The 144179-nt window shown below is 39.7% G+C and overlaps 1 protein-coding gene across 6 annotated transcripts; it reads left to right on the forward strand.

Moving 5' to 3' along the window:
- The first annotated feature begins 22363 nt into the window (after window positions 1-22363).
- SATB1 (SATB homeobox 1) lies at window positions 22364-112802 on the forward strand. Of its 6 annotated transcripts, XM_084621887.1 has the most exons (13): window positions 23484-23600; window positions 23692-23761; window positions 26320-26555; window positions 30389-30565; window positions 31216-31342; window positions 32075-32198; window positions 54146-54257; window positions 57482-57936; window positions 65852-66064; window positions 80118-80273; window positions 105233-105436; window positions 105958-106053; window positions 109667-112802. In XM_084621887.1, the coding sequence occupies exons 3-13, from the start codon at window positions 26345-26347 to the stop codon at window positions 110126-110128; spliced, it is 2337 nt and encodes a 778-aa protein (XP_084478013.1). In that variant the 5' UTR covers window positions 23484-23600; window positions 23692-23761; window positions 26320-26344; the 3' UTR covers window positions 110129-112802. The 6 variants fall into 6 exon arrangements, with proteins under 6 accessions (XP_084478012.1, XP_084478014.1, XP_084478016.1 ...); XM_084621886.1 differs by lacking the exon at window positions 23692-23761 and having other exon boundaries at window positions 22364-23600; XM_084621888.1 differs by lacking the exon at window positions 23692-23761 and having other exon boundaries at window positions 22364-23600; window positions 109670-112802.
- Window positions 112803-144179: the final 31377 nt, after the last annotated feature.

The raw sequence follows: 144179 nt of genomic DNA on the forward strand, positions 1-144179 counted from the left end.
TGTGCTCTGTCATACCGTAAGATAGCAGTGTGATGCCACAGTCTCGGCAACATGGCACAGCCAAAAAGCATGTGATATGTTCTTGTTTCATTGACGTGAATGAAAGCTCTGTGAAACTCACTGCATAATGTTACAAAGCATAACATTCAAGTACGTAATAGTGGTAACTTGTATGTTTTTCAGTGTTCTGAAACATCCTAATCATTTGATGTTGAAAATATTGAAGGAGCACTAACCTATTATATAGTTAAAGTCAGTACATGCCTCTTATGGCCTACAGGTTAGCAATATCATGCTAGTCATAATATTGTACTGCAATCAACAGCCATTATATTGTTGAAAATAATCCAACATGGAGTAATCTTCCATTGCATTTCAACCCTTTCTTTCAGAACCAAATCAAGTGTAGTTTGGGTTTTGTTTTCCCCACTTAGGTTTTCTCTTTTTGGGTAACAGGATCACTACGGAGCTCTTTCTGTATTTTGAATCCAGGTTGAATAACCCCCCTCAAAAATATACAGTCTCACACAAAAGGCAGCCTGTTTGTTAACCACTGACTATGAGCTACTGAAGTACTAATCTGCAAGCCCTTTTCACATCCACACATGACCAAACTGAACTTTGAGATCCATGTTCACAAAAGTGGAGGCTCTGGCAGCAATTCTGTTCCCTTTATAGCACCCATTTCTGTATTTTTGTCGTCAAGCATTTTCTTGTTTCCAGAGATAATTATCTCGTTACGGAATTTGGGGCCTGTTGCAAAAATCAGATATCACCGTGTTTATTGAAAAGCTAAGTACTTATCATGTGTGGAATAAAATCCTTTGGTTTTTATGCAAATACCTCTATTTCTAAAACAACAAAAAAGATTATATACATATAATTCTAGAACTCTCTCTTAGAGCAATGTTTTCCATGAGGCATTTTTGGGTCTTTAGGAGGCAGTGTTGTCTAAATACAGGATTAGGAACCACTAACTCCTGTCTCTACATCTGATTCAATGTGTGGCCTCAGGCAAATCGCTTAATCTTTCTTTTTCTTTTTTTTTTCTTTTTAAATTTTCCTACCTGTAAATTGGGGATAATATCACTTACTGAAATACTTTACTGGGGAGTCAAGGATTAATTATTTATCACTACTTTGAAGAAGTGAAATACTGTATTATTATTAATAACCACTGACCATTGAGTCAAAAGTGGTTGATGTATGCAAAGAAGACATTTATTTGACAAAAGGAAATGTGCCACACACTGAATGCGAGGAGCTCATCTGGTAGGCATCTCCAAGAAGTGTTTGAATGGGCATGTGTGAAGTGCTCTTCGCTTTAATGCTCATTATATTTCCCTGTAATTCCTAAAGATCAGAAAATGAACTGCCACTCCAAGAAATTGTTAACAGGTCTAAAACTGTTCGGGTAGCATAGTCACAGGTAGAGAAGTTTGAATTTTTCTAACAAAACTAGATATTATTCTCAGATGGAAAGGCCAGAACTGGTCAGAGACTTCAGCATTAGATACTCTTGGGAAAGGGAGGGACATTATTTCAAGGTTGAGATAGTAGGGCAAATTCATCCCTGTCGCAACTCCACTGAAGTCAAATGAAGTTACGCCAGGGATGAATTTGCCCCACTATGTCTTGTATGAATGGGAGTGTCTGGTAGTAACTACCTAAAAGAGTTCTCCCTGCTGGCAAGATCAATATTATTAATTATTATATTATTACTATAATGTAACCTTTGGGCTTCATGGATTCCCTGTGGATTAATGATTATTCAAAAATGGTGTTACAAAGTGGCAGCTTTATGCCAATAAATACAATAGTATAGCACTGGCTTATTAAAGAAAGGTGTATCAGCTTAACAATGTCAAGAGCTCCTATTTCAAAAACATATAAAGTTGTCTAGAGGAGTTTTGTTTATTTGTTCCAGGAGCTGAGAGATCAAATCTGCCACAGACTGAAAATACAGATTGTGACTGGATTGGCATTCAGAATCCCCAGTGTTCTCTCTTCACAAGCTCCTAGAGGAAAAGAAACAATCTCAGCTTTCAGGAAAAATTGAATTCACTGCCAGATTCACTTTCCAGGAACTTTACTTACAAACTGTGCATCAGCTAAGGAAGGACTGAAGATCTAAAAAGTCTCTCCAAGCGGCAGTTAACACTAATGAAGAAAAATCAGAAATATAATTATTTAAAGGCACTTTGTGCGACATAAAACATCGTATGAAAGGACCACAGAATTAAGGGCAGCGTCTAAAAAACACACACTGAGTAACTCCAGCGTGGCTAGTTGCAAACTGACACCGTGCAGTTCACGGCATGAGCCTGAGAAGTGGAATGCTTGCAAAAAAACAAACAAAAAAATCCAGCACATCCCTGCTCCCCTTATCTAAAGCAAATACGGGCTGCCTGCTGTCATACTCAATACAGATTTCAGAGCCACTTCCCCATGCACACACTTTCCATTAACTTTATCTGCGCCAGCTTGTTCTCTCCCCACCCAAGGGTCTCAGCGGCCGGGGCACAGGCGCGCATACACGGCCCATCTGGAAAGAGAGAGGGAGCCCCGTGCCTTTCCCTCTTCTCCGGTCCCACTTGACGATCTGACCCTTAAAATATTGATCACCTTTGTCAGATCCCTTTCGGAAACTGGCCTGCTCGCTCATCCTTTCACTCGCTTGAAGCGGGCAGCAGCTGACAGCCAAGCATGTGGGGTATAAATATTGAAATAAACGAGCAGGAGGGAGAAAGTGGAGGTGGGAGGGAGGAAAGAGCGGGGGAGGTTCAAGAGTTGCGTGCCTGGGGGGGGGGGGGTTATCAGCCCGGTGCTCCTGCGAGGGGCGCTGCTCTCCGGGAGTGGAGGGGAGGGGAGGAAAGATAATAGCATTAAAAACCACCAGCAGCAGCAGCAGCAGCCCAACAACAACAGTGATTAGCTCCTACCCATCGCACAAGGGCTGGGAGGGGATTTGTGTCTCTCACCTGACTTCCTCCTCCACCGCGAGCCGGGGTGAGGGGGCAGAGACACGCGCGCACACAAACCACTCTCACCAACTCAGCCCCAAAAACAAGGGCAAGCAGAAGGGGGGAAAGAGCGAGCGCCAGACGCACACCCGGCGGCGGCGGCGGCTCCCGGCTCCGCTCTACGCCGGCGCTCAGCCTCCCCCTCCCTAGCCCGGCTCTGCTGCCGCTTGCTGCTGCTGCTGCCGCCGCGCACCCGGGGAGGGCAGCAGCCGCGGCGGCGGCGGCGGCTCGGCTCCGGCACAGGCGCGAAGCAGCGTCCGCCAGGGGGAGAGAGGCGGCGAGACACGGCGCACGGGTGCAGCAGAGCCACCCCCGGCCGAGGCTCGCCCGCTGGAGCCTGCGCCCGGCGTCCTTCCCCGCCCAAGGGCTCCGCCACAGAGAGGGAGCCGGGCACACGCCGGTCCCCCGCGTTGGTACCTTGCTGCCCTGCTGCCAGCCCGGGCTCCTCCTGAGCAGCCTGCTCCCCCCCGCTGCCGACTCCGCGTCTCCTTCCTCTAGACGCCCGCTCCCGATGGGTGAACAGACAACTTGAACTTCAGCGCGATTAACTTCGCCGCCGCCTGGGAAGCTGAAGGTGTCGCCCGCTGCGCTCTCGTGAGTGAGTCGGTCTCTTTTTCCTCCTTCTCCGCCCCCCCCCCCCCCCCAGTCTCTAGCGCGCCCCGGTTCTCGTATTAATAATCACATTGTGGGGTTGGAAAAGTGGGGGGAGGCCAGGAGGGGGAAACCCCTTCCCCGAGCAGCGCCGGCGCTCCACACACCTGCCGCCTTGGCAGAGCTGCATGCCATAAACCCTGGGGGGTTGTCCCGCCTGGGCTCCGGCTGCTGCTGAACCCCTGCCGAGGGGCAGAGCCGGAGCCGCTGGCCCTGCAGCAGCCACTTGACAAAGGCAAGTTCCCGGAAAGTTTGGGAAACTTCTCCCCCCACCCCCAGCGTGCTGAGCACGGGAGGGTGCCGGTGTAACACCGGCCAGCCGCCTTGGCGACAGGTTGCCTGGATTGGGAGCGCTGTAAAAGATGCGTTTGATAAACGTGTTTGGGCTGGGCTGGGCTGGGGGGTACTTGGCCGACGTGTTTAACCTGAAACGCAAAGTTGCTGAGGATCGTCTTGCGAGGCTGCAAGGGGGGGAGGAAGAGAAACGCGAAGGAGATCAAGTTTGGCAGTGATCTCTGAGAGGGAAACGTTTCTCGCAGCACGCACCGTGGCAGCTGGCGTGCCTGTGACCTTAGGGGTGAGGAGGCACTGTAAGCACAGGTACGCTATCTCCTCTCCGCTGGAGGTCCCTCCCCTGGCGTTTTCCACTTTAGAACTGGTTGGGCCCTTGAAGCAGCAGCGAAGGATCCAAAAGGAAACAGAATATTTAATTCCAAGCAGCGATCCAAACATACATTGGAAAATCCTCATAAGTTGATAGTTTTAAGTACATTAACCAAAGCGTCCCACCACGATAGTGCCACTGTTTAAAAGCCCCCGAGCCGCCTTTCAAACGTCATTTTACAATATGTATGAGGGGCATTTAGTTCAAAGGAAAATAATTCAAGTACAAATATATGCCTTGGATTTTTTTTAAAAAAAGACAAACAGAAAATCATAATTTTGTCGAAATCTTTTATTAGTTCCAGTGAGAAGAACTACTGACAGACACCTACAAGTTTCCAAGTTTTGCTCTGCCAGTCCCAGAAATTTAAAGTGCTTGTGTTACTGAGGGAGAAACCCTTAGAGCATTGAAAACTTTGCTAAAATATTTTACACCATCTTTTTACCCAAAATGGGTAAAAAATATCAGCAAACACCAACAATCAGTTTTATTCAGACAAACCTAGTGTAATTTTCCTATGAAAATAATTCATAATTTCAGATTCAAGAACTCTTAAGGTTAAGGCATGTGATCTAGTAATAGAGGTTTATGATTTAGCAGCAGTCCTTTATTTCTACTTTATATCATTTTGGTATAGTACATTGGTATATCATTTGGTATATATCTGTCTGCTCCAGTCTGCTGGCAAACATTAGCATTCGAGCTTACGTTTTTGACAAATGTGCAGACAGGAATAGCATGAATAAGCATCTTAAATATTAACAACCTAAGCATCTGTTGTGAAACAAATTTAATATATTTACTCTGTTTTTCTCACATTGTTAGAAAAGGTTACAAATAGTGTAAAATTGCAACGTTAGTTAATACAAGGATTGGATATTTCCCTATCTCCAAGGTTAAAGCAGTCATCAGATATAAAGACATTAACTCTGGTGCATTATTTAAAAAAGAAAGTTGAAACTGTGTACTGTGTAAAGGCTTGAATACAGTACAGTATCTATAATTTGTATCATATACACTTGCAGTGTGTGTATTATTTATACACTTTATATATACACATTTCCTGTTTCAGATTTTATTAATATCTCACTTATCAAGTGAAAATAATATGATACACAAAAATATGTAATCATGTATAGTAAAAAGTGAACATAAAAAGACCGCATATGTATGCATACATGTTTGTGTATATACATGTAAATGGATAGCCCACATACATTATAAAGCTCTATAACAAAAATAAAATCATTGTCTACAGTTGTACCCACTCTTCAGTACAAACAGCAATGAAAAAGAAACAACTGACTCCAAGGAATTCCTCTTTCCCCAGGAAAAAACAGTAATCTAAGAAAAACAAGGGAAAAACAAGAGGGAAGTCTCCAAAAAGCCTGTATAGTTTTTTTTTTTTTTTCTCGAATCAGTGCATTCCTCCTTTTCCCTACAAGTGCAAATGTGTAATAAATAATAGTTCTTTGTATGCAAAATTAGTTTACTGGGACAAAAATATTTAAGTGGAATGCTTTTTGTTCATGCATTTTTTAAAAGTTAGTTTCTTTGCTCTTGAATCATTAAATAGCAAAGTTACTACCGAAAGAGTTCCTCCTTCTCTTCTCCTGTTCTTTCAACAAGGATAAGTCCTTAGATACTGCTTATTTCTGAGAAAGAAATATAAAGCAGGTAAAGTCAGCCTGTGATTCATTAATGGTACATGTTGATTTGCAGAATAGGAAGAAAGAGAGAATCTCCCAATTTAGCCAAAGCTTGTAGTAATCATTTTTATCTTAACAGGTTATGGTTTGCAATGTAGGCCCATAAGGTCAGCTGATAAGCACCTGTCCCTTATTATTATAGAGATCCTTTGGTTACAGATAGTACTAAACTAAATACAGTGTACTGTCTTCAAAGTTCAATAGTAATTCTCTAATATAAAATCCCAAAGGGATGTAGGCAGGTGTGCCCTTTCAAATCACAGAAGTGTCTCTCTTTCATGTAGTCAAGTCATGGATAACTACAACTTATATTACATTGATATTTTTGGTTGGAGAAGGGATTAAATGCATATGACTTCAATTTTTGCAGTCTTCAATTAAAGTTCTGCATTATTTTTTTTTAAAAATCTAATTTGATGTTTTAAATTAGAGGAAAATTTTATTACAGTCAAGGAATACATTTGTTGAAATACAGCTGTTTGCCAGATTTTTTTTAACTGAATACCATAAAATTAATTTGAAATCCTTGTTATGCTTTCTAGTTGTATTGCGGGAGGGAGACAAATTAATAAAATTTAGTAATCTTCTTAACAGATTGATAAATATATTAACATTTTGCATCTGGACTACAGAGAAATTGTTGTTCAAGATAACACAATATTCCGGACTACTTAAATCTCTCTATTAAAAATGGGGGAAATGTGATTTTTTTTTTAAAAAAAATATTTCAGTCATGTTTCTAAGGTCTATTCTATTTTAGCATAGATACTACTGCAGAATTTTATAACCCTTTTATGCATACCTGCCATTACTTTCTCTAGATATATTTATTAAGTATCTAGTAAACCCACAAACTTTCCTTTTAGAACAGTTATAAATATAAGTGGAACATTTTAGTTCCTTTTAATTTATGTTAATAGATGTAGAGTGTATGTACAATCTCCTTAGAAATCATTGCTTTTCCAAAGAGGAAACTTTGATTTTTCAGTCACGGAATACAAGGAGAAAAAAACTGAAAGTATAGACAGTTCCATACATCATTTTAATTTTTTTTGTTATACTAGGATGATGATACGAAGTTGTCATTTAGAGTGGGATGATAAAATTACAGGAAAGCGTTTTTTACTTTTTTAATTATTCCAATTTAGGGCTCCTAAAATGAATGTTTTTGGTAAAGTTGTTTGCATGGCATTTTTCATAGAATTTTGACAAAAAGTGAGCTGTAGCTCACGAAAGCTTATGCTCAAATAAATTTGTTAATCTCTAAGGTGCCACAAGTACTCCTTTTCTTTTTGCGGATACAGACTAACACGGCTGCTACTCTGAAACCTGATTTAATAGGAACGCTACTAATCATTTAGTATGAGAGAACATATTTTTCTGGTTAAATGGAAGTTCTGTTTTTGCCATTATGGGCATCAGGCTTTAGTAATCTGCTCCTCTTGTGGAGTGAACACTTTCTACTTAAAGCTATCATGCACCTACTGTTTATTTATGCTGCATTAAACTGACAGCACAGCAATCAGAGGGAAAATATTACTTACTTTCCTGAAGTAAATACCAGTTTATAGGTTAGTGCATGTATTTATATTCCTGTCGCTACTAAATAATGGTTCTGTCTCCATTTTAATATCTACCTGCGGTGTTATCCATGGCAGCTGACTCTTCCTTGTTTGAAAAAGAAAAGTTTTGTTATCATTCCACACCACAAGGAACTTTAAAGAAAGATGATTCCATATTGCTTTCTGTGGCATGCAGAAGCCAGTTTTAAAGACACAGTATTCAGTTTTGCCTAGCGTTCTTGGGTTGTGTTTCAAACAGTGAAAACATCATTCCTTAAGAATATATGCCTACCGAGCCACTTAGATTGTATATTCAGGCAACTGCAAATAAGGGCAGAAGCATTTTATTAATAACTGAAAGCACGGATGTGTGTATGATGAAAAATGTTCTGCAGCTCTTTCACTATGCAATCTAATGCATTTTTAAAGTTTAGTTGTTACAAAGTTGCTGTACGTTATTTAAAAAAATCAAAACAACCTATATTCCAGTTTGATTGTAAAATAAGAGCTTGTAGTACTTCTACTTAAATTTTGCAACTTCTTAAAAAGTCTGTTTCCTACCTGAGAGAATCCCATTATGTTATTTTTAATCTTTGTTTCATTACCTGACTGCTAACCTGTAGATAACGTTAGTAAAAACAGCTTACACCTTGAAGAGAATACATTAAATTAACTATCAGGAGGTTCTGCATCTAATCTTTGCCACCAAGGCCCCCTTTGTTCAAAATAAGTTAGAAATTTACTACATTTAATATTAAATTAAAGGTATATGTCCTCTTCCATATGTATGGTACTAACAACTCTAATTCTCACCATTGTACCACAGTTTGTAACTGTTACAACATAAAGGATGCAAGCCTTTTAAAAAGTAGGTGTTTACCCACAGTTACTGTCCTTTCATATCGGATATAAGTAACATCCGTTTACTGGTTGGCAAATGTTGACTTTTTAATGGTTCTGCAAGCCCTCCGTCAGGGTGTACAGATCTCCGTAACATTAGATGAAGTTCTGAACAAAGATTTAAGGGTAGGTTATGGCCATATATAGCATATGAATCAGATAAGTTATACAAAAAGAAAAGGAGTACTTGTGGCACCTTAGAGACTAACCAATTTATTTGAGCATAGGCTTTTGTGAGCTACAGGTTAGTCTCTAAGGTGCCACAAGTACTCCTTTTCTTTTTGCAAATACAGACTAACACTGCTGTTACTCTGAAACCTGTCATAAGTTATACAAGTGATTCCCCTTAAAATTAGTCTGGTATGATAACATACCTCTCATTCTTAAATGCTGTTCTGAATAGTAAATATCTCTCTTTAAACTTGCTGGGCTTAATTCTCCTCTCACTCACGTTGATGAAAATCAGGAGTAACTCTGTTGAAAATCAGGACTAACTCTGTATGGCGCTACATTTGTATATAACTGGTAAGAGATCACTATCAGGTCTAACGTATACGGTGTGAACAAAATATTAACACACATTGTTTAGTATTATAGAATATATGGCAACTGTACCCTTTACTGTTTGTTTTAAAAATACTTTTTCTGAGATCAGTTATTCTGATACAGATTGTCTGTCTACATATAAATATTCAGGGTGAGATATGATAGTGTAACATTTCTTTTTTATATTGGCCTATTTATACCCTTTCAGTTGTTTTGCAGCAACTCTGCTTTGATAACACTGATTCATGAAATAAGCCCTCTTCATCTGTGTCAATGATTCTTTCATTAAATGCATAGGTGGATTAAGATTATGTGGCCATAAATCCACAAAAATTGTTCCTCTCAGACAGACAGCAGTATGTACCTTACACCAGCTGAGTTGGACTTTCCCCTTTGCTCATATTTTGACATGACCTGAGGCACTCAGGGAGGGCCTTTAAACCCAAAGTACATCTGCTTCACTCAGGCTCTTGCTTTGGCAACAAGTAGCTGACTATCAGCAATCATTTGTGTATTGTGTCACTGCAGCAGTGGGGACATATCTGGCTATGGGGACCATATTTTAAGGATTACCCCTTAATCCTTTCCTGGTAGACAGAGTGGCAGAATGGATGTCAAGATTCCTGGGTTCTATTCACATCTCTGCTACTCACTCAAAGTGTGTTCTTGGACAAATCACTTACAGTGCCTAGACAATGGGAGTTACGTACCTAGGTGCTTTTGAAAATGCCACTATTAGGGCCTGATTTTCACATGAACTGAGCGCTCACAACTTCAGCTGCAATCACTGGAAATTATAGGTGCTCAGCATTTTTCCAAATAAGGTTCTTACTGCGTATCATCTGCCTTATTTTCCCTACCTGTCCGACGGGTGTTGTAAGGCTTACTTAGTTACGTTGTTTCTATTTGCATAGCACTCTGATATATTTGGATGAAAAACATTAGACTGTATAAGTGCAAAGCAGTGATGTTGTTCTGGGACCCAAACTGAAAGATTTTACTTACAGTTTAGAGTATCTTTCATATGCCCATCCGAAACTAGTGTATATTGAATTTGTCTGTTCTTGATGGCCAGATAAATGAAACCACTTACAATGAAAAATAAGTTTTGAACAGAATACATTTCAATATTTCAAATTCTCTATATATAGTATTTCATGCAGTACTAGTGTATGTATATATACATACATGTATGCAGCAAATAGCAACAGCAAACAAAAACAAGTGAAATTTCAACTTGAGTTTAAAAGGTTTGTAATTAAAATTTAAACCAATAGATTTGTATATGGGGAATAATAGTGGAAAGTTTATTTTAACTATGAATGTTTTTGTTCATAGGTGGGTTTTTCTTGATTGGTATAAAAGGTTCCAAGAACAATTAAAAATATCTTAAGTTTTAAAATGACAGTTTTAGTTTAAGGATTCATTGTAATATAAATACTGTATGCTTATTAGCATTACTAGTGCACTAGACATTTAATTACAGTCTTTGTGAGACATGTTATCTGTACATTACATATCGCATAAAGAGAATGATAGATACTCTTAAATGCAGGCTCTTGCTTGCCAACCTTCTTTTAAGATTATAGATTCAGATCTTCAATCCAGAATTTTCAAGACTTCAGTCAAAACAACTCAACTTCACAAATTTTTCTGTAGGAACAGGTCATTTCATTTCTTTTTATGAACACTTTCTTTTATTTAAGTAATACTTAAAAATTGTTTTTTACCAGTTTTATTTTCTTTCCCAGTCTTGTACATGGAAACAATTCATATACATCTTTGCCCATTCAAATCAAATATCCTTACAGGCATTTTTTTAGAACTTAAAAAATATATATATCTTCATTGCATATTGAGTAGCCAGACTATAAAAATAATTTAATTCTAGTACGGTAGGTGTTTTTTTGTTTTTTTTTAACGTATATGACATGACATTTAGAATCTTCTTTTCCAGCATTAGCTCTTAACTACTATTATTGTCTGAAATACATTCTATATAATAAATATTTGTGACCAGTGATTTGGACTGCCAGATGCTATAGAAAATGACCATCATAAGCAAAATAATATATTTACCTAGTGCTAGTTTTCCCCCTCCAGTGTGTGTCCAGGTTACACTGATTATTGTGATCATAATAATGTAAGTGTTCCATATACAGAACTCAGCATAGTTGCCAATGGTTGTTTTGCACTGAGATTACTTACAGGATCAGGCATAATGGGAACTGTATATGTGTAACTGAGAGCAAAAGTGGGTGCTTAGATAACAGATATGTTTTTTATGATTAAAAACAAGACCAACGGTACAGCATTTTTCATGAATAGACCCAGCCATGGCAGTATTGCTATTGAACCTAATTCAGTACTCTATGAAAGAAATTCTCCTATTGAAGTCATTCTGTCCCACTGCAGATGTAATATTTAATTTGGCTTACAGAAGACTATAATCACTGCAGAATACTGTAGTACTTTTTTAAAATAAAGGATGTGTTCATTTTATAACAATATTTTCATTTATTGGACTTGTGATTCCATTAAATGCTGCTTTTGGGTGATTTATCCTGTGAGAAACAGGCTTATTATTTTTGACTATTCTGAAAAATGCTTTCAGATACCACCTAATAAAGTTATACTAGCAGAGTTGATATTTTTAATATATGTGTTACATAGTTAAACAGCTATTTGTGTGACACAAAGACATTCCTCAAGCAGCATTTTACTGTTTGACATACTGAATTTCCAAGCAGTATTTTATAGGTTCTGTCTCTTTAAAAATGCAGTCTCCTCTATTTGCCCTATTAATTGTTGATATGTTGCCATCCACGAGACAAAAATTAGAGCTGTAATTAAATAATCATGTGATGCTCCTTAGTGCCAGTGAGAGCAAACTCATTTTTCCAGGCCCTGATGGTCACTGATTATTGTATTACTACTGGCTTGCTTTATTTATTTATTTATTCAATGATTCTGTATTACTAGGTTACTTAACCACTGCATTTCTTTTCAAAATTAAAGAAAGTGGGGAACAGTAAGTCAGTTAATTGGCTACCCATCCACAGGGACACAAGGTAGACATACCTTTTCTGCTTTTGGTCACCAGATTGGTTCTTTTTGGAAAGCTACATGAGTAGTGTGGTTGTGTGCCATTTAATTTACACTGGTGTTTTGGCTGGGATGGATGCATATGGGGAATGCCAGGAGAATTACAAAAGGAACAGGGTATTAAAATTCAGAAATGATTAAAATTGAAATAAAAGGATGCTGCTGCTTTGCCAGTACTCTGGCAGTCATAATGACACACAGAGATTAGTTTCCACCTTCATCTTTTCCTTCTTTCTCATTTCCTCTTGTTTATTGTTGACACATTTTCCTTATGACTCTGCTTCTCATCTTTCTGTATCTTCTCTCTTCCCCCCTCCCCGTTACATATTCCTACTTTTTCCTCTTTCCTTAAGCATGGAGAAGCTTGTAACCATACTGTAACAATAACATATTAGGTTATTAATATTTAATATTCACATGATTAAAATTCTCAAACACAGGTCGGCTATATCATTAACTGATATGTAATTTTTCATTTTAAAAACATCTTTATTCTGTCCTTACTGTTTTTCAAAAACTGTTTACTTTAGTGGAATGTTAGGCTAGGAAAAGAAGAACTTACCAGTCATGGATAATCAATTATGCATAGATTCAGATTTAACAGATGGAAATTGGTGAGTTAAAGTTTCGTTTTGACTTCATGATTTTTTTTGTTTGTTTTTGTGACACCTGTCTCTTATGTATAGTTAAACATAGCATACTGCTTTTCATGCATCTTTGTATTTTTTCTTAGCATAAACTCATTTTTTCCTGTTCTTAACTTATTGTTCTTAATTTGTTTGACTGCAGGGGTTTCTGCACTGACTCTGGGGTTAAATTATCCTCTCATGAAACTAGCATTTTAAATAGTAATAAATTACACACTGTCATTTAATCTTAAAATTGTGTGTCAAGATGATATGTTAAATTGAATAAGCCAAATTCTGCCCTCATCTATACCCATGGCCTTCAGTAAGGTGACATAGGTTCAAAAGGACAGAATCTAGCAGTGTTTGTGTATGTATATATACATACACAAACACGCATATTGTTATGATAGTTAAATAGGCATACACTTCAGAGGTGTTAATTAAATTTCTTTCACTCATTTGGTAGTACAGCAGATTCTTTTTATTCCTTATTTTGAAAAGTCCAATATGGACTGCAGGTAACATTCCTCTCGTGCATGGAAAGATTTACACACCTCTAAATAAAACAGAAAAGACATAACCCTTTACTGCATTCTGACAATGGCAACAAAATGGTAGCAATTGAAAGAATGGAAAAATATTGTGTGCTTTTCCCCTAAAAGCTATTTTTAACAAAAAATGATATAAAAGGAAACTTAAATTTTGGTGTTGAGTGACTATTGTTTTAAAGCACAGTTTACTGATGGTAGTACATTGGTGTGTGCTTGTATATGAAGATGATCTGTATTTCAGAAACAAATATTCTATATTCTACACTGTGCAATGTACTGGGTGACACAGAAGTCATATTCCTCCCATATCCATATTCCTCCCACATCCTAATAAAAAGCTATGTAAAACAGGGGTAACTTGGTCCTGAAGTTATTTCTCTGTGCCTGCAGTAATTTACACCAATCTTATATTGTTTGAAAGGTTATGTCCAAATGAAAAAGCATCTTTCCTTACCTGGTTCCACCCACATTTGAAACTGTACATCTCTCAGGTATGGCACAGGGAAATTCCGCATCTATATACTTAAAAAATTATAATGAACTGGAAGATAACACAAAAAGTACCCTCTGTATCTTTCTTGAGTAACATATTTCACAACTTCTAATGAAGGTGCTAACTATCTTTATAAGTGGGAAAAATCATGAAGATTTTAAAAAGCTGAACAGAAAACAAATGCTATATATCACTGTGTACTATAGAAGGAATTGAACATTGACACTGAAAAGAAATAATCAAATGAATATTAATTTTATAACAATGATGCTTGATGGCGAAAGTTCATGCACACACAGCAGTTTACCCCACATTTCTTCAAAGAACTGTAAAGATATCAACTAAAATATAAATTCATTTCCCCAAAATATTATATTACTGTATTGTATTGTACTACACTTAGGGGAATATGTTTTATTCATATCTTTTCTTGTGCTGAGGCCTTAAGTACATATAAATGTCCCATCTATACCTGACTTCTAACCAAGGATCCTAAAAATTACCCATTTTTTGGTGGGATCCCATCTCTAATTACTCACTCAGATGAATTTCTGTTCAGGTCAGGTATTCATTACCTGAATTAATTACTCAACAAAGGCTATGCTATAATTGTTACCAGGAACTAGGAAGCACTAAATTGGTGAGGTAAAACATTAAAAGTATTCTAAAACCTTGTTTCTTTGATTATTGACCTAGTATTCTGATTCCATTATTATAGTTATTCTTTCTGGTTTTTATTCAACTAAGTCAAATATTCCAGTGTGTTCTGGAAGTTAACAGGGATAGAAAGTAACATTTTGAGGTTGTTTGCTTTAGTGTTAAGTTGCTTGATTGCTTTTGTATCATGTTCCTGTGTGCTTCTACAAATGAAATGTATTATAGTGGCACTGGATATGCTAGAATACCCTTTATTTTAGCACATCCATATTGCTAGGTATGGTGTGTGGTCATTGTTAGTTTGCCAGTGGAGCTTTGCAAAACTATTTCATTTTCTGTGAACTTTTTTTCTTCAAATTTTGTTTTTGTGGGATCTTCTGAGCTCTGGATTGGAGCAAACTCCAAAATTCAAAGCAAATTCAGCACAACCCCCCAAGTTTCACTTTGTTTGCCCCAAAACCACATATTTTGCAGGGTTTTTAGATCCAATCCAATATTGACCCCTGTCCACATTTGGGTCAAAATTAGGTATGCTGTTTCACTTAACCTTTTTGAACCTTAGAAAAAGTGTGGCAGAACCTGGGCAGAGTTGTGAGTTAACGAAATTTGAAACCAGGACATTGCATGTGGTTTTGGGTTTCATAATGAAAGTTTGACATAGTTCAAGTCATCAATCAGTTCTAACCATTTTCTTAAACCTAAACTCTTCCCTGTTTCCAGCCCACAAGAATTATCAGTAGATTTTTGAGGAAGTGAATTATTAGTACTGTAAGAGCTGAAAAAAGAATGATTGTTTTGTCCTGTTGATGAAGCAGGCTATTGCATACCAAATTTCTGCTGTTGGAACTCATCAGAGTAAGCATCAAAAGTCTTGCTAATAGTACTTGAATGGTCCTTGTGTAGTGATAACTGCAATGGCAGGGGCTGTTTTGCATTGTAATATGCAGCTTTGCTTGGACTGTGTGAAAATCTCATTTCTACTCAAAAGTGTTGGATTAAACTTCTGTGTTGCTTGGAAGCCTCTTTCTTTATTAGCTCAATGTTTACTTAAGATCAAGAAAGAAATTCAGTAGTTTGTCTGAAAAAACAACACTCGACTGTGTTGCAAAGTAGTTTGGAAATATCAGTTTAACTCTGACTTCAGTAAATAAAAAGATCTTAGAATTTTTTTGTTTGCCGTTAGTCACTTACATCTGTAATATTAAGCTCTTCTATAATATTCAGTACAATGTTTTCAGCATCCCAACAAGCTCCAAAAATGAATACAGGTGCCTCTTGAACATGTCCCTATAATAACACTGCTTATTAGCCAAGTCCTTTGACATAATTGTTTGCAATTCCAACCCTCTGCCCCCATCCCTTGCCTACTAATTATCTAGTGTCTGGGAAAATCGGAGTTTTAACAGAGAGCACCCCTCAACATTAAGTATTTTTCCCACAGATGTATTTTGAAAATGCTACCTTAAACCAGAGCCTTTCAAACTGTGACCTGAGGGTTACTGGTGATCTGTGGAACACTTGTTTGCGAGCTAGAAGAATTGGCAGATCATATGATGTTGGCTTTCCTCTTTGCTTCCAGCTTCTAAATTGCATTAAAAGAATATATTAAATAATTTCTTATTACAGATTTCCATGTAAGCAATTACTGTAGTTGCCACAGGGAAGTTATGAGTGTGAATTGGTGGGAAGGTGGTCTGTGCAATCATGAATGAGAGAAGAGATAATCTATGGGGCTGTCTTTTAAAATGTGGTTCACCCTTTGCAAACCCAATGCCATAAAAACATTCTTATATATATATATTAGTGTTTGTGAAAGTAGCTATACTGACTTAGGGAATGAACTCTGTTTGTCTACACAACGGGTACAGATTGGGCAGCAGCAAGGTAAGCTTTCCCACACTGCTCCAACAAAGAGCATCATCTCATCGTGGGACCACTTTTAAGGTGTGTAGTTTCCATGTCCCCATTCAGTCCAAGATTTCTCTGCTTGAGACTGCCAACAAGACTGGCAATTAGTACTAACTGTTGTGATGGTTTTTGTGATGTGGACACCTGTCCATTAACATTGCAACCAACTTGGATTTGGATTGGCAACCTAAAGGTGAAAGACTCTATATTATCAATCTCTTTAGCCATTCAATCCCTACTCTTAATATTATCAACATGTAATATTTTTGTTGTACTTATACCATAATTTTCTCCCAGTAATTTGCCTCGATGTGACTCGTGGCAGCTAGAGGCAAACCTAAATGATCAGCCAGGTCATATCAACTAAAGTATGTGTTTTCCCCAATCATACAATTATCACAGTTAAAACAGAAACATACCTATCTAGTGCATATTTGGAAAGGGATGATGGTATGGCTAAAAAGAGCTTGTTTTAGCCCTAAACTGCATTTGCATAATCTTATCCATTTTATCAAAAGAACATTTCTTGAATGAAATATATTGCAGAAAACATTTGCAGGAATAAACACAAGCCTCCTTAGGTATGTAGTCGATAGGGAGATGTCTGCCTGTATGTGATTTTCTACACTGTAAGCTAACTGAGACATCCAAATGTAAAATACAGCACTGTGGGACATTATGTAGATACCTGATATTTTCTTGGGGATTCTGAGTCCATAAACTAATGAGTGCATCATATGTAGTTTTACCTCTGACAGATATGGTAAGGATAATTTACTTCAATTAATAAGCAATTACATTAGTCTGTATTAAACTGTAGTTAAGTTAAATATTCATTTTATGTAACTTTCAGACCATCATGTGAAAGAACACATAAAAATGAGACGGGACAGCAGCATTTTGTGGTATGCTTCTCGGTGAAACGAAACCCATAGCGCTCTTACTTTTTGACAGACACACTGCCCAGACTGGGACAGATTTTGATCAAAATGCAAGTTTAGTATACACTTTTCACTTCATTGAGAGAGATGTCACCAAATGCTGCAACTCTAACTCCAAAATGTTGCCATATGTATTGATCAAACGTATGATATGTAATCTGTGCTTGTGACAGTCAGGTTTGGTATGCTATTTGGACTGTAGTTTCAGACAGTGAGTGATCATTTCTAATATGCAATTCAGGGTTACGTCCAGTGGAGAAGTAACTAGAAAGTCCACTCTGCATTAAACCGCCAGACTTGGGCACGTGTTAAATAAAGGTATAAAATATGCCTCGACTTGAATGTTGCCCAGCTCTGCACAGGGGCACAAGGGGCAGTGTGAAGGGAAGTGCAAGGACCTTCCCACCCCATGCTCCCTTTACCTCTGAGCAGCATTAAGTACAAGCTTCTGCAAGAGGGGAGCCACTGCTCCCTTCTAGTGACCATGGACGCTAGCTTCCTGAAAGCCAGGACTTAGTATTCTCTCTTCCCACACTGAGCAGCAGAACTGACCAAGCATGGAAGAGTGCACACTTCACCTCTTGAAACAGAGGAGCTGCCATTCTGATGTAACACTCTGGGGACCAGCCAGAATTTCCCTACAGATGCCTGCTGCAGTGCAGCCTCTCTGCACCAACTCCAACACAGGCCATTACTTGAGTCACACTAGTAGCCTGATAGTTGTCAGAAATGCAAAGGTGGAAAATCCAACCTCAGCCAGATCTGGACAAAAATCTGATGAAACTAAATGTGCAGTCTCTAGTGCCAGTTTTGTGATGCTTCCAGGTCTTCTCCTGTTTGCTTTAAACACCAGCCATCCTACCAACTTCCCAGCTTTGACCCACAATGTCCAGAGATATACAAACTTACTCTGAACACGAGAAGATCAGAACAGAGTCCTTAGAAAGCACTGTGGCAACGCTCCACCCTACAGGCATTCGTTCTGTAACCCAGATACTGACAGAGGCACTGACTGATACCTAGCGAGTCACCTCCTCCCCGAGTTCAAAAACTGGATACAAACTTTCTTTGTGTCCATATACAGTTTTGGGAAGACACAGTCTAATTCAAAATATTTACTTCTGATTACTATAATGAGGCAGCTTTAATATAAGTATTTGGCTTCACTTGACATGCAACTAATTTGAAAAGTGCCATTATCAGATATTTAAACTATTGACTGCATACATTCCAGGGTATTTACATATCTTCTGTTTCTTTATCTATTTATCTCTTTCCTTTTAATAAATAAAAATAACATCCTCCACTGGGACATTATAATATTAAAAAGTTGATATACTTGAGCATCTATTGGCATAATGGTCAGTCTACAATTACACATTTTTACAAAATGTTAGCATTTTTTGCCTTTCACTACAAAAATCTGATATCAGTATCATAAACCAGTGAAATAAAATTTCAACTGAGTTTGCTATTATTGATGAGAAATTTAATTTTTCAGATATACAAATATAGGAATAACTATCAATTTTTGCTTTCCATTCTAAGCAAAGTTTTACATTAGTCAATGTTCAGAGCCTGCAATAAGTGCGTTAACAGGGGTAGGTGATACACAATAATGAAATTTGTTAGTGTGGTGTGGCGTTTATAGGGTATATGTACATATATGCAATTTCACAGCAGTTATTTTTCATAACAATTTATCTCAAGCCCAAGACGCATATGCATGATCATATAATTAACAGAGTATTTGTCAGTGTTTGTAAGTGTCCATAACAATATCATTTAGGCCTCTGTGCTCAAATATTATCAGATTTTTATCTCCCCAATCTTTTAATTTACTCTTGGTGCTTTAGGATGAATCATTTTTTATTTTTTTAACTTGAGCATTTTAAGTTCTTTTTCATATATGTATTGTAATACTGAGGCAAATGTAAAACAGATTTTAATTTTGTCTTAATATTATCTGGTGATCAATTTACAAGGTGTTATAGCCCTAATCCTTGTTCCAAGAATTTTTAATAGCTATGTATTAAACTACACCTCTCTTTCCCTAAGTTCTGCACTTTCCTTATTCTTGATCATATGCAAGCAACAGATACATGTGATGTCACTTGAAGTTCTCATTTTTCAGCATCTTCCTCTTTTCTTTAGTCTACTCCAGTGGTCAGTCTTTTTTCATCTCCTAAACTTTAGTGCCACAAAGGCTATTTTGAAAAGGTGAGAACTAATCCAGTGTAGATGTTCTCCACTATTTCCTCAAAGTTTAGGTTCAACTATTTAAATTAGATTTTTAAAGTGTTAGTTTGAATTTTATTTAGTCATTCAAAGATGAAATCTTTACCCAAAACATTCTATCTGGTTGGAAAAGATAGTTATCCCTTGATCATCTATTATAGAAAGTATCCTCTACATTTTCTCTTTTTTCTTTGTAAAGCATGATTCTTGTTGTTTTCCCTTTTTTTCCAGTATGCACTCAGTAATAATTTTAATAACCTTATGAAACACATACAATGTGTACAACTTTGTGTTTCACAAGTATTCCACTTTCACATCTTTGAATATTATATAATACATTCATTTTCAAGCATTGCATTTCTCTGCTTCTGTGATTATAATCTATTTTGTGCATTGCTGAATATGATAAATATTTTATGTATTTCATCCTATTATCATTTTCTTTTCCTGCATGCCCTGTATGTTGCTTGCACTTATTTCAGTAGATGTCAGCTTACCTACGTTTGATGCTCTGCTTTTGTTATAGTAACATATATGTGGTGATACCTTTACTCTTCACAGCATTTATCGATTTGTATTTTCTTTGTTCAGAAATTATATTATTGTAGTTTGCATTTTATGTTATTAACTCCCTGTTGCCTACTTTAAAAAGTAAACAAAGTTATTACAGCTTCTCTGCCTCTTTTTTAATACATTTTTTCCCCCCAAGTTGTTATCCTGAAGTACTGTTTCTCCAATTTGGGTACATATTTTCATGTATCAATTAAACTTTTTCTTCTGCTTCTAATATAGCTTTTCTTTCTTTTACAGTGTGTCTAAACTTGTGCACTTTATCAATAAATGAGTTTAATTTTCCTGTTCTCTCATAGCTTGTGCAAACTTGTTGCTTTCAAGTCTATCAAGTCAGTATGGTCTTCCCCCAATGAATCATGGGAAAATTATCTATTTAGCTTTACATATACCCATTTATTTTGTGAATACTTTAACAGTTTCAGTAGTTTGCTATTCTTTGCATTTCACTGGGTGGGCTTTGGACCCTATTTTATAGACTGTAGATAGCTACAACTGTATTGCATTGCTTTTTGATCAGGGTTATATTATTTCAATGTATTGTAATTTTATTATAATATCTGTGATACAGGGTTGTTTAATTATGTCTTTCTTATTTTGTTACATATGTCCATCACCATCATCCTTGCTGTAAAAGTGTACAGTAGTAGATTCTCATGCAAGTGACTATGGTTCTATGTACAACTTGAATAGGTACTCTGTTTAGTCCCACCTCCTGTCTCTGTACTGTGGTCTTTTAAAGTGTGGCTTGTCCATCTCTTCCATCTCGCATAATATAAAAGAGAATCTTTCTTTCCATTTGCATTGTTAGGTGTCTTGGTAGGCGAGTTCTGTTTCTTCTGTGGTATGCTTCCAACTGCAACTACTTCGGGGAAGAGCGTATTTCTTGTTCACTTTTCCAGGGGTTGGGAAAACCTTGAGTAAAGTGAAGCAATATTAGAAGTCAGAGACAGAGCATTCCCCTTTACTCGCCTGGTAACTTGAGTAACTATATAGCCAGTAACTTCATTAATTATTATTTACAGTTTGTTCCATGGCTCTTGTTAGGAACAAAAGCTTTTTCACTCGAGGTAGCAGGGAAATAAGGGTCCCCTGCCCCCCCCCCAAGGGGGTCACCTGCTGGACTCTGTCCAGCCTGATTTGTTATCTGCCTGCTCCTTGTGTGCACCATGCATCATGCACCTGCTTTCCAGGCTGCAGCTCTCCACCCTGCCTCTTTCCCGCCCCTCGCGAGGTCTGCTCAACGCTCCAGCCCTACGCACGCTTCCCCTGGCGAAGCCTCCGCCCGCTGGCGGCTGCCCCTGCGGCTGACCGGCTTGGCAGCCGGCGCAGCCTCACCTGCACCACCCCGTCCCCTCTCCCCGGGGTTCCGGTGCGCAGTCCCCCGGAGTCCCGTCCCTCGCCCCGGGTTGGCTACTGGGCGGCCGGGCAGGGGAGGGAGGGTGCTGATTATTACGCACATCTTGGCAGGTTGCCTGGATATTGCTCAAATCCCCCGGTCTGGTTGGGCCGCGTCCTTCCTGCCGCGCAAGGAAGGTGGTTCGCAGGCGCGCCCGCTCCGCTCTGCCTGCGCCGCGCGCGGCCCCCTCTTATTCTGGCTATTGTGTCTAATCAACGCAGAGCCGCCTCACCCTAATCAAGCTGATTACAAATTCCTGCGCGCCCTAGGCCGGAAATCGCACCACTTTCCCTCTCTTCTCCCCCCCCTTTTCCCCCAACCCTCTCCCCCACTCACCTCTTTGGGTCTCTGGTTTCCAACCCCCCCCCCCCATCCCGCTTCTCGCTCCGGTTCCCATTTCCACCCCTGCTCGCTGTCCTCCTCCTCCGCTCACCCTCCTCCCTCCCTCCCTCCCTCTACTGCCGCCGCCTCCTCCTCCTCCTCCTCCGCCTCTGCCACTTTCTCTCTCTCTCTCTCTCTCTCTCTCTCTCTCCCAGGACGCGTCGGATGATCCGGGGCCGCCGGGGAAGGGCTCCGGGCAGCAGCAGGGAGGCTGCGTCCCCCCTTGTCTCGGTCTGCAAAAAGCCGGCTGGCCTCGGTGGTTGTTGTTGTATTAAAATGAGGAGGAGGAAGAAGAAGCCGCCGCCGCCGCCGCGGCGGCAGCAGCAGAAAGCGCTGGAGGAGAGGAGGCTCTGAGCAGGGGACGGCGGCGGCGGCAGCAGGAGGAGGAGGAGTGATGAGTCAACTAATAATTTAATGGGGACAGAAACACAGAGGGGGTTGGGGGGGGGGGAGCAAAGCGAAGCAGCTTCGTCCGGGGACACACACACACACACACACACACACGTAACATCCAGCCACAGCCACCAAACCGGCCTAAATAAATAGCGAGCCAGGGGGAAACAAGCATCAAAGCCAGGATTTTTTATTTTTTTATCCTTTGCAACCTTTGTTTTTCCAGTTTTTCCTTTGCCATTTGCAGTAACTCTCCGTGGAGTTGTCTGGGTTTTTTTTTTTAAATCACTCTTTTGTTCATTTTTATTTTGAAATAATCACACACACTCGTTGGTGGACTCGGTGGGAGTGAAATCTCTCTACTTTTGGTGGTGGTAGTGTCTTGTTGTGTGTGCGTTTCCTTCCTCCTCCTCTTTCTCTCTCTCTCTCTCTCGCAACAGCCCCGGGTAAATGAGAAGAGACAGGTCCTCTCTTTATTTTGTTGTGTGTTTTCTTTGAACGGACCGGGAAGGCGAAATTAAAAGTGGCATTTTAGTGCCTTTTCCTGCTGTTTTCTCTACACCCCCCTCTACCCCCACTACAAATTCATGCAGAAAGTTTGGGGGCTGGTGGTGGTTTTGGGGGGAGAGGAACAGATTGATTTTTGTGTGCGCGCTGTTCTTCTGTATGCTTGTTGGAGAATAATAGTGTAAGTGACAGCCTAGAAGTAGACTTTCTGCTCTTCACCCTGGATAGAAAAGCTTCCTCTCTTTCCACCCCCCACTTGCTCTTGTCCGCATTGATATTATTTTTGAAAGAATAGCTAGACTCAAGTCACCCCTTCCATTTAAATCTACTACTTTCGTTTTTCAAATTTATTTTTAGTATTACACTTATCTGTTCAATTTTGAGATTCACTTCCTTCTTCCCTTTCAAAACCTTGAAAACTGCTTTCCTAAAAGATATTTAATATTTTTGTCCATTGCCGTTTTTGCTCATGGCTACTCTGTTTCTCGCCATTTATTTTTGCCCCTCCCCTGCATAGAGGAAAATAACAAAACAAAACCAAAAAAAAAGGAAAATAATAGCATTTCAGGGGAAGTAGCCTTCAGGACTGCTGGCTTTTGGAGGGGGGGAGTGTAGGGTGGTTTTTGTTTTGTTTTTTTTGGGGGGGGTTAGGTTTTTTTTTTTTTTAAGGACTTAGACAACATCAGTCTTGAACTTCTTCCTCTTCAAGAGCTCGGGCTGCAAAGGAAACCTCCTTTGTTTTTGTTATTTATATGCTGTCAAGTTTTGAAGTGGTGAGTTTCGGGTCGGTTTTGCTAATTTCACTCAGAAAACTGCAGTGTTTCTGTTTCTAGATAGTACTTTGCTTCTTTGTCTCTTTAAAAGGTCACAGTGAAAGCTTGGCCTGGATTGTGACAGCCATATGGAATGGATAAGAGCAGCGCCTGTTTCAAATGTGATTATGGGGTTTTATTGGGGAGCGGGAAGAGGAGGGAAGATGAAAAGGGGAGGGGGCTAATTCATGAGGAGTTAAAGAAATAAAATAATACTGATTACAGGGACTATTACAATGAATTAATTAAGAAATTAGTTGGTGTGTCCATGTGTGATCTTTTTGAAACGGTACGTTGAAACTGCGACCTTATATAATGTCTAGGATGGAAACTTGTAGCTAAAGTAAAGGAGGTCTAAATATGAAACCCGAATCAACTCTCTGCCTGCATCTGTAGAGATAATAGTTACTCCAAAGTGCTGTCATTCTGGGCAGGCCATGCTGATCCTTGCTCATCGCTATTCCAAACTGAGGTTTCAGTGAACTTTAGCCTTGGGCATGGAGTTGAAATGAGTAAATTAGGTGTTTTATGTGCATGTAATTTTGCTTTGTAATGTAAAGCTTTTTACAAGATGACTAAGTGATTAAAGGATGCCTATGGGTGGGTATTCTAAGGCCAAATTAGAATGACCTATTTGGTGTTTTGGTAGCAATCCGTACACTAACTAGATTATGATCTATCATTTTTATTCATTGTATATGATGTACTATTCTATTCATGATGACTGGATACTTTTTTGTAGCAATAATCTTGGAGTTGTAATGTACTTTTTAAGTTGTGCCAGAAGTGACAGGGATTTTCTTCTGTAAGGCTTTATTTAAGTGAATCCTCTTATTCTCAAGAAGTTAGTTTCAGAATAGCAGCTTTATAATAAAGCAGCGTTGTAAGGAAACATTGGTAGATATCAATGATTTGAGTCTGCAGTTTTTGGTTAGACTGCAGTTAATGTAATGATAAAGTAACCTTGATTTTTTAAAAAAAAAAGTGGTTAAAATAGTCACATTTATTGTTTAATGAGACTCATAACCAAAAACAGATGGGACCACGATCAATGGTAAACCATCGGTTCTCAGCATGTCACCCTACAGCTTAAGGATAAATAACCATTATTTTCTAAACTTTACAGTTATTCAGTTGGCATTCTTTAGGTTGCTAGTAAACATCCAGATTAACACAGATTCTTTTTCTTGGCTATGTAGGATGAAGCAGCCTGTGTTCAAACAGGATAAATTGTTTACAGAATTATCTTTGTAATATATGATATCTCCCAAGAAATCCAGACTTAAATAGCTTTGCAATGAAAAATGTACAAAATGCGTTGAATTACTAGGTAACTGAAAGATAGTAGCAATTATCAGATTCATGCAAGTCTTTCTAAATATGACTCCCCTAGTGTTAGTGTTTGTACTCAGTAATGTAAATACTAGTTCATAAATGAATGTCTAGTCACCTGTTCTTTGTGATTATATTATATACATAATATAATTGACAGCGTGACCATACCTTTCTCACTCAGAAAAAGGTGGTAGACCCTAATATAACTAGAATGGTAATCCAGAATAAAACCACTACCAGATACGTATCTATTTTCAGTAACTGATTGTTTTATAGTTGATAAAATAGGTTTCTGTGTGTGTGTGTGTACGTATGTATGTATGTATTTAACTAAAATCACAAACTTACTCTGTGTTTTAGTCTAGGGATTTTAATGATCCAGTCATTTAGCTGGAATGTGTTTGTTTTTAAAAAACAAGTTTTTGAAAAGAAATACAAACGTCCTAAAATAACCATTTTCTTAATTTGATATTGTTGAGATTACTTCTATTTTTTTACTTCAGATACCTGTATCAATACAATTTTACACTGGCAGAGGTGTCTCTGTGTTGGAGGGTTTCTGAAGTTCCACAGGAATTGTGGTTTTTCAACATGAGACCCTTGTGATATTTAGAGATGTTTCAACCTTCTTTTAGTTTGTTTTGACTTTTAAAAGATCCCATATTTGACCTAACATTTAAAACTTGATTACATCTTAATTTTCATATGTATATTTTAAGTTTTCAAAAGTTGATAATTTGTAATATAAAACAGCCTGGAAGAATGCAAAACCAACAAACAAAACCCCACCTGATCAGAAATTACAAGGCAATTGAGGTTCATATTTCTAGGAAAAAGATCTAAATGCACAATATTTCGTGTTGCTAATAAATCTGTTGCATGTTTACCTAAAGTTTCATTGTTGTAGTTGCATTTATTAACTAGGAGAGAGAAAGCACTTTCATGGTGGTGGTGCTTAAATAAAAGCATTCATGATTTACAACAAACACTTGTGAGGTTTGTAGCATTGGATAGATTGGAGTATGTAACTTAGTAATCACCTTCACCTATTTAATTCTCATTCTTAAGAATTCAAGATAGAATATGACTACCTAGGCTGCACATCATTGTTTGTGTTCTGTAGGTGGCATTTTTTTCACCAAATCGTTCAATCTTTGGAGAATGGGAACATTTTCTGAGGATAAATGTATTACTGTTTTTAAGCCATCTTCTCTTATTTTAAAATATTCATTTACTTATTAATTGCGAGCTTACAATACATATGTATCCCTGTACATGTGTTAACTGTCTACATACACATACGCACATTTGTACAACATATATATATTTTTTTAAATCATGGCAGGTGATCTTTAGAGGCGGGACTGAGTATGGATCATTTGAACGAGGCAACTCAGGGGAAAGAACATTCAGAAATGTCTAACAATGTAAGCGATCCGAAGGGTCCACCAGCCAAAATTGCGCGCTTGGAACAGAATGGGAGCCCATTAGGAAGAGGAAGACTTGGAAGTACAGGAACTAAAATGCAAGGAGTGCCTTTAAAACACTCTGGACACCTGATGAAAACAAATATTAGAAAAGGTAACACTTTTAATAATTCTGCATCGGAGAAATATTAATATATGCATTGCCATTTACGTGGGGAAACATACTTTTCACAGACTTCATTTATATTTCAGTGCTGAATCACCATTCTAAAAATATTTTATTCCCAATTCTGATGTAAATCACATTTGGGAAATGTATGCTTCATGTTTGGGTGGAGCATCTTGCTTTCCAGGGTGGAGTCTTATTTTTGTTAAGGTAAAGACTGTCTTAATTTTAGTTGTCCTCATTAGACCAGATTCTTCCCTGAAAGACAGTTAATGTAATAAACTCTCTGGTTAGTTTGTTTTGCGAAGCAGCACTGAAATATGTAGAAAGGTACACAAAATCCTAAAAACCTAATTCTTGCCTTTGCTCTTAGTGATAATCCAAGCTTGGAAAAGTCAACAGGATTTCATTAACAGTTGCAAGTTGTTTGAAGAAAGTTTTTAAATCTTTAGGTATCACACTGGAAAAGTCATTTATGATGTCAATCTTTACAGTTTATTTTCTTAAGTAAAATTCATTATTGAACAATGAACATCTTGGGCATCATATTTTTTTAGTGGCTGGTTTGCTGTAATTAGGCATTCTCACAAGGAAAAGGCACATTTAGAATCATTGATTGGGGTGTGTGTGGCTTTTGTTTGTATTAAAATACTTCAAAATTCACCATAATATATTAATCTTGTATATCAAAATATATCTTTTTGACTGTGTACTACAGACTTGCTAATTTAAATCAAAACATGCTGTATGTGTTTGGCATTTGTTTTAAAATTACCTCTACCTTTTTCTCAGTATAATTGCTATATGTTTATAATTCAGATTTTTCTTGCATTTGCTAAGCAAAGTGTAAAATGCAGCCAACACCATTAAACACGTAATGTTAGAAGGCAGTGGAATTTCATTGTGTCTGATGCGTAACATTTATCATACAATCATTTATTTTTTCCTCGGTTTGGCGAAAACAAAGAATATATTGATCCTGAAATGAACAGACACAGCAGTCCGTATTGTTAGATCTTTATCTATTAAAATGGAAAAACAGCACTTCAGCAAATTCTTTGGCCTCTGCTCATGATTACCCTATTTATTGATTGTTTGCCAAGAATGTATGCATCTTAAGAAAGCCAGGGTAAGAGCATTAAAAATATAATTTATTATGGCTTTTCAAACAGAGTGCATTAATATTGTACTGTGAAGCACTGGGGCTATATAAAAAGGACTTTCTGACGCCTGCAAACATATAAGTTCCATAAATTCCTAAATAGGAGATTTCAGCTGTCTCTGGTATTATGTGATATTTGCACAGCAAACTTTAATGCCAGGACAGTTTTAGACAAGGATTCTACAGACTTCACTGCTCCTTATGGCAGACGTGCTGTTTACACAGACTCATAAACCTTCAGCAAAAGCTCTAACGCTGCCTTCAGGTCTAAATCATGTTGTTTTTTTTAGCACTGACCAGTGCTCTCCCCTTTAATACTAGAAGGTTATAAAGTTGCTGCACTTGAATTTCTTGCCAAATACTAGCAAGAGTGATCAGCCAGCTAAGATTGTGCTCTTCTGCATAATGTTTTTCAATTAGCAGAAGGACATAAGTGACAGTCGCTAGAAGGTTTAGCAGCTTGATTTGTATTCAGATGATACCTGTGTCACACTACCAGGATACACCTTTGATATCTACAACTTGCATCGAAATCTGGTCAAGAGGTCCTACTGTTTTGTTTCAAGTAGCACATTTTTAGGAGTGCTGTAACTTATGGGACATTTGTACATAAAATGAAATATCAGTGCATGTGTGTTTATAGTCTAATTTTTGTAGCCTACTGGAGGTAGGGGGGAAATTAAGAAACCAAATGCAGTATTTCACTCCCTGCCTTTGTTGTTTTTGAAACAGAGTTATGTATTTCACATGAAAATAAAGCTTGATGTAGATTTTGCCTTCAGATATTTAACAGTGAAACTTTCTATCAGGTCAAACTTGAACTGTGAGAGCTGGGGAAAACCCACTCCCAAGTGAAGTTTGTGTGGGGTTTTTCTGTTTTTGGAAATCAATCTCTCTCTCTCTCTCTCCAAAGTGCAATTAAAACCAGTGAAGAAATTGCCAGTTTACATATGCTATTTTTGCTCTGGTCTTCCTGACTTGTCCTATTCTGTGATTTTAAAAACAAGAACAACAGAACCCCTCCCCCCCCTCCCCCAACTACATAAATATTGGCAAGCATTTTGTCTTGTCTTTCATGCTGAGCCTATTGGGCAAACCGGACTGAGTTTGTGAGCTTTTCCAAATGAGCCTGAAGGGATTTGTTTCCCAGAGACTGACTCTCTGGTGAACAGCTTATTGCAGATGTGGGGTGGGTGTGTGTGTGTGTGTGTGTAATACCTTTTAAGCATATTATCTTTTTATTATAATCTTTTGTTACAGAGAGGAGTACAAATGAACAAAGGGGTTTTAAAGCATATATCATCAGCAATAAATTATTTTTTCAATTATAGTATCTTTTATACACCTTTGCAGGTTAGAAAGCCAGCTGACATGGGCCAGCTGTGGTTGTTTAATTGCAGTGTAGACATACCCTATAAGTCTAGAGGGCAGTGCTCACAGAGGCATTAACATTGCAGGACTAATTGGAGATCCTGGGTGCCCTGTTAAAGTAACCCTTGTCATCATTTATACTAAAAATGATACCCCGCTGGCAATCTGCCATAAGCCAGTTCTTGTGCATCTGCTTTTTAACCCTTTTGCTTCCTGTCATTAAGGAGCCTGATTCTGCACGTCTCAAGCCAATGGGAATTTTGCTATTGACTTCACTAAGAACAGGATTGGGGCTGCAGTTCCAAGGTCTTTTTGTAGTACCCTGCTATTTTGTATAAAATAAATACAGTTTTAAAGAAATCCACAATTCTGACTTCCAGAAGAATGCTTCTTTCCAGCAGTAAGTGTTGCTGGGCTCTCTGTTAATCTTCTGGTCATGGTCTAGTAGATTGCACTGAATTAAGCAAAAGGTGTGGGGAAACATTTTGTCTTCAAACCCCCCTCCCCCCCCAAAAAAAATTAGTAACAAAAACAAGAAAATGACTTTTGGGCATACAAATGATATCTACAGTAAGTGTAGAAATATATGGTGTGAAGTAGCAAAATACATATGACAAAAAATGTGTCAACTGCAGGTAAATTTAAAACTGGATTAAAATTATTATTACTGTTTCTTAAAGATACAAGTCTTGGAATTGTAGTTTAGTAGTGGTCTGGTTACATCCAGAAAATGAATACAGCATCAGTTAGCAGTAAGTTTTGCTTTGTTTTCTTGTACAGTTTATTAGCATGGAGGTTTAACAAAAGACCAAAGGTGAAATTTTTAAATCAAAGGTAGCTGAATATTTTTGGCACAATTAGGAAAGTTTTAACGTTAATGAACAACATTATGGAGATGCCATTAAAATGGCTTACTCTGAAGACATCTGCAGTATGTATTTAGGTTCTCACGCTGCATGCTACTCACAACAAATCAGACAGGACAGAGACATCCAACTTACTTCTCTCCTGTCAGCCTTATTATTTATTTCTGCAGGCAGGTAATTCTCTGTTCGGTAGCAGATGAAGTAGTAGTAGGGTTATATTTGCATTCATACCTTTTATGGAAATATTTATTTTAAATAACTCTTTTTTGTGTGGGGAGGGAGTGGTGTTTTTCATAAATACAGAATACCCCTAGATATTCATCTGCCAGTTTATAAGGCTTTTAGCCATGTAACGCTGTAGATTTCTTCCTTATCCCTACAATAACACCAGTTAATACTGTATATTTTACTTTTTTTAATAGGAACTATGCTTCCAGTTTTTTGTGTAGTAGAACATTATGAAAATTCCATTGAGTATGACTGTAAGGAGGAGCATGCAGAATTTGTGTTGGTAAGGAAGGACATGCTATTCAACCAACTGATTGAAATGGCATTGCTATCACTTGGATATTCTCATAGCTCTGCTGCCCAAGCGAAAGGTAAATATGATTGCTAAACTGTACTGTTTACTTTATGGGGGAAAATGTAGAAAATTTTTCAGGAATGCAGTGCAATTATTATTGTTTCTTTTTAAATTTTTGCTTAATGTATTTTTATTTAGTTAGCATATGCTTTGCTCATGGAATGTTGAGGTAGATTATAATTTAAAAAAAATGACTTCAACTGAATCATTAGTATGCTTATTGACCTTAATAATCTGCTCCACTGAGGATCCACAAGGAAGTGTAAAGCATATTTGAGCAGATGGACTGTTGAGAGTCAACTTGCGTTTATGACTAAATATCTAGCTCTGTTTCTTTTATTCTGTTACTGATGGGTTTTGTGGATTGTGAAGTACTTTTAGTACTGAGGTCTTGCATTATAAAATCCTATATAATGTGTGTGTATGATTGATTGTCTTATTGAACTCTGAGAAACTTGACAGTATATTCGGAAGGTATTTTTAATCATTTACTGTAATGCATTTACATAATTTCATAGCATGGAGAGCTAACTTGCAGGGTTTTTTTGTGCTGGTCTTCAAATAAATGAGCATGGAATCCAGGACAGTGGCACTGCTTAAAATCACAGGTATTTTTTCAAAGCCTTGTAAGGTACATTTATTAAATAATTTCTCTGTCTGGCACAGGGCTAATCCAGGTTGGGAAGTGGAATCCAGTTCCACTCTCCTATGTGACAGATGCCCCTGATGCTACAGTAGCAGACATGCTGCAAGATGTGTATCATGTGGTCACGCTGAAAATCCAGTTACACAGGTGAGTGACACATACCAGTCCTAGGACATGGACTGCTATTTGTCCACTGTTAGGGTTAATATAGCTTGTATTTGATTCCCACTGTGCTGTGTGCTCAAAGTTTAAAAGCTTATCTACATTCCTTTTTGGTGGTTATAATTTTAAGTTACAACATGCTGTTGTAGAAAACTTTCATGCGTATAGCTCTGATACACATTTCTCTGGATATCTCATTAAAAGTATATTGCATTTTAGTCAATTAAATGATGCATTACAAGAAGGCATTTTACATAAAGTTTACTTAAGAGAAAAATATTTTTGCATATCATGAACAGTACCATCTGTGTGCATTTTGTAAAAGAATGACTTGCTCACACTTATTGTTGCTGTCTAGGTTCTTAAATTTCACAGTAACAAAAAAAGAAAAAAATGGTTGGTTAATATATTAATGCTTTTCATGATCAGTTGTGAGAAAGCATTACACCTTAAATTGTTTTACCAAGCACATCAGAGCAGGAAGGTAGAAGTAACATGAAAAAATAGTCGCCACATGCAGCTGATGTATAATTCATGCATCAATACAGCAGATGTGTTGTATAAAGTAATTAACTAATCGGAACAATCAGGAGACCGAGAGCAATCTCCAGATGCATCTGCTTGATGCGCAAAATGAAATCTGTCTGTCTTAAAGGAATGTTCTGCAGCAGGATGCAATCTTGTAATAATCCCTTTTCTAATCTATGTCTCAAATAGTTGCCCTAAACTAGAAGACTTGCCTCCTGAACAGTGGTCTCACACAACAGTAAGAAATGCTCTTAAGGACTTACTGAAGGATATGAACCAGAGTTCATTGGCCAAGGAATGTCCCCTTTCACAGGTACTTAGCATAACATGTAACAAATAATGAAGCACTGTAGGCGACACTGATGTGAGATTAGAGATTTCTATAGACTGTAGCAAGTAGTATCTGAAGTGAATCTGCCAAAAATACACATTCATTTCACCAATTTGTGATCTTTTTAAATATGCTTGATTCATTTCAGATATAGTCTTACAGTATTTGCCCTTGGGGAAAATGTGAAAGGCAGTTTACACTGCACTAGGTGCACTAGAATTGTCTCATACCAAACTGGATTTTTACTGGTTTTTGTCTTCAGGCTTTGAACTGCTTTCATGTAACTACTTTTTTCAAGCACGTGTTGAAGTTATTAAAAGGCTCTTTACTTACTGCTGTCAAAAGTACTACTGAAATTGAATGCTTGTTGCATAACCCACACCAGTTTTAAATGCTAATTCATAAAACTAGACAGTCTATTTACCGTACTGAATGAGTGGAGGGGAAAAAAAGAATGAAGCTCCTTAGATGATGTGTTGTCATTACAAACAACCAAAAGAAAATCAGTCATTTATTAGAACTAACCAAAATACATCTAACAAGGATGAAATCGTATATTACCCATTGCTAAACACTGAACTGCTTCTTACCATGAGGCTGCTTTATGTTGTTCTTTTGTCATTGATTTAAATTGTCTTGAAGGAGAATTTATTTTTCTTTACTGTATTGTGCCCAGTGATGATGAGGTAGGAACAACGGATTTATTTCTCCCTTCAGATTTTTCAAAGGTATTTTGCTGTGCTGAAGTTGACTTCAGACAGAAATTCTGTTTATAAATCAGTGATACTGGTCATGGTGGGGGAGAAAGGAAGTCAGATTATTTTAAAAAGTATTTACTTCCCTTTCTCACAATACTGGAGTCTTTCAGAAGCAGGGCCCTTAGTTTATTTAGACAAGATATTATATATCTGCTAGATATACATATTAGCTAAGACTGTTTTCCCATCACTATTTTTCCTGTGGTTAGATTGTCTTCAATGATATGGTTCTGATACAGGAATTTTCAGAGTGGAAATCAAAATTATCTTCACTGGTTGCAAACCATTCTAGTAATATGTTTGCAAAGCTATCTTGTTCATACCTACTGTACAAGCATGCGCGTTCTTGCGCTGATGGCTCATGGAGACTGCAGATAATTTAGGATTCGCTCCACTTTGGTTCACCAGCTTTATTTTTTTATTTGATACCGATAGAAAGCAAGTAAATTGTCTGGAGACAAGATTTAATTTACATTTTGGCATATTGTCTTGTTGCAACTTGTCCACATATGTACATATGATGCAACAATATAATGTAGAGTAAAGCAGACTTAGAAAGGAATATCTTTAGATTCAACATTAACATTTTGGTGGAAAACTGTATATAAATACTTCCTTCAACTAAATAATGTAGCAAATTCAGTGTCCCTGAGTAACAGTGATTTAAAGGGATAATGCCATGTAAAACAAATCCTATTTAAAATATAAGTCCACAACAAAAACAGTTGGAATTATTAAAACAAAGAATTGCAAAACCTTAACTTTCCTTATGATTTTTTAGTGTTTGCGTTTCTTTCAGCTTGGGGAAAGAGATGTCTGCTAGTTTTGTTTTATAGCAGATTTTATTTCATTATCTCTTGCTCTAGCTCAGTGGTGCAATGTTTGGGTTGCAAAGATTGAAAACAATCCGTTTTTTTTTATTCCATTATAAAGTTTAAAAATATGAATCTGGAAAAAAATCAGCTTTAATGGAGTTCGGATCTGCGCTTTTAAAATTCCATGTGAATCTTTCCATTCCTTTGAGTAAGCTTTGGATCATGGTATCTAAAAACTTTGACCTGCCCATCTCTCCTTAAATTATCAAAAAATGGTTTAAATGTTCAGACAGATATAATTAATTGTATATTACTCTCATGTGGGAGACACTGGTTTATGAGCAATATTGGGACATTAACTGTGTTTCTTAAATTAATTGGGAGTGCTCCGAAACAGATGCATTTGCAGTCTAGAGATCAGAAATAAGAGTGCGTTAAAAAGCTTAGAGACATCCTCTCTCCTGGGATCAGCTAGATATAGACACCTAACTATAACTTCTTAACACAGTCATCTAGTTTATTAAAAACAGAAAAATAACCCAAGGATAGTCAGATTTTTGTCTGTCAAACTATCCTTACCAATACCCTTTTTGCATCGGTATGGAAGAGTTTTTCATACGGTATGTAAAGTGGTTTTGTGTATGTGCAGCATTGCCAGTGTATCATTTGAGAGTGGAAAGCTAGAAAGAGTGATGTCCCTAACTAAAACTTGTTTACTTCAGTCAGTTGATCATGAGTGTTTGCATATAATTTCATTCAGAATACTAACAGTTCTCTGCTGCAAAAGCAAACCAACTATATTTTGTAGGAAAATGTTGATGTAGTTATGGACTGTTGATGATCTGTAGGCAAATGTAAACTGGATTTGTGAAGCAGTTTGACCCTAAATTATTAGGCTCTATTTCTTGACTCTTTTCCTCCTCCTTTTACTATCTTTTTTTCTATTTTGCCATTGATTTTCTTGATCATTTGCTACAATTGGTGTCTCATGGCATCTAGGTATAACGTGTTGTCTTCTTGCTTCTTCATACCTTCCTCCTGCATTTCTCTAGCAAAATGCCATTGTAACACTGCTGTTTTCATGAAAAGGGTGGAATGCATCTCTCTTCCAAGGTTACTGTAACTGTCTTGTTTTTGAGAATGTTGTGCCTTACTCCTGTTTTTCCCCACTTCCCCTAAGGCCAAGTTTCACTTACTATGCTGGCCTTGATTGTAAGGAATTTTCATTGACATAAATCACGTCCTGTGGGTGGATTGGAGCTAGCATGTGAGCCTAAATTACCATTCAATTAAAAACGTAAGAGTTCAGAGATTGTTCTCAAATTCTGGCCGCAAGCAGGCAAGCGAAAAGAATAGCTACTAATTTCAGATGGTGAATTGCAAGCCACTGGATGTTTGCATGCTGTTCCCTAGGTTAGTGAATGTCACTACCATAGACTATCCAGAGTTGTTGTAGCTGTGTTGGTCCCAAGATGTTAAAAAGGCAAGGTGGATGAGAACTTTTTTTTTTTTTTGGACCAGCTTTTGTTGGTGAGACAGACAAGCTTGAAGAGTCTTTCACCAACAAAGGCTGGTCCAGTTAAAGATGTTAGCTCAGTCACCTCATCTCTCTAATTACCACAGACTAGCAGAATATGTAGATGCTATGCAAGAAACTTTTCATGTTTGACTTACCAGGCTTTCATAACTTTTTCACTCGCCACCCCCGTTTTCTTTCTCATATAAGCCGATATATTAGAGTGGTGACATGGGCTAGTGGCCTGAGTCTAGATCTGGGAAACAGGAACTCCTGAGTTCTCTCAATAGTTTTGCGACTCTCATTGTATGTTGTTGGGTATTTGAGCATGTCACTTACATTTAGTTTAGTTTTCCTTTTGTGTGATGGGGATAATTAATTTCCTACCCAATAGAGGTGTTTATAGCGATTAGTATTTGAACATGACTTTGAAAATGTTTCTGTACAAAGCACCCACCCATAGCAGCAATGGCTATGTGACAAAGGACATTTTGTCATGCACCCCAATCACCTTACCTGAGCCCTGCCAACTAATCAGTTTCCTCTGGGACTACTACTAGCATTTTAAACCTCTGAAACTATTCAAACAGTCACCAACTGTTGCCCTTTTGAATTATGTTGTTATATCAACCAGCTATAGAAATAGTTGGGGAAAAGAGAGAGTGCTTCTGTTTTTTCCAAACATGGAATTGTCTTCTCTGTTTCCCAGACCTTCAGATTACACGGGCCTACAGATCAGGATAGGCAATATCCAGTCCTGGTATCCATGTTAGATTTAAGGCCTGATATCTCACAGCCTTTCAGGTTTTTAATAAAGGAGCTTTATATCATTAGAAAAAAGGGAATTACCAGTTTTGCAGTGAACAAGCTGCACTTGCTTCTAGCTTTGGAAGCATCTGGGATCTCTTCATGTGTCATGATATTTTTATACATAGTAATATTATTTAGGACATGTATTGTTTACATGGGTTTTTGTTTTTTCTTTTCTTTTCTTTTTTTCCACAGAAACCTTTCTAGTTTCTCTCCTGGAACTGAGACTGACTGACTTTTTAGGTGCAAGGAAACAAAAACAAACAAAAAGGAAAAACAAACCCACACAAATTTGGAAGCATTTCCAAAGTTGTATTTTTGTAAAATATGTGGCATATGCAGAATGGTACAAAGGGTTTTAATAGCTTCACTACTGGGATTAATGCAGTTGCCCCAAATGCATTTTGATCAAACCTTTCTACTATATCACTGTCCTGTATTGTGCCTATACATATTGTATATACTTTACACAAACATAATATGTGTATATAAAAACACATTTCCCTTTTGTTCAAATATCAGGCCCAGAACCTGCAAACTGTTCCACGTGGGCAGACCCCTGTGTCCATGCAGGGTTAGCAGGGCTTGGCACAGGTGCCAAGCTCTGCTTACCCAGATCATTTTGCAGGATCTGGGACTGCAATGACTAGGAAATGCATTAAATAGTCTTTTCTTAGATTAGCAAATGCCTCACATCTTGCCCACTTCAGAACTCTGATTTTCCACGAAGTATCAGTGTATTATTGTGCTGCCTCCTTCATGTTGTTCTCAACCCAAATATATATAGTATGGCAAAATGTTTACAGTTTGTTACTTTTGGGGAGAAATGATTGCACTGAGTTGTAATCAGACCTTAGAAGTTCTCTGGTCAACGTTCTTTTGTGGTTTTCTGGATGACTTCACCCTCAATCTCAATGCCTGACAATTTCAGGTTGTGGCTAGCTGATCCTCTCCCTTCTATCTCCAGCCTTCAGAGGGATATCCAATAGGCCTGCCTCCAAATTCACCAGGGATCTTGTCTCTCTCTTGCCCTGCAGTAGACAAGGCGAGAGGGGGCAGAGCTGCAGGTTCCTATCCCCCTCTCCATTGAAGGGGTTGGAGCAGTGGAATCCAGCTTCTTCCAAGGCTGGGGGGCGGAGGAAGAAAGAAAGCAACTTCTTTTCTTCCTTCCCTTAGGAAGACCAAGAGAGCTAAGCAGCTCTTCCTTAAGAGTTCTTTTACTCAAATACCTGGCAGCAGAACGCTGCCCAACAATATTCAGCTACCTAAATGCCAAATTATTGTATAGCTACGAAGATATTACATTCAGTAGGGACAGGAATTGAGTATCTTAAACTGGTAGACGTTCTGGCCATCTTGGTAAACAATAGTCCATATTAAAAAGGTCCCTTTTGTATGAAACTAAAAGTTAACACAGAACTTTTTTTTTTTTCCCAGTTGAAAAACTTTTTGTAATAATTAACCACTATATTCTGGGCCACTGAACAATTGTAAAGTTTTGCTTTTGACTTCAATGGGACCAGGATTTGGGTTTACCATAATGCGTGTTTGTGTACACTAAAATTATTTTTAATAATGAACTAAAAGGTGGGTTTTCCCCCTTTTTTAATTTTACCTGCTAGACCTAAAGATTTCTGTTTCTTTTGCAACAGTTAATGGTATCACTAATATCTAAAGCAGAACAGGGAGCCGCATTCTTTACATTGCTCTAGATTTTTTTTTAAAGATGCCCTCGATTATTGTAGGGGAAACACAGAACCTTGAGGGCCTGGACACAGGTTTTGGCAGGTTAGTGAGGGGAAAACTGACTTTTAGAACAATTTAAGTGTATTTATACATGTTGACTTGGTATCTGTGTTTGGTTTTTTTTGTTAAAAAATTTTAAAGTGTTAACTTTCATTTTACCTTGAAAGTTAATATTGATAAATGTTGTTGTTTGTTTTTTTTAATTGATATAACCTTTTCTGTCATCTATATCAATGGTTTTCAAACCTTTTTTTCTGGGGATCCAGTTGAAGGAAATTGTTTGCCTGCGACCCAACGGAGCTGGGGATGAGGGTCTGGGGTGTGTGAGGGCCTCAGGGCGGAGGGCTAGGGTGCAGGGGTGAGGGCTGTGGGGTTCAGGGTGTTCAGGGAGGGGGCTCTGGGCTGGGGCAGGGGGTTGGAATGAGGGCTCTGGACTGGGGGTGAAGGCTCTGGGCTGGGGCTGAGGGGTTTGGGGTCCAGGAAGGGGTTCCAGGTTTTGGGGGGGCTCAGGGCTGGGGCAGGGGATTGGAGCATGGACTTTCCTCCGGCAGCTCCTGGTCAGCACCACAGGCACTGTCCCCTCCAGTTCCCGTTGGCCAGTTTCCGGCCAGCGTGAGTGCAGAGCCAGTGCTCAGGGCAGGGGCAGCACGCGTACCCCTGTGATCTCCCTGCCTAGTAACCGGACCCACTGCTGGCCACTTCCAGGGCGCAGCGTGGTGTCGGAACAGGTAGGCAGTAGCCTGTCTTAGCTGGGCAATACCGCCGACGGGGCTTTTAACGTCCCGGTCTGCAGTGCTGACCAGAGCAAGGCACCCCACGACTTTACATGCCACTACCCAGTACTGGGTCGTGACCCACGGTTTGAAAAACACTGATCTATATGGCTCAGGTATTTTTAATGGGATACAGAGCCTTTTGCTTCAAGGACAGTAATGCCTGAAAGTTAGAAGAGCAGCTCTGTGTAGCTCAAAAGCTTGCCTCTTTCACCAACAGAAGTTGGTCCAATAAAAGCTATTATCTCACCTACCTCTTCTCTAATATCCTGGGACCAGCACAGCTACAACAACACTGCAAATACCAGCACACCAGCATACAGTAGTTTAGGTGAAATGAGTACTGCTCTTAGTCTAGTTCTTAGTGGACAGGTGTCAGTGACAGAAGCCATCATCATGAATGGCACTCCTGTGACAACCTTTGCAGAGGGGCGAGGGCCTGGCAGAGATGCTGACCATCCCTAATTTTTCATAACCCCCCCTGATTTTTACATTATCTAGGCTTAAATCTACTAATTTTCCAAGCATACACACACACTTATATAAAATGTATGCGTCACTCACAACCACTTGGGTTCAACAAACCCAGCAAATAATGCCATGGGGTGAGAGTGAGAGAGACAGTATGTTCTTCACCATCCCTGCAGCACGTGCCCAGACAGCACAGTGACAGTCTGAGAGGAGGCAAGCTGTGACCAATTTGAATGGGTTGGGGCACTGCTGAATTAACCGCCTAAATCACAGGCTGCGTGTTGCGTTGTAGCTGCCCTGTGTATACCCTGCTGGACTACGTTAATGTGCTGGAGGTGCTTAGAGCATGCCAGGAGGGTCCGCAAGGGACTATTAAAACACCAACACACAGCCTCCGGTTTAGGCAATGAATCCAGCATCCTAAGCCCTACTGCCAATCACCCCAGCTTGCCTCGTATTAGACCCTCACTTTGAAGTCTGCGGGGGAGGCAGCGTCAGTTGAGTGGATGCAACAGAAGGATCATCTTGGGAAGGAGGTCCAGGCCTGGAACTGGCCAAGGTAATTTTATACTGCTTTGCAGTCCTCGAGGGCATTTCCCTGGGGACAGTCCTCCCCTTCTCCCTGTTTGGGGGTGGGAGTCAGTGGTGCAATGAGGGATGGGAGCCTGAGGACCCAGGCTTCTCTCTCCCTTGGCTAAAGATGAGAAAGGTGGGGAGGAGAGGTACTGTTCGGTATGGTTAGAGGAGAGGTCCCAGTTTCTGGGTTCAGGGGAGAAGTCCAAGCAACCTCCCTAATGTTTTTTTGATAAACATCACGAAAAGCCTCAGACCAAGGTTGGCATCTCTGGACTGGACGGGGATGGAGGCTGAACTTTCCTCAAGGTGACTCTTACAAGTAATTAGTTAAGAATATCCATGATATGGCATGAGGCTTTTCTTGCTATTCCCTATGCTGCTATACCTTTTCTGTGGGTACATTTAAATAATCTTCAGTCTCTGGTACTTTCAATCTGGCATCTTCTATGAGTATTGGCACACAGGAGGGAAAAAAGGGGGGCGGGGGAGGGGAAAACCATTCACTAAGAAATGCCAGAAAATTCCAGTGTTAAGACTAACTTCATCCTTAACTTTTGCTGCTATGGTGCCTCTTTCCCAACTTAAATAGAGAACAAAGAGTCTCCTCTCTAATTAGAATTTCTAAGGGTTTTTCTACCCCCCCACCCCAGTTTAAATCAGACTCTCAACATTGTTTAGATATTATTTTTTGAAGATTTAAAACATGTCTAGATGTTTCTGTACATAATATAAAACAATTTCCTGACCTGAACATTTAATAGAAGGAAAATAGGATTACTGTGAAGAGGTAGAAAGGTATTTATACCTGAAACATTATAACTAAGGCTCAAAACATTCCCTCCAGGAGGGAAATTCATGAACTGGACTAGAAGAATCAGTTTCTTTTCCTGGGTTTACTCACTGACTGATTGGGGATGGCATGTGTTCCTTACCAAATCAATATAGGCTCTGACCTCAGAGGGCCCTGCTAGTACAGCAATGAAGGGACCTACTGTCATGGGGCCCCCACGTGCATCTGCTTCCAGCTCGGGCTAGGGATTCCAATCTTGGAAGGATGTTTTTGTGCAAGCTAATGCATGATACTTTGCGCAACCGACTCTCAGAAGATAAATGCTGAGATTCTAGGCAGCAGCCTTTTATTCACCTCTGGCCCCGACACTGCAGAGCCCTAAACTCAGAGGAGGAGGTTCTGTGGATTGCAGGCAGATGATGATGTTTCTGTGCTTCTTCCGATTCTCCAGGTACTGGCCAATTCTGGTCTGTACTTGTGTGGTTTTCAGTCTGTACTCACGTGAAGGGTGTCTGCATAATATGGCCTTGAAGTTTTAGGGAAGTGGCAGGAGTAAAATAAGGAACACGGTGCTAATTTCAGAGAAAAGATGCCTTGTATACATTATAAAACTGAACTCTGTTTTATTTCACTTTCACTGCAATGATGATCTTGACAGAAGCCATATACAATAACTAGTGTTTAAAGTGTCCTTTATATATATCTTTGCAGCATATTTAGTGCCAGTAAATAATACACTGCTCAGGAATTGCACATTTATTATAAATGCTTTCTTATATCATTTCTTAATGCACCACTTAAGACATTTTATGTCTATAGATGTGTCTGAGTGTGAACCCTGATTTTCTCTAACTTACGCTAGGGGGTTATTCCCCAGCTACTCCCCAGTTTTCTTTTAAAACAAGATTTGCAAATAACACATAAAAGAAAAATTGTATTGGAAACTGGTTGATTGTAGAGTACTATAAGAGTATAAACAACATAAGAGATCCTTTAACATAACATAAGAGAGCCTTTAGTCGCTTTGCTCTCTAGCTTTGGAACTCATTGCCAATTGAAGTAAGGAACGCTCTGACAGTTGGGACTTTTAAATCTAGACTTAAAAGTTGTTTGTTCTGTTTAGCATTCTTAAAATGATTCTATTAGGAATTGTATGTGCTTCAGTTTTAATTTTAACTCGTAATGATTGTAAAGCACCCTGGGATGCTCGCATGAAGGGCGCTACAGAAATCCAAGATTGTATTGTATTGTGTTGTAATGTATTGTATTATTACATGGCGCTGGAGTTGGACCACGGACAATTCATATAGAAAGCAGTTGAATACTTAACTAAAGATAAGGAGTGGGGGTTGGGACTCTCTTCTTGCTTGTTTTCCCCCCTTTTCTATGTCAGTTATTTTATTAAACTAAATTAACATGGCAGTTATTCCCTAAGAAATGCCAGCATAATTTACTGTCTGTGAAGGCACTCAAAATGTAAACCAGATGATAAACTAAAAATAAAAAATGTCCACATTAAGATTTAATTGCACTTCCCTTTCTATATTGTGTTCTTATGTAAAACACATTACTAACAGTATTTTTTTATCACTTCCTACACTTTTAACTGACTTTCATTAACAATGAAGAAATATATGGTCTCTGATTCATTTATGTCACTTATGTATATGTCTCTTCAAAAAAAATTTATATAAAAACATTCTAGCACTGATTAGAGCCAAGCAGTGTGACTTGCTCGTTCTCTTTGCCTGTGCAGGTCAGTTACATCTGCCGCACTAATGCCTTTCTGGTCCTCGTGTTGCTTTTCCTCAGGAAGTTGCCAGTGGCAAAGAATTTTTCCAAATTATGTGGTAAACTTGTGTATTGTGAAGTGTCAGTTTAGGAATTAAAATGAAGTTCACTTCTGTCCATTAAAGAGCTCTTATCTGGACAGCCAACCTAAGTCCTCTTTAAAAGGCAAGTGGACAGATGAATCTGATTCATCAGATGTTTCTTGTCTTTGCTGCACTAACGGTGTCCATTTTGCCCTGACTTTAAATAGACATGGCTGTTTTTTCTCAGTTTGAGACACATTTTTCTGATTTTTTTTTTCACCCCTATGAAATGCTACCAGCATATAGAAGAAAGGTGCCCAACTAACCCAAGTGTATTAACTGCATCCTCTGCCCTTTATGCAGAGTTCTGTGATGGTGGTCTAAGTTGTGACAGTCTTGTTTGAAGAAAAGGAATTGGACTCGTAATAATCCTTTACACCTGACAGGAATGAAAGCACAGTGAGACCCACTTCTTGAGTGGCTACACAGAGAGATAAGCACTTCTGGCTTTGACAGACCGAATACTTCCTTCCTTGTCAGATTGATCTCAACTCTGACTTGAATGCTCACTGAGGATTATTTGAGAGGATGAGGGGGGATTTTTTTAAAGGTTCTGAAACCTGTAAGCAAACTCTTACAAAGCTTCATTTAAAAAAAAAAAAAGTGATGTATAGTTTCCTCTTCACTTCCCACCTTGTCTCCTCAAAATAAATGCTAGGGGAAGGGTGAGGTCTGTCTACTTCCTTGGATGACTTCTCAATGGAAAAATAAGTATCAAATTCCTTTGATGCCTTGCAGCATTTATCGGAGGACAGGTTTTTCAGTCCTGAGCACAGTAAGTAAACCTCAAACACTTGGCAGCAGCCTGAGACCTGTCTCCCTCCAAATCTTGGAATAAACAAGCTAAAGAAATCTGTCTTCCCCCAAGGGTAAGAAGACATAAAAGGCTCTCCTCATATATAGGAGTCTAGAGAATACTTAATTCTGACAAGTTCCCTAACTCTAAACATAATATATCCAGAGTCTCAAAACATTACAAGCTTGAGAAGAGTTGTTTCTCAGAGTAGGGTAATGTGCTTTTGTGTGATCTTGATGTGGCCTAGTTTGCCAAAAAGGATCCATCTCTTTAAAAGATTTTGTGGCTCTGAAGGAGATTATCAATAGAAAAAATGGACTCAATGATGAGAAAGGACAGTGAAACTTCTGCTGAGACCCTCACTACTAACATCTGTTCTGGGGCGAGGAGGAATAAATCTCTCTCTCAACCTGGCTAGTGCTTGCCATGGAAAAGTATGTCTTTTTAAGATACATTTTTTAAAATACTATATCCCTCTCCCAAAACTGTGTGTTCCCATGTGTCAAAATATCCTCTAAAAGTAGATGGGCCAAACACAGTTCTGTTCTCAGGTGTGTTTTCTGAATGTACCTTACAGTGAATTCAAATGTCTTTTCCAGTACCAGGAACTCCAGAAGTTTTCAGGGGTATATTCCCCATTTCTTGTTCAACAAAAACAAAAGGAGCCACACGTGTGGTGAAACCCAAACCATCAGTTAATGGTATACAAGGAATTAAAAATGTAGATTTTCTCCAGGAAGTAATTGTTGCAGCAGAGCCAAGGGATTTCTTTGAATCAACAGATCATCAATATGCATATCACTATGATAAGCAGTTATCAAAAATCAATGAGATTTGTCTCATTTGTCTTAATGTTTACAAAACTGGACAGGATATTGGATCTTTCCAGGGTAGCTGGACTCTTTTTTTTTTTTAAACTCTCATTGCTAAAGCTAACATCATGGGGAGAGATCATGTGTAACTTGCTCTACTAGAGAACTGCTTAATGAAATCTTCATTTTATCCATCAAAATCAGTTAGCACTTGATAATGAGCTTTAAATATTTTAGTCTCGGATTCATTGAAAACTTCAAAAAGGGCTTGATTCCTCTTGTTCAGACCCTAGTGTACTTTAGAGTCCATTTTGGCGGAAAGGACAGAGTCATTCATCCCATTCTTCCTCAATAGAGCTAAATATACTAGATGAATGGGGCATTGTCTGATTTAGGGTCACTTTAGATAAACTGAACACTAACACCTTATGTGGTGCTGTGGAAAAAAGCCTAATATGATTATTGTATGCAGTGCTGTTGTAGCCGTGTTGGTTCCAGGACCGTACAGAGACCAGGTGAGTGAGGTAGTGTCTTTTATTGGACCTACTTCTGTTGGTGAGAGCAACAAACTTTCAAGCTTGCCCAGAGAAGAGACTTGAAGAGCTCTGGGTAACATTGGAAGCTTGTCCTTCTCACCAGCCAAAGATATTATCTGACACACCTTATCTCTCTAACATGATTAATAATCAGGTTTATTGTGGGTAGTGCCAAAAAAGAAAATCCAGCCACGGGTGGGGCCTGTATTTTGCTAGGAGCTGTACCAACACAGAATAGCAGATGATCCCTACCTTCCCAGAGCTTACACTCTAAATAGACAAGACAGACACGCAGGGTGGAGAATGGAAAGAGTGTAAGCCACAAGCAGAATCAGCTGTGTGATGGTGGGAGGTGGCATGTTCCACCTTTTTTTTTCTAGGTGGGTTTAGTTAAGAGGGGCTAAGCTAAATGGAAAGAAAGCTGAAAGGAGAGGGGACATGGAAGGGAAGGGTGGGCAGGTGACAGGGCAGTGGGGAAGAGAGTCTGAGGGGCAGATGAGGAGTGAAATTGAGATGAAGAGACAGAGAAGGAGAGTTGGGGGAAATAGCCCATCAGGGCAGGGCAGAGAAAGTTCTGTAGAAACTTCTCTGGATGTCCAAAGGTCCCTGCTTCTGCAGCTGCTTCTACAACTGTTCCCATGGGCTAGAGTCTGGCTGGTTCCTCCCCACAGATTTTCTGCAAGGCTATGTGACTGGGAGAAGCAACCAGCTGGGTCTGAGTGCCCCCAGAGGATGGGGAGACTGGGGGTCCCATTTTACACACACACACACACACACACACACACACACACACACACAGTGCAGCAGTCCCTGCTTTGACTGCTTGGATGTATCAACAAGCAAGTTACTTACAGGAGTAAGGAGGTGAAGTTACCTTTTTATACGGTATCCGTTAGACCACTACTGGAATATTGTGTCTACTTCTGGTGTGCATACTTTTAAAAGGATGTGAAAAATTGGAAATAGTTGAGAGAAGAGCTGCAAAATGGATTGGTGGTCTGGTAAACATTTCTTGGATGAGCTCCTTTAGTCTCTTATTGCATCTGTTTAGACTTTTGAAGAGACGATTAAGAGGTGACTTAGTCTCTGTAACTTCACAGGGAGAAGATAAGATGCTAGAAGGCTTTTTTTTCTGGCCATCAAAGACATAACAATATCCAGTGGCTGAAAATTGAAGTCAGCAAAGTTCAAACTGGGAAATCAGACAGATTTTTAACAGGAAGGTAGCTAACCAGTGGATCAGATTATCAAGAGATGTTATACATTTTCCATGTCTTGAAGTCTTAAAATTAAAATTTGGAGGTCTTTCTGAAAGTTAGAAAGAAATAATGCTGTAGTTTAACCACAAGTTGTTGGGATAGATTCAGAAATTGCTGAGTGAAATTCTATGAACAGCTTTATGTTGGAAGCCAGATTAGATGATCATAATGGCCCCTTCTGGCTTTAAAAATCTACTCTATTTACATAGGAGAGTAGATCAAAGAAAGATTTGATCCTGAACACCAAAATAAATTTTGCAAGACCATCATTAATGATACTGAGTATGATGACTTCTTGTCTGGACATTGTGCCTTAGGGCTCAGCTTCATGCCAAACAACTGGTGCTTTGCCTAGCAGAACAGTGGAACCAGAGAAGGACTTGCTGAAAAAGCGTGTCATAATCCCTAGCAAGGAAATCTTTCTTAATTTGGTGGACAATATTGTGCAACTTTCAGGAGCCTCTTTACTGGAACCAAACTGGAGAATTACCACAGCAGATGGTCAGGGCTCATGTGCTCTCAATCTGTAGAGAGAAAAGTAAGTCTTTCTGCAGGAAGGAATATACAGTTTTTGGATACTCAAAGCAGTCTTTAATTAACTAATTGCAAAAGGACTCTCCTTTCTGACTAATCATTTGTACCAATAAAACCTTAGTCATGTCATACCTGGAAGAAGAAAAAAAAAGATGGAACCAGGAATTCAAAAGTCAATTAGGAAGTCAGAGGTATCCTATCCTCCTAAGAACAGAACTGTCACAGGAGGATGCGGTTCATCTAGCAAGAAGATTGAATGGAAAAGAGAATTGGATAAGGCAAAGATAAAGATAAGGAATGCTCAGTTTTTCATGTCTTAACAGAACAGTCTGTGGAGACTCCCGACTTTGACATCAGGTGTCCCATGTCTTCTGCTTGTACAAGTGTTTGCTAGCTCTAGCAATAGATATGTTCTCAGTACCCTTCACCTGCAGTTTTCTGTTTATGTTCCCTTCTTTTCCTCTTATTCCTGAAGACTTGAGAGCACCCTGCAGGCAAACAGCAAATTTAATCTTAATTGCTTAACCAAGTTGCCTTTGCGAGCCAGGGTTGCTGATCTGAAATGGATAATAGCTCAAGCACCTTTCACTATCCATATCCTCCTTTTTTGTGGGTTGCCCTGCTGGAAGACTCAGCCCAGAGACTCAAAAGTTTAAGTTACAGTCACTGGAAGGTGAACGCTGAAGTCAAGTATTCTCAGATGAAGTAATGTAGACTCTACTTCTGAAAACACAAGGCCATTTTCATTCAATGAGAGAAAGCTAGGAACCTATTGCTACTATTTTAGTAATTTTCAGATTTTATCCACGTTGATTTCAGGAAGGGTCTAGTCAGCAGCGCACTTAAATCTCAAGCCTTTGCTGCTGGAAGCCCTTGTACAGACTTTAGGTAGTGGACAATAATTTCAAGATTGACTCCTGATCTTTTGGTGTCTCCATTTATGGATGCTCAGCTTGAGACATTTTAAAAGGGAAGGGGTGACTTTCAAAGGGTGGGTACTCACCACTTTTTGAAAATCAGCTCTCTTTAAGGGGACTCAAGTTAGGCACCCAAAAACTAATACTCAAAAATCACAAAAATGGCTGTGAGTGTCCTTTGGATTTCTGCCATTTCCAGTTTCCCCATTTCTTGTGAATTGGTATGTGTGAATTAGCATTTCCCACCGACCCTTTTATTTTTTAATGATTTATTTTATTGTTGAGCCTTTCGACTGTGGATATGAGACTGGTATCTTGGAAAGCAGACTCTTTTTTTTTCTGCTTTATTTATATCCATCAGGAGAGTGGGAGATTGCTTCTCTGTCATGTAAATTTCCAATCTTCACATTACAACATGACAGAGCAATGCAAGAATCTGTAGTTCATTCTTATTTTTCATTCTACACTTCAGATTCTTTTTTTTACCAAAATAAGAGGTTGTGGCAGTCCTCATTATAATAGAGGCAATTTTCAGTTCTCTCTGTATGAAGACAAAGCCTTTAGAAGCAGTGGGAAAGGGGGAGGAGCTAGTCTAAATTAAATTACTTCTATGATGTAGAAGGTGTGTGAAGGGCAAGGATGGTATTTTAGTTTTTGGAAAGCCTCATTTTAATCATTTTTAGGACCGCCTTTATGCAATTTTAATTAATATGACCAGCACTTGCTTTACAGATCATCATAGTTCTCATGACCTTGGCAACAGTACGGGGTCAAATCTTCATCCATATGCACTGACAAAGGCACAGACAGTCTTCTCACCATCAGAAATGTATCTCTGTTCATCTGATTTTTTTCTTCAACATATTTATAGTGGGCATGACAAAGCAAATTCCTATGTCACTCATATTTCAAGGTAATAAAGAGTCTTAAAGGGGTGTGTATGTGTGTTTGTTAACCAGCCCATTTTAACATTCCATGTCCTAAAAACAACTCATGGTGTCTAGATATTTTGCATTTGTAATTCTGGTTTTAGTTTAAGTGTCAGAGAATTATTATCTGTATGTCAGTAGATCAGGTACCAGATTGCATCTTCCAAGTGTGTGGAATGGCATAATCTCCAATGATGTGTAAACTCTTGGGGCCATGGACTGTCTCTGACTATGTATTTACCTGATTGGGGCCTATATGCACAACTGTAGTTTTAATTAAATAATATTTAAACAGGAACTTAAAGTAACTTCTGAGATCTCAGTCTGAGTGCAGACTATGTTGTTTGAGATTTCTACCACTATTATTTTATTAATTCAAGCAGCTTCCTTACTGTCCTCCACTGTTGGTGAGTTTTATTTATGATAAAGTTCCTTTGGGTAAAGTTCTACATTGAGATATGCATGGTTCCTCCTCTTCTAATTCCCCCCGCCCCCAATCTAGAGCTGTACTCTGTTCTTAAATTAAGCACCATTTAAACTTTATCTAGGGACTGAAACAGAGATTCACAGTTTGGATATTTGTTAGGAAGATTATAGTGGTGGTAGCAAAGTATCCTGCCTTGCCAAATATCTAGGTATCTAAAGTGATGAATTTATGGAAGTGAAAATAGATAGAACTCTAAAAGTTTGGTTTAAAAAAAATTGGAGCCAGTCCTTTGACAGATTGTTCAGTAAATGTTGGTTTTATTGAGAATTATAAAAAAGGTGCTTAATGCTTCTGTGCCATTAATATAATACATTAAAAGGTTACTGTCAAGATTAGTGTTTCAATTCTGAAAATTGACTGTAGGGGTTTATGGGCAGCTCTCTTCATATTCTGCTTGGAAGATAAGACCTCTTACTTTCCACTTGACAAAATCATTACATTGTTATAAGGCTTTATATTGAAGAGCTTGATAAATGGCAAAACATAAATAAAACTCCATTGAAAAGGGAGAGAATTATATGTTCTCCATTTATGGTAAACCAAATTTAACAGATGCAGATTACATGCAAGACAAGGTTGTCAAAATAGCCAGTGTCAAAACCGTGCAGAATTGAAGTTGTTCAGTGTTCAGTCTGCAATGTCTGCTATCGCTACAGTACTCCATTTCAAAAGCATACATTCCTTCCTACAGAAAAAATGCAGATTCCTTAGTTGAAATTAATTAGCATTCAGAAACCAGATAGCATGTTTTTGGGTATTCATGGGATCTCTGTTTGAAAAAATGTTTTTAACTTGTAAAAATGTGTTGCAACACACAGATGGGAAGAAAAAGAAAAAAAATCTCTTTAGCAAGCAGTGTGTGTAAAAGGAATATTACATTTTGCACGCTCCTGATTACCCTATATAAACAGTTTTTGACATCTGTCTTTATAGTTTGCAAGGAGAGGAAGACTTTGTTAAAAGAACCATTTTTATACAGCAGTCACCATTTCAGTCTTGCTTTACCTGTATTATGAAAGCAGATGGTCTGCATGTCTTTTGAATATTTATAACTATCAAAAACAATCTCTTGCTATTCACCCTTAGGCTTATGAGATGTCAGGACTGTTCTGGTTGGGAAAAAAATCATCTTGGGTGTTTACAGAAAGAGGATTACATTAAGCTGAAATGACTATACATTTTCCAGTTTAATATTTGTCCATCAGCTGTTTAATCGTATTTAGATAATTGTGTAAATAAGTTGTTGCAGCCCTTGCCCCCTCCACTGATAGAGCTTGAAAGCTTTAAACACCGATGAACCAGTTTCATAAATGCTTCTTTCCCCCCAAACCCCTCTTCAGTTAAACAATCAGAAAGGCCTAAATAAGTTTTGGTTATGATACCACTTTGAGGGGGAAATTTCATACCAAAAAATCCTTAATATCTAGCTCAGAGTGCTGTAAGGGGACTGTTGTCTCTGGAACCCTCTACTAAGTCTGTTAGCATGTATTTGTTCTGTGCAAATACTGCATCCCAAATACCCTTTGATGAGGTTGTTTTCTGTGCTTCAGTCTTGTTATGTAAGAGTAATTTTAAGGTTATTATTGGGGAAGTTTTGGGACTGTGGGGCTTAAGTGTTTTTGACTGGAAGCTGAGCAATCACTGATAACAGATTTTGCTGTGGTTGGTTGATTTGGCAGGAAAGCATGAACAGTTTTGGTTTGGATGATTGAATTAACCTGATTAACATTGTTTTTGTTGTTTTGCAAAAAGGACAACAATACATTTTTAGTCATAACTGACCAGTTTTTTACCTGGTTGGTGAGCAGTCTTACAGGAAACAGTGAAGGAATACTTCACAGAAAGTACCTACTGTGGCAGCTGAAATGACCGGAGAGAATCAAACATAAAATTCCTTCTCTTGCCTAGTGAAACACATCATATATTGGCTTCCAACATCATAATGTAAAAGGTGGCTGACACTGGCTTTTTTTTTTTTTTTTTAAAGCAATGGACATATAAAAAACTTACTTTCTAGAGAGTGCTTGAAACTTCTTGGAGAGCACCTCATGCCTATTTATCATATCTATGATACTTAACCTTTTGAGGGGATGAGATTCAGTTTTTAAAACTATGTTCTAAGGAAACCTAAGCTGAACTTGAGAACCAATTCTAGCCCTATTCCACCACAATTACGGAAGACCTAACTGTAAACCATGTATCTGGCTGAAAAAGAAAACTCGGGCTGCAACAGATGATATCCTTCCAGAGTAGTGGGGGCTTGGCGGGGGAGGGATAGCTCAGTGTTTGAGCTTTGGCCTGCTAAACCCAGGGTTGTCAGTTCAATCCTTAAGGGGGCCATTTAGGGATATGGGGCAAAAATTGGGGAATGGTCCTGCTTTGAGCAGGGGTTTGGACTAGATGACCTCCTGAGGTCCCTTCCCACCTTGATATTCTATGATTCTGTCAAGGTGGCACCATTTCAGATCGGCTCTTCATCAGACTCTCAAAACAGAACTGCAAGTACTGTACATGTACTTGTAGGGTGTGTGTGTGTGTGGTATTTGTGTGTGTGACACTTTGGATCCTAAAGCAACTTGGTCCAAAGGATAAGGTTGTGGGAGGTTCTCTAAGACTTTGAGATCTATGGCCAACTTATACGGTTTATCAATTTTCTTTCACAGAAAGTGTGAAAGCTGTGGCCAGATCATGGGTGAGTACTGTGATGCATTTGAATATGTCTGAGATTTATTCAGGCTGCACGTTGTGCTAGCTCATCTTCCATATTCTTGGGAAGCATCTACAGCTATAGGCTGTACATAGGATATATCTGGATAAGGAATTTTAAATGGTCCAGTCATGGACCATGAGACAATCTAGTTTAATACTTGTGGACTGTTTGGTCATGGAGGAATACAAGGCACTAACAAAGTTTGAGGGCTTTTTGCATGTAGTGTAGCCTGTGGTTGAGAGAGAGAAACCTCAGTATGCCTAAGATCAAGATTCTGGTTCCCTCAAGAATGTTGGGAATATCTTCTAAGACAGAGAGACACACCATGAACTTCTGAAAACAATGGTACAGGCAGATCAAGAATGGAAACAGTGAAGAAAAGGTTTGGTGAAGGTACTTGATGGATTAACAAGATATGAACATTTTTACTAGATTTGTAAAACTGTTGCCTTAAGTGAATTAGCAAATGAAGCACAGTAGTTTGCATATTTGTGTGAAATGTTCTCGAAGAGCCCACTGTTAAAGAGGGACTTTCAGACTGGGAATACTTTAGATACAACTACATTGTTCGTGTCTTTCACGGTTTCCCTTGCCAATCTTGCTAATCCTTAGATTGTGAGGTGAAATTGTGGTCTCATTGAAGTCAATGGGAGTTTTACCATTAACTTCAAAGGGACCAGAATTTTACCCATGTTGTTTACACAAGAGTTTTCACTCAGCCTATCGGTTCCTTCTGTTTGGTCCTACAGTGAGGTCACAGTGCTGAACTGATGATATCCTATTTCTTTGGTAACAGACTGTGATGTCATAAACACAGGATTATAACTTCATTGTGAGATGAAGTTGAATGACATTTAAGTGGAGATGAGGACAGCAAATCTTAGGCAGACATCTTTAATAGCAGGAGGCACACTGAAAGTATTACATTTTTTGTATCCTAGCAAAAGAGAGATGAGACGAGATCAGAGATGAGCCAGATTTTCAACAATTAAAACCTAAATTTCACCTGCAAAATATGCACGTGTACACACACAAAGTGGGCTGTGAAGTTGCCGATGTTGCAGGTTTTACATGCACAATAACCAGTTCATTTATTCATATGTATTGCAGATGTGACTCATGATTTTTTTTTTATGTTGTCATGTGCACCAGCTGTCCCCATGGGGGAGTGGCCAGATCTGTAAGGGAACCTAAAACCACAATTTTAGTAGTATCCGACATCAATGATATTGTCATTGTGCTGGAAATAGAAATTGGATTCAGTTAAGGTTAGTTTTAGATGATTCAGGCTGTAGATAGTGATCTGTCAAGATTTCCTTATACTGTTTAATAGATTTCTAGTTCACCTGAAAAATACTGGGTTAATGTAAAGGAATAGTAAGCACTTAAAGACTATATATTTGTGGTGGTTTATGGAAAAACGTGAAGATGGCTATACAGTAGTAATTGTCTGATACATTCATTACAGGACTTCTGTAGAAGGGTTTCCATATTTTGCCTTATTAACATGTCAGCATAACTGTTTTGGGATCTAAGAAATTCACATATTACTGAACAGCATGTTATAAAATGAATGCTTATAATGGACTCCAGTAGAATCAATAATCAAGATAACCAGTGTGTGTTAGATCAGGAATAGTTTGTAATAGACAGACTTAGAGGAATATTTACTGCCTTTGTCCCCAAACTGGCTTTGCTAGTGGTTATTACAATTCATATAACAAAGGCCCCATGCTGTACGTTGATTTCACCATAGCACAAATATAATGAAATGTGTTATGCAGGCCAGCAAAGGAAACTTAATAATCAGGGCTTTGTCTTCTAGAGAGTCATTGTGTTCTAAATATGCTGGACAATTCCTTTAGTTATGCTAATAGTAGTTATTTTCCGCATTAAATACTATTGAAATTCATCAGTCTATTGGAATTGTACTCACTGATTTTTTTTTGTTGATCACACATCCTATCACAAAAATATATTGCCTATATTGAGTGTAATTTTTAACTTGCAACAGTGCATCAGTGTGCAAAACAATCTTGATTTGTGAGACAGCACTTTATTGAAAGGTTATTTGGTTAAAATTTGGCACCTCCTTCTATCTAACCAACTTCTTTCTAAATATGTCCTTAAGTTTAATAATTTTAAAATGTCTGAAATTCTTTAGTATATTTTATGATTAATGTGCAGTCCTACAATTAAGCACTTAATGGCACAGTACCTAGAGTTGAAGCTGACAATGAGAGCGTTTCTCAAAGTTGTTCCCTATGAACAGTTTGTTTGGTTAAGAAGAGTGCGTCCACTCTTGTGCAGCATTGCTTTAAACCACTCTTCTGCAGCTGAGAAGACCTCATTCTGGATTAAAATTCCCCCCATGATTCTCTGGGTTCTGTGCTGCACACAGGTGACATGAAGGGAATGGGCATATCCTTAGCAGTGTTGTGTGGACCTAGGATGGGTCAATTTCAATTGAAAGCAGTAGAAGTACTAATAAATGACACTTTCTGAATTTAGGATTTTAATTCTTAATCTGTTGAAACCACACCTCATCTCTAGTAGTCTAAGATTCTTAGAGTTGATAACTTTAGTATTTTCTCAGTGGATTTGTTTTTTGTTCTCATTTACAATGTATTTGGTATATGATTTTAAGCTTGATTAATGGATTTAAAGAAATTTAAAGCTCTGGGCAAAAGGATTAAAAATGCAGTATGGTGCTCAGACTCTAAAAATATTATGGTTTCAACAATTGAAATAATTTCTCTTTCTCAATTTGTGCTGCTATGTGTTACAGATGATTTCCCCCCCCCCCCCCTTTTCATGCAGAGTATGATTTCTTCCATTGTGAACAGCACTTACTATGCAAATGTCTCAGCAGCAAAATGTCAGGAATTTGGAAGGTGGTATAAACATTTCAAGAAGGCAAAAGATATGATGGGTAAGCAAAAAAGTTGCAGTGGTGGTGGCTATATACCATTACACATGTGTCAAGGTCTGTCACAGTCCTATAAGAAGCTAGAGCTCTTCAAGATGAATGTAGCATGCTTTTTTTTTTAATGAGGGTGCGGGGAGTATGTATATAATGAGAGAATTAATTTCAATAAATATTTGTTATTAAACCAGCCAAACTGACTTGGCTTGTCTGACATGCAGGAAATTGGAATAAGATATAAAGTTGTCATTTTGTAAATCTGAAACCTACCACGGCCTAGAATAATTTATTTATTTTTATTTTTTTAAAAAGCTTTATGTAGAACTGTGAAAGATTATGAATTTGTGGATTTTTTTTCTAAAATGGTAAATTTATATTTTAAAGTAACAAGTCTGTAGTTACTGTAACAAATTCTAGTCTGCTCTCCATCACTCTCCTCCTACAAGAAGCTTATGAATTAACAAATGAACTATATCTTGCTGTAACTTCTGGGGATGTAACTTCAGTCCATTATGACAAGGGCCTTGTTATAGCTATTGGGACAAGTTTTTTTCTGATTACAGTAAGGCTATAGTGTACAAGTATATTATAGGATTATAATAAATTAGTTGGTGAGGTATATTAATTCTTTAATGTGTTTATAAATGTCTTTCACAGTTTGTTTTTTTTTAAATCAATTAATATAAATGTGTGCATTTTACATCAGCTTCTACATAATATTTTTCAAACTGTTTTTGGAATGAAGAAAACGGAGTCTAATTTGGTTTGAATTTTGAGCATGTTCTAGCTTTTAGTATTTAAAGCAAAACCATTCATCTACCAAAACGGGTTCCTTGCCTTTTATAGCTTAAGGCAGTAATGAAGACAATGCATCACTTTTGTGGTAATTGCTTGAATTACTGTTCCAAGTGAATGACACACTTGGGTTGATCTCTGCTTTCAGTTAGTGAAAACAGAAGGCTGCTTTCCTTAAACTTGTTTGTAGCTTCTGTGTAATGTTAACTTCAGCAATGTCAGATTTTTCTGTAAGTTTAGAGTCTAAAACTGTATTGCCCCTCTGTGTTAAGGCTTGATCCAAAGCCCACTGAGATCTGTGGAAAGACTTATACTGATGCCAATGGGCCTGATCCTTGTGCCAATCTCCCCACTGCACAGAACGGGGTTTGGCCATCTCCACAGAGTACGCAAGCCAGGGGTAATGGGAATACAGCCACGAAGTCCACACTACATCTCCTCAAAAATCTTAGTAGCTGGTGAAACTAGAGAGGGGCTCCATGATGACAGTAAGCTGTGGGTCCTCACCAGAGTTTGGAGGCATGGGGCCTCTTTGTAGAAGAACCCCCATCTTTCCTGTGCATTTTACAGGACAGTGTGAGGGGAATCTGTGTGAGGGAATCCATGGACCGATTTCTTCCTGTAGACTCCCCTCTGACAGGAGGGTGATCTGCTGAATAATTGTTAATGAGGAATATTAATTACTGTGAAAATCGTATATATATTTTTCTCCCTTCTCATAAACTGGGATTTGTTCCTTACACTGATATTTTTATTTTTTGCCTTTTTAGAAATATTGCCAGTAAATGAAACAAATTTTGAACAAAGATCTATTCCAAATAAACCTGGTTTAAAGGAGCCCTGTCAGATCAAAGTTGGCCAAAAGTTTGATGGGGGTAGGGGGCCTCTTAATAAAATCTAAAGGAGTCTTAATATAACCTGGACTGTTCCAGTGCTATGTATGCACTCTGCTCAGCTGTAAGGGAGTCTAAATTGTCCACAGAGGCACTGGAAGTTAGAATAAAAGGTGTGACTAGCTCAGAGGGAGTGTCTGGGGAAGGTGCCAGTAAAAAAAAGTTTAGCTGTGCTTCAAGCACTGAAACAATGATACATGGGAGGCTATAAGATAAAGCAACCTGTCCTCCTTCCCTACCCCAGTCTCTCTCACATCCAGATCCTTGAGCATGGCTGAAGAGTAGCTCAGGAATGAGGAAGGTGAAGGTGGCCTTTGTCCACTCCTGATGCTGCATGCCAGTACGGTCCAACAGCATAATTTAACATAAATTATTCTGGTTTCTAACAGGCCATAGGATTGATACAGCAATGAGGAATTAGCAGCAGGGTACAGGGATGTCTAGATTGTTTGTCCTTCTCCGTCCCATCTGGGAACTGTAGATATAGTAGGGAAGATTCTGCAGGAGTTAAAGTTCATGGGTGCAACACAAGCAGTCAGTGGGTCCATATGCCAGAGTGAGGCTGCTCCCCAGTAACAACCATGACTAGGCTTTGCATGTCTGCACTGAGAGTTGTGCACGTTCATGCTTACGGAGGGGCCTCCCTGAATTCCTTTAGAGGTGGGTAGCACTGCTCACCATTCCCTCTCCTGTACTCCATCTCTTCCCTTTATCTAGTTTTTGCTTCCTGATTTTTGGGCCCTTGGTTATTGACAACGTATTAGACCAGGAGTGGGGAACCTTATTTTCTATCACGGGCCATTGACCCACAGAAAAAATCAATTGTGGGGCACACACAAGTAAAAAGCAATTTAATTTACAGGTTTCAGAGTCGCATCCGATGAAGTGAGCTGTAGCTCACGAAAGCTTATGCTCAAATAAATTTGTTAGTCTCTTAGGTGCCACAAGTACTCCTTTTCTTTTTAATTTACAGGGTTATTTTAGAGAACTGTAAAATGTTCAACTCCTCTGTCCCCGGAGGCACAGAGGCTCGGTGCTTCCCGGGGCAGGGCGGGGTGAGCCGGTGCTTCCCGCCCTGTGGTGGGGCGGGGCGGGTTTAGCCGGCCATAGGTTCCCCACCCCTGCTTTAGACCCATATGACTGTGCATCCTCACTGCAAACATGCTTTTTGTTGTTTGTTTTTTAATTTAGTGGCTTTTACATTCCCCTTGTCCATGCCTTTAGGAAAGGATCCTCCCTCGCCATACTTCAACCAGATGAGACAGGGTTTTACTGAATCCCCACTAGTTCATCCTAGACACTACTGTCTGGTGTGCCATGCATGTGTGTGTGTTCTTCTTTTTAATTCACTGCACCATCCTTTGAAGGCCAGAAATGTAAGGTTACACAGGAATGGTGTTGCTATTAAACTTCTTATGGGACTTACAATACAGTAAGCCAGAACCTAAATTAAGAGGCCTTCTTCTAAAGAGAGGAGCAATACTATTTTCAGTTAATCTATACTGGTATTTTGTCTAACTAAATGTTTGTTTTTCACTCTAGTTGAAATGGATAGTCTTTCTGAACTATCCCAACAAGGTGCCAACCATGTCAACTTTGGTCAGCAACCAGTCCCAGGGAACACAGCTGAACAGCCTCCATCCCCTGTTCAGCTTTCTCATAGCAGTCAGCCATCTGTTCGGACCCCACTCCCAAACCTGCACCCTGGACTTGTATCAACTCCTATTAGCCCTCAGTTGGTAAATCAGCAGCTGGTAATGGCCCAGTTGCTGAACCAGCAGTATGCAGTGAACAGACTTCTAGCCCAGCAGTCCTTAAACCAACAGTACTTGAACCACCCTCCTCCTGTCAGTAGATCCATGAACAAGCCGTTGGAGCAGCAGGTGTCAACCAACACAGAGGTGTCTTCCGAAATCTACCAGTGGGTGCGTGATGAATTGAAACGAGCAGGAATTTCACAGGCAGTATTTGCACGTGTGGCTTTTAACAGAACTCAGGTCAGACTTTTTTTTTGTTTTTTTTTAATGCAAGATTCTGTTCTTTTCAGTATTTGCCACCATTTCCATCTCTCACCTTGTTCATTTCCTCCCCACTTTCCTCCTATGAAGGAGCCATCAGTACTGGCATGTGCTAGTACATCTGTGTCTAAACGTTAAGTTATCCACAGTGTGTGGAAATTCTCACCATTCTTAAACAGCTTTTATTGTTCCTCTCTTGTTCTAGATGCTATTCTTGGATGTGTAGTAATTTCCAAAAGGAGAGAAACCTAACAGCTCTACCCAGAGCCAAGCTCAAAGCCACTCACCGAATCCCTTTCTATGTTGTAAAGATGCAGCTGTGCAATTAACACTGTCTCTGTCTCGCATCATGCATATGTGTATGCTGAACAAACTAACTGCAACACACTGCAGACTCTGCTGCTCCATATCCCAAATGTATTCTCAAACTCTCTGTTTTGTCATTAGCTATACTCAGCCTCTACAGCACCCAACTGGCTGTTACTATTTTCTTTTCCTGATAAGATTTGTTCTGTGACTACTACCAAATTTTTAAACATACCTCGACTAAAAGGTATAGAATTGTTTTTTATTATATATCAATTTGGATTTTAATTTTTAGATCTCCCACACTTCCCATGTGTCTACTTTTTAAAATTAAATTTCATATTAAAACATTTAATTTTTCTGAGTACCAGTGTTCAGACCAAAGTGTATACTGCAGGTGTCAAATGCAGTAAAAACTTTCTCTAGCAAAGCTGATACAACACTAATGTGTTAGCTTTTTACACTTGATTTAGAAGCTAATGCTGCTATAACTTCTATAGGATTTTAACTTAATGCCATGCCACATGAAATTTAATGAAGACACACTATGAAAGAAATGACAATATATCTAATAAGCATAACAAAACAAATTATAATTTTAACAGGCTAAAATATTCTTAATATGAAAAAAACTGGCTTGGAATTCTGAAAATTTAAAACTTAGTGGGAAGGTATCTGACCAGTGTGTAATTTAACAATTATGTTCTGAGTAAAGTACATTTTGTGAAACTTTTGATTTAACTTTCCTTGTATAATTTAAGAAAGAAAAAGAGAGTACACTTTAAATTCACTAATATTGGGTTTATATCAATGCACCATTTCCCACCATTATAAATTAGGAAAAGGAACTCCTTTAGCTGAGATAAAATATAGCTTCTGTGTTGTATGTTGTGATTTCTGTATAAAGTTGTAGTTTTTCTTAAACATGAATCCTTAGATCCTTAGCAGTAGTTGAGGTTTTTAGGATTGGGTCTTTTACACTTTATTTCAGTGGGACGAGTGTATCTGAGTAGGATCAGGCTATGTCAGTTGAGGTGTGTGAATAAATATGCATGTGTGGGTTTTGGTTGTGCTTTTACTTAACACACTTGCAGTATTTAACATTTCTGATTATTGGCACTATTTCCAATTGAAATAAATAATAGCTTCGAGTTATGATGTCTGGGGCTGCCATCTTGCCTACGGGTAAAGCTGAGCAAATAATTCAGAGAACAATTTATTTAGTAGTTTTTGCCTCTTTCTGTTTGAATCGTGCATGAGCAGCTTGAGACCTCCACCCTTCAAAAATAGTTTATTTGTGTTTCCAAAATTTGCTAGCTAATTTTTGCACACAATTTTTAGTCTGTAAATTGTATACGAATGCATTCTTAGTATTTGATATTTGAAATTCAAGTTGGAATTGGTTAATTTTGATTGAACACCTAGCTCATATAGTACAGTATATTTTTGTTTTGTGATTGGATTTGTATAATCTTAGAATTAGGTTTCCAGTGCAAATACTCTCTCAAATTAGGAATTTGTTTAAAATTTACTGTTTCCAGGAATATTGTTGCCAATAAACTCATTAGGATATACTCAAATGATCCAAAATGGGAGAAAACACCATCAAAGTGAACTTGTTTTAAAAAGTCAAATGAGAAGAGGTGGAATCTTTCTCCCCCTTCCGCCCTCTTCCCCCCCCCCCCAAAAAAAACCCCCAAAACATTCATCCAGCTTTGCTTGAGTGAACAAACAGTAGTTGCCCTTGGAATCTTACAAATTGCCTTAACTTAACGGCAAGTATTTAATTAATTAGCTATCTGTGTATTTACAATATTGCATGGTATTGGATATAGAAAAGGTAGGGAACAAGATAGGTTCCCTCAGCATCTGCATTATTTCTTTCTTAGACCCGAATATTGCAGAGAGATATGCAAGCCTTACCTTGTGCCCCTGCAAAGCCCAATTGAAGTCAATGGTTCTTCACACACACACACAGTTTGCAAGACTGGGGCCTTAGCTAGTTACCTTAGGTAAAAAAGACAAGTTTAAGGGTTGCTGCTGCATTTAATGTCTACATAGTGTATATAAACCCATATTTTATAGGTAAGCATATTTATTTTTAATCAGTGTATTCAGAATATATCTCCTTTAACTGGACTTAGGGGAAGAACTTGGATTCATTACATCTTTCAGAGGTTATTTCTGAATACAGTGTATGTACATGTAATAGTTATTTTTATTTTTCAATAGTGCAAAGTGAAAATGTTTGTTTAAATCCAGCTACTAAATTCTGAGTTAAAAACTAACCCAGGCTTAACTGTGACATGTTTAAAAACTGTCATAGGTATATTTTGAGCCTTTCTCTGAAACAGTCCAGGGACCATATTATGCCATCAGTTTTTAAGCAGAAGACTTCACCAAAATCAGTTAGGAGTTCTGTGTAAAAACGGATGGTCTGATATGGCCCCAGATGAGAGAAGAAATTTGATTTTCAGTATAGAAGTTAAAAAAGGAAATGACTTATACGCTGAGAGTAATGCAGCATAACAGTCTGGTGTTCAAGATGGGCTTCGGTTTTGGTTAAACGTGCTGGTGTAGGTGTCAGCACTTCTTATCTTACAGCCTTTAATTCTGTCAGTATTACATTGTGATCCTGCTATAAATATGCCTTAGGAAAGAAGAAATTCCTAATTACTTGAATGGTTGGTCAACACTTGGCTCCATTTTTCTGGGGATTTTTCTTTCAGGAAAAAATTCTTCTTAGATTAGAACTGCTTGTGCTAGGTCCCAGTCCATAGGAGACAGGAATTTGGTAAAATTACATCTGCTAGGGTTTTTTTTAAACTATCTAAACATTATTTTTAGAAGATAGTGTTGCCGTTTTTTTACATACAGAAATTGACCAGATGCTTTTAATTTTCTCTTGGATAATCAAACAACTTCTTTTTCAAACTTCAGTGTTGGTACATATGTAGTTCTCAGTTAAGAATACGTTTGGCCAAGTGTAAAAAGAGAATAGTTGAGAAAGCTATAACGGAGTGAAAATTTGCATACTTTACATATGCAGTACATCATTTGCCTTTCTGATTTAAAGAAGCGTAGGAGAGTGGAACCCCCAGTCTGTCGCTGAACATTCCCAATTGTCCTGTAAGGTGGGCTTCAGTGCACAGTGAGCCTAAGATTCTAGTGATTTTGCTGCTAGGAACCCCTATGAAGGGAATGTGAAAAGAAGCAGTTGCCATTCTAGCCCAGTGGCTGAGAGAGACGTAGATTACATCCCCTTGGCCCCTCTTTGTGGTGCCCCATGCGAAGTTCATTTAGCCAAAATTTCTGTGAATTTCATCCCAAGTGTGGCTATCCAGATATATGCACATGGATAGCCACACTAAAATAAACCGAGCTGTGTTTCAGTTACGAGCTGTAAATGAATGAATAGATTGTATTCAGACTTTTTTTCATCTAAATTCAATGCATCATGCAGATAACACACATTTGTATAGTGAGAATATCCCAATGATATACATAGGCTGAGCCCAATCCCTCACTGGGCGCAGATGAGGAGGGTGAGATGAAGAGGAGCCAGCCAGTTGTTGTTCCCTGAACCTTGCAGGGGTGGAGTACTTTAGAGAAGTCTCAGGTCTATAACAGTCAGAAGGGGCTGCCTACTTGCTAGGGGTTGCTGGAGTGCAATGCACTTTGGCCATACCCTTTATGTTGGGGGGCAAGGAGAGGGAATGGCATAGGGTAGCTGCACAGACATTACACCTTGTGTATATGGATGGGAGGCTGTCTGCCCTGCTTTTTTCCTTTTGAAAAGTGTATCCACCCAGAGCCAATCACATGTAGTCAATGTGAAGAGTAGTGCACAATCATTTCAATAGTCTTATTTTAAAAATATTGCAAAAAATGCAGTAGATTTGCAGTGCTGTACACACACAAGTTGTTCAAGTCAAAGGTTAGGTTCCCATAAACAAGCCTGACATATTTCGCTTTAAGGCATAGGTTGAACCATGTGTATATAACAGCAATGAGTACTTTGTACATTTCAAGCAAGAAGCTGTTAGTCATGCTTATGGTTCAAACCATAACTTTGGATTGCCTTTTTGTTTGTTTACACTTGACCATAACATACGTTGCCTAAACTCTGGTTTTGTTGTACCAAGGTGACTGCAAAGCACATTGTTCTCACCTACAAAAGCTCTTTGCCTAAAGAGAGGCTTGATTGGCTGCTTTTGCTATGTCTGAATGTAGATTGTCACTTTCTGTTCAGAAAAAGAAAATATTTTTTGATTTCTGAACATATCTGAATGTTTTTGATGGATACCTTCTCTTCCTCCCCTCCGTTCAATCCATGTATATTTTGTTTAAAATATCAGCTTTTCTTGTGCCATTCATTCGTTTATGCCTTTTTAGTTTTTAAATGGTAGAGTACAACCAAAAATATGTGAAAGCTTCTGGATATTTAAGACTACGCACCTACTAATTCTGGGCAATTACTGTTTTAAAGGGAAACCATTTGGGTGCAGCAAAGTGCAGACTGTCATTTTAAAACCTGAAGTTTATACCAGTCACCTTGCTAGGCTTTTTTTCCTTTTTTCATTTGGTCTTTGGCACACTTTATTTTCCAGTAAAATGAAGAATGAAGATGGATTATTCAAAATTGATAACAGTAATGGACCATCATGTAATGTTTTATTGAATTTGAGTTCTGTAAATTATGTGGTGGAGGAAAATTTGCCTGCTTAAGTATAACCGAAATTGCCACTATGTTCGTATAATTCTTCATCGTGTAATTTAAGGAAAAAGCCCACTATCCATATCGCTACTGAGTAAAAGGTAAAAAGGTGCTATTACGCTATCATGACAGCTCTCCTCTCGCTACTGAGCGACATAGATAAATGTGTCTGCTTGTAACTTACTTGGCAGGAATCCAAACTTGTGGGTGGAGCTTGCGAATAATCTTCCACCTGGACATGTGATTTAAGCACAGTGTAATGGAAACAGCACTCAAGGATGTTCTGCATATTTTGGGGAGGTTTCAACAAATCACATTTTTCTTCTGGGAGCTTTGAAGTTCCACAAGGCTGATAAAATCTATTTGAATCAGTGATTACGTTCAAAGAGGAGACAAACTGGGGGCCAGACAGGCAGTGTTTTTGTTCATATTGGCAGACACTTTCATTTATCTCCCATTTTAAAGAATTCATAATTAGCTTTTGAAAGCACTGATAATATTTATTGAACATTTTTGTGTAATTACTAATGAATTATACTTGTGATGACTTGTAAACTTTTTTTTAAAATGAGGCTTGGTGGTGTCTTAAGAAAATTCATTTCCACTGGAGGGGGAAATGGGACTTTCAGGCTGACAGATTAAATGCAGTTTTGCATGTTCAGCTTCAGTCTTCTTGCAGCCTGAAGTATAATATCAGGAGAGCACACTACAAATTTTATCTTGGCAAATCACTTTAAATCTGGTTATAAGTGGATGGTAAATCTGTCAGTGTCAGTGTTCGACAGGGTGCTAGGTTTGATGTACAGTATGCTCATTGGGATTTACCTGTTTATATTTTGTCATACAATTTTTAGCTGAATTTTAGTGCTTAGAAAAGTGAAGGACTAGCAGTACCAGCTAAAGCAATGTATTGCAGGCAGGTACTGCTATAGTACTTCCCAATTCGGTCAATGCACCTTGTGTAGTCACCTGTATTCCAGTATGTACTAGAACTTTCAGCTCAATTCGTTAGAACCCCCCTCTCATGTCAACTCAGTGTTTTCACAGTTTATGGTGAAGGCCAGTTATACGCTTAAAACTTTCGTGAATATAATAATGTAATTTTGGGGTGTGGTTTTTAAATAACATTTCTAACCAACAAAAGCCCTAGAGTTTATCCCAGCTTATAGGTCTGAGTGGTAGCCATGTTAGTCTGTATCAGCAAAAATAAACAAGGCGTACTTGTGACACCTTGGAGACTAACAAATTTATCTAAGGTGCCACAAGTATTCCTCTTTTTTTTTTTTTTTTTTTTTTAACCAGCTTATAGTTTATTTCGTTCAGGGAAACTGGTATAAGTTATATTAACAAAATCATTCTTTTTTTGCCATTTTAAGTTGTCTGCATTGGGAGAGTTTGCTGATTGTAGCTAGACTGAGAAACCTTTCCTATTATAGACCAAGTCTAAGACTTGCTATTTTGTCATCCATATCTCTTCATAAATTCATCTTCTCCAGTCAAATGACCCCTTGTTGATAATGGTTGTCAGCAGTGGCTCTCTCTTCCGGCCCCCCGGCTAATTAACTGGTGTTATAAATGCGTTGCTTTTTACCCTGTGTATACTCCTTTCAGCACTGCTACAAAAAGCACATCTCAAACACACTTTCTATAACTGTGCTGAAAATGGCTTTGTCTACCCTACAAATAGCAGTTAAACCTTTCTGAACAGTTACTGGAAAATTAGAGGTGCCCATTGCTAACTAGTATTCTTAGCACTGGGTCATTTTTCTAGCATCCAGAGATCTAGTAAATAGGTAGATAAGTATGATTGTTGAAAATTATTGCCAACAGTAAGTGTATTTTGACTCCAACCATTTTTAAAAAAGACTAATTTCCAGCCCTCCCCGTAAGACCTCTGCCTATAACTCGGCTATGTTATACTGGCTCACTTCTTGAGTAGAAACTACAAAATTATGCACTGGATCATCGCCATTTGCAAGAAAGCCCACAGGAGAAGTGGGGTAGAGATGAAGAAAATTCCATGAGGTTTGTCCTCCAAATTATTCCTTGGGGTTGGGGCTCTAAGTGTAGGTTTGCATTTGCCTCTTTCCCCATCCCAGATAATTGGGGGGTTGAGTACCAGTTCTTGTGAATAATGGAGGATGCAACCAAGGGTCAGGCAATTATAGAGGCGCACAGACATTCTCTGTGCCAGACTGTTTCTACACACCCTCTTTTCCCACCCCAAAATGTGCATTTTGTCAGCGTAATTGCCTTCATATTCCATTTAGTATTGATTATGATTCTTCCTTCAGGTATTTGGGGGACGGGGGTAGCGAATGCTGACATGTAATAAATATGGGCCTTAATCAATTAAGTAGCGCTTTAGGAGTGTTATCTGTTAATCCACTCAGATTAGTTTTCAAATATCACTTATTTTCAAAGTGCTGCTTGAGTTTCTAGAAATGGCTTTCCATTACTACAGATTGAACTGATGCTTCGCTGCAGTCTTTGTCTACCTGGCATGAGAACTACACAGTCTCTAGTGCTGCTGTACTATGTGGATTTCATTTATTCTTAACTTTTTGCAATTGTCTGACTGTGAAAGATTTCATGGTGAGTTAAGCCAGTAAAAGGAAGGAGACCAATTAGGCAGATTCAGTTTATGTTGTATGTAAAGCAGATGCTTAATAAAATTAAGAATACAATTGAGGCTCTCTTCTCCACTACCTACATTGTCATTAATATATTCCTATGCAGTGTGAATGTCTTTGACTCTTCGTGTTCTAAACATAGTGGAGAAGAAAAAGGAATGATTAGCAAAGGATTTGCAGAGCATGTTTTACAAAAGATTGCACAACCTAACTCTTCAGCATTCTTTTTTTGCTACAGGGCTTGCTCTCAGAAATCCTCCGAAAGGAAGAGGACCCCAAGACCGCCTCACAGTCTTTACTGGTAAACCTTCGGGCTATGCAGAACTTCTTGCAGCTGCCAGAAGCTGAACGAGATCGAATTTACCAGGACGAAAGGGAAAGGAGCTTGAATGCAGCCTCTGCTATGGGCCCAGCACCTCTAATAAGCACACCGCCTAGCCGTCCTCCACAGGTAAACTACTTAGTCTTTCAGATCTGCTTAATGTCCACTTAATGTGCCACCTTAATGTCCCCCTGACAACTTCTATTTTTAAAGAAAAGCCTTCTCAATACAATTATGTTAAAATCCTAGTCAAATCATTAACTTCAGTGCACACCACAAATTAAATTTAGGAAAAATACAATAAACTCTATTTGTTAAAAATCTTTACTTAACATCACAGCAGAAATAGTATATTTTCCTCTAACTTTAAAATAATGTAGTGTTAGTAATATATTCATAGTCAAAGAGTAACTTTTGTGGTACCAGTTGTGAATCATGGATTTGATTTGGTCCATTTAGACTCAGACTCATAGACTTTAAGGTCAGAAGGAACCATTATGATCATCTAGTCTGACCTCCTGCACAGCGCAGGCCACAGAATCTCACCTATCCACTCCTGTAACAAACCCCTGATCTATGTGTGGGCTATTGAAGTCCTCAACTTGTGGTTTAAAGACTTCAAGGTGCAGAGAATCTTCCAGCAAGTGACCCGTGCCCCACGCTGCAGTGGAAGGTGAAAAACCCCCAGGGCCTCTGCCAATCTGCCCTGGAGGAAAATTCCTTCCCGACCCCAAATATGGCGATCAGCTAATCCCTGAGCATGTGGGCAAGATTCACCAGCCAGACACCCAGGAAAGAATTCTCTGTAGTAACTCAGATCCCACCCCATCTAACATCCCATCACAGGCCTTTGGGCATATTTACCGCTAATAGTCAAAGATCATTTTGGCAATTAATTTAGGCTATCCCATCATACCATCCCCTCCATAAATTTATCAAGCTTAGTCTTGAAGCCAGATATGTCTTTTGCCCCCGCTGCTCCTCTTGGAAGGCTATTCCAGAACTTCACTCCTCTGATGGTTAGAAACTTTGTCTAATTTCAAGTCTAAACTTCCTGATGGCCAGTTTATGTCCATTTGTTCTTGTGTCCACATTGGTACTGAGCTTAAATAATTCCTCTCCCTCCCTGGTATTTATCCCTCTGATGATATTTATAGAGAGCAATCTTATCTCCCCTCAGCCTTCTTTTGGTTAGGGTAAATAAGTCCAGCTCTTTGAGTCTCCTTTCATAAGACAGGTTTTCCATTCCTTGGATCATCCTAGTAGCCCTTCTCTGTACCTGTTCCAGTTTGAATTCATCCTTCTTAAATATGGGAGACCAGAACTGCGCACACTATTCCAAATGAGGTCTCACCAGTGCCTTGTATAACTGTACTAACACCTCCTTATCTCTACGGGAAATACCTCGCCTGATGCATCGCAAGACCGCATTAGCTTTTTTCACAGCCATATCACATTGGCGGCTCATAGTCATGCTGTGATCAACCAATACTCCTGAGGTCCTTCTCCTCTGTTCCTGGTTTATAACAAAAATTCTTGTTGTTAATCCCTAAATGCATGACCTTGCACTTTTCACTATTAAATTTCATCCTATTACTCCAGTTTACAAGGTCACCCAGATCTTTCTGTATGATATCCCAGTCCCTCTCTGTATTGGCCATACCTCCCAGCTTCGTTTCATCCGCAAACTTTATTAGCACATTCCCACTTTTTGTGCCAAGGTCAGTAATAAAAAGATATTGGTCCCAAAACCAGTCCCTGCGGAACTCCACTAGTAACCTCCTTTCAGTATGACCTGTTGTAGTCTCCCCTTTAACCAGTTCCTTATCCACCTTTCAATTTTCATGTTAACCCCCATCTTTTCCAATTTAGCTAATAATTCCCCATGTGGAACCGTATCAGATGCCTTACTGAAATCAAGGTAAATTAGATCCACTGCATTTTCTTTGTTTAAAAAATCTGTTACCTTCTCAAAGAAGGAGATCAGGTTGGTTTGGCACGATCTACCTTTAGTAAAACAATGTTGTAGTTTGTTCCAATTACCATTGACCTCAATGTCCTTAACTACTTTCTCCTTCAAAATTTTTTGCAAGACCTTGCATAATACAGATGTCAAACCAACAGGCCTGTAGTTACCCAGATCACATTTTTTTCCCTTTCTTAAAAATAGTAACTATGTTAAGCTGTTCGAGTTTGGCTTTTACCTCGGATGTGGTAATACCTACCTCCATATCCTCATTCCCATTTGTCATCCTACCATTATCCCAAAACTCCTCATTAGCCTCATTAAAGACTGAGGCAAAGTATTTGTTTAGATATTGGCCCATGCCTAGATTATCCTTAACCTCCACTCCATCGTCAGTGTTTAGCTGTCCCACTTCTTCTTTCTTTGTTTTCTTCCTATTTATATGGCTATAGAACCTTTTACTATTGGTTTTAATTCCCTTTGCAAGGTCCAACTCTTCATGGCTTTTGGCCTTTCTCATTTTATCTGTACATGTTCTGATCTCAATAAAGTAGCTTTCCTTGCTGATCCCTCCCATCTTCCACTCCTTGTAGGCTTTCTGCTTTTTCTTAATCACCTCTCTGAGATGTTTGCTCATCCAGCTTGGTCTACAACCCCTGCCTGTGAGGTTTTTTTACCCTTTCTTGGGATGCAGGCTTCTGATAGGTTCTGCAGCCTTGACTTGAAGTAATTCCAAGCCTCCTCCGCCTTTAGATCCACAAGTTCTTCAGTCCAATCCACTACCCTAACTAATCTTCTTAATGTTTTAAAGTTTAGGGTTTTTGATTTCAAAAACCCTAGTCACAGATCTATTTTTGTTTATCATGCCATTTAGTTTGAACTGAATTAGCTCATGATGGCTCGAACCAAGGTTGCCCCTTACAACCATTTCTTCTATGAGGTCCTCACTACTCACCAAAACCAAATCTAAAGTGACATCCCCTCTTGTTGGTTCAGCAACTACTTGGTGAAGGAACCCATCAGCTATCGCATCCAGGAAAATCTGAGCCCTATTATTATTACTAGCACTTGTCCTCCAGTCTATATCTGGGAAGTTAGTCTACCATGATCACGCAGTTCCCATTAGTATTTACTTCATTGAAAACGTTAGAGGTCTCTATGCTTACCCAAATCTGATCGCGGCGGTCTATAGTACACCCCAAGCACTATCCCAGGACAGGCTCTAGTAGCTTTTTTCCCCAATGTGATTTTTGCCCAGACAGACTCTGTCTTATCCATTCCATCACTTATTATTTCTTTACAGTCTACCTCATCATTGATTATACAATGCTACTCCACCACCTTTGCCTTTATTTCTGTCTTTCCTAAACAGCACAATATCCTTCAATACCCATACTTCAGTCATGACGACTATTCCACCATGTTTCTGTTATCCCTAGAATATCTGGTTTCACTTCCGGCACCAATAGCTCAAGTTCCTCCATTTTGTTACCCAGGCTCCTCGCATTAGTGTACAAACATCTTAATTTTTGCCGTTTGACTTCTCTCACATTCTTTACCCGATTGGGCACAGGCATTCTATCGCCAGTATCACCTATTAGATTGGTATGTACACTACCCTTCCTCCTTATGTCCATTCTACTACCTACGGCTGTATCCTTTCTTTCTTGGTTTTCTTCCCTCTCAATGTTAAAATCCAGCGTGGAGATTACTTGGACATCTCCCAGCCATCTCCCCCAAATTCCTAATTTAAAGCTCTCTGGCTCAGTTGTGCCAGCCTCCATCCTAGAAGTCTTTCCCTCCCTACTCAGGTGAAGTCCGTCCCGAGAAGAACAGTCCTCTGTCTATGAGTGCTTCCCAGTGGCCATACATTCCAAAGCCCTCCTTTAGCACCACTGCCTGAGCCATCTGTTGATCATCATAATCTTGTCACACCTTTCTTGCCCTTCTCTAGGACCAGAATCCCACTGAAGATCACCTGAGCCTTGATTTCCTTAAGCATCTTCCCCAGCCTGGCATAGTGTCCCTTGATATGTTCCAGCAAGAATCTAGCCATATCATTTGTTCCCAGGTGAAGGATAATCGACGGATTCTCTCCTGCTCCTGTTAGGATACTCTTTAGCCTCAGGTCCATATCCCGTATCTTAGCACCCGGCAGACAGCACACCCTTCTGTTCTCTGGATCAGCTCTGGTTACAGGCCTGTCTATTCTTCTCGATAAGGAGTCCCCAATCACGTAGACCTGGTGATGGTGCAATTCTCTGGTCTATCCCCTGTTCCCTCTGGCTGCAAGTCCTCTTGATTCCTATTGTCCCTTGCAATCCTCTTCAACCCATCCCGTATCCTCCTGGGGCTCACATTTGGTGGTGTTATCTCCGTTGACTCTTCCCATCTTCCTAGAGGACTAGCTGCTCTTCTCTTCTTCCTTGCCCTCTTACTTTCAGTGACCCTTCTTCATTTTCCAACTCCGAAAACCTGTTCCGGAGCTCTGTTTCTCCTTCACTAGCCCATCTTTTCCTCTGCCTAGTTCTCTTAGTCACATGTCCACTTTCCTCCCCCAGCAGTATCCTCTTAGAGTTCTTTGGCCCTGCTTCCATCTGCAAATCTGAACTTTTTCCTTCAGCCTCCTCATGTCTTTGCTCCATCATCTGCTTGAACCCCCTTCTAAACTCAACCAGAGTTTCCACCTGCATCTCCAGTCCTTGGATCTTTTCTTCCATCAGCTCTATCAGGCAGCACTTCATGCAGACGAAACTCTTTTCAGGTACCCCCTCCAGGATCATGTACATGCCGCAGCTTCCACATCCAGTCCTCTTCACTGTGTCTTCCAGTGCTTGGGTCGCTACCACTGCTGCCTCTGTATCAGTCATAGACTTCTCACTTAAGTCCTTCTCCTCCAACAGAACTCCCACTCAAACTCCCCTGTTTACAGCTCTGTTTGCTGGCTCCTGTGCTGCTGCAGCTATCTATTTCTTTTGTAATTATTGGTCTGCATTTAATGCAAACAGCTTAAATAGGTACTATAACGATTTAGGGTCCGCTCCTGGTCCTACTGACTTCAGTGGGAGCAGGAGCAGACCCATGGTTCCTGTGCTACCACTGAGCCGGTAGTGTTGCCTCATTAAGAACCTGATCAGATGTCCTTAACACAGAGATCGGTTCAAGTAGCTGAAAAAATGGGGGGAAATTTCCTTAAAACATTCCTGAAATTTTCTCTTCACATCAACATTTTTACATTTTTTCTAGTTTTCCAGTGATTTGTACCACTCTTAACCTTTATGTCCACATGGAGTCCCTTCAGTGACTCCCAGGTAGACATAAGTGTCTTTCCTCCATGGATCTTTTTGAAAGATTGGGGCCCTAGGGCAACATCCGTAAGTCTTTACTCGACCCTCAGTCAAGTAAAACTGCTATTCACTTCTCTGAAATCCAGTGGGACCACCTGCTCAAATAAGTACTCCTCATGTGAGGGTCTGTCAGACTAGGCAACAGAGACCTAATTTTGAATTCTCAGCAACTGTCGAACGGAATTGATGGTAGTTTTGGGGAGTACAGGATTGGGCCATAGGAATGTGCTGGTTTCTCTGCAAAAGAAAAACTGTCTTTGTTGAAAGATTATTACAAAATATTGCATCTCTGCTGAAAGGTTTTGTGTTGCTCTGGCTCAAAGTTGTACCACTGCTAGAATAGCCACACACACACAAATGTGCACTACTGTACAAGCATCTGTGGGAAACATTATGCTGTATACATAAACCAAAATAATTATATTGAATAGGGCTTTGGGTCCTGGGAATTCTTTGAGTAAATGATTGTTGAAGGGTAACAATACTGATCAGGATCATACACAACTGATTGCTGTGTGCTGTACGCATTTTGAATATAGTACACTTAATGAATATTTTTGTAAAAACTTTAGCTAATGAATACTAAAAATCCTGATTAATAACAAATTATTTGTAGAAAAGGATGGAACGGAAGTAGCTTCTGATCTGCTGTAATGCATTGCATGAAAAAGGGAAATTTCTGTACCGGAACAAAACAGACTGTGCATTGGTTTATTTTTGTTGTCATTAATGAAGTTTAGTCTGTGAAGGCCCCTATAGATACCATTAAAGATAAAGGATGAGGGTCACTATTTATATAGTAATGTTTTAGTGGAAGAATAGTTAAATACAGATAACTGTTAAAATAACATCTGAGTTTGGTTTAATAGTCCTGCCTGCCCCTAGAAGCCAATTAATTAACAGTTAAGGCAGGCTCTTCCTTCTTAACTTATCCCCTTATACCAAGGTCATGCCACACTGTCTCCCGTGGTCTTGGACCATTTGGTGATCTAAGAAATCAGGTTCAGTGCAATACTGACAGGCAGAATGTTGAGTCAAAGAAAGGGTCAGCCTTAACTCTGAATTTGCTTTCTGATTTAAACTACATAAGCAACCTAATGTATTCTAAAGCCGTTCTTTTGCATTTTTTTCATCTTTCAAAAAGTTAATAGATATGGTTCTGTGAAGACACCATGTACTATTAATGACCAAGTTATTCTTATAACCATATTCAGTATCTATCTTTGCTTAGTTAGTTACTAAGTATACTAGCATGATGTGCATCATTGATTCCTACTGGAAAAAAGTCATTTAAAAACAGCCAGTTCAAAGTAGAAGTAGCACACAGTTTAAAAAAAAAATAAAAATAAATGTAAGGCGGCTCCCCCAGATTAATATTTGTGTCCTGTAAAACTGATAAGAAGACTGTTTCCTAAATGCAGTATTTTTGTTTGTTGTACTACAAAATATGCTAGGATTTTACCTGAGAGACACACACACACACACACAGTCTAGTGACTAAGACAGAAATGTCTGAGTTATGATTTTGGCTGCTACTGACTCCCTCTTGGGTAACTTTCATTCTCTGCCTCAGTTTGCCCATCTGTAAGTATACATAGCCATATAGGGATGTCCTGAATCCTAAATTCAAAAATGAAAAGTCCTAAATAATCAGTACATATATTTCCTCTTTGTTAGTTACACTGGAAAATAGTATAAATCCTATAAATTGTAGGGGAAATAGTTCATAGTAGTGTAAATGCTTGAATTATGATGCCTCTATTAGATGGATCATAGCAGTGGCCTCAATATTTATCATCAGAAGAATTTTTGTCTAGTTTTTATTTGTCACTAAATAAAACCCACTGAAGTTAATAACATCCTACCTATTGCATATTTATAAGAAGTTATAGTCTAGCAAAACAAAGTTCACTATACAATGAGAAAATTAATATTTTGCTCATTCAGCAATGGATGTCTTGGATTATTGTTTAAAGACAAAACAGACCATTTAGCATGACAACATACTTACACAACAGCAAACATATTTTGATACTAAATTTTAAGACCAGTAAGATTTGAAACAATTAAGATATGAAACCATGAAATTGGGATCTAATATGCCACACAGGAAGGCTTATTTTGCAATTGAAAGTTTATCTGTTTGGGACGGATGTGAAAATAAACATCCTGAAAAGGATCTCTTGTGTTGCCAACTGGCAGGCAGACAGTAGAGCAGACTTAACCATTAGTGGCCAGCCTCATTGGGTGTGTGAATCGTGCACAAAATTGCATGCAAAAATCCAGTCGGGACCCTGGTGTTCTAATGGTAATGCAACAGCTGACCAAGTTCAAACCCTGAGCTAGGAAGAGCTGTGCTGAGTTTCTCACTCAAACAGCATGCTCACTAGTTACTACTGAGCTAATGTATCTAGATTGTTTCCACCTCTTCCTTGAAAACCTGTAAGGCGCTCTTCTGCCCCTTACCCCTGCTCTTCCTCCTCCAATCAATAAATCCCCCAATACTCAACATCAGACTTGTGCAGATTACCTGGGTCTTAAGCTACAGATGCTATCTGCCATGTAGACTGACTGAACCAAAGGAGGCAAACCACATGTATGAGCTTGCACTGGAGAGTTCTTCCACCCCAGGATGTGGCAAGTTGAACCTTGTGCTCATACAGGTGGTGATATTAATTAATATTCTCCTATAACAGTGTCACTTAGTAAGCCCTACTGAGAGTGCAACCCCATTGGGCAAAGTGCTGACAGTTGCATTGCTGTAAAGTAGCAGTGGAAGAAACAATCCTGCACCATCTCACATGTGGGGGATGGGCAGTTCTAATCCAAGCCTAAGGGATAAGCATCTAATAAGAAATAAGTTGCCTGGAAATGGGGGCATGGAAGGGTGGCAAGAAACAGCCATTGTTAATTATTTTCAGTAGATTTACTTCATTCGCTGCTGATTTGCTGGGGTGGAACTCTCCATCCTGATCAGTGTCATGGTGTGTAGGGGCATTTCCTTCCTTGGACTGGAGCATCTTGAGTGGCTGCCTCATTCCTGTTTCCTAGTGCCCCTAAAAGAATGATCTCTAGGATTCAGGACCTTTTTGTTACCTCTTACAGGCTGGCTTCCAAACGGGAGCCAGCCTGAGAGAGTGGGAGCATGATAATTTCAGGCCAGAGTCCCTATAAGTTTCTACCCCAGCTGACTGTGATGTGTCTATATGCCTGGCTGTTCTGAGCTGCAGGTTTTCCTTTGCAGAATGTTTGTTTGAGCCACTCTGCAGTCATTAGGGAGTGGGTACTTCTCTCTCAAAACTGAATAATCTCTGTTGCAGAAGGGAGCCTGAAAAACCTCCAGTCAATCAGGTGGGATCCTTTTTGGTCAGACACTGCCCTCCCATCAGCATATGTGAAACTGAGGGTGTACAGATCAAGGACAAAATATAATCTACAAGGCCAGCATTTTCAAACGCGCCCACAGATTTTATGTGACTCAATGTTTTGGGTGCTTAACTTGAGAAACCTTTGTATTTAATTCACTCCCTCTCCCCCCCCCCCCCCCCCGAATGTGATGAGCACTCCCAGCTCCTATGGATTTCAGCTGAAGTTACGATTCCTTCGTACTTGTGAAAATCAGGTCACAAGCTGTCTCAATTTGAGCACCAAAAATCTAAGGCCACTCTTGTTTGTAATATTGTTGTAGCTGTTTTGGTCTCAGGATATGAGAGAGAGACAGTTGATGAGGTAATTTTTTTTTAATGGAACAACTTCTCTTGTTGAAAGAGGCAAGCTTTCCAGATTCACAGAGCTCTTCATGTCTGGAGAAGGAAAACTGTGTTCAAACTAAATACAAGATGGGACAGATTAAGCATAAGGGGTTCACACGTTGTAGGAGACAATTTAAAAAGAAGTGGGCAGTTAACACCTCTGCAGTGGTAAGAGAATGGAGAGTTAGTAGGCAGAAGGGTGTGTTACAAGTTGTTGCAATGGGCCATAAAACCAGTGTCTCTGTTAAATCCATGGTGTTTAGTGTCCAACCGAGTTGTGAATTTAAGTTCCCAGGCTTGCATCAAATGCCCCAATAACCACTATGGACTAGTCTACACTGGCAACCGCGACAGCACTTTAACGTGCCTTGTGTGGCCGCGGCACAGCGCTGGAAGAGAGCTCTCACAACACTTTAAAAAGACTACCTCCATGAGGGGCGTAGCTCCCAGCGCTGAGGCATTGTTTACACTAGCACTTTACAGCACTGCAACTTGCTGCGCTCGGGGGGGTGTTTTGTCACCCGCTGAGTGAGAAAGTTGCAGCGCTGTTAATTGCCAGTGAAGACAAGCCCTATGGGGTGAAACCAGACAATCACTATGCTCTTTAATGAACTCACACAAAAAAGACTAAAACGCTCTGTGATAGGTTAACGAACACTTTTCACGAAGTGATCAGTCAATCTCTGACCTCTCACAGAACTTGTCCTTAAGGAAAACCTGCAGGGCCTTCAAAAGACCAGCCTAAGAACTTAAATTCACAACTCTACTACACCCTAAAAACCATGGACTTAACAGGGACACTGGGTTTATGGTCCATTACAGCAACTTGTGACACCCCCTGCTACCTACTAGCCATCTGTTGTTTTACACTTAATCTGTCCCACTTCATACTTACCTTGAACACTCCGGTTTCCTTCTCCAGACCTGAAGAAGAGCTCTGTGAGGCTCTAAAGCTTGTCTCTTCCACCAGCAGAAGGTGGTCCAATAAAAGATATTACCTCACCCACCTTGTCTCTCTGAGCCCACTCTTTAAACTTGAAAGGCTGAACAGGACTCAGGTTTTCTGGTTTAGAGAAAGCTGGACCTGCATTTCAGGAGGCACGGGATACTTTCTACTTCCATTAACTTCAGTGCATCCTGTGGGTGCTAAGCATGCCAGAAAAAAATCAGGCCACATTTAACAACTGGTGAAACTTACACTTTTTGGCCCATCTTTAAATAAAAAATGATCTGATTTACATTGACAATCTTTGTGCCAAGTTTCATTTTTCTTAAAATCAAAATGAACAAAATATTAAAGGAAACCCTCTACCCCTACGAAAACCACCATGGAAGAGAATTAATGGGAACACTGACACTTAACTAGGGCTCTGCTTCCAGGCGCCACTATAATAATGATGTAGTAAACCTTGTCCTGATAAAAGCAGTTCTGAAAGCAACTGCATTTATTATACCTCCTGTGCTATTTCCAGAGCAGACCTGAAAAGTAGTTTGTTTTGCCTGGAATGAACTACTTCATGAATTTTAATGTACGATGTAATATTAAAAGCTAAACCAGGATTAAAGAAGGGTTTTCTCCCTAAGCTAAAACAGTACTTATGAGAATGTGTCATAAAAGATTTTTGTTTCGATTTTTGCCTAAGAGGGGGAGGGGGGGGGAAGACTTCATAATTTGTGAAAACCTGTTCAGAGTGGTTACTCCATCAACACCTTGTGCTTTGTTTGGGAAAAGTGAATGATTCCAGAACTTCTCATGACTGTAATCAATCTCATGTGATGAGATATCTATCTGGGCAGACTAGTTGGGAAGGATGAAGTTTTTTTCCAAATATTTTTGAAATGACTAATGTGGGGGGAGAAGGAGAATAGTCTTGTGATATTAAACATTGAGGTAAAATATTTTTCACCCTCAAGTGTAAGCATAATTTGGTTACCATTTTAAAATGATTAGCTGATATTTAGTGACATTAAATTGATCTTGATTTTTTTTTTAAGTGGAAGTTGTGGTTAATTTATAAAAGCTTATTCCAAAGGAGATGCTCTTCCCCTTCCCCAACACATCACATTTCCCCCCCCCCCCCCCAGAATGAAAATGTTTGTGCCTTGAGTTCAGGTCCAACTCCAGCACAAAAGCTTATCTCAAAAAAGAGCTGAATCTAATGAAACCTTTCTCTTCTGAATAGATTTATAGAATGTCACACTTCAAGATTAGACTAGAAGGTTGCTATATACATTATGAAATAATTTTTCTAAATGACTATCTTCCAAAAGGTTAATTGGCAGTGTTACTTAGTATTCGACAAACCAGTGGTCCATCTAATCCAGCCATAGTCTACATCTGATGTTTCAAGAGAAATTGTTAAGGAGCCAGGGGAACATTTTTTGCACTTGACTCATTATGCAAGTTTGGAGGGGTGAGGGTTGTTGGGGGATAAAATTTCCCTCCAGCCCCAAAGATCGATCATTTTATACCCAGAAGTGTCATGTTTGCTTTCTCCGAACATTAATTTGGGCTCATATAATATTTTACTTAGCTGTCAGTGGATCAAGTGCTGAATAATAGAGAATAAAGTCCACTGGAGTCAACAGAAGTCTTTCCGTGGACTTCAGTGGGCTTTGGATCAGGCCCATAGTCAGTATTGTGCTGCATCAACATAAAGATAGGCACAGTCTGTTAGTATTAGGGTTTTCAGTAGCTCCTGTCACTGTAGTATTAAGCATTTACCCTTACTAATTCATGTATCCCTCTACATCCTATATTTCCCTCAGATTTTGCTGAGGGTTCTTTTATGGCAGTACGCTGCACTGATTGAGTAGTGTCTGCGGTAATATCCTAAAGCACCAATGCACTATGTAGCCACCTTTAGAGTGGCAGCCAGCCAGCACGCTGCAGAACAGTGGAAATTGTGATCAAGGCCACAGAGGCAAATTGGTCCTCATACAAAAACCTGTCATGGAAGCGTTAATGACCGTGCAGAGTAGGCAGGACTTCTTTATTTTGTTCCACAACCGCTCCCATGAATTTTTGCATGCCTCAGAAGTATGATGACAACCTTGATGAGATTTGAACTAATGGTCCCAGGGAATCCCAGTATTTCAGTGTAGATGCTTAGACTACAAAGCCGTCCACTTTTAGCTTTCTCGTCTCAAAGTTCAGTCTGATTTTTGCATGAGTTTGACAGCTGCTTACAATAATGCATTTAACATGATCACAGTTGTAGATAACCTTTCAGTACATTTCAAAATTATAAAGGTTAGAGAGTCCATAGTGCGCACATAACTTTGCTGCATGCTACTCAGAACATACCTATACTCTTTCTGCCCAGTTCGAGTTCAGTGGGAATGTCTCCCAGGGAGAACAAGGTATGGGTTTTCTCATGCTGCAGTATGAGGCATAAATGTTAATGCTACTGCTTATGCTGCCCATTGCCAGGCATCTCAAGTGTTTTTCTTAGCAGTTATTAGCACAGCCTGATCAGCAGTTGCTTTAAAGTCAATAGGTGAAAATCATCACTGTACGTGAGGTCAGCACAAGCTTGGTGTCTCACTTAGCATCTCAGTCTGTCACCCTGTAGGTGCAAGTTAAATTCTAGTGATAAAAATGTGCACAATATACTGTAAAGGGCTGGGGGGTAGTTGCATTTTTTTTTTCAGTTGTGCATCCATACTAATATCAGACACTGTTCATACTGGGAGGCACTCATGCCTCACAGTAGAAGGCAAATACAACCACATTCATGCTTTTCTGTTATGAAGGCTCATGATGTTTAGCAATGGCATCTCTTGTTGCAACTAATGTGCGCATACCTGCACTGCTGCTGAGAAGCCTCATAGGCATATCCTCGGCACTGATGTGCACTCTTAATTTATGGACCATATTTGAACATACTCAGACTATTCTGGAAGGTGTATAGTATGGATTATCCACAAAATTGGTCCTTTTTTTGTTCAGAGGGCAAGGGGGTTACCTAAATTGCATTCCCCCTCTTACCCCAACCCTTTGACTCATCCTTTTGGGGCTCTGCAGTTTAGAGCTCATGCAAAGTGGGGTTAGAGCTATAGTTATTCATCATGCTATCGTCATCTCCCTTCACATCCTTGGGGAATTTAAAGCCCAAGATAATATAGACTCTGGTCCTGACCCTGCAAGTTGATTCATCTGAGCAGACCCCTTGTGGCTACGTTGACCCTCAGTGGGATTTTATGGGGTCTAAAGGTCCACCTTGCCTGCATGTATCACCTGGCAGGTTCAGGGCCTCAGTTGAATGCCCGTGACCCCATTATGCTATGGCTGCCAACGGAGAGAAAAGCATTACCATCATACCTCTTCAGGGAACTAGGCTGTCCTGAGGTAGTGAGGCCAGATTTCCCCCACATTTCTCCGAACATCTGCAGGTGAGAAATGCCATTGCCTGTTCTGCGGAGGGGTGGTGCACACTGTGCTGTATCCTTGATGGGGTGGGGTGTGGTGTGAAAAACAGTTTAGGTGTACATAAGTAAAGTACAACTAACTAGCCATTATGGTAGTTAGAGAAGGCCCTCCCTATTCCCATTTCATGGATGAGTAGAGAATTTCAATGTGCAGCGTTGTAAACTGATTTTTCATAGAAGATACAAAAATAAACATAAGAAAAAACATAAAGATTAAATCTAAAGTGACAACTGTATTACATTTGTATGATGCAACTGACTGTACTGGTCACCAATCAAGATATATCTGTCTGCATTTTGATTTCATTGGTGATCCTTTTACACTGCAGTTATAATTTTTACTTTAATTGTTTGGGGGTGGGGGAAAGACTCATTTCAGGATTTAAAAGTCTCTGTGAGGCTGTTTCCACCTAACTTGTTTGATGTAATTTATAATGGTCAGCTGACTGACCATTTTATTTTGGGTACGTTCACCTGTACCGGTGTGCAGGATTTTCTTAAAGCCCATTTTCCTGAACCATGGATAATTCATAATGTTAAAATACTGAAAGGTTGAAAAGAAAGAGAATCATGAAAGGAAATCTGAGTAGGACTGAGTAAAAGCATACAAGGGAGAGAGACACTACTTGAGGAGAAAAGTCACTCATTCATAATGAAAAATGACAATCTCATAAAATATTTTCTAGGTAAAAACAGCTACTGTTGCAACGGAGAGGAATGGAAAACCAGAAAATAATACCATGAACATTAATGCTTCCATATATGATGAGATTCAGCAGGAAATGAAGAGAGCTAAAGTGTCTCAAGCACTATTTGCAAAGGTTGCAGCAACCAAAAGCCAGGTAGGGACTCGCCAGTTATCAACAACTTACATTTTATATATGATTTTTACAGTCTTTGTGATTGGTTTTCTATATGAATTAAATTATTTGTTGGGTTAGCAACATGTAGTAGTACAGCTACTTACATTTATTGCCGAGTCCTAAGGTAACTAAAGGATACCTTTTGTTTGCCAGAATTGAAAAAAGAAGACGAAGACGTTGTCCCTAACAGTAAGATAGGTTTGTTGTCTGCCCAAAGGTTAGATCCTGGAGGGCCAAAATTGTCAACTTCTTAAATTCATAGTGACCGTGAATGAGTAAATGCTCTATGCGCTATACTGCTGCAGTGTTGATCAGGTGACTAGTTTTGGCAATAACAGGTGTTTTAACTAGAGAGTTTGATGTTTTGATTTTGTGGGGGTGGTTAGTGCAGCTATTGGATCAGCTAGAGAAGTGTCAGAAGTGAGCTTTGAGGAAATAGGGACACAATGGAGCTGTATGGATGTAGATACATTTGTTTTGCTTGTTATGCAAAAATAGCAAAACAATAGGGTGACCATATTTCCCAAAGAGAAAACGGGACACCGAATGTGGCTGGCCCGAGCTGCTTGCCTGAGCCCCTCTCTCTGCATAGGGCTGACCCGCACCACTGACCTGAGCCTGGCCTCCCTTCCCCATCCGGGGCTGGCGTCGCTGCTCCCCTGAGCCCTGCCTGCCCCCCTGCACGGGGCTGGCATCTCCACTTGCGCCCTCCCCCTCATGTTCTTCCACACCCCACCTTTTTTGACAAAAGTGGGCATTTGTCCAGTTTGCTCTTGCCAACTTTTGCGGAAAAAAAGTCGGGATGGCCGGGACAAGGCTTAAAAAAGAGACTGTCCCGGGACATATGGTCACCCTAGAGCTTCAGAAGTCCACAATTCCAAACTAAAAGGCAAATTATTTTATGAAATATTATTTACAAATTTAAAAGAAATAAGGGTAACATATCTAGCCATGTAAATTAATCCTGGATAGACATAAATTATAACCTTCATGAAACACAGTACTTACACACACAAAAATGTGTGTTCAATTTTAACCCTCTGCTATTAGGTGTTTTTATAACAAGTTCTTAAAAATTGAATAAAATATCAAGTTTAGTGCAAGAGAACTGTTACTTTTATGCAACGGAAGGAAGACCAGCAAATAAGATACTCTTGTCAGTATGTTTGTCTCAGACGATTGCTGCATGATGATTCTAAGTAACTTGTCTTAAGAAAGCTCATTAGTGTGCTCAAAAGCAAGACTCAAGTGAGAATGTGCTCAAGTCTCAAGTAGAGTTCAGGGCGGTCAGATGTAAAATGGGAAAGAAGAAGACCGTATTAACACCAACACTGGAAAAAACATTGACAGAAGAAATAGAGGCACCACTGGTTGCCAATGTATTTAAGTCTGCTAAATTATTAAGTATTCTCTTAGCTGCCCAAAACTGGTTCTGAGAGAGAGTTGCTGTCTTTCAGTGCCCATTAAGCTGCTGATAAAATGTGATCAGGTTTATGAATGTTTATGTGAACCTTCAGTGTTTTTTCCTTTCAGAATTTTTAAACTTTGACTTTGGAAATATTTGCCTTTTGGACTTGTTCCATTTCATTGTAGAGAATGGATGTTCTTTTCTAAGTTATATGTTGTAAAGAATTACTTCAAGGGATATTTTGGAAATGTTACATCAAAATGATTAAACTCAAGCTGTGGACTGTAAAAAAAAAAAAAAAAAAAAAAATGTATATAGATGCCTGCCTACCCTTCAAGTCACTGTCAAAGTGATAATTTCTACAATAATATTTCTTTTATTGTGGGATTCTAAACACCAAGTGCTGTTTAAACATTAAATTGAATTGTTTGTTAGCACTGTACTCACTATGTCATACATCAGGCCACTATAATCTCCCATGGAATGTAAAATTCTGTCATGAATCATGGCTGGTATATCGGAAATAACTAATTTTTTATTGGAAATTACAGGGCTCTTGAAACGTTTCTAATTATGATAGAATGTTACAGCAGCTTCAAACCTGTGTGCTTCTTCAGATGTCTTTATTTACATGTCAAAACTATGTGTTAAAGAGAAATGTCCATTTTGTTCACCTCTCTGCCTTCTTTGGCATTATAAGCAGAATTATGGTGTGATTCTCCTATACAAGTCCGTGTGGTTTTTTTTTGTTTTTTTTTTAATCTTTTCACATTTACATGTATTTTTGCTTAAATCTGTATATTCCAAACTACTCAGGAAGGATAGCCCTTCCAATGTTTGCTTTTAAAAATGCACAGATGGCCAGAGGAAATAACAGTAGATACCAAAAAAGTCAGTATTATTTTTATTTGCATTACTTTAAAATTGACTTGTACAAAATATATCAGAGATAGTGGCCCTGACCTTCTTCCCCTTCCACTGTGGAGGTTACTTCCCACCTGTTTCAGACTGCATAAAGTTAATTTAGATATAAAACAGCCTCTCAAGATAATTCCCTTCCAGCGACAGAGTCACAGGCTCTATCTAGCTGGACTGCCAATATGGTAAAACATTGTATCATGGCAATAATATCCAGAGATGCACTGAGGAAGCTTGAAAGGTGGGTCTTCCATAGGTGGTTGACTGTTAGTCATCCTGTTAACACATTTTAATGGAGTTATGTGTATCAAGCCTGCAGCTTTTAAGCTTATAGTTGTATTATGAAGCTTGACCACTACGCAAAGGAGAGGGATTTATTGAGACCGAAATCCTCCCTCATCTGTAAGCAAAAAGTGACTGGAGCTCCATTGCTCCAGCATCACCAAGAATATTGGGTTCCATTCTTTTCTTTAGAGCTAGGGCAGGATACCACTTAACCATCACTCTCCAGTGGACTGGATTGGGCAGGAACACTCTTTCCTTCTCCCATCCTTCTTGCAAATTACATATTTGTTTAGTTGGGGGATGATAAATGGCCAAAGGTCAGAACTTGTTCTTTTCTCTGACCTCTTGATGCTGTACACAAGCTGGAGTAACTTCACTGTGTAAGATAGGGACGCTCAGTACATGGGGTGAGGATCTCATTTACATGACCTCTCCTTCTCCAAGCAGTTCCACAAAAAGGTAAAGACAAATCTTTAGTGGAGAGACCTTTTGCAACAAGCTAATTGTTCTCCAGTGCTCTATTCAGCAGAAATATATCTGCAGTCTTCTAGGCCATGCAAGCCCCACAGCCTTGTGGATACCTGCTACTCAACAACCTAAGCTCATGAGGAGAAAAAAGTGCCTATTAAAAGAGAAACTAAGGAAGTCTATATTTAGGCAGGGTTAAAGTAAAAACTGAATATCTAGTGTATTGTATTAGGGAATCTGGAAATATAGGACCATACATGGGCCTGCCAGTTTACAAAACAGATGAAGACTGAATCCCAGTTCAGCAGAATTTACAATACAAACTAAGGCAAGAAAGTAAGGGAGCGGGGGAGAGATTAGAGTGATAATAGTGATATCATTGCTGTTGCTTAGGGGAGTGATATTCATTTCTTAACAGTGATATTTTGGTGATTTTTTTTGACTGTCCATAAGCCTCCTGGAAGAAATGGGTCGATCTGGCTTGTAAGATTAAATGATCAGACATTTGGGAGGGAGGTAGAGAGGGTTGTCTGTCTTTTTTCTTATTTTTGAGGTTTTACTTCAATATCTTCTATTTATCTTAGAATTTTCTCTAGCACCCATCAATGCATTATCTAAACAGTGAATATTAGATTAAAAATGTACACTATTTTAAAAAAAAAATTCAGTGCATTTATACTGAGGATCTAAATGGTTTAGAATTTTGTAACTGTCATAGCAACTTTCCTGTATTTCTTTGAATTGTAACCAACTGAAAAAAGCATATCATTTCAAAGTCAAAAACTGTTAATTTTTTATATTGTTTGGACTGGCTAATAAACTTTAAGTAGACTACCCAATAATATCTGATCTAAAAGCAGAGCTTTAGAAAACACTATGCAAATATAAGAAACATTTTGAACACACGATATATGCCTATTTGTGTTCTTTTTGCGAGGTTAACCACGTTGTTTGCTAAAATTTAAACAGACCAGCTCCAAAATAGGTCAGAACAAAACACACAAGAAACCTCTGCATATATATTTTCACTCTACACAGTACTTTTCCGATTTAATCATTTTGAGATTTTATTAAAATTGTAATATGATGATCTGATTCAAATAATTATGAAAGCACAATTTTAATTTCATTGTTTCAAAAAATGTTGATTTGGGTAATAATCATTAAGGTAACATGGTTCAGTAACTGTTCGTTGGTTACAATGTTTTCATATGGGAGCCAGAGATGAATTTTTTTCTTATGGTGGCAGATGTTGAAATCTAATTTTATTCCACACAGACCCCCTCGAGAACTCTGAGACGTAAGCTGTATGTCCAGCAAAGAGACATTAATAGCCCTCCATGATGTTTGTTGTATTCTGAGGTGTTACATGGGCTTGCCTAAAAAGGTGTAACCTGCACATGTTGAAGTCAAATGGGGAGGAAAACAGTCTGGTGAAAATCAGCTCACTTTCAGAGGGGGTTTTTGCATTCAGGAAACACACTATGAAAACCTGAGTAACATGAGTACTTTATTTTGAGTATTGCTTTCAGTTACTGTAAATGCCTAATATATCATAATTTAATGCTGTTGGTCTGCCTAGTTCTTCCTAAATCTGATGCCTTACTACTGGAAGAATAAATATAAAGGGGGAGATAATGTTCTGTGGGCTCAATCCTGCAGGGTTCTGGGCATTCCTTTTGAGAAGCTCCCACTGAATAATAATACCTTGCTCTTGAAATTGGTGGGAGTTGAGCTCTAATTTCAGAGATTTAATTTTGGAATGGAAGTAAGAGTACTGTATGTACTTCTGAAAATCAGATATAGTCAGATATCATTTTGACCAATTTCTTTTGCAGTATGTTATACTGTGTTGCCTAATTTCCTGTCCGTCTATGTTTGTCATTCCAGTTGGTTAGGCAGTTAGCCCCTTTGAAATTGATCGGTTTGCATGCATAAGCGTTGAGGTGAATCAGTGGTTAAGGACACACTATAAATTCTATTCTTGCCTGCTAATGTGATTATTTTGTGCTGTGGCATTTCTTCAGAAGTGTCCAACTTCTTCCGTTTGACAACTCAGAGCTCCCTCAGTTTTTAACCTATGCATAACAAAGAACATGGTATAGGGTAAAAATAGAAATAGACACTGAATTTTAGGTTTTGTCACATGGATTTGGAAAGAGTTAATTTGGGAAGGGAATGCTAAACAATGGCACTAAAATTGCTTTTGGCATGGAAATACCATGCTTTTCCTGACACAAATATTTTCAGAATAGGCCATTAGAGTTCAGGTATATATAAAACCTTGCTTTTACTGGAAATTTTAATGTTGTAAACCTAGTGATTTATAGTGAAACATTGATGTTTATCTCACTTTTATCTTTTTAACCAGCAGTTTTATAAATGCTGTATGTTTGATCTGTTATTTTCCCCACACAAATACTTTCTAATAGGAAGGTAACCTTTTATTATCTGGAGACATCCCTGTTATAGTATGGGAGCAAGGGGAGGAGGGGGCTCTTTGAGTATATATTAAAAGACACCATCCCTTCACCATTCACATTCTGCCCAGCTAAACCTTGGTCTCTGATTTGGGCAGACAATGAGTCTCCAGAGTGGGATTTGATCTTTTAATTATCATATCCCATCTATCTGGAATTTATTCTCTTCTTTGTCTCCTTCAGAGTGACTGCCATTTCCTGTTTTTAAATCTTGGCTTAAGAACTTTTTTTCTTAAGCTTACAATGGATTCTCGATGATGTGTGTAGGGATACTGCATATAAAAGACACTAGATAAAAATAAAATGTACTGTTACATCTTTCTTCATTACAAGTTTCCATTCAAATCTTTGCTTCTATAGGTAGAAAATATTAGCAGTATAAACACCTCATATAACATGTCTCCTTTTTTGGACTGCCCCAGTGTGGTTTCTCTGACAGTTGTAGTCTTGCCATGAGCTGCAGGAGTCAGGACAGGATCAGGTATCAACAGGAATGGAGGGGGAAAAGTGCAAACTGGGAAAGAGTGATTGGCTTCTGTCTGGGATGAAGAATTGCTCTATAACACCGTGTGTCATTCAGTGAAACTGTGAAACTTGGCAGATAATGCCAATTTGTTTTTCACAAAATATCACATTGCAAGTCGTAGGGTTCTTTCTAAACGGAGTCATGGAGAGTGAAATTTCTATGTTTGACAGCAGAAGCAAAAGATAGTACTAAACGTCCCCAGGACTTTACCTCTGCCCATATTCTCTAACTTTCACTACCTTTCCTCTTAGAAGTAAGAGTAAGCACTTCATGAAATGACTGGTCTTTAAAAAAAACATTCTGGAGAGACTGCAGGCAATAGCAAAATGGGGCAATAACTTGACTGTCTTTTAAACTGGGTTTTTGGTTCTGTTCCTGGCTGTAGCACAGGATGTTTTTGTGACCTTGGGCAAGTCATTTGATGTTTCAGTGCTTCGATTCCCATCTGTAAAATGGGGATAATAATAGTCCTCACATCACAGGGATATTGTGAGGATAAACTCCTTAATGTTTGAGGCGCTCTGATACTGCGGTGCTGGTTGCCCTAGAAAAGCTTTATAAATAAAATGAACCAAACAACACTGATTTTTTTCATGTCAAAGAAAATGTATAATGTGAGAATGGAAAGCATTTCAATATGATGTACAAGGACTAGATTAACCACCCCATAGCTCTTTAGGACCACTCAATACCTTCAACAAATAAAGAAGATGAAAAGACTGTCCAGTGTGGATGAGGCAATAAGCATTTTAAATAGTGTTATAAAATAGCTATCCCACCGCATATCCAAATACATTAGCCTGAACCAATTTTAAGTATCTACACCCGTTTCAGAAAACATTATGTACAAGATCTAAGAAGAGCTTCTCTAGAGGAATGGGTTGCACACCTGTCATACATTATTCCTGAGTTAATCTTTAACACCTTCATAGCCAGGTCCTGCAAGAGATCCGTAGAGATCTGTGGGAGTTGAGGGCATGCCACACCTGACAGGATAAAACCCTCCATTAGCCTTTTTCAGACTGGCATGAAAATAACAGCAGCAAAGCACAATGGCTAGTTGAATGACTCTGTACTGGGGGGAGGGAATCCTTGTCTGAAAATTAGAATTTAGGTCTGTGGATGTATACAGAGAAATTGTCATGTGTGGACAACATTTTGCAGGATCTAAAGTCCTATCCAAAAATTGAGCAGTGTTTCCTGACACTGAAATGTTCATCATCATTATTGCAATTGAAAAAAACAAAGTATCAGATGAAATATAGTTTAGCATAGTCCATAATTTTACTGTTCTCATTTTTAGTAATTGATTTTATTTGACTACAGACAATCAGGTCAATTGACGGTATTTTAACCATCTCAGTAGGGTTTCATGATAAAGGAAAAAAGTCTTAATTATTATGACTTCACAGTTTTGGAATCTTTATGTATAATATTTGTGTAATTCCTTTTTTAGAAGCATGTTTTAGACATGCATTGTGTACACGCTGTTCCACAACCCATCAGGCTTCACTGTTTCCTCACTACCTCTGATTCAGTAAATCAGATCATAGGCAGCATGCTGTCATATAATAAGGTGTCTGATCCTTATTACCAGTTTGTTGATGCACAGACTCCTTCAAATTGACCATTGCAACACATGGTTTCCCCTGAAACTAGCTGTGATAATTAGCGTGGCTCTAATGAGACAGAATGTCACTGATCTTGTGCTGAACTGTCGAGTATCGACGCTACGGATGGGAACTGTCAAAGCCTGCCATCTGTGACAGAGCTTGGCATATTCCATTTGCAAGATAGAGCATGCTCAATAGAGTGTTTTTAAACAAATGGTCCATTTCTTGTTCAGGGCTCTATGTTCTGTTAAAATGGAAGACCTATTTTTTTAAAACTTTTTTTGCTATGCTAAGCCTATTATGACCTCAAAATATTACCAATTTTGAAACCAATGTAATCTATTTTTTATCAAGCTCTGTTTATATTTGTTTTTCGTGGTTCCCCTCCAATTATTGAACCTAGTCATTTTAAAACGATCAGTGAAGATGCCTTTTATCCAGTTTTAAATAGTGAAGGTGTTCGTGGAAATTAGCCTGTACGAAGCAGGAGCATGTGCAAGTTGTATGGAAGAATTGAAAGGGTCAAGACAGTAGGATTTCTAGACTCCAGAGATCAGTACAGCATTTTGCAGGACTGAAAGTCCAGCACTGCTTATCATTCTAAAATATGCTTTGTTGCTTTTTATTTCCTCCTCCTTTGGCAGACCACACAGGGCTTGTTCTGAAGAACATTTTCACTAATCTGATCAGGCAGCCAAATACGCCGGGAAAACTGCTTTAATGATCCCACTAATTACCTCAAGTCAATATGAACTGTATTATTAGACTGAGGGAAAATATTCCATTAGGTCTCCCCCTTGGGAGTTTCTCCGCTTTGTGATGTCACTGAAGCCTTCGCCCTCTCGCTTGTAATTAATTTTATTTACACACGCAGGCACGCACAAGGTCACACCTGCACAACCGGAGCTGGCCAGGGAGCTAGTGGCACTCAGGCTTAATCAGATCTGTCATAATTACCATTCTGCATGTTTCTGACACACGCTGTGAAATATTTCAATTTAACTGCCGCTACCAGCACAACCAGATGTAGTGTGAGTGTGGCTGCATTGGAAATATTATTCCTCAGGATAAACTCTCTCCTCCTCCTTTTTCCTCCCACCCTTCTCCCTTTTACAGCTAATGTGGCACAGAAGCTGATGTATCCTGTAAATCTTGAATGCAGCGCTAGATTGATAACAGCAGATTAGACAGTTTAACCACAAACAGCTTGTTCATTTTTTACAAATGAAAACCACATGTGGTGTAACTAAAATTTCAGGCTTTTTTGTTGTTGTTTGTTGTTTCCTTCCCTCTCCTTTTTTTTTTTTTTTTTTTTTAAGGTGTGGTTTTCACTGTAAAGAAGGTGAAATCAAAGTCTGTATAGGAAAACAGAGACATTGTCTAATTGTGCAAGATTGTTTTACTGAAGGTCATTTGCTCAGGACTTTTATTGGAAATCCTCCTTGCTTACACAAAGAAATGAAACAAGAATATGCTTTCACTGCTTTTCATCTCGTTCTTTCTTACTTTTTTATCTCTGCTCCCTTTTTTTTTTTTTTTTTAAAAAAAGGTACTAACGTGCTGTTTTAAAAATGATGTGCTAGGAAATTTCTAGTTTTGATTTTGAGGTGAACTAAAAATAGAGCTGGTCAGAAAACACAATTTTGATAAAAATAAAATTCTAATTTTTATCCCAAAATGCAAAAAATTAAAATGTTGTTCATTGGCAACTGGGAACTTAATTTTTTTTGGCCAAAAACTGCCCAAAGGGAAAAAAATCAAGTATCAAATGGAAAAAACCTCAAATATTTTCAAGGAAATAAAAAACTACCTGCAGAATTTTTTTTGTCAATAACCCAATTTTCCAGTCAATTTTTTGACTTAAAGTTTTCATGATGGTTAGATTAGTTTTAAACTGTCTACTTATAACTAGATCACTTTGTTGGCATTTTTTTTTCCATTTAGGGTTCCTGTTATGTAATTTTGAGAAGTTTTTATTTATAAGGGTTGAAACCATTCTTATAATAAGAAAAATTATGTAATGGACAGGAGTGGAATTGAGTAGGCTCGTTGGGTAGTTGTGACTGGTAGATGTATGGGCATGCTCTCTTAAGGTGAGTGGTATTATACATAATACCACTTGCATGAAGTCTGTTCTCATTTAGACACTGCTTCTATGGTAGGTGAACATTTGTCATGAATTAAAGGTTCATTTATCCTATATCCTTTGTCAGTCATTTAGTGGTGGAGTGGTTATTTTGGTAGTGTGGGAACTGTGGTACAAATAGTAAAATATTCAAAATGAGCTCAATTGGTAGGTGGAGGAGGAGAACTTCTTGGAGGCACAATGAGCCAGAATCTTAGGGCCAGCCAAGGTGCACATAACACAGGGCACTGCATGCATGGCAAGTCCTTCTGTGCTGAGGTAGAACAGCTGGAGGACTGCTCTAATGTATATAGGCTGTTCATGGCAGCAGGAGGGCTGAAACTATAGCTAGGAATCAGTGGGTGTCTCAGCGATGTCCCCTTTCTTCAGCCATGCTCCCCATCTTGATAGCAAGAAAGGACAGTGACAAAGGAGCCTGTATGCTGGCTCTGTCACTGAAAGATCTCTTAGCTGTGGAATGATCCTCATAGGGCTGGATCTACCATCTCTATGACTAGAATACCCCAAGGAGGGTTGTGTAGAATGGCTGCACTAATGAAGAATCTGGCCCAGTGGATCCATCAGAAGAGCCCCAGCAAAGAACTATTGGAGGTTCTGGCCATATATCTAATTCAGAATTCAATTGGTGGCGGCGTAAAGGGGAGGGTAAGGAAGGATTCAGCTGAGAAGAGATAACCAGGAAAGAAACTGAATTGTTTAAGGTTTCTACAGAAGGTCCAGAGATCCTCCTCTCATTCTCAGAAAATATATGAAAAATTAATGCAACCTGGAAGTCTGTTAATGCCAAAAAATGAGGGTGACACCCTTTCCCCCTCCTTTTTCAGTTGCTTTATTTTTAATTTTTTCCTATTTAGGTAAAGTGTTTTGGCTCCTACACTTCCAGATGCATAAATCAGCTCTTCCCGAGGCAGCACCTGCTGTCTGACAAGAGGTGCTGTTTCTGGCAGGATAGATTTTCTTAATCTCTCCCTCTTTTTCTGCATCCTCACCTTCTGTTTTGTTTCCCTGTTGTCATCCTTGACTAATTCCCCTGGTTATGTCTGTCCTTTTATCCCTCCCTTACCCCTTCACATTACTATGTCCCCTGTTTCTCTTCCACACACATCCTTACCACCAACTCTTTCCATCTCTCTCTCTGCTCCCCTGTTGCCACCTCTATGCACGAGCCTGCCTGTAAAATAGTCACCCCAACCGAGGTGCATACACCACTCCTTTTGTACAAGCACCCTCTGTTCTAGCTGGCACTCACACAATCTTCCCCCATTTCAGCAGGGTAGAAGCTCTCCTCCTAAAATGCCTCTGACTGGCATTCTGCTTACTATTCTGCTAGACACACTTGCATAGGGCAGTAGAGAGAGAACAGCCCTAGTCAGAGGCACTGCTGATTTTATAATCTGATAGGTTGGTGCTGCATCCATATCAGAGGTGAGAAGCAAGACGGAGCAGTCTCCCACTTCACTTCAGAAAGAGTATCTGTGTTCTGGATCACTCCGTTTCGTTACCTCCCTTTTCACCATGCATCAATGATTTTTGGCCTTCATGTAGTAGACGTGGAAAAACAGAGGTTAATAAGCAGACAGTATATTATTGTAACAGGAAGAGGTAAAAAACAGAAAAAGCCTTCGTGAGCTAGTATTAATGGTACACTGAGGTCAGATGCAAATATAATTAAAGATTCTGCAAAGAAGTTAAGGCGTTAGTGATCCTAATCAATAATGCCTGGAAATGGGCTAGACTAAGTACTAGATTAACTGAGCGTTTGTCCAACTCTTGTTGTTTTCTATACCGTTTGAGGGGAAAATAGTTATCAGGGAGAATTTTATTTCTGAGACTGAGAAATTTGATTGTACAAGTATATTAATACAAAGAAGGAATTTCTGTGAAAGTGATAATGTTTGCTGGGCCTTTATATGGCATTTTGAGAAGCAATTTAATAGAGGATTGACAGATCCAAATTAAAGCGAACAGAGGTTGGAGAGTATAGATCTGTATTTCCTGTCCTTTATAAGCTGTATAGCTAAAAATTGTTAGCACTGAAAAGAATATTGTAGGATTCTTAGTCCTAATGAAAGGGGACAAAATTTTGTTGATCTGAATTCAATTGAATTAAATTAAATAGATTTTCATATTGCATATTTTTGCTATCCTCCAAATTTAACTTGCCCATATTTCAGAATTTGAATATAGCATATCCAAACTATTCCAATGGATAGACTAACACAAGTGACACAGCAGGTGTAGGGGGAATCCCAGTTCACAAATATTTATCCAAATTGATATTCAGTGATCAACTCATCTTTATTCTGTATAGTATAATGTTCTGTGACTTCTCAGGTTACACCAGGGTGGTATTTGAGAGGCAAATTAAAAATCGATGAGACCTTAAATGGTCCTCAGTAGAATTCTCTAAAGCTTTAGGCTCCAATTCAGCAAGGTATTTAAACATCAGTAACTTCAGTGTCCTTATTCACATGCTTAGAGTTAGGCACATGCTTGAGTACCTTACTGAATCAGGATATTAATGTCTCTGGTATGTAATGGGGAATGTTGTAGATACAGGAACTTCCTCCAACTACATTAAACACAAAAACAAACAGGCTGTGAAAGGCTCAAATGTAACTTCATTTTTGGTTCACCTTTAATTAATGATTTGCTACCCTGATTTAATATGAGGAAGGAGTTGGCCTAAGAAAAGAGATTCACTTTGTTCAGCTTCAGGTGACACCTAGCTGCTCCTGATTTTAAGATTTATTACCAGACATCACTGGAACTATTCGCTTTTGCATGAAACTCAAAATAAATGCCATTGGGTGGAAATAAATATAAGGAACGAAACTAACCTGGCTTAGTACCGCCGGACAAGTGACTCAGTGGAGGAAATCTTAGAGGAAGATGCATTTGTGAAGACATCCAGAAGTGATAGTGTGAGCTGGTAGGCAGTTTCATTAGCTAGGGAAGGGAAATAAAGATCCAAGCATTAGTCTTTCCTCCAGGCTTTTATTAGAGTTCACCAAACAGAAGTAAAGTACTTGAAAACATTGGGAGACAGTTCCCGTAGGCTTTCCCTGCCTTGGCCAGTCAGGAGGAAGGAGAACAGACCCTTCCCCTTATTTTACTTTTGACCCAGCTTACCACTCTCCCAGGCACCATGTGATAAGCAGAGGCCTTTTCCTTGTCATATGTGGGATATATGTTCTCATCACTGTCGCCTTCTCATCTGTTTGGAGCTTCACCATCTCCTAAGATCTTCATTTTAAAGAGGTTCTAAGGGGCCTTGAGACAGCTGGCATTGCTAAGTTCTCTGACCTTGGCTGTAGTAAAATGTCTATATCAGCAGAACCTGGAGGAGAAGTTGGAGAAACGTTTTCTTTCTTACAACTTTTACCCTCATCATCTTAACTGAGATGTTGTCATATTTTAATAGCATGAGGTGCCATTTATTCAGAAACTGAAAACCACTGAATATACCCTGTTCCAAAAGGGAATATAGAAGGAATTTGTTCAGGAATATTTAAATATCTAATTTTAAATATGCATATATGGAGCTGTTTAAAAAATTGAGACTTGGGTCAAGAATATGGCAAGTGGTGAATGGAAATATGTTTTGGGATATGCTCTTTTTGTGGGGTGATGTAACTTACCGGAAAATTATCCCAGTCAAACTGAAAGTTGTAGTTTAAAATGTTTTTGAAAATTGTAGGGATCTGGACTCATTCTTCAAATGGTAGTTCATTTTTCTATGAGGAAAGAATGAATTTCTAGAAACAAGGATTATGAACCTTTTTTTCGTTTTAGGGCTTTTTGTGCGGTTTTTTTTCTTCTTTTTAAGAAGAACATGTGAGTTATTTTTTGAAAGTGGCTCTTCTGTCCCCAAGGTCTGTTTACCAAAGGCCTTTCCAAAGAAGCAAATGTTCAACCTCTATAAGTAACTTAATAATAAACATTTGCTGTTCACTTGTAAGTTGTTAGTGGTAAAAAGGTTTGAAAAAATCACCAGACCCCTTCTGTTTAAAGACTCCTGGTTAACTCAACTGTAGGTCTAGCAGCCAAAGAAAAATTCATGGCACATTTGAAAAATAAATATAGGGGCCACTAAGCATATTGGTAGGTTTTTTTTCAGTTCTATGGAGGGAAGCCGTGCTATTGCCATGAAATCAGGCCCTTTTACATGCAACTTCTCTTCAGTATATGTAAGGGATGTGGGGTTGTATTTTCCAGTCACCCTTCTGTGAAACCCAGTGACCCATTTTATAGCCCTACAGTGTAAAGGGTAATGTACCAGACTAAGGCTGACTTTATTAACAAATTGGCAATTGTTTTTTGTTGTTTTGATTTTTAAACACCTTTTTGTCTCGTGTAGTTGGTGCTTACAGTGCCGTTTGTATTGTATGTGTGGAAGAAAAAATGATGGAAAAGAAGAATAAAGCATCACCTACCTTTTTTTTTTTTACAATCCATTATTATTTTTCCTTTTTTTCTTTGTCTTTTTACATATGAATATAGTTGCATTTTATATAAGGTTTGCAAAAGAATGCTTATTATATTTTTGATTAGGGCTTGTGCCTATCATTGCTATTTGTACTGAAGTGAAGAAAAATATAGTTGGAAAAGAAAAGTGGAGGAGGCTGAGAGATAGGGAACTAAGTTTGGGGGCAGCTCTTAATTTAGATTACTTTTATAGCTGAGAACAAAACGAGTTGAATAATTACATTTTTAGTTAGGCACAGAATTTTTTCTCCCATAAGTGCATGTGTATATGGAGGGTACATATCTGATACAGTTTTAGGCCTTGATCCTGCTCTATGAGGCTGGGTCCTTGCCCCCGGTATCGCTCACCCTGATTTCATCGTGGATCCAAGTAAGCACAGGGGTCTGCCTGCACAAAGTAGCTTGCAGGATCAGGACAATAGCCAGCTAGCTAATTAAATGCCGTTTCTTTCTTTTCTTTCTCACCTGCTGGCTATAAATGAATTTTCTACTTTAATATTCCATTTCCTTATTTTGTTAAAAATTATATATTTTTATTTTAAAAAAAATACAAATATGAATTGAAGTTGGTGGCCTTTTTGTAAGTTTCTGGTGGACAGGTGTTAAAGATGCACACATGGGATTGGAGGGGAAATTTTTATTTTGAAGTATGCCAGAAAAAAGGGTTCACAAAATACCTTTATGTACCACTGTTAGCTGGGTTTTTTCACATCACAGGGAGGGTTCTGTAACCGATTAGAACTGCAAGATGATGTGACTGGTTAATAGATTTAAATATGATACCTCGAGAAACAGGAACATCAATTTCTTCATCCTTCCCTAGCTGAAAAAAATGAATCCCTTATCTTTGAAGTTTACCTCTCTTCCGACAAGCCCTATAAGTTCTTTTATACTAATTCCCATCTGTTGTACTGACAGCTACATATTGATTTATTTATTTATTTATTTAATCACAGCTGATCACATCCAGGCTCACCCTTTTTGCTGATCCTCTGGCAACAAAAGCCAATCTAATAAATAAAGAAACCAACCTTTTTGACAGAACTATCAGGAGTGATCATTTTAAAAAAAATCCTAAAACATGAAAACTTTGCGTTGGTCCAACTGAAGAGTTAATAATGAATAAGTAACCAATCTGTGTTCTAGTGATTCCGTTAAACTGTAAAATAAGTGCATAGATGCCATTAACGCTTCCATATGATCAGTTTCAAATTTCCTGATTTAGGGTTGGGGAAATCCCAGTAGCTGATGCAAAGGAATCAGTCAGCTTATGTAACAAAGAAACAGCGGTAGTCCTCTTTTGGATTGGAGAAAGTCTAAAGAGCAGAGAAGAAACCCTCAGGTTGTCTCTCTTAAAATTGTATTTGTAAGATGGTCTTGTGGTGACACCTCTCATCCCTGCTATATTGAAGGCCTACCCTCAAGAGGAAGCGTGAAGTTCTTGTTCAGCTAGATCGATAGAGGTCATATAATATATATTTACTGAATGACAGAACAGCAGTCAGAAATGAATAAATTGTGAATTTTGCAGACACACACAAACCAATTTCATAAACTTTGAAAAGACAATAATAAACTCATTAAAAAGGCTCTGACTGGCAAAAACACGCTAGTGCAGTATTAGAAAACTTTGGTCATGAAAGCTGTTTGCCTATTTCCATTTTCCAAAAAATCAAGTAGCCCATTGCCCTTCATGTAATAGACCTTAGTTTCTCTAGAAAGCATTTTATGCCTATTCATCTATTCTTATAAGAGCTTAAAAAAAAATCTAATTCAAATTCACACAGAACTTTGACAGCCTTTACAATGCATCCCCCTGTAAAGGGGACCAGGACAATATTATATGCTCCCTAAGAGGATTCTCATCTCCTGTCCACACATACTATTAAAAGTGGCCCAGAAGTATAGTATACTAGGGAGGATGTGGCTGTAGTGGGTTCATAAGGTAAACAAACGGACAGTCAACAAGATCATATATATGCTTTTTTACGTTAAACAAACTTTGTAAATCATGCTGAACAGCAGGTGAAATGTATTTGTTTCCACAAAGGCCTAAAACATGAGGTATGACCTGTCATTTTCTTAACAGGCTGGCATTGCAAAAAAAAAATATATATATATATATATATTTATTTGGGTACAGTTCCAGTTGGAAAATTCAGTGCTGGAACAAATGCTGCAAATGTATGTAGATACAGGAAAGAAGGGAGTGACTGTACAGGCAGAGTAATATATAGTATGAGAGAATAGATGACTAAAATATAGTAGTTCAAATTTGGATAACTCATATACTGAAGATCCTAGAAACTTCAAACTTAGTTTGTTTGTTTTAGATCTCATTGAGACATTTAAACAAAAAGCCAAGTTGTAAGAGAACTTGTTTTAATCAGTTTTTTTAAAATTATGAACCCTTTGTGTTACTGGTTATGTACTTGTGCAGCCACATTTCCCTGTTTTCATACATAGCATTTCTGGATCCTGACCACACTCTCCAACTGAGGTACTTCGGTTACATTATGCTTCCTTAAGTGCTATACTAGTTTTAGGCTTGTCCATGAGTTTCCAGGACTTGGTCCTGCCCCTTCTGCCCTCACAGCAGATTTTTCTGCCTCTTGCACCTTGACTATCTTCTAAAGCTGAATGGGGGGTCACAGCAAGCAAAATCATTTTTGCTACGCTTTTTCTCTGGGAGCCAAAGTTTCAGGGGCTTTATTTCTCAAACAGGGACTACTTGCCAGGCTCCTCTCCTAGTTCCCCAATTATCAGAGCAGGCCAAATAGAGCAAACCAAAGTCGAGATGTGCTGTGTCTATGAGGAGACCTTCTAAGGAGACACAGGAGGGGAGCTCTGTCGTGATGGCTTCCAGCTCATGGACTTTCACTTTGCCGAGGGAAGAGGTTTGCCGTGCTTACGGCTTATTGTGGCTTCTCTATCCCTCGACACTAGCTAGTACTCCTCCAGAGAGACCTCCACAAGGGAAGGTCTATTTTCCTCTGCTCTCAAGACTGCAAATATTAACATCTTCACCAAGTAGGAGTCTCCAAGGCTAGTCCAAAAGTCCACCTTTCCTTTAGTACAATTCACCTCTATAGATAAAAATCCCTGTGTGCCATCCCAGTTTCTTGAATTTCATCTACATTTCCTCTCAATTTAGTTTGGAGAGTAAAAAGCACACAGATGGACCCCTGTCTGCCCCCAGCTCCAGGTCTAAGCCCCCTAAAATGCAAGAAAAGTGACCTCTCCTCTGATGGGGACACCTACCGTCCCCCAAAGGGCAAAAGTAAAAATCCCTGCAAATTCTCCTTTCACAAGCTCTAGCTCAGTCCTTTGAAGAAGAGAAACTATCAGCTTTGGATAACAATAACCCTTTCTGAGAATCCTCAAAAACGTGTCTGAAACTAGAGAGAAAAGGTGATGGCCAGAAACAAGATGCATCTGTAAAAGGATGAGCAGGATAAATACAGAATGTCTCCCATCCAAAGCTAAAACAATTTCCTACTCCTCTATCAAAGAATCATTAGGAAGGAGTGGAAACCAGGGTGAATACAAGTTAATAGTAAAGAAAACATCCCTACTGTATTAGTGGTGGATAGATTGGCAGTGAAAGCCAGGGCAGTTAACTCAATGGCCAGGCTTAAACAGGCTTGGTCAGCAGTCAATTATTCAAATTAAATCCTCTGAGCCTTAAATTCTTAGATGGAATCTTGTGTGAGAGGAAGCTCGATAAAGTGATATCTGACAACACACACAAGACAAGCATGTGTTCCTTACTCCAGCATAGCCAACTAGCCATCTCAAGAGAAGGAGCTCTTTCCCATTCCTGCTTGCTACAAAGTTGCCAGAGAAAGGTAACCTTATTTGACAAGTAAAACCTAGATCTGAACACCAGAGAAAAGCCTAGGTAAGGGACAACTGGGTCTGACTTCTCCTTCCACATCAAACCATCAATAGGACTACAGCCAGGCCTGCTTCTATCTGGAAATAGGCTTTCAGATTTTAGGAAATTCCAAAAGTAGATTCATGCATTTTAAGGCCATAAGGGAACATGTGTGATCATCTAGTGTGACGTCCTGAATAAACCCATAGGATTTCACCCAGTAACAAGTAAAATTTAAATGGCCTCAGCCCAAAAATGAATTTGTGATGAACCTTAAATTTTTACTACTACATGTTCTTTAGTAAAAATAGAATATTTCTCAAATACAAAATTAATGCCAACTGAAATGTTTTTATATAACTTCAAGTTTATAGTTCCATTTTACTATGTTTATTAACGTTGGAGCAATATATTTAATAGTTGGTACATTTTTGCTTCAAAATACTGTATGTAAAATTTGGTTATTCAGAACTCTGAATTTCTAGGTTCTGTTGAACACTGAGAAATCATAGTTGAAGGGTTTAATGCATTTTATAATCAATGTACAGAGGAAATTTATCCTTATCAATTTAAATGTTGGGATTTCTCTCATTACATTATGGAAGAATCTTCTCTAGCAAAGATTATTCTTAAGAACTTCATAACATTTAAAGGTTAATATGTTAGGTAAAGAACAATATCTTAAGACAAACATTTTTATTACAGGACATGAAGGGATAGTTCTGATTAAATTACATGATTATTTGAATGGGAAAGAAGACAAAGTGCATCATTTCTTGCCCTCAACTTTAATGTCTTTAATCAAATAATGACCTTCTGGAAATAGTTAATTTTAAGCATTTGGAAAGATCAATACCACTTTGCCACCAAAAAATGGCCCAGATGATGAAATTTGATGTATTTAAAGTACCATTTCACCCTTTTAACATAGTAAATAATTTAAAATGCTTTCAGTACTCCTTTGCCACCATTATGTATCTCATTGTTCAAAGTATTATGACTTCTTTTTGCAAAAGCAACCTTCCTGCACAATGAACAGCTCACAAGTTAAAGCCTGAGGAAAACAGACATTCACTGTGATAGTGCTTTCCACCCTGTATTTCTTCCTTCCTATACGTGGGTTCTGCCTTCATAGCTGCAAAAGTAATGGAAGTATCAATGGCAATGAACAAAGCCATTTTAACAAAGATGAGATTTGTAAAGCAAGTTGAATGAATTTGAAGGGAGAAAGTCAGTTTTAGAAGTTTAGTTCATCAGTTTGCATCTATTGTTCTGTCTTTAAGCCTTTGTGTTAAAGGTGAAGGATTTTGGTGGCTCAGACGATTAAGAGCCCATTTTACCCAGTTTATAGAACATTGATATGAAATTACACTTGAGTGCCTTCAGCTTTGTAAATAAAAAAAATTGCCCTCTATTAGCATGTTTGTGGGCAGATTAAAAACGGTCTTCATTAGCATAAGTAACACTTACAGATTCTTTTAAAAGTAGAAAATTATTTGCTGAATGATAAATTGCTAGCTTTATAGTTATTGCTGAAAATGTGCTCATTCAAAATGCCTACTGTAGTTTAGTCTACAATACTGAATTTTTTGAGTTTAGAAGTACTGTTTAATGGATAATGTACTTAATCCTTGTTCATACTGGATGCAGAAATGTAATTCATGCTTTCCACTAAAATGTTTTTTGTATCAAATACCTCCCTGTTTAGGCTGATTTCTTCTAATGCCATATATTTTTATAGTGTATATACCCCAGAGATTGCAACAAAATACTCCTGCATGTAATATATGAAAGAACCTTCTTCATATCTTAGCATACATGATATAAAATGTTTTGCCATTTAGAATTCAAGTTAGAGCTAATCTTTTTTTAATATATATTTGATTCCTTGATAGTTAATACAGTAAGAAGTATTTGTCATTTTATTCCTTTTACCATTAATAGATTTACCAAACAAAGAAGTTTAGTTGCTCTTTACTGAATTCCTTTCCTTCTAGACTGGTTACGTTTGGCACAGTCAAAAATAAGGTGAGCCTCCTAGCCCTGCCACAGATCTGGAGGGAATTGCATAGCAAATGTTGATTGGTTGCAGAAAGGCAATCGTTCTTGAGTATAATAAGAATTGGTGCTTACCTATTCCATGTTTAATTGACTTGTATCAACTTCTTCAAAAAAGAAAGTGCTGAGGAAATCAGAAATTGTCTTGCTAGAAAGTGGGAGGTGAGAGTAAGGGTGAGGATCAGGATTTGTATTTAAATCAGATACAATTAAAATGTTCAGAAAAATACATCACTGGGCTATTGAGATTAGAACTGCTGAATTTTTCTTTAAAATAAGCATACAATGGTATATGTTGTGGACTATAACATTTGTTGTTATCTTTTTGCGTGTGTTTTCCTTTTTTTCCTGCAATAGTTTGGCAGTTTCTCTGCTTTCTAATGTCTTATGTTTCTTTAATGACATCCTAACCAAAAGTCAGTCAGAAGACTTTTTTTTTAATAATATTTAGGTTTAGCATCTTTAATTTTTTGCTTACTGTAGCAAGACCTTTGCAGATGGTTCTTGGTTACTCTAAAGTGCATATCAGTATTTCCTTTGTGGCAGATGGATTTAAGACTTTTAGTTCTCAATAAATGTAGGTTTACAATACATAACTTTACAGGATTTGTGTTGTATATAACAGGTTTGAACATATTATCTCAGAATTCATCTGCATGGCATTTTCAGCTCATCCAGGGCCCATGTTAGTATTTTAAGTAGTAGGGAGAGCATAGTGATTGATAGCAGCTAAAGGCGTGATTTTGAATAGAAACAAAGGTTTTAGAACAGAAGGTGTCACATTAAACTTTGTCAGTTTGAAAAGTAGTAACATTCTGAAAGTTCTACAAGTGTATTTATATGTAGCTAAATGTTTATATTTTGTCTTATACCTTCTTTATATTCAGTGTAATATTGCCTGGCAAACATACTATGTTTAAAGTTTAGGTTGTTCCCAAGGATGTTTTAGTTTTTTAGGCTTGCTGTTTTTGAATTGGCCTAATTTTTGAAAAGCTGCTGCTTCTTCACTGTGCTTTGTGTGCACTAAAGAACAGTTGTGATCTGATTTGAGTAGTAAGTCTTTTGCCTATTATCTTATAGTCCTATAATTTTGAGAAGCTATAAAACATGAAAACTGTGAATCAAATTCTGCCCTAAGTTATACTGGTGTAAATAAGAAATAACCTGATTAAAGTCAATAAAATTACTCCAGATTTAGACTATCATAGAAGGGCAGAATTTGGCCCTTTTGGGTTCATTTCTAAATTTAAAAGCTACATTAACTACATCTGTTCATGTTTTGCTCCAAGTAAAAACAGATTCAAAACCATGACATCTTTTGTTTTCAAAGTCCATCCAGTTGTTTTTCTAAATATTATAAAATCATTTCTCACATCCTCTCTGTGTGTTGAATTTTGTGATGGAGGCATGTATCTGGTACAGAACACTGAACCTGGAAATATGTACAATATTAATGACTTTTTAGTCTAAAAGAACTGATGTTGGAACAGTGATTTTGGTCCCCTGTGGGAGCTAGATCATACAACTTCTGTTAGTGCCGATTCACCCCCTGCATCATTTAAACCTTAATAAAATCAGGCTTTATAAAAGTATTCAGAAATACATAGTAGAAATCAGTCCAGTAAATTATTTTTACCCTTGTAATTTTAGAAGAAACAAATTGGTTATTTCCATATTGCCACACAGATGTTGCAACAAAATGTCTATCTGCTCCTTTTAAAATACATGAAGAATAAAATGGAAAAATAGACACTTTTGTTAGAATAGCAGTCTATGGCTGCAGGTTGAAATAGTTTGTAAGAAGCATCTGATTTCAGTCTCTTAAAATCACTGCATTTCCTTGGAAAGCTAAGGAGACACGCTTCAACTTAACAATTCATCAAATGATTTTTAGATAAGGAATTAGAGGTATTATTTCAGGGCAAAGGTTAATAGCAAACTACTGGAAATGTTATGTTAGTCATGGGCAATTAATAAAAATAAGGATCAATCTAGTATGTATAGAAACACTGAAGTGACAATATGAGGAAAAAATATTTTAAGTGAATCAAAGCTCTCTTTCTGAAATATTTGTTAAGCCAGCATAATTGTGATGAATCTTTCCTAAAGAACATCTGTGGTCCACATGTTCACCACATATGCCCAGGTTCTAATGGACAGTGTCAGGCTAAAAAACAAATGTCTTTGCTTTTGTTACTTATACCTTAGATAACTGCAGTTTGTTTCTTTTTCTTTTTCGTTTCCTATGATATAAACAGACTTGTCAGTTTCATTTTCTGCTTCAGGATCACTAGCACAATGCCACACATTTTGGGTGGGAAGCATCGCAGGCTGCAAATATTTGAAAGACAATTTTCATTGTTTTTAATTACAAATTTCACAATTTTAATTAATATTGGATTTTGAAATTTTTAAAACAAAAACCTACATTATCCATCAATTTAACTGATGCTGTATAATTTAAAAAAATGCAGAATACTGTCCCTCTGCCTATGAAATACACAGAAGACTGGAAGGAGCGGCATCATGCTGAGTGCATGTGTGGTCCATGCACTAACCTACCTCCATACAGCATGATGCCTTAAGACAGGCAGGAGAAATGTACAGCTAGGTGCACTTTGCTGCTGCTGCTTTAAAAAGGAAATGTCTTCAACCCCATCTAGCATGTGGTGGACATCATCGCATATGTGCTAAGGAGCTGGCTACATTACATAATCAGATTCCTAGACTAGATCTCTTAGCCTATGTTACACTGGACACCACAGTAGCCGTTCTCTCTCACTAGCACTCTTTTGAGCAATAGGTTGGATTTCTATCCCATCTTTTCCACAAAGGACAGTTTTCTAATACATTATCTTCTCTACCCAGAGTACCTGTTCACCACAAATCTGGATTTGGCCCTATTTAAGTTTTCGGTTTCTCAACTGTGTTACCACCATATTTATTTAAAGCATTTATTTTTCATTATTTCCATATGTTTTCCTCCGTATCCATTGTTTAATCTGCCACCTGTGACCAAGACCATATATTTTAAATTTTCAGCCCTCCAAATAACACAGGATGAATTAAATCACTTACTTCTACTGTTTTCTCTTCTTTAATAGTTTTTTTAAAAACTACACTTTGAAATTAGCTTCTGGACAAAGTATGTATGGCACCAAGAACATCTAAATTTCCATTGTTAGTGTATCTACAGAAAATATAGTAAACTGGGTAAACCACGAGTATGTGAAGAAGGGGTCTAAAGGTTTCTGAATGTATTATTTGTTGGTCTAATAAAATATCACATTATCTTACTTACAACATTAAGAAATAAAATTTTATAGAGCTAGTTTAAAAAAAATCCTTGAGCTAAAAAAAGAATTGTGAACGTTATATACACCAGACCCTTGCTAGAACACTGGATTTGGGATCCATGCATGGTACCGCATTAAAATGAATTCCAATTAAAGTAATTACATTTGGGATCCATGGCCGCGACCGCGTTATATGCAAATTTGCGCTATATATACGCGCGTTCTAGCGAGGGTCCGGTGTACTTGTAATGTTTTGTTGCTGCACACTATATTAGCCAGTTTGTGTCTGCGCTATTCCTTTCAAACATTAAATACCAAGGCAGAAAGTACCCCAGATTTAATTTTAAGGTACCATAAGAAACCAGTTGCTAAATGTTCAAGATAAAACTGTATGTCTGTCTTTGAAGCAAATTAGCAATTGCTACATTTCTCATGGGACAGTCTTTTGTCATACATCTAGTCTGTTTGCCTAGAACATGTCTGAGTTGGAGTGGGTGCATTCTTAGACAATTTGCTATAATCTGGAAATGGTGTGAAGGGCATGTTCCTGTGCATACCTATGAACATATCCCCTTTTAAATCCACAATATCAAACAAACTTGTGAATCTGATTTTAAAGTCTGTTTTAAAGGGAAAGGATCTGAAATAGATAAAGTTATCATATGGGGTAAGTTCACCTGCAGAGCCACCTCTGTATGTAGCAATGAGGAAGAAGATATAACTTAATGTCTACTCAAAGGATTCCTTTCTTTTAAAAGGACATTATAGAACTCCTTTATCATAACAATTTACATGAGGCAGAACTACAGACGAGATATTTTTGAAGTATTTTTACTCTGAATAAGAAAAAATATCATACTAGAATTCGGGGGGGGGAGAAATAAGACGCGGCAGCCAGAAGACGACATCTACTAGCTACTAAAATACATTCTTAATACCCTGAGATGGATATTGGCTTACATAAAAGAAAATAAACAGAAGAAAGAACATACTGGAGTTAGATGAAACAGAACACTAACTATATATTTGGAGTATGTAAGGGATACTGCCTTGATCAATTTGTTTGTTTAATATATAGCAAGTATGTGAAACTACTGAAAACATGTTATGCAAAAAATTCCTATTTTGTGATAGTAAAATAACATAACAGACTCTTGACACATTTAGTGTTTACTTTAGATTTCAGGAGAGGCCTCCAGAATTTAAAATGAAAGTAATTTCTGACAAAGAAAAGTGGCCGGGAGGGAAATGAGGCAATGTAAAAGTACAAATTCAGCCCTTGTTTGTCCCTGTAAAACCCCATTCACTCCAAATGAAGTGTAAATGAGAGTAAAATCTGTCCCTTATTAAATGATACTTTGATGTTATCTTCAAGGGGTGGCTTTGTGAACTGTTACGTTGGAAGGAAGATCCCTCACCAGAAAACAGGACCCTATGGGAGAATCTTTCAATGATCCGAAGGTTCCTCAGTCTTCCTCAGCCTGAACGAGATGCCATTTATGAACAAGAAAGCAATGCAGTTCATCACCATGGTGACAGACCTTCCCACATTATCCATGTTCCAGCAGAGCAGATTCAGGTTAGTTTACCTTGGCCAATCCAATATAGCACTAAGTAAATAAAGCTTTAAATGCAGCAAAGGAAATCAGTGTTTCTTTCCTTCCTGCCAGACTAAACAGAGGTTTCTCAGTAAAAGATAATAGTGCACTGCTATCTTCCTTCACAATTAAAAGGAGAGTGTGAACATACACAAACTTACTTACATAGACCTGATGGGTCAAATGTATCTGATTGGAGGAGGAATAATTGATTACTTATCTTAGACATCCTTACCTAGGCTCACGTAGTTTCGTTAGAGGTCAGAATTAGAAAGATGGCATTACTCTGTTCAGTTGTGATACTTACATAACCTACAAAGTGGAAGGAACTGATATTTTTAAGTGGTGTCTTTTAAAATCCAAGTACCATAGACTCAAATACTCAGCAGCAATGGTTCACTTCAAGCAGAAATGGAGGGAGGGGGACCAGACCTAATTCCTCATCCCATTTACTCCCAGTTGAAACTTGGGATGAGTCAATGTTTATTTGTTTTTCCTTTAGAGCCCCTCTCCCACCACCCTTGTGAAAGCAGAGCATAGAGGCGCTTTCTTACCAGGCCTGCTGACCACTGGACCTTGGCTGGGTGCTGCTCCACAGGTGAGCTGGCACGAGTTAAATGTGTCAGGGAGAGGGTTTCAGGACCCACTCCCAGATAACCGAGAAACAGCTTATCTATATACTTAGAAAAGATACGCTCATTGAACTAGCCATGGTAGGCCTCAATATTCACCTGGGGAGGTAGTTTTCCCTCTGCTCCACTGCATCCCAACACATGAACCAGATAGACTATCACACAAAACGTAGTAGAATAGTTCCAGTATGTGTCCGTTTAACAAAAAGGAATTAAATAGCTTTGTCAGCTCAAAGATCTGAGGTCAGCCTTTAACTGCTGCCCCAAAGGGCAGAAAATACCCATAGCATTCAGAGTTCCCAACCTCCACTGAGGCTTAGTGGATCACTTGTATTACCAATATGGAAAAATATTTACAAATTTACAAAGAATGGAGTTATCCAGCAGCCAGAAACAACATGAGTGTGTATTAAAGATAAAACAAACTGAACAAGACAATCCCTTAGGATATTGAGTACTAAAATAATTGTGAAAGCCTGGAAACTTACTGTTTGATTTAGCAAAAAAGAGAGAGAAATATCTGTATTAAGTAGTAAAGCAGCATTTGTTTTTAATAACATTACTTCTTAGGGGGATAAAAGGAAAAGCTTATGCACGGTATAAATATTCTAATATTACGCTGCTTTCTCAGATTGGCTTGCTTTGTTGATAAAAATTATGTCCTTCATCTTCCAAATGTTACTCACATGAGTAGCTGCATTATACTGTATCAGTCTGACTACTTGTGTGAATAAGGGTTGCAAGATTGGGTATTTTGAATTTGTATTTACAGTATGGTAGGGATTTTTTTATATACTGTAATTGTTTGTAGATGCATCAATTGTATAATTAATATATGTGTGAACTCTGAAAAGCCCTAATCCTGCTAAGACTTAAGCACATGCATAAAGTTAAGCACTTTGAGTAGGGGCATACGTCTATTTGGGACTTAAGTCAAGAATGGGACTACTTGCAGTGCATAAAGATAAGGATGTGCATAAATATTAGCAGGACTGGGGCCATAATTATAGTATCTGTATCCAGTGATGAGCTGCCAAAATCTTAACAATCGGTTCCGTATAAAAAGTTCTGGTTTAAGGGATGTGCCACAGTATGTATTTTTTGTACCAATAGGGTTACCACACCTCCGTATTTTCCTGCAATTTAAGAACCAAAAAGCTGGGCATGTCCAGGAAGATACGGGTGTATGTTAACACTACCTAAAGTTCTTTTTTAAAAAGATGGACCTGAACTAGAAATGAGCTCCGTTTCACATGTGTGGGTCTCCGCCACTCCATGGGGATGTGCTAGGGGGACCAGATGTCCTGATTTTATAGGGACAGTCCTGATTTTGGGGTCTTTTTCTTATATAGGCTCCTATTACCCCCCCCACACCCCCGTCCTGATTTTTTCACACTTGCTGTCTGGTCACCCTACGGTGTGCACATCTGTGGCTCCCAGCTGCTCCCTGCCCTTCTCATTGAAGCAGGTGTGCAGGGTTACTGCCCTGGGAACTGCAGGGCACCAGTGGACGTGGGGCCAGCTGCAGACAAGGGCATGGGCCAGGGCTAGCTGGAGGCAGGGGGTACAGAGCTGACTGGAGACAGGAGGGTGCGGGGCTGGCTGCGGGCAGGACAGGGCGGAGGGTGCGGGGCTGGCTTTGGGCAGGGCAGGGCGGAGGGTGCAGGGGGGTTCGGCATGGGTTGACTGGAGATGGGGGACATGGGGGTGCTGCAGGGGCTGGCTTTGGGCAGGGCGGGTGCGTGCGGCAGGGATTGGCCGGAGACAGGGTAGGGCGTGCGGCATGGGCTGGCTGGAGACAGGGCAGGGGGTGTGTGCGGCAGGGGGTGCAGGGCTGATGCGGGCAGGGCAGGGGCCGGCTAGAGACAGGGCAGGGGGTGCGTGCGGCAGGGGCTGGCTGGATATAGGATGGGGGTGCGGCAGGGGCTGACTGCGGGCAGGGCAGGGGGTGCGTGTGGCAGGGGCTGACTGCGGGCAGGAGTTGCGGGGGTGGCTGGAGACGGGCTGGCTGTGGACAGGGCAGGGGCGCGGCAGGGGGTGCGTGCAGCAGGGGTTGGCTGCGGGCAGGGGGTGCGGGGATGGCTGGAGACGGGTTGGCTGGATACAGGGCAGGGGCTGGCTGCAGGCACTCATGGGGAGAGCGGCTCAGAGCAGCCCGAGTAGCAGGACACAGCCCAGGCCCAGCAGAGCAGCCGGGGACCCACCAGGCAGCAGTGGGAGCCCCAGGTCCAGGGGTCGGGGGAGCAGCAACAGCAACAGGGCTTGTGGTCAGCGCCAGGCGGCAGCCCACATGGATCCCGCAGCGCAGCGCCCCTGGCGGCCGGAGGAGGAATTACATCACTTCTCAGCCGGAGCCAATCAAAGCCTCAGCGCCCCCTGCAGGGAAGCGGGTTAACAACCGGTTTGTGCGAGCTGGCTCCAGCTCGCCACTGTCTGTATCTAAATTTACCGTTATATAAGAACAATTAAAATATTCTATTAGAGAAAATCTAGATCTATCTAATGTTCACTTTTTAAGACAAGAAGTATTACTTTATTTAAATTGCACCATATGACAAGAAATTTGCTGATCCAAAATATCTTATTAAACCATTCTTTTTGTGCTGTAAAGGAACATAATTCTCAGCCAAAGCAGTAGCTAACAAATTCACTTTTGATTTAAACATGATCTTATAATGTGCTGTGCTCCAGCCGGTGATGAGAAAAACATTTCTGTCCCTAGGGCTCAGTGCATCACCTTTTTAAAATGTCTTTGAATTCCTTGCTTCCAAACCTTCATTTTAAACTCTTGTTAATTATTTACATCCTGATTTGCTTTGCCATATTCCTCTGTGATGTACATCCTGGGTCATTTTATTGCTTGACATTTTGGAATGCTGGATGTTCACTTCTAGTAATAATAACGCAACTTATTTAGCATTTTGTATCTTAGCACTGTATAAATATTAACTCAATTGAGGTAAGTATGTATGTTTATTCCCAGTTTGTATGTTGGGATATTGGAACACAGGCAGGTTAAGTGACCTTCCCAAGGTCACACAAAAAGGTACTGTCAGGGTGATGATTAGAAATGAGGAGTTCCAAGCTCCTGATTATTTATTTTTTTTTATTTTTTTGTCCTTGTCTAGACTAGGATTTTAAAATGCCATGTCAGAATAAGAGAGAATATATTAGCGAACACATTTTCAAGTCTAGTGTAGACTCGAACATGTTAAATCCTAGGCCCACCTCTAGGCTTTAACTCTGCCAGTTTAACAGACATTCAAGTTAGTGTGCCTCGTCTGCACTTGACTCTTAAAATGTTAGTTAGAAAGTGTTACCTAACATGTCCTACCACCATATCGTCAAATCGTAATCTAGACCAGACCTGAATATTTTACCAATATTCCTCCCCTTCTCCCACCACCCGTTCACAGAGAGGGGAACTAATTTGTATTTTAATTCTGACTCACTGGGCAGTAGTAAGTCTTTTTTCAAATCTCCAGGGCCTTTCTTTTTAACTTCGATATCTGGATTTGGGGGGTAGGATAAAAATATCAGCAAAAATACATTTACCAAATGATTTATTTTGTCTTCCAGCAGCAGCAACAGCAGCAGCAACAGCAGCCAGGTCCCAGACTACCACCAAGGCAACCAACAGTGGCATCACCAGCTGAATCAGAGGATGAAAATCGTCAGAAACCCCGACCACGAACAAAGATTTCTGTTGAAGCCCTGGGAATCCTACAGAGTTTCATACAAGACGTAGGCCTATATCCGGACGAAGAAGCAATCCAGACTCTCTCAGCTCAGCTTGACCTACCCAAGTACACCATTATCAAGTTCTTTCAGAACCAGCGATATTATCTCAAGCACCATGGGAAGCTGAAGGACAATTCCGGGCTGGAGGTGGATGTTGCAGAATACAAGGAGGAAGAGTTGCTTAAGGATTTAGAAGATAGCATCCAAGACAAAAATGCAAACACACTTTTTTCAGTGAAACTAGAAGAAGAATTATCAGTAGAAGGGAACACAGAGATTAATGCTGAATTGAAAGACTGATCTAAAAAGTATTATTTTCATTCAACAGTGCCACTGGTATTTAATAATGAAACGAAAATTCCATCTTGCGTTGTGTCAGAAACCTCTCATTCATTGTTTGGTCAATGAATCTTCCAAAACTTGCACAAAAGTTGGGGGGAAAAAGAAAAGAATAATGCAGACTGCACTAGATGTTTTACTCTGTTTTACAAACTGCTTTGCAGCTACAGATGAAGCGTTGAGGATTGTTTGATATTAATTTGTGTTCACTGGCTACACTGTGGTGTACCCAATAAGCATGATACCAGTGATTTTGATTCTGGAGCCTTCAGACAAGCATTACAACCTTTGTGATTTGTTTTTCTCTCTTTTTTTTTTTTTTAATTATTACTGTAACACTCCACACTTGGTCTTTGGAAACTCGCGTTTATTTAAAAAAAGAAAAGTTTGTTACTCTTGGTCTATTGTATGTTACAAAAGAACTATAGACTGTGGAATGCAGTTTAAAGATAACATATGCCAACAAATGCCTTGTATTATATGGCACTGCCGTAATTCAGATTTGTTTTTGTTTTGGAAATAAAGGTCACTGTATTTTTTTTCTATTCTCATTGTTATATGATTTTAAAAAAATGAAAAGAAAATGTGAAACACAATTTAGTCTATTTATTTGTAGATCCTGCAGCGTCATGTTGTAATTAATTTTTTTGGGGAAGTTTCCGTTAAATGTAATATTGCTTCTCTTGTTATCATACTGATTTTTTTTTCTATTTATAAATGTATTTTGATGGGCAGTAAAACAAAGTGTCTTAAAAGTTTTAAATAGAGAAAATGTGCTTTACACAGTTGCCTATAAAAAGTGCTCTATGTTATCCAAGCAATTCATACTATAAGCTTCACTCTTATTGTTGTATGCAATTTTTACTATCATGCAAATAAGCTTAGGTAAATAAAACTAATAGATCACCTTAGAAACTTATGCAATTAATGTGAAAATAATTGATGTTTGCAATGTGTCTTCCTTTGGTTTACAATCAATTTTAAAGCTACAGCTGTATAAATTTTCTGTATAAAGGTGTATTTCTTTTTTATGAGTTTATTGCTATGAAAACACCAGTTATTTTGTTACAGCTGGCTGTTTTTATATGTGTATCACAATTTTCTTTATGCAGAAATGTTCTGACTAGGAGTGGTTATTGACTGTAACTACACAATTAAAATTGTTTGTATGGTATGATATGGCAGGGTTTGTCTGCTTATGTGTATATCCTAAAGAAATATCTCTGCTCTAAGTGCATGTTGTACCTTCTTGCCACCACTTCGAAGATGACTCTTTTCAATTGTTAAAATCACAAACACTTTTTTAAGATGACCTTCTTAGAATTTGAATTTGGATAACATACTTTAAAAAGAAACACAGTCTGATTATGAAAATCATAACCTGTCTTTTCTTGGTTAAAAACTTGCCTGCCCAGCAGAGATAGCAGGATATTATTGAGTCAAGAGGCTATCAGGCAAAAACATATGTACAATTCCTGGCAGTAATGCACGTATAATGGATGCAGCTGGTTTTATTTTATAGTACTTGAATTATGCTAACACTGTTCCTTACACTAAGGTATAAACATTAGTCACAAAATAAATAGGAAAAATGGCCTTTGTGTAGAACAATCCCTTACTAGGCAAAAGCAGTTTTAATGATCATTAATAAGGTGGTTGTTAGAGCCGTAATAACTAATAGGCATTGAATTCATGCCTAGGCTTGTACGATCTGTACTGGGGAGGTGAGATCAAACTCCACAGCTGAAGAACAATACTACATAGTTCATTAGCCTAACAAAACAAAAAGTCCAAAAACCCCAGTGAGTTCCATTTTTAACATGAGTTTGCAAACTCAATGTAATCGTTCTAGAATAACTAAAACTTTGGAAATCTTCCCCATTATAATTTGCCAAGCTACAACTGGCAGTCAGTCATTTGTGTCTGTGAAAATTTCCCCCTATAACAATATTAGATTCTTTAAGGAGAGACAGGGTAGATAGCAAAACAGGTTTTTTTGCTCTGCATGCTTAAAATGAGTCAGACACAAGAATGTGTGTGTTCCTGGTCTCCTGGTGCTCCCTTTAGGGTCCTGATTGTGCTGTCACTGAGGGGAGTGGCCACAACGATAGCAACTGGCAGCCAGCAATCAGTCTAGCTGCAGACCAAGGAAGCCACTGTTTGCACCAGTGGCGCTCCCCCTGGTTTCAAGGAGGGGCAAGCTTTACTAGTTCAAATCCCTACACAGCTGGCTGGCATAAGGACAAATCCCTAGTGTGGATAGGGCCTTTCACTGGTGTAAATCAGGAATAACTAGCTAAATCAATGGACTTGACTTAGTCTGAGGAGAATCAGGTCCTGAGCATATTAGTGTGAAGAGTGACATCAGCTGCCTTCACCTGCCTGTGAAGTGTACCAGTAACGGCTGCGTATGGCTGCATAATTTAAAATGTTGTGGTGTGGTTGGGATGGGAGGGGCAGTTGTTTATGGAACATATATCCTGGCACTCTATAAATTACTATGTATGTATTTCTAATGTCCTGGTTTAGACAGCAGATACCACACCTCATAATAGCAGGATAAGAGCAAATACCATCAAGTTTATAAACTGCTTTTCCCTCCTATTGTGAATAAATTCTCCTTTTGGGTTTTCTGTATGCTGCTTTTGTAAGTGCTTGTTTACAACTGCACTGCCTTTTCCCCATTACCTTTGTCCTCCCCCCCCCCCCCCCCACCCAGCTGATGTATCTTTCAAGTAACTGAGCTGCTTTAAGGTCAAAGTACTATTAAGAAAATGAATTGGGAACACTGAAACAGTCCCGTTGGGCTTTGGAACTAAAGTTGATCTTTAAAGCTTAGCAATGATACAACTATGGCTCGGATGTTGTATCATTAAAATGTACTAAGAAAAATGTTTATTGTGAATAACATTAAGCTGTAAAGAAGGCCAAATGCCTGCAAAACACAGTAGGCCGGAGAGAAGGGAGATTGATAAAACTAAGGGCTTTAGCTACAAAGCAAAAGCTGAGCATTGACTTAAAAAAAAAAAAGGCAATAAAAAGGACAGAAAATGGAATATTATTACTGCCTTTTCCCCCATTTTTCCCTATGCTACAGGGTAGGATTTACATGTTTGTGATATAGTCCCAGGTGTGCATGCCCTTGGACTTGCTATATGGCTGTGATGTAACAAAAAAAGGCTCCAAATATGGCTTTGGTCAATCAGTGTTCACAGTCACATATACTGAAGGCTCATTACCAAGTTAAGGCCTCCCTTTCTTATCATACGGGATTTCTAAAGTTGTGTTTGAAGAGCTGCTTTTTTAAGTTTTGAGAGAAGATGCAGGAAATAATTATAAACAATAAGGGTTTTTCAATAAGGTTCTCTGCTGAATTTCTTTCTTGAACTAGGAGGGCATGACAAAGGGAAAGGAAAGCTCCCAACTCAATGGAGAGCCTGATTTAGATAGTGAAATTCTGAGTTAATGCCAAGATTGTACACTGGGCAAGTATCAAACACTGCTACCGACCTTCCTTTCTGCTATGAAATTCCCACACTTAACAGCGGTCACTGTAAGTCAGGGGCCCAGAAGGTCCTACTCGATCATCCAGTGTTGAAGGTTATTTAGCATATACAACACACCCTAGTATGTCCAAGTATTGCAGAGACTTTGCGCTGCATCATTTTACTTAATATTATGCTATGCCTCACATGCCCATAGTGGAAGGGTCATTAGATTAGACACACTAAAGGCTTTTCTACACAGGGCTGTTACATCAGAGTAACTTCAGGTTGTTCATCTTAAAGTAACTTGCATGCACTCAATCTTTTTTTTAAAGCCAGTTATTTGGTGTCTTAGGTCACAGTCAGTAATCTCCCTTGGAACAGGAACTTTGCAGGGAGTTTGTTCACTTCAGAATTTATGTGAACCTATTCCTCACTACTGCTGGCAGTCCTCCTCCAACTATCCCATACTGCGCTGCTTCACATCTGTATCAGCCTGCCCGTACTTGTATAGTCTCAGCTGCTCCAGGGCACTCTTGTCACATTGCTGATAAAGTGTTGGCAGTCAGTCAATCATAGCCATGAGTTCACACACCTGGAATCACATAGCCATTAGAGTAGATATGCGTGCTTTGCTTCTGCATGGACCCGGACTTGACTGCCCTCTCTGGAGAGCTGCACATCCAATCTCATCTCCAGAAGAGTCACAGTAATGCAGACATCTACAAAACCCTGTCAGAACAAATGAAGATGAGGATCCCTCCCTGAGCCATGCCTGTGCAGAGTCCAAGCAAAGGAGCTCTGGCAGAAATACTTGAAGACATGGGAGGAGAACAGGACCTCCAGTAATGATCCCACTACTGGCCCATACTATGAGGAACTGGACTGCATTGTTGCAAGTGACAGTTTTCCAGCGAGCCCCCTTGACTCTCATGGAAAGCGAACTTGGCCCACATATCATGGGGACCACACAAAAGGAGGTTTTTCTGGGCAGCCAAGAACCGTACGACGCACCCGATTCAGAGATTGTACAAGAATCCCATGCGGACAGCCATACTGAAACTGCAGTGGAGGTTAGCGCTACTAGCAGCCAGCCTGAAAATACCACAGAGCTGTACCAGGATTATGTTCTGTATTAAATACAACTGTATGGGGGGAGAGGGGGGTTAAATCACTTGTTTCTGGTTATCCACTGTCTGATGCCATGTTGAGTGGAGCTAGGATCTTCTCTGCCTGCTCAGCTTTTAACCTTCTTCCCTGTCCTCTAGCGTGCTCAAAGTGCTGTTTGTACCACAGAGGTAAGGCTATGAAGTTTTCTTTCCCTACAGTATCAAATCCCACAACCATCAGCCACGGTTGCCGCCTCCAAACCCTCTTTCCAGAGCTTGTTCTTCCTCTTCCCCAGGAATCTTCCCCCACTTTGCTCAAGACGTCAGCACTAGAGAGTTTAACATTCAAACACGTTGCATGGCCGGCATGTTTACTGTAGGGGCTGATCTAGAAAAAGTGATTTGGACTACACAATGCGTAACGAGGAAAGTACTTTAATCCAACGTAACAAAGTGGTGTAGTCGTACTTCAGTTCACTACAGTTAATTCACTGCACTCAGAGCAAACAAACTAATCTGATGTAGCATCCACATGTAGACAAGCGCACAGGCTGGTGTCTCCTTTCTGGAGCTCTGCTGCGGAGTGTGCAACCGCTGCTACGGCCTGCTCTAGGACCTGGGGCTCAGAAATGGGGCCTAAGTCCTTTGCTTGCCCTGCTCCTTCCCCATTTATTTTGGATAGGCTGGTACCAGCTTTGCACTGTCTTTGATTGCAGATTGTTCTAGGCCCTTTCAGGAGTGCAAGCAGGGGAGGAAACTGTCTCTCCCACCATCTCCTACACTGTATATCTGACCAAGTCTAGGCACAATATTGCCCTTCATGGGTTACATCATCACATTATAACAGGTTTCAGAGTAACAGCCGTGTTAGTCTGTATTTGCAAAAAGAAAAGGAGTACTTGTGGCACCTTAGAGACTAACCAATTTATTTGAGCATGAGCTTTCGTGAGCTACAGCTCACTTCATCGGATGCATACCATGGAAACAGCAGCAGACTTTATATATACACAGAGAATATGAAACAATACCTCCTCCCACCCCACTGTCCTGCTGGTAATAGCTTATCTAAAGTGATCATCAGGTTGGGCCATTTCCAGCACAAATCCAGGTTTTCTCACCCTCCAGCCCCCCACACAAATTCACTCTCCTGCTGGTAATAGCCCATCCAAAGTGACAACTCTTTACACAATGTGCATGATAATCAAGTTGGGCCATTTCCTGCACAAATCCAGGTTCTCTCACCCCCTCACCCGCCTCCCAAAAACCACACACACAAACTCACTATCCTGCTGGTAATAGCTCATCCAAAGTGACCATTCTCCCTACAATGTGCATGATAATTAAGGTGGGCCATTTCCAGCACAAATCCAGGTTTTCTCACATCCCCCCCACCCCCATACACACACAAACTCACTCTCCTGCTGGTAATAGCTCATCCAAACTGACCACTCTCCAAGTTTAAATCCAAGTTAAACCAGAACATCTTGCTCTTGTGAATGTGAGTCTATCACTGCCTCCTGCTTAAAACTCACCCAGCTGGCACTCCTCCCTCCCAGACTCCCAGGGCAGCCCCAGAAAGGTAAAGGAGGTGAGGTTGAAACCCAATAACCAGTTACAGCTCCCTGATTCTTTGCCCCAATCCTGGCATGAGTTTGTGCAACCTGGGGCCTGCTGTAAGTTGCACCAGCTGGCAGTTGTGAAAATGGTTACAAAGCATCTAGCTGTAGATACATCTCTACATGGTACATTTGTGAGGGGAAAGGACATTTTTAGAACACAAGTACACTCAGTACGGTACAAAATAAGATGGAGGACAACTCCAACACCAAACAAGGCTTCTTTACACACACACACAAAGAGGCTTTTGGACAGAGAATCCTGCATTCCTACAGGCAGGTTCATCAGAACTTCAATTCCTACAACTCTTCACTGCAAATGCTCCTAGTCAAACCAAAATGTAGGAATACCTTTCAAAACTGCCCTCCTAACCCTGCTAGAGAGACTGCTCCCACCTACAACTGGCTGAATTTTTTCGTCAAAGAATAGCTTTTGGGCTGAAATGAAAACTTTTGTTTTTGTTAACATTTCCCCCTTTTTTGGCCCACAAACCCCAAACAAACTAAATTTGGGGAGGAGAGGGTAGCCCCTTCCCTTTCCTGTTGACAACTACCATTCAGTTAGTTAATGAAAAACAGATTCAAACAATGAGCTTTCTTTCTTGAAAATTGTCAGAGAAACAGACCAGTTCTAGAGCTGCTACATTTTTCTCTCTCCCTCTTAAAATGGGCCCTGGACAGTCACTGTGTCGTAACTTTAACGTTAGTTGAATGTAGTCTTTTAAATGATTGATTACATACAGACTACTGGATAAGAAATAATATGGTAATATTATAGTTTATGTGACAGGCTACTGCAGTTTACTGTAGATATTTCTCGGGTGCCCTGCACTGTAAAAGCTAGTGCCATTCCATCTCTCTCCTTTGGAAGAATTGCAGTCTATTTACAATTTAATAAACATGTCCCTCATACTAACTGTAAATCCATGTGTGGTTTACCTGAAAGAGAGAACTGTTACTGTTCAATGAGTAAATAAGTATTTTTTGCATTCTGTTTTGGAAACTATTTTAATTACATACCTGCATTTTTTTCTGAAAGCAACAAAAAATATTGACAAAATGATTCATTTCTAAGAATGGCAACAAAACTGTGCACCTGCTCTGAGTCCTGGCATGCCATATTTCAACTCAAAGCAAACTTTCATCTGTTATAAACCCTTTGAAGAAAACACTGGTGCAAATGTGCTGCTGTAATCCAAATAATTAGTACTTATACTGACAAGGATTAAGATTCAGCTACATCTCTCCACCTTTTTCCATGTTCCATATGCACTGAGCCACCGCCTCTAATCTCCCAACACAGGAGTTGTATCTAGGGAAAAGGGGAGCGGCCAGGACACTGCCGCATTCAGCTGATCCTTAGCAGCTGGAATAGCCCCAGTAAGGGTCATGGGCAACCAATGAAAAATTCGAGCAACCTTCACGCTGTTCTAACTCGTGCCAGGGACTGGCCTAGTCCTTAACTGGCCCTGGGATCAAGGCTGTGCAAAAATGCCTTGAGGCCACTTTGCCCCAGTCCCTCTGGTTCTGCACCAAGCACACGCAAATCTGGTGCGTTATATTGTATGGCTCTGAAGTCATAGCCATCTTGTGCCATAGCCATGACATTTGATTTGTTTCATCACTGGTAACAGGCTGTTTACCATATGCAGTACACATACATATATGTCCACTACACACGAAGCCCTGAATTGGTTGGCTAGTTGAGGCACCTGCTCTGTCCCCTGCAGACCCCTGTAGCAGTTGCTGTTTATTTGCATACTCTTGCTCTCTGCCACTGTCATTGAACTCCGAGCAGTGGACAGCAGGGAATTCCCAATGGTGCGGTCCCTCAGTCTGGAATTTGCCCCTTCTTGTGATCTGCCAGAGCCTCACTTGGGTGATTTGTTAGGCTGAAATGCAAGAAATAAATGGGCTCATCTGTTTTTTCCCCCAGGCAGTTGAAAGTGTGCGGAATTGTAACTGCAGAGTGGGAAATTGTTTGAGGAAGGAGAGGACTGTGGTAGGTTATCTTAAATTGCTGCCCTCACTTAAAATTACCTCAAGGACACTACAGTACCTGGATGAGCACCCTTAACAAGGAGAACACACGGGCCACATGCTTGCTGTTATACATATCCTTTATGTCTTTGTACCACTTCACGTGTATACAGGCACAAAAATTGAAATATACAATAATAAAACAGCAAAAACACAATAGAAATAACACATACAGATGGAAAGGAATTCATTGGAATTGGAAGGATGGCAGAAAAAGAAACAGAATGAAGTAAGGAGGAGGGGAAAAAACAAACAAAAATATAAATAAATAAGAACAGCAACACTAGGTCAAACCAATGATCCATCTCACTGAGTATCCTGTCTACTGATAGTGTGGCCAGTGCCAGATGCTTCAAAGGGAATGAACAAAAAATCAATTATTGCATGAGCCATACCCTGTTGTCCAGTCCCAGTTTCTGGCAGTTGGAGGCTTAGGGTCACCCAGAGCATGGGGTTGCATCCCTGACCATCTTGGCTAATAACCATTGATGGACCTATCCCCCATGAACTTACCTAATTCTTTTTTGAACCCAATTATATTTTTGGCCTTTACAACATTCCTTGGCAACAAATTCCACAGGTTGACTGTGTGTTGTGTGAAGAAGTACTTCCTTTTGTTTGTTTTAAACTTGATGCCTATTAATTTCATTGGGTGACCCCTGGCTTTTATGTTAGGGGAAGGAGTAAACAATGCTTCCTTATTCATTTTCTCCACACTATTCATGATTTTATAGACCTCTCTCATATCCCCCTCATAGTCCTCTCTTTTCTAAGATGAACAGTCTCAGTCTTTTTAATCTCTCCTCATATGGCAGCTGTTCCATACCCCTAATCATTTTTGCTGCCCTTCTCTGTACTTTTTCCAATTCTAATATTACTGTTTCCAATGCTAATATATTATTTTTGAGATGGGGTGACCATACCTGTATGCAATATTCAAGGTTTGAGCTTACGATGGATTTATATAGTGTCATTATGATACAAAATAAATGGATATCTGGAATCTATAATACTCCTGTATAACTGTGGGCCCTAATATATCTTTCTTCCTTGTGTAATTTATTTTTTTAATTCCAAAATTCCACCCATGTCTCATTACGATTTGCCAGTTCATTATTCAGCTGGTATATCAGCTTCTAAGTAGAAGTGGTTTCCGGCCTTTTAAAAATTTGGGCCCATAGCTATGATACTTATCTCATCAATGCGCATGAGTGGGAGAAAAATGGGTGAAGCTGACTGGTTGGCAACGGTTTGTTTTAAGTTTTGTAATATGCATCCAAACAGCATGCGGAGGAGCACAATGAAAAAAACACTCTACCAATACTGCATTATTTTATGGCTTAAGACACCTTGAATTCAAGAAAAATGCATACTTTTTTTAAGCCTTTGGGTTGCAAGTCTCAGTCTCATTGTTGTAAACAAAGTCAGAAAGCCAAAAATAGTTTTTCCATTTCCCACAAACTAGTCAACGAGTAATAATGTTTTTGCAATAATGAGAAAATTATTGACCAGTGGCAACACCCTCTTTCTGATAGACTGGAGAAATTTTAATAGTCTTGGCAAAATTGTTTTTGCTCTAATTACTACATCCATCTGCTCCATAAGATTGATTACACTGTTAAAATGTTTGTTTTCTTGTCTCCAGCAAGGGTGGGCTGCTTCTTGGCATGGAACTAGTCCTGCCTCATCTTTACACGGAGATGGCTACGCAGTTGAAATCAAATGAAACCCCAGCTTAGTTCAAAGGAAGCTAAACCTAAGTTCTTTATGGGAGTTAATAAAACAGATAGTGACTGGCACTTGGATGGACTGTACGATGGATGGTACGATGGATAACTATTGTCTCAGGCCAGATGAGAACAACTTCCTATTTTATGCCCAGACTTCAGTTGATGGTCCCAATCCAGCACAAAATATTGGGGGCCAGAAAAGCCACAATTGCCCTGATTCAACCAGAGAGAAACCTAGCCTGCTGCAAAAGCTATGACCCCTTCCCCACTAATTCTTTGGCACTGAGTTGCAGGGGTGTCCAGAAAGTGGAGAGCTTCCCATCAGTTAGCTCTCTGCCCCGTAAACGCCACCACAAGCTGCAGAGGCCAATTTTCTGTACCTTGGGCTTCATATTGGATCCAAACAGTAAGTTTGCATATTATCCGCGGCATGTGATACAACGGGGTTCATACAAAGTAGTATAATTACAGCGGTTTAGAAAAGCAAATTTTTCTAATGAGAAATTTTGAAAAAAAAGAAAAAAAAACCCCTTCATTTTCAATTTTGTTGTTGGGAAAATTTTGGTTTTTCCATGCCCTTCGGAATGGGGGAAATTGTTTTCAACTTTTGGTTTCAAAATTTCCTGCCGAAAAACTTATTTTTTTTAATTGGAACTGACATTTTCCTACCAAAAAAATTCAATTTAAACTTAAAACGTATTTTTTTCAGCCGAAATTCTTTCAACACTAAAAATTGGACCAGCCCCAGTCATTATTATTTAGTATTTGTTTGTGGTAGCTCCCATTATATGCCGAGAACTTGCATATGTTCAAAAAGGGAAGGTTCTTCCCTCAAGAACTCAGAGTCTAAGGACAAACAGAAAGATAGATGGTGTTTAGGAGAAAGAGGGGAATGGACAGAGATAACTTAAGACGTTTAATTAGATTCACTGCTGGCAGCATGGGAGAAATGGGTCTTTAAGGATGACTTCACCTGTGGAATAGATTAGTAACCATCCTTTCTACCTTTACATGCTATTATGCCATGTCCATCACATTTATTTTTGCTGGTTTTTTCTCCTTAATTGTATTTATATAGATTTCATATACACCTATATTCAATTCTACGATCCTTGACTCTGCTCCAGCCTATTTATGCCACATGAAAGTGCTAGAGTGTGGTAAAGGATCCCTAAAAGCCCAGTGTGCATCAAGGGGGATGATGGGATTTCTCTGGTGCAAGCATTGCAGACAGAGCTTTAAATCTCTTGAAAGCCCCTTGAAAAGCCCTGGCATAGGGGACTTGCCAGGGTTGGGGCCACAGCACACAGTGCTGAAGAGGTTCTGTGCAGTGCTGCTCCCCATAGGCAGCTTGAAGAGGCTGCCATAACTTAGGTCACCAGAGATATCTAAGGGTATGTCTACACTGCAATGTAAACCCAGGCTCAGGCTCAAGCCCAACACCTATTTCTGTTTAAACAAAAAGCTGTCTGATTTGGACCAGTAAGTCCTTAGGATCCAGGTCCTAAGGCCCATCTGGGGGGGGTGGTGAGGTGGGATGGGGAGAGTCAGACCCTGAGTCCCACTGGGACTCAGGGCCAAAATGCATCATGTTGCAATATGGATGCAGCTTGGACCTGGGTCCTGAGAGTCCACCAATGCTCTCTCACAGACCTAGGCCTAGTGATCCTATCCTTTCGATCCCAAGAGTGGCAAATCAACTCCCAGGAAATGGAAGCAACCGCCCTGAGTCAAGTACAGCTGCTCTACCTTTAACCCTTCCATTTTATTCTGACCACTGTCCTGCACCCAGAGCAAATTGTCTCCTGCATTAGCCCCATGGGCACTAACAAAAAGAAGTCCTTTGCCAACCATGCAGATATTTGATTACGGGAGCACAGTCAGATTCTGGCAAATCTCTGGTGCCAGGCGAATAAGATGTTTGACATTAGTAAGAGAACTAGAAATAACATGTACAAAGAACTAGAGGACAAGCTGGCCGCATTAGGGACGAGCACAGGGAGTGGATTAAGCAGCTCAAGAGCGACCATCGGAATGCCCTGGATGGGAACTCCCTGTCATCCTGTCTCTTTTACACGGCATTTGACTGGGTGCTGGGTACTGTGCCAAGCACTGAGGCCCTAGCGGTTCATGACAGCCTGGTCAGTCAGGATGGCGACCATCTGACCCCAGAATCTAGTACAGCACCAGAGGGGAGCCAATAGGCACCGGATCAGGCTGCCAAAATGACTCTGGTGCTCACACCTGTCCCAGAGGAAATTTTGCCACAGGAGCAGCTGCAGCACATCCTGGATGACCCCACCCTGAAGGAGCAGCCCACCACAGAACCAGCAGCAGACACAGAAGCAGAAATACTTGGAAACTGATTAAATGTTTGGCTCCATGTGTGTTGTTAATAATACATGAATGGGAGGAATTTTTGGCTTATGACCCAATGCAATTTTTATTACAAGCTGGGGGGGGGGTTGAAGAAGGGGGGAGGAAAGGATGCAGGCTATGCAGTTCTTTGCAAGTCTATATTATGGAGTGTGTTTGTGTGTAGTCCTTAGGTAGATGTAGGCAGCACGGTCTGTTTTATAAGCCATAGGGAGGGAGTAATCCATTTTGATTCCCCCTTGCATTTTGACCCAATTCCAGGTGCTGATAGCTCCAGATAAGTAGTCACATTTCAGAGAAGGGCATATTTTTAAGGCCTCTCTCTGTAGATCATCCGCCCACTCCCCCAGTAGGTGTGTTGCTCAGTCATCATAAGCTTGAAAACCTCTTGCCCTACACAGCTGGCTTGCCATGGCTAGCTTGGACTAGAAGGTCCCTTTGCCATGCAGGAACCTCCGGGATTGATCTGACCTCCAGAATGTGGAATGCCTGAAAAGATTGAGAAACCATAGGCCGTAAAGAGCAGCACAGAACCACCAGCCCTTGTCTTTGGGAAAAGGATTCCTGGCCAGTAGAAAGGCACAGAGAGGTTTTAGAGCACCCGGAGAGAATTGCAGCATATGAGGAGAGACTTGCATTGCAATTCCTGGAGCAGGAATGTTGCTTGTAGGAGGAAGGTAGAGTGCAGCAGAAGGAGCTGTTTGAGAGGCAGCTTGCACTAATGGCAACAAGAGTTCAGGCTGCTGCACCACATACTGAGTCCCATGCACTGCAGACCAGAAACGCATTAGACAATAGCACAGGTAGGTGGTCCATGCAACTGGAACCGAACACTAGTTCAACAGGTTAAATGTACCCCATGCAGTCTTCCACCTCCCTGCAGTGGCACCAAGTCTAAGCTAAATGCACTAGAAAGGGCACAGAAACAGGGATGCAGGGGACATGCAAACGTAGGGAAATTGTTTGCACTGATTTCACAGTCTAACGTTTGTGTTATGCACTTTATTTAACTACTGCTTTTGGTGGTCTGATGGCAACTGGCCTGCCTGACAATTCTTTATTTATTTGTACAGCCATGTTCACAAATAAAGGTTTTATTTCAATCCGGAAGTGTATTACCATCACTTCATATAATGTGTAGTTCAAAGAATAAAGGTAAAGCCATGATAAGGTATAACCAGGAAGTTGCATCCAAACACAATCTATCTATTCAGATCAATCCATAATGAAAAGCCATAATTCATGTCACACAACCCTCCCCCACCCATTGTATAAGCAGTCATCTCATTCACAATTCATGACAACCACACACACACCATTTGTAGCATACATGTATTTGTACAGCAACTTTTACAGTAATAAACATCCCTTTCTCCCTCTTCCCTTGCACCGTAATATGGGTGCACAAAGCATTCCAGATGTCTGTTGCTCATCTAGATTTTTCTCCAGCTATGACAGGTATACTTGCTGGCAGATTGTACCAGTTCAGCCATTCATTATTGTCATGGGGCCACTCAAGGGCCAGTGACCCATCTTTGGAATCAGAGATTGCAAAGAACATAGCAAAGCACAATCCTGTGGATGCTATTGATGACACTGGACTCCAAACAGTTCTGTAAAGAGCGCCAGCAGGATTTCAATCTGTCAAATGCACATTCAACCACCATTCTACACCTACTAGTGTAATTGAACCTTCTTTTGCCAGGGCCTCTGAGATCAGGATATGGTTTCATAAGCCGAGGCCCAAAGGGGTCCATGGGATCCCCTAGAACAACAGTGAGGCTTGGTCATAAATGGAATAACTATCTCATCTGGTGAGAATAGGGCCAGTAAACTCCCAATCAGTGGAAAACCCTGGCATCATGAACTTTTCCAGTGCAACCCATATGGGTATCCATAAATGGGCCTCTGGGGTCCACAAGCACTGGCATAACTATGGAGTAGTGACCTTGCCATTTATAAACTCGTGTGCTTCTGGAGGGGGGCAAACTACGGACACACAAGTCCCATCAATGGCTCCAGCACAGTTTGGAAACCGCATTCTCTCAAAACCAGCAATCGCTTCAGGGCTGTTGTTTATCCCCACCATATTTGGATAAAATCACTCCTGATTGTCTCCGGAACCTCTGCTGCTACGGTCACAACAGTCAACTTTCCAACACCAAACTGGTTAGCAATGGACCTGTAAGCTGTCAGGGGTAGCCAGCTTCGAGATGGTTATAACAACCCACTTCTGGGCTGGCATGGCCAACCTCATCTTTGTGTTGTGACACTGGTGGGCCAGGGAAAGCTGCTCACAAAGCTCCAGAAATCTAGCTTTCTTCATGTGAAAGTTCCTTAACCACAGCTGCTCATCCCAGGTCTGCATGAGGTTGTGGTCCCACCAATCTGTTCTTGTGGCCCTGCTCCAGAAACACTAGGCTAGATAGGGGACATCAGCAGCTATACAGAGATTCAGAATAGCATCAGCCTGCCATGTCTGCATTGTCCTCCTCTTCCTCCGCCTCTGAGAGGCGCCTTCAGTAGATCAGAAAATGCCACAAAAACATCCACTAGTATCTCATGGATGCTCTGTCCATTCTCTGAAATAAGTGTGAAAGCCCAAGCAGGACAAGTTCTTCAGAAAGGTGCCTTATCCATATTCCTCATTCCATCTGGCAGCAGCATGTAGCCCCAAACATGGCTCAGCTGGAAATGCTGGCAGACTGAGACAACTTCTTGTAAAGTGCTAAAGGATGGAGAGTCAAGTTTTCCCACAGTGCACCATGAACAAAGGGCTAGAATGGCTAGAGCTGGAGAGAGTGCTAGGAAGCTTGTGACTCAGGTCTGCATAGTGCGGTGTGGACATGTGAGCACAGGTGTGAGGCACAGGTCGAGAAATTCTAAACTTAATGTCATTATTCAGTGTGGATGCTCAAACCCAGGCTTACAAACACTGAGCCTGTGGACTCCAGTCCCGTGTACCCTGGGTTTACATTGCAGTGCAGACACCCTGTGCTACACCAGGGGCTCTTCCAGTCCCTGGAGCAGTCCAGAATCAGGAGGGCCTAAAGGTAGTACCAAGTCCCCTTCATCCAAGTTCCAGTCTCCTGTTCCTGCCTCCATCCATCCTCTCTTCCTGCCCCTCACACATCCTTTCCATTCTGAGACCAGACAGCACAGTTTTATGCCCTTCTTCTGTGCCCCACAGTCCTCTACCCGCAGGATAAGTTCCTCCAAGTCTTTTGCTCCTGTCAGAAACTCTCATACCTTCTCCTAGACTCCTGCCCTTCTACATCCATCCAGTCACCTACCACTCCCAAGTAATGCCCTCAACATCCCCACCCCAAATGTTACACTTTGAAAGTTTCTTCCATTTTGGGATAGATGACTAATTGCAGGGGAATTTCCAGTTGGAGCCACTGCCTTGCTTTCATACTGGTAGAAATCTTTCAGAAAACACGGTATATTTTAAGCTTCAGAACTGACCAAATGAGAGAGGGAGAGAGAAAGAAAAAGAGAGAGGTCTTAGAAACCCAGAGATTGTTACCCTGTGTTGGAACAGGATTGTCAGTCAACAACCAAATCCTCTAGTGAGCTGCAGAAGAAAAACAACCTGCTATTAAGCCTCCTGAAGTCAGTGGTTCAATCCCACTGGCTCTCCACTCACTCTAAGCTCAAGCATGCTCTGTAACAGGAGGAGTTTTCATGTGATGATAGGCAAGGCTGGTGATGAACCCACCAATATATTTGGCAGGCAATCTGTACACCTATTTGAAGTCAAGTCTGATGGAAACACATGCACTCAGTTAGCTAAAGCCATAAATCAGATTTGTGCACGTAACACTGGCATACGCTCAAACTCTGGTTGAAAAATGAAGGGCATCTTGCTTCAGTAACACTGGCACAAGGCACAGCTCTTAGGCTGTCCAAAGACTGCAGGATAAGAGACGTGTTCTGGAAAGAAAAGTGTTTGTTGCCAGAATTGACGACAACACTGTTTGACCCAGGAATAAAAGACAAGATGAAAGAAATACAATTATTCTAATTAGCATCAGATTTAGGCTCATAACCAGGATTTTAAGAGCAGGTTGGGAAATCGTTGTAATGAGTCTTTGGGCTCCCAACAGTGGTTCATATTAGCTGTTTCAGAGGTGCAGTTTTCTAAGTGTTATAAGTTTGTTAATTCTACTCCAAATTTCTCCAAAAGCACTAAGCATTGAGGGATCAGGGCCTGATACCAACTCAGACTTTCATTGACTTCAATGGGCTTTCCAGTAGGGCTTACATTTATAGCAACTTTGAAGTGACTTTTAAAAAGTCAACTTTCAGCTGGTTTTAAAAACACGTAAAAAAATGGTCACTGGTTTAAAACAAAACAAAACAAAACAAAAACCACCCCTTACTCACAGTCAAACATCCCAAATGGTCCATTAACCCCCAAATCCATAAGAAATATCAACATAAAGGATCATTTTAAAAGCGCTGATCTTCAATAGAGAACTGAAAGATAGCAAAGTTATAAGAAAAATATAAGCACCTGGGAAAGGGTGCTTACAGAGACCCTGGGCTAGATCCTTAGCCATTGGTAAGTCCAGCAGCACAATGTGGACTTAAAGCTGCTTTAAGGCAGCAGATGCGAGCTCCATTGTTGAGAACATTGAGAACAATGCAGAGGGCCTACCACAAGGGGTTGAATGGCTCTCTTATGACCCCGCTCCTTGTCTTGAGTCCAGGAACTGAGTAACTGAATCAGGCCCAACACTGTTTCTAGCTGTCTGCAGACATCAGTGCATTGCGTTACATTGGATGACCATTTTTAATAGGCTCTTGACAGAAAGAAAAGGCTGGAATTATGTGATTTTTAAAAACAAAAGCTTTGGTTTCGGCGCACAGTCCTGTGTGAATGGGGCGGATTCTGCAGTGAGCTCTGCCATGACTGAATCACAGAACATGTAAAGGAACAGGCTTATTATAAATGGAAGTGCCTTCTCAACCTTACAGTATTGCTGCTGTGCCCTCTTTTAAGTAATAACTGCAGATGAAGAGCGCTTAATGCATTGATAAAAGCAAAAGGCTGGCGTCACGGCCAGCTGTAATGAAGCTTATTATTCTACAGCTAATCTGCCCACAATATTAGAGTTTTATTACAGAGCACATGTACCATAAGGCAGTGTTATGAACACAAGCCCTAAATGGAGAAAGTCACAGGAAGAATGTTGATAAGATGCAATGGCGTTAAGAAAGGGTCTCCAGGATTAATAGAAATAAGATTAAATCTAGAACAGCAAGATGGCCCCTTCCCTGAACAGTTTCCTAGCTGAGTAAAAGTATAATTACCAGTTGGAATTTAACCAGGAAGCCATGGCTAAGTTATGGGTCATGAAAATGCTTGTGGTAGCTTTAAAGACCGCAAGTGGTCAGAACCATTATTTTACATCTTGTTCAAGTGACAGCATCTCCATCCACCTTCAGCATTTCAGGGTGGGTTGGGATTGGAGCTTGCAAGGGTGGATTAGTCTCTAGGAACAGTCTACTCCCCCTTGCTCATTTCCCTCTATTCTTTCCCTTCCTTACCCTCTCACGACAGGGATCAGGCACAGTTGTGCTCCACAAGTTCTCCTGAGTACCCCAAGGACACAAGGCACCCCAACAGTGATACCAGTCAGCTCTGTGTTTTTGGGGAACCAGGGCACAGTATCTAGCCTGTCTGACTCATGAAAGACACCCCCCACCACCCGTCTCTTCTTGAACCAAAACCAATAAGAGAAAAGGCTTGCAGAGAGCAATGAAGGGCGGGTGGGAGACACACCTAGACCCCTCCTGACAAGGGTGACAAGATTAAGACCTCTCCATTAGCACACAGAATGGAAAACAGAGACAACTCCCCTCGTCTCATCTGCATGAAACATGGGACAGGGAGACATCTCAATTTGCATACAGAATGGAGAACAGAGAACCGCACTGAACTCTAGGATCAGAAAAGCAGGGACGCACTGCATCATGGGAATCTCTGCTCCAGATGTTAATGAACCTATGCCTGCGCACACCCAGCTCAGCAATTATCAGACCAATTCTAGTAATAAATCCTTGATTGATATCCAAAATACTGAAGCAGCCTAGTTGCATTGTGAGCTCCCTGGAAGAAAACACCACCCATAGCCACGAGTGATCAGCTCCTATTGTCTAGCTTAAAGAAAACCCTTGAGTCATCAGTTTACCCATAAACAAATCTAGTGTTCTCCCTTGAACCATTGTATTTTCTCTACAAAAATCCCTACTCACCCTCCAGTCAGTGTTCTGATGCTTAGATCCAAACTATGGATCAGTTCCACTGGGACTCCATCTTCTCCTGACTGATCGTGTTGGGGCCTCTGCCTGTCTCCTGCCCTCAGGACCCTGAACTACCACCATCACCTGGGAACCCCGACCAGTTCAAGCCTCATGGAGTGGGTGAGATCCCCTTCTTTCTCTCTCTCTCTCTCTGTTTTCCTTTCTATCTCAGGTATTAACCTTTAATAATGTATGTTGGTTTAGCTCTCCTTGTGTAGTTATGTGTATGTTATGTTGGTTTAGCTCTCCTTGTGCAGTTATCACTATTATTCAATAAATAACTTTTATGGTTAAGCTGGTTGCTTCTCTCTCTCTGAACTTTACTCTTTTGTGTTTTTAGCTTCCCCCATTTACTCTGCATCAGCGCTTCTTTTACCTAAGCTAAAGATCCCTGTAGCGCCCAAAAATACTGTGGGGTTTGCTCATCAGGTGGGTTACTACCAGTACAATTGCGCCGTGAAGGTGGGATAGGGACGTGTTAAACCTGTGGCATATAAGGGGGGGAGCTGAAAGTGCTGCTCAGCCCAGCCTATTGAGGCCAGGGGCACATAAGGGTGACAGCTTGAAAGTGCTGCTTAACCCAGCCCATTGAGTACAGGAACATACAAGGGGATCAGCTTGAGAGTGGTGATTGACCCAGTCCACTCAGACTTGCTCTGTTAGTGTGTGTTCATCTAGTTCTAGGGCTGGAGGAACCTACGTACTGCAGGATGGACCTGTCTATCAAGTACAAGATGGACACTGGGAGGGGACTTGCAGAAGGGAGAAGCAGAGCTCCATATGAACACACAAGTGACATAAGCAGTACATTAATAGAATTACAGAACCTCCCCCCCCCCGGAAGAGTAACCCTAATAAATGAGCATACCCCAAAGTAATGGGACCATCTGGTAACAAATGGGGCATCATTTCAGAAAAATTCAGGGGGAGGGGCAAAGTTGTTTGAGCATCCCCACTTCTACCTCCTTCATGGGGGCCATGGCTGCTCCGATGGGGGTAAGCAGGACAATCCCAGCCCAGAGGAGGGTAGGGAGGTGGCAGGCCAGTGTTCTCCCAGGGAATAGAGAAGGCCAGCAGGAGTGTCTTACCAATGGCCAGCCTGCGGCAGGGATTGGGACCCAGTTCACTCTGCACTCAGCTCCAGGCCAACGCCACTTCTTCCTGTCTGCCACTGTGGAGAGGGGACCAGTACTGACAATGCAGCAGTTAGGAGCCCCAGCCCACCTTGCCCCACAGTAACCCCTCCAGGTCTGAAGACTTTGCAGCACCAGCAGGCAAGGAGGGGGTAAAGGCAGGGGGTGGCAATTGCTCCCCACATCTCCATAGCTAATGATGCCCCTGTGCCCCACAGTGAGCAAGACACCTATGGCTGCAGGAGATAGAGTTTGGGTGAAATGTACTTGATAGACAGGTCCATCCTACACTTGGCCAGAGGTGGATCCAGTTGCAGGATGAGGCATAGTCTGTAACGTGCCTTGGGAGCTTTCTGTGGCTATTAAGTGTATATTTTGTCTTCTTAAAAATCTTTTGTCATTTCAGCAGGGTCAGACTGTCTTCATGTTCTACTGAGTAGTGTTGCTTTGCTCTGTGTACAGGCTGTCAGCTAGCAGCACCAGCTGTGGCTGCACCAAACTCTGTGTGGCCGGGAGCTCACATAGACATGGTGTAGACTTAAAGAACAAAACCTGCTTGCACTCCCACTGGGGGCATGCAGCCCCACACCACTTCCCAGTACATGTCTATAGAATCAAACATTCAGGCCCTGTTCCTGGGGCATTGGTTCAGGATGAACTCAGAGAAGAAAGTGCCACCTACAGAATCAGCATCACCACAACTTCCTGCTGAGGCATCAGTCATTAGGTCTCCTTGAAAGAGAAAGAGGACGGGAGGCTGTACAGACTGCTGTAATTTACTTGACAGCATAACTGCACAAAATCTATAGTATACAGAATGCAGAGCAGAGTGGAGAATCACTCCCATATTTTTCAAATGTATTTTTGAAGGATAAATATGTCAGGAGTTGGATGGAGGGAAATGTCATGAACTTTTTTGTTGTTGTTAGAAGATTTCACAAGTATTTCTATTTATTTCCATGCTTCTGAGCAGTGACAGCATTCAGTCAATCACTGGCAGTTCCAAGGTAGGCCAGAGCTCTGCAAAGAGATTGCTGGAGGACATGTTATGGTTTTGTATGTAACTACAGTGTAGTTCAGAGAGGTTATTTATCCTAATTTACAGAAACCCATAATTCTTTTACAAACTCACTGTCTGTGAAAGAGAATTATAGAAGTGTGAGCTTCTCTCCTGTATTCCGTCTGGCCAAGAAATTGATCTTCCAGTGCCACAGAGAAAAAAAACAAAAACAAAGAAAACACAAAAATCCAGAGCCCTCCTTTACTTTCAACCATAATGCAAGCTGCTCAGCTGCAGAGAGAGTCCATTTCCCTTCCCTATTCACTAAAATATTGCTGTTGTAAACCTTATTTACATTTCATAGAAGCAGTGCCTGGCACATGTTAAACTCAGTTTATAACTGCAGTTCACCATTGGTTTGTAAGAGTACTAATTGCCTCAGGTATTAGTGTCAAATGTATAGTGGCCGACAGACAAATGGTTGCAAACTTTGAAGATGAAGCCTTGGCTAGCCCTAGAGGACAGTGTGGAATTTGAAAATGCCTGCCAGACCACCTGGTGACCCAGAGGGCACATGGGCTTGCAACTGGAAGGTACATAGCCCAGCAGAGTCCTGAGGGCCTTTGGAGCAGTAGTCCTTTCCCTTCTATTCAGGCAGCAGCTGTTGGCTCACATCATGGAGAACTCCACCTGGAATCAGAAGGAAGCCAAAAGGTACCCATCAGCTCTAACCACTCAACGTTCATAAGCAAATACTTTTGAAATTTAATGACAGGGACTTTTCAGCTTGGAAAAGAGACAACTATGGGGGGATATGATAGAGGTCTATAAAATCATGACTGCTGTGGAGAAAGTGAATAAGGAAATGTTATTTATTCCTTCTCAAAACACAAGAACTAGGGGTCACCAAATGAAATGAATAGGCAGCAGGTTTAAAACAAACAAAAGGAAGTATTTCTTCAAACAACTCACGGTCAACCTGTGGAACTCTTTGCCAGAGTTTGAAGGCCAAGACTATAACAGGGTTCAAAAAAGAACTAGATAAGTTCATGAAGCACAGGTCCATCAATGGCTATTAGCCAGAATGGGCAGGGATGCAAAACCGTGCTCTGAAGTGTCCCTAGCTTCCGTTTGCCAGAAACTGGAAATGGGCGATAGTAGATGGATCACTTGATGATTACCTGTTCTGTTCATTCCCTCTGAAGCCCCTGGCATTGGCCACTGTTGGAAGATAGGACACTGGGCTAGATGGACCACTGGTCTGACCCAGTATGGCCAATCTTATGTTCTTAAAATCCAAAGATTACTTAACCTGACCCTCACTTTTTCCAAAAGGGACATGTGGGGCTAATGTTGTACTTTAAAAACTCTATGCTCCAGAACATGCTGATATGCTTTGGAAGCACAAGCTGCCAAATACAGTAGGTACATCGCATGCCAAGAAGCTGCAGGAGAAAATGGATATGATCGCAATGCCTCCTGATCCCACACTGAGGTAGGGGGCTCCACAAAGTCTCCAGTTCAGGACACTGCCTATAAAGGTACAGTCAGACTCAAAGGGAAAGCTGTTATTCCTGCAAGACAGGTGGAAGGCTAATGCTCAGTGAGTACAATCTTTCCAGCTGATAGACCATTTCTAAGGGATGGGAAGTGATTGAGAAACAGGTCAGGAGGTGGGCTGTGAAGGCAGACCCCTCCCTCCCACACAGACACTTATGAAACCAGCATAACCTCTCTTCAGTATGGGAGGTTTCAGGTGTGGGGACCAATTCATGAAGCACATTGCACACACATAGCCATAGACCACTTAAACTCCTTAGGCAAAGAGACATGTGCCTACTTAGGCTTATAGATGGTAAGTAGCTGAGTGACAGGCTCAGCAGGCCCCTGTGATTACTCCCTGACACATTTCCTTCTCACTTCTTAGTTGCTGTAAAAATCAGTCTCTAAACTGGGTAAAGCAGAATTGCCAAGGCACCCTGGGGAAGGCTGTCTTCACAGCGATTTGGGCTCAGAAAGCAGCAGGAAATACAGAAATCACACAAGAATGTCCTTGAGAGATTTCCACTTACATTATGGATGTTTCAAGAGATTTAGGTAGTTTGGTTAAATCTAGCCTGAATATCATGAAATGTTTCCTAACCGTGAGATCTATTTGACTATGGAAGAGGCTCCCAAGGAAATCTCCATTACTGAAATAATTGAAAACTGGACTTCATGAAAGCATTAAATGACATACAATAGAGAACAGAGTGATACAGAAATTGCCATACTGTATCAGACTACTACCATTAGCCCATCTCCAGTAGCGGCCCGGGCTAGAGTAAGGTGTAAAACCTCTGTAGTTACAGTTGGCCCAATACTATTCATCACATTAATTATTTGACTACATTTGCTTTTACTTGTCAATTGTTCAACAAGTCATTTTTTCTGGTATTCCATCATCTCTAATCATAGACTATTTTGTCCACAATGATGCTTAGATATTTCTTCCTTATTGGCTACAACCCAGCAATATGTATGAATAGTTTAAACTATTCCTTCCAGTGCACATCAACTTGAACTTACTTATGATAAATTCAATCATATTCACTTCCTTCCATATTGAAAGTTGGCTATTTCTACATTTTGTTTTCTGTCACTTAAGTGGCTTCTAATTCATGACAGAACTTTGTCTTTCTACCCATGACTAGCTAATAGTTTCCTTAACAACTTCTTATCAGGCTATTAACAGTTTGACATTGGCAGAAGATTGGATAAGAAGATCTAAATAGGTCTTTTCTATCATCAGTGTCTCTCTCTTTGATCCTGGTGTGTGAAGCTCAGCATTTTCAAACGTGGTGTCTAAATGTTAGGCACCTAAATTCATAGCTATGCACCTAAATAAAGTTAGATCTGATTTTCAAAGAACCTTCCAGTGGGCATTTAGATTGAGAGAGAGGACTGAATAAGCACTGCAGAATTTCCCCAAGAGACTGCTCACGAAAGCTTATGCTCAAATAAATTTGTTAGGCTATAAGGTGCCACAAGTCCTCCTTTTCTTTTTGCGGATACAGACTAACATGGCTGCTACTCTGAAACCTGTTTTAAGGAGGGCTTTATTAGAGAACTCTGCAAAAGTTGTGCAGGTAGCAGATCTTTCTTTGGTCTATGTACATGCTTTGACATCAGCCTTGGGAGGAGACTATTTTTCTGACAAACTTAGCACTGTTGGGAGTATTACTTATCCTGTTACTATGTATGCATTATGGATGGCTTGTTGTCAAACATGCGAAACAACAATAAAAATTTAAGTAAAAACAAAAAAAAATTGTAGCTTTTCCTTTAAGCTTTGTTTAACTGCCTAATTAGTGGAAAAACCAGATAGTTGAAACATCTCTAAATAAAGAGAAGCTGTCTTGGGGTATGCAGTGTAACTCAAATGCAAAGCGACTGTGCACCCATTCACAGATTACTCTCATCACACACAACCTTAAAACAGGACTACATATATAGCCAACAACAACATTTCAACTTTGACCCGTGTAAATCAATGTTGCGCTGAATGTTCCACTGAAATCAATGGAATGACACTTACACGGGGGGGCCAAGTCCTCAGTCCTTGTGTATATATCTAAAGAAAACGTAAGGGGGAAAACTAAAGGAACCCAGATTCGACAGAGATAATGTGAGGTGTGCACATAGCAGAAAACAAGCCTATAGTAACCTACAGTTATGTTACTGCTTAACAACCAGAAAAATTTTCTCAGGAATTTCATTAAAAAAAAGTAACAATGACATTTTAAAATACAAGCCTAACAGAATTTAACTGCATAAACATATATTCCAATAGTTATTTATCTGCATGAACTGAGGGCCAAATTTAGAGAGTTGGTATCAGTCTAAACTGGAGTAACTTACACCTTCTGGCTTTTCATCATCCGTCTGTCTAGCTAGGTACTTTTGAGGCCCCATCATCATACTATCCGAGTGCCTCACAAGCATAAATATATTAAGTGTTTTGAGGTTTGCTCAGTGTTACACCAATGATGACTCCCTCTAGATTTACTTATTTACTGAGACTCACATCCACGGACTCCCGCTTACCAACTTACAACGTCCTTATTCATCAATGCTGAATTTGGTCTAATATGCTTTAAGTCACAACATGAGGCCAGAAAAGAGAAGTTTAGCAAGAAAAGCAACTAACAGGAGTGTGTAAGAAGGTGTCAGTTGAAGCAGATAACCCCTTGTTTTCACCTTCTTTGGAGTACCTTACATATCAGTAAAGGGGTGAAAATAGGTCTGACAGTGTGAGCCTAAGGGGTTCAAATTGAGTGTAAGAGAGCCTAACTTTCATGAAGTCTAGCTTGCACCATCTTACACCTGATTTCTGATTTTGACACTGATAATCCTATGGAATTAGATGGGCTCATGACAGTACATGGTCTCCAACTCTTGAAATAAATGCATCCGATGAAGAGAGCTGTAGCTCACGAAAGCTTATGCTCAAATAAATTTGTTAGTCTCTAAGGTGCCACAAGTCCTCCTTTTCTTTTTGCGGATACAGACTAACACGGCTGCTACTCTGAAACCAATCCTGAAATAAAGATGCTCCAAGACATCACTGTTGTGAATATCAGTAATGGAGGAACAGTGCAGCTCAAACATTGATTGTACTACTTACTAATGAATTCCATCATCAAAATATATGGTAGGTATGCACAAAGGAGATATTTTCTAAGGGAGGCATAATATGTGATATTTAACAGTTAAAACTTTTTAAATCTTAAATGTGTAACCAGGACAGTGAGCATTACAGTTTTAAGCATCTGATGAAGGTGCAACTGTAGCAACTCTTGCTTCAGCTCGAGCACATGCGATGATGCACCTTTAACACAAAATGCAGATTTTCTTGGTAACAGTTGCTATGTGAAATGTTGTGAGATAGAAATTACTGTCATAATTAATAATAGGTAAAGGTTTTACTTTTGATGTGCTAAATTCCATGTTGTTTGATGGGACTTAGTGACTGTATTTATTATTGTAACTTTCTATGTTGTCCTATTATTTTTCTTGCTATTTAGGAGCGGAGTTGGGTAAGTGTTTCTACTGTATTTAGTCAGTGCTGTTCATAATTGTTTTCTAATTTAAATCTAGCAAAACATTTCCTTCTGAATGAGATTAATACATTCATTTTTAAGTTAAAGGGGAATTACAAATATGATTAAAAACAGGCCAACATTTTCAAAACTGGGTGTCTAAAGTTAGGCATCTGTGTCCTTACACAGGCATCTAAATAAGTTACTTTATTTCCAGATCTTCTGTGCACCCAGCTGTCCCATAGACTGCAAGGAAAGGGAAAATTAGGCCATGTATTTGGGTGCATTAGGCATCATTTTAAAAATCCCTGGCCTATGTTTACTTCTTTTATTTAAGTTTATTCTTCACTAAAGTTGTTATAGTTGAGCACTATCATTTGCTTTTAAACACGGTATCTCACATAAGGAAAAAGTATTGAGTACAGGCTGGATAGAACATCGAAGCTAAAACAGAAATGGCTATTGTATAAGCATAGATTGTGCAGAGTTTCTATACTACATTAGACACTTACCACCAGACCTTTTGAAATCTTCAATATAATTATACTTTGTAGTATGTTTGGCATATTGTTAGCTGTAAGGCTATGAGACCTTGTACTCATGGGCCTGTTTTTGCATTTCTCCTGGAACCAATCCTACACCCCTGGAAGTAAGTGGGAATTTTGCTGCTGACTAATCTAATTGGCCCCTTGTTCCTGCAGATAGAATATGGATGAATTTATAAAGAAGAAATAGTTGTCAAAGAGCCTTGACTGACTGCGTAATCTGCAGACAGGACATTTCTATGCCTGTGAACTAAATAAATTAATAAAAATAATGCAACGGAAAGGTCAAGGCAGTACAAAACATGAACACAAACAAGCCACTGAACAAGATGGTCATATTGTTGTAGTAACAAATTGTTGTATTTCCCAACCTCAAATTCTTCTGTTGCAACATACCTGCTAGTCAAAAATGGTGTCCCCCAAATTAAAAACACTTTTATGATTAAACTGTAAGTGTAGAAAAAAACCCAGAATATATGTATTAATAATAAGCAGTTGTGGGTTACCTGTGCTACTTATTTTCCCACAGTGGATAGTTTATCACAGATACTCATTAGTGAGACTGCTGTCATAAGTAATGATAAATAACTCCCACTATGGTTTTGACTTGGGCTGCTGTACTCATGTCTAGGTCTTAGGCACACAAACATTAGAATATGTCTGTAAAGTGGCAGCTTCAAAGTTATATCTTTGGCTCCAGTGCAGGTCCACTGAGACACTTAACTCTTGTATTAGCTTCTCGACAGTGGTGGCAGCCTCTTGGATGGGAGCAGCCTAACTTTTCTGAGAAACAACATATGGTGCTTGGAATCTAGCGATTGCCAGCTTTTCATATAATTAGCAGTGATCCCTGAACATCTGCAGTGACTAGTTATTCTATGTTGGTGAGCTATTGTTTTACATCAGAGCGGAGAGTACCATTTTCTTGGAACACGCTTCCTTCAAGTATGTATTAACAACTTGATTTAGAGTTGCTATCTACAGAACCCAGTGGGTCCTCTGGAGATGGAAATCTTATTACAGCTCTTGAAAAAGCTTCCTGTGACTGGAGACAACTGCATAAAAATCCATCCTCGGACAACTGCGAGAAGTTGTAACGCATGATGGTACTCTCAATAGACAAGTACATGCTTCAGACTTAGCATCTTTCCTAAAACAAAATTAAGAGTATGATATTACAAGACTTATGAGAGTACTTACTGTACAAGTACAGCAGCTTTCTAATAAATGCACTTTAGAAATACCATAACTAGAATTGGTCCAAAAATATGTAGAAACATTTGTGAAATTTTCTTGAAGTTCTGGGACAATCTTCTTATTGAAATTTTGAATTTTTGACTGACAACTTTATACACTGATTTTTATTGCAAATAAATCATCATCATCATCATCATCATATTTACTTTTTGACCAGCTCGAACTTAGGTTTTTAGACTGAAAAAGACACAGAGAGAGTAGTCCTTAGTCAAATGAGCAATCTTACTGAAGCTATCTGGACTATTCCAGTGATTAAGGATTATTCATAGAAATAAGGTTTTGTAGAATTGAGCCTTTGAGAGGTCTAGATAGCAAAATTACACAAAACAATGAATGGAGCCTATTTGGAAGGGAAATGACTGGTCATGGGGGTGGGGACAGGGAGTTGACAAAGAATGGACAAACTCCAGGAATAACTATTATATCTAGAATAGCAAGTCAAATAAATTAACTAAGAAATTATTTCTCTGGCTGAAGGAGGATAGGAGGCATCCTATTCAACCAATCCCAGAAGAAGCAGAATAAAAGAAAGCACTACATCATGGGTGCTGGAAATTCAGCAAGAAAGGATTCTGTTTTTCTATTGCCTATATTTCTAGCACTCCTGGAAAGTGCTAGAGGATACTCATTCACACCAAGGGAACAAATAATTGTTTATTTCGTTGAGATTACTGTAAATTTCAAGAAATATTATCTAGATCCCCACTAAACAATGGAAGACTGATGTAATCTGTTGTCCTCTTTGAAAGTAAGCTGTAGGCCTATAATTACCTGAAACTCAGAGAGGTAGACCTAGGCTGAAATTGCTGAACAAACATTTAATTATGCAACAAAGCAATTATCCTCAGGTTAACCATATCAATTCACAGGCAGCACTAAGTTATATGCTCAGAGAACCTCAGAGTTATGAACACCAGAGATACAAACCACACACCTCATTTGGAGCCAGAAATACACAATCAGGCAGCAGCAGAGACCAAAAATAACAACAACAACAAAATGCAAATACAATACAGTACTGTGTTAAATGTAAACTACTAAAAAAAAAAAGGGAAAGTTTTAAAAAAAGATTTGACAAAGTAAGGAAACTGTTTCTGTGTTTGTTTCATTTAAATTAAGATGGTTAAAAACAGCATTTTTCTTCTGCATAGTAAAGTTTCATAGCTGTATTAAGTCAACATTCAGTTGTAAACTTTTGAAAGAACAACCATAAGGTTTTATTCAGAGTTATGAACATTTCAGAGTTACAAACAACTTCCATTCCAGAGGTGTTCATAACTGAGGTTCTACTGGAGTTAAATTGGAAAATGAAACAAAAATTTGAGACGCGCACCTTGTAATGGAATGCTAAATTGTATTACACTGTTCAGCCATTAGGTGGCACTGTGTGTAAAATGCCTAATTTAAACAAAGGTTAGTCAATCTGGCAAAACACTGAAGGATCTTATGATGAACACATCCGGTGTGCATAAGCAAGCACTGTGAGCAGTCCATATCTGGAATAGAAGAACATGACATGGTGTCAGGAGTAAAACTAAGAACAGACACAGAAGGAAACCGGCAACAACTGTTGCAGTTTCTCATCGACATGCCACTCTTCAATGCTCCAGAGAACATCAGCTTTGGCAAACCTTCACAATGGACATCCTGGAAGGAGTATTTTCCAAGAACTCAAATTGCAAACAAACTCCACAAAGAAACTGGAAATATACAGGTATCTTCTCTCATTTATGCTATCGTGAAGTAGGCACAGCTCTCCAATCCTGTGACTTTACTGAAGACAATCACAAAGATGACTGTGAAAGGGTTCTGGCTATATTTGATGCCTACTTTATACCTCATAGAAATGTGGTTTATGAAAGAGCATGTTCTCACCAGATAATTAAAAAAAAAAAGGTGGGGGGGAGAATGTTGAATTTTTTTAATAAAAGTTCTGCATACATTAGCTGAAAATTATGATTTGGGGAATACAAAACACGAAGATATCAGAGACAGGCTAGTTATTGGTCTAACACTGGGGTGGGGAACCTACGGCCCATAGGCCAGCCCGTTTTTTAATTTCATCTGGCCTGCAGCAAGTATTTCTAAAAATATAGACCTATGACAGTAGCACTTAACTTTTTTAATAGTATTTTTAGTGCATGCAGCCTATCATTGTTACTTATTCAAATGTGTTGATGGAGGAGTGGGTGGTAGGGTAATGTTTGCATTGGCATAGCAACCAGTAACTAATTTTCTAATCTTGTGCGTACAACGCGGTTGTCATTTCCTCCCAACCATGCAGCACGTTCCTTCGTCTCAACGTTCATTATTCAGCTACTGTACCCTGTTGTTGTGGGTTGCCTGAAGATACAGTGTTCCAATCCTGTATGCTTACTTTTTAAAATGGCTACTGCAAACAAAAGAAGAAAAGTAGATGCGGAGTGTCATGTTTTTAATGAAAAATGGACAAATGATTATTTTTTTGTGGAGGTGAAATGTAAGCCCATTTGCCTAATTTGTGGAGGAGCGATTTCTGTCATGAAAAAAAAATCAAACTTAGAAAGACACTACAACATGAAGCATATCAAATATAAAGAATTTGAAGGACAGCTGCATGTGGATAAAATTAAAGCACTTTAAAAGAATCTGAATGCTCAGCAAGCAATTTTCACAAGACCAAGAAAGGAGATGGACAATGCTACCTAAGCCCATTAAGTGGTGGGTGAACTTATCGCAAAAAAACTCAGCCTCATTCAGAAGGAGAGTTTGTAAAGGAGTGCATCCTTGTGACTGCAGCTTTATTGGCTCCAGATAAACTTAAATTATTTGAGTGTGTGAACTTATCTGGCAGGACAGTGTCAAATCGAATTAACGATAAGACTCAGGATATTGAAATGTCTCAAAGATTCTGTGGCTGATTTTGAGTTTTACTCTGGCTATTGATGAGACAACAGACATAATGAGTACAGCCCAGCTGGCTATTTTTCTGCATGGAATCACACCAGGTTTTGAGATTTGAGAGGACTTGCTTTTAGTATCAATGCATGACACCACGAAAAGTGAAGATATTTTTGAGAAGGTTATGTCGGCCGTGCACAGACTTCTTTTATCATTTGAAAAATTGAGTGGTCTTACTGCTGATGGTGCTTCAGCTGTGGTTGGATCTCAGATGGGATTAGTTGCCCTAGTCAAGAAAGAAATGGATCGTCTCATCCTTGATCCAACTAAGTTGATTGTGTGTCATTGCATCATTCATCAAGAGAATCTGTAACACTGAACAATGTAATATCGATTGCAATATCAAGCATTAACTTCATGAAAAGTAGAGGATTAAACAGCCTCCAGTTTAAAAAGCTATTGAAAGACCTTGAATCAGAGTATGGTGATTTAGTTTATTATTGTGAAGTGCGATGGCTGAGCTGAGGGAGTATGCTGATGTGGTTTTATGAACTGCGGGATGAAGTGAAACTTTTCATGGAGACAAAGGGAAAACTGGTGGCTGAACTGAATGATCCCAAGTGGCTGTATGATCTGGCATTCATAGTCAACATTACTCAATACTTGTCAGACCTAAATGTCAAATTGCAAGGGTCTAACCAGCTTCTTACTTCTCTTCCTTCAAACATAAAATCATTCAAAGGTAAGTTAAAGCTGTGGCAAATGCAACTGGAAAAGGGCAACATGGCGCGTTTTCCAACCCTTCAGGGAGAAAAACCTGCATTGACAGTAGAGTATGCCAGGGAGTGTGCAAATTTACTTGAGAAATTTTGAGAGCAATTTCAAGACCTAAAGGTGAAGGGACTGGAATTAAACATTTTTGTTCAATGTTGAAGTAGTCAATGTACCTGAAAACTTTCAACAGGATGTCATAGAACTGCAAAGCAACAGTGAATTTATGGGTAAATACAACAACCTGCCTCTGCTGGAATTCTACAGACTCTATGTAGGTGCCGTTGAATTTCCAAACTTGAGGAGACTGGCTGAAAATTGTATCGCTATTTGGTACTACATACTGTTGTGAGCAGTTCTTTTCAAAGTTTTCTCTTGCGAAGAGCTACCTGCATGCCAGACGTGAATTTGGAAAACCAGTTGCAAGTAGCAACATCTTCAGTGCCAGCAGCTATAACAAGATTCACCAAGGAAAAGTAACCTCAGCTGTCACACTAAAAAAGCAGGTGAGCTGAACGTTTTATAGTTCTCGCTCTAAAAAAACCCCTAAATCAAATTGCTTTTTACTTACGTGTGGCCTGCGATAGATTTTTTTCTGTGGATCAGTAGCTGGTGATCAGTGCCGGGTTTACAATGGCTCCAGTGGCTCCATGGAGCTGGGCCCATGCTCAGAAGGGGCCCCGGCCTGCTCCGTTTGCACTGTGCCCTGAGACCCCACTGGCTCCCCCTGCTCACCACTTACTCCTCTCGGCCTGCCTTCTGGCTGGCCAAGATCTCCTCTCCGCCCCCTGATCCCACCCCCTGCTCCTCTCAGTCTCCTGGCCAGACCCCAGTGCACCTCTGGCTCTGGGCAGTCTCTGCTTCCCACCACCTGTGAGGCCCCACCTGTCTCCCTGGAGCTGAGCCGCTTAGGACAGGTGCAGAAGCCTGGCCAGTCTCAGCCAGGTGTGTGTGTGGGATCGGGGGGAAACAGTGTGGAGGGCTTGGCTGGGCCCCTCCAGGCAAGTGCGTCTTGAGGGACCCTGGCTGGGGCAGGCCCTGGCCTGGCTGATCACTCCACTCCTGAGGGGCCGGAGCGATTCCCGGCCCAGGGACCAGCCCTGGCTGCGCTGCCAGCTCAGCCCAGCAGACACAGTCGCCTCCCAGCAGGGCCAGTGAGTGCAGCCAGGAGGCAAGGCTTGGGGGAGTGGGTCTGTGGGAAGTATGGTGGGGAGGGTGCTGGGCTGTGAAGGGGCGGGGAGAATCTGTGTGTGTTGGGGCACTAGGGAGTTGGGGTTCTGTGGGGGGTGCTGGGCAATTGTGGTGGGGCTGTGGGGAGGGGTGCGCAGGACGCTGTGCATTTGTGGGTGGGTCTGGGGGAGGCGCTGGGCATAGTGGGTCTGGGGGGCCTCTGGCCATAGGGAGTCGGGGGGTGTTGGGCAGGGGGGCTGTGTGGTGTGGTATGGGCCTGTCCCCAAGGGGAAGAGGCATGCTGGCAGCACAGGGCTGGGCAGGCCACTGAGCTTCTGGCAACTGCCCGTTTGTAAACAGTGCCCTCACATTGGGCGGAGCAGGGCCACCCCATCATGCCATGCCCCTTTGCCTCTGGCTGGCCCCTCGCCATGCTCCATTGCCTCCATGGGGCCCAAAAATATGTTTGGTGCCGGGCCCACAAAAGGTTAATTCCTCCTGCTGGTGATAGAAAAAAGGTTTCTCACCCTGGTCTAACAGATGAAAACCTTTCCCAGCAGCTACAATTGAAGATTTAATCTTAACCACAGCTATACAGATAGCAAAAGCAGCCAGAATTAGTCAAACAGAACAAAAGGCAGGAGCAACTTGAAAAACCTGAAACTAGCTTAGAAGCTATAAACAGACACTTGAGTATTAAAAGTCATCATAAAACCCCTGAGGCAAGGAGAGAACTCCCAGGCTAAGATAGACAAATTCCAGCCTACATTTAGAAGATGTGGAAAAAGTTATACTCCAAGAGATGATGCATGTCCAGCTAGAGACACACGGTGTAATATATACATGAAACATGGACATTTTGCAGCTGTTTGCCACACCAAAGCGGTCAGGAAGCTGACTCATATTACAGACAATCAAGAGCCATTGTTTCTGAGATCTGTCATTTGTGATGATATAGAGCCTGCCTGGAGAGTGAAACTGAATATTCATGGCAAGACTATTGATTTTAAAATTGACTCAGGAGCTGACATCACAGTAGTCTCAGAAGAGACCTACAATCACCTTCAAACCGGCTTGAAGTCACCTGACATAGCTCTGTCTATCCCTGGAGGTATTCTGAACTGCATGGACCAATTCACCACAGAAAAAAAACTTACGAAGACAAAAGTTAGAGAGACAAGGTTTATTGGACCAACTTCTGTTGGTGAGAGAGACAAGCTTTAGAGCTACACAGAGCTCTTCTTCATGTTTGGGAAATGTACTCAGAGCATCACAGCTAAATACAAGGTGGAACAGATAATTTAGCATAAATAGTTAGCACATATTGTAAGGGACCATTCAAGGTGAACTTATGCATTCAGAGTGCATATGATCATGGCCACAGACCAACAGCTCTCTCAGCCACAGTCTGGCAGCTATGACAGGCCTTGTGAGAAAGGTAGAAAAACTTGGAGGATTTGATTATATTGGTCTGTTGAAAGGAGATCAAGTACAAATCAACTTAAGA

This window comes from Lepidochelys olivacea (assembly GCF_965140295.1).
Source record: "Lepidochelys olivacea isolate rLepOli2 genome assembly, chromosome: 2".
NCBI lineage: Eukaryota > Metazoa > Chordata > Testudines > Cheloniidae > Lepidochelys > Lepidochelys olivacea.

Bases quoted from the DNA above. Each gene is read 5' to 3' on its own strand.
- SATB1 (XM_084621886.1), top strand. From the start codon at position 26,345: ATGGATCATTTGAACGAGGCAACTCAGGGGAAAGAACATTCAGAAATG. The intron at 31,343-32,074 runs GTGAGTGACACA...TGTCTCAAATAG, and splicing joins CTGAAAATCCAGTTACACAG to TTGCCCTAAACTAGAAGACT. The intron at 54,258-57,481 runs GTAAGCAAAAAA...TTTTCACTCTAG, and splicing joins GAAGGCAAAAGATATGATGG to TTGAAATGGATAGTCTTTCT.